The sequence below is a fragment of the Amphiura filiformis genome, chromosome 1, assembly GCF_039555335.1.
Source record: "Amphiura filiformis chromosome 1, Afil_fr2py, whole genome shotgun sequence".
NCBI classification, from domain to species: Eukaryota; Metazoa; Echinodermata; class Ophiuroidea; order Amphilepidida; family Amphiuridae; genus Amphiura; species Amphiura filiformis.
Window position 1 is genome coordinate 52804017 of NC_092628.1, and position 137012 is coordinate 52941028.

At 36.5% G+C, this 137012-nt stretch overlaps 1 protein-coding gene across 1 annotated transcript; it reads left to right on the top strand.

The window, feature by feature from the left end:
* The first annotated feature begins 14287 nt into the window (after nucleotides 1-14287).
* Nucleotides 14288-90325, top strand: LOC140148709 (zinc finger CCCH domain-containing protein 14-like). Its single transcript, XM_072170753.1, is given in 18 exon segments — nucleotides 14288-14406; nucleotides 17987-18029; nucleotides 18860-18974; nucleotides 20104-20356; nucleotides 20359-20856; nucleotides 22968-23098; nucleotides 25362-25399; nucleotides 25402-25537; nucleotides 38115-38312; nucleotides 38853-38971; nucleotides 39863-40067; nucleotides 43179-43377; nucleotides 44069-44264; nucleotides 58896-59031; nucleotides 61699-61877; nucleotides 67073-67143; nucleotides 79826-79932; nucleotides 89899-90325. Coding segments are annotated over 18 exon segments (2712 nt in total). The 5' UTR covers nucleotides 14288-14370; the 3' UTR covers nucleotides 89951-90325.
* The last annotated feature ends 46687 nt before the right edge of the window (nucleotides 90326-137012 follow it).

The following is a 137012-nucleotide window of genomic DNA, read 5'->3' on the forward strand; positions in this document are numbered from 1 at the left end:
GGGTTCAAGTTCATTCTTGTCAAAGATTTCAAATGTGTCTCAAAAGTGGCGGTGATGAAAGTTACCCTGCTGTATTGATCAGTGAACACCATAGGGCAGCCATAAGACTTGGTGGGCATGTCTGCTCCATGCCTACTCGCAGATTCCGATTCCTACCTGGTGTGATGCCGCTGGTTTATATTTCATACCTGGTCTCATGCATGTAAACAACAGCTACTGTATTGGGGCAAAGGGTACTTCACATAAAACATAATGGGAAAGTAAAATGTGCATGTTTTCCAAATGGTATTTTAGGTGAGCTTGGAACAGATAACTGATTCTGATTAGTTTAATTTTTTGGTAACATTTTTTTTAGAATTCACACACACAAATTAGGGAATACCATCTATGGGGTGTGCATTTTTAAAAGTGTTTGTATTTCAGAGAGTTTGAAATGTCAACTGATATGACAAAGTTTAATACCCCAGTCAAGGATAGCCCTACTTTTAAACACACTAAATCCGAGAACCGCTAAAACCCAGTGACCGCTCCACCCAAAAGGCCCTATACTTGTAGGGCTAGTCAATGATCTTTCCCCCTTCTCATTTTTCAAGTTCATTGTCTGTCAATGAAAGTTCAAATTCTATGTCACTCCTGAGGGTGAACCAGACTAAGTAGGCCATTACCACAATTGTATAAGTTTTGCCATAGACTCTAAACTTTTCCAAATGTGTCCTTGATAGAGCAGTATAATTAATCACCCTATTGACATATATATGGCCATGCGTTTTGAACTGAACACCCAAAAAGGGTGGTGGTGTCACACTTTTCGCCATGATCGTTTTGTTTTTTGAGCATATCTTTGAAAGTAAAGAAGCTATGGCAATAAATTTGGTACCAAATGAAAGCTAATATATTAATGATGAACTATGGAAAGTTACATGAAGGTATCTTGAACAGAAGCAGAATGTCATTCAATCCAATGACCCAAGTCAGGGGTGGTGGAGGCAGCGGCTCATGAGGCAGCGGCTCACTATGTACAAACTCAATGGGGAAATTTCATTTTTGGTGCCTCGCAGTGCAAAAATGTTGAAATTTTCTTTAAAAACTAGAGTGTATATCAATAAATTTGGTATCAAAAGAAAGCTGACATTGTTATCTGAACTTTTATTCTGTAAAATAGTTGAAATAATAAACTGCCTTGAGCTAATGATAGGGGCATGTGCTTTGAACTTGACATCTAAAATGGGTGAGTGGCATCACATTTTTACTGTGGTCATTAGTTTTTTTTAATTTATCATTGGAATAATAATAGATTTGATAGTAAATTTGGTATCAAATGACAGCTAAAACACCATTATTAATTGTGGAAAGGTGTCAGTAAAATATCTTGAACATCTATAGAATGGGACTCAATCCAATTGGCCAAGGCAGGGGTGGTGGAGGTAGCGGGCACTCTGCACAAAACTGTAAGCCAAGTTTTCATTTTGGGAGGCTCGTAGTCGGTGTGCAAATATGTTGCTATTTTCCTTAAAAATGAGTGTTTATCAATAAATTTGGTATCAAAAGAAAGCTGACATTATTATCCGCACTTTTATTTTGTACAAAGTTAAAATAGTTAGCTGCTTTAGGGTATATGATAGGCCAATGTCCTTCAAGACAATAAGAAAAATCAATTCTATTTTGGTCACTTTTTGAAGGGTTGTATCATTTTACCAAAGTGATAACCCCCATACATTTATATATTGCAGGAAAGCCCTTACTCTGATCTATTAGAAAATGACATAAAATAAGATGCAGGGGTAACACAGAAATGTTAGTGACATTATATCCCTGTACCACTGTCAGTTGATGTTTTGTCTCATTCACATATATTATGTAGCATTAGAACCTTACATCTGACAGTGTTTCCGAGTCTCTTGTTGGATTCCTTGTTCAATTTCCTTTCAGAAAATGTATACTTTTAACATGCTGGGGGTATGGTTTGAAAAATATGGGCATTTGAAGGTGAAAGAGTGTCGCGAATTTCAAAAATCAGTGTGTGACAAAAAGTCGGCGAGGTTAAAATGCATGGCCATATGTAAAGACCATGACATTTTCACTGTACATATCTAAATTCAGGATTTCAAAACATTGACATTTATTGAGGGAACATTGAAAATAAATTGTGAACAGAGTCACTGTCAATTCAAACTTGGGTAAACATGACAATGAGGCATTGTCATGTTTACCCATTTTGACAGTGATAGCTGGAAAACATGGAGTCGAAATCTTTTACAAAAAAAATCAATTCTGAAATTCCAGTGTACAATGTAGTAACTGGATTCCTTGCCCTTAACTTTTGTTATATAGCCAAAATATCGACCATGAGAGCCAACTTGGGTACGCACAGTTATTTGCGTCGAGCGTACTACGCCAGGACCGGCGCTTACGGCGTAAACACAGCTTTTGAGAATTGACCAATCACACGGTCGTTGCTAGACAAGGTCAAGGTTTGGTCATGCAAGTCGCGCGATCGTGTTATTCTATGAAAAGTACGCTGACGCAGAAGGTGTATCCTCTCATGGTCGAGAATTTGTTATTATGGCTACACCAGTGTGTAGGTATTTTTAGAGAAAAATGCAAAATTAGTCACAAAATTTATCAGGGGATGTAGTACCACCTTAAGGGGGTACGAAAGGTAAAATCAAGTTGCTCTGATTGAGATTAAAATAGACTTGTTGCAGAGAGATATGTAAAATAATCTTAATTCTAAAATTTGAGTTAAATCGGACAAAGCGGTTTTTGAGATATTGCTGTTGAAAGATTCTTTGTATTCTATTGTTTTTGCCAATATATTGATGAAGTTAATGAGGAAAATTGGCAAAATGTGCTCATTAATATTAATTTTTGCCAACATTTTCCCAATATTTTATGAATAAACCTTCATACTACTTTTACCTTTAAGAATTTTGACCTGAAACTTTGCCAATGTGTCTCTATGACCTAAACCGTTAACATGTGATTTTCCCGCTCATCTAATTTGCATATTTGCATAATTAATTAGCCTTTGTATAATGCTAATTAATTATGCAAATATGCAAATTAGATGGGTGGGAAAATCACATTTTAATGTTTTAGGCCATAGAAACACATTGGCAAAGTTTCATGTCAAAATCATATAAAATAAAATTAGTATGAAGGTTTATTCATAAGATATTGGTATAATATTGGCATACATGAATATTCATGAGCACATTTTGCCAATTTTCCTCATTAACTTCATCAATATATTGGCAAAAATGATAAAATACAAAGAAACTAAAAACATGTATATCTTGACAACCGTATGTCCGATTTCCTTCAAACAAAAACTATTTTGCTCAGTGTACTTAGCTTAACTTATTCAATTTATTCAAATGGTTCTAAATTCAGTTTCTGTTTTCCAGAAACATTGTTTCGAACTACCTTAAGATGTACAGATTTATGCTTCCAATAAAATGACAAATTCATCATGTTGCACATTGATTATTTGAATGATCAATGACAATCAGGCATTTCTTTTTCAAAATTAATATTCCTTATTTTATTTGAAGATAAACCGGCTCTTATTCCCTTTCTTCCCTATGAAACAGATTATATATAAATGAACAGATGAGCTATCTTTTGTAAGGCAAGTCAGTTCATAAATCACCTGGATAAATAACAAGACTGGAGCTCCATGGTTTACCTTTTGATGAACCATCAATGCAGTACATACCAGTAAATTACATTTTTGCTGGCCTTTTGAACTTGCCAGTCTACACAGACTACAGTGCAATGTAGGCCTATTATTCATATCAGCAGCACCATTAGATGCTTGGGTTGATGGTATAATTTGTAATCTGGATGATAAAATCTGGATATTTCACTTTCTTAAAAGTATAACCACCCAAATAGTTCCAGGATTTACACACATTTCATCCAATATCAAAATAAATTGTTTGTTTTGGAGTTGCCTAGGTACAGTTTAAAAGGCCTACAACAAATACTTTTATTTTGGAATCTTAATCAAGACTTGAAATTTAAGCCGACTAGTATAGTAGAAGGAGCAATTTGTTTAAATTGAACATTGCTCCTGCCTCCTGGATCACGGGTCTTTTGAAACAAGAACCAAGAGCAATTTCTGAAGAAACAGGAGCAATTTTTAAATCCTTTTCTGCATAGCACTACTGCAAGTGCAAAACTGGAACAAGAGTAGAAATTTGTTTTAGAAAACTGCTTCTGGTTCATATAAATATTCCAAGGTCCAGAAGCAATTGGTGGCTTTCTATGAGGGCAAATTTGCTCCCCGTTCCAGCTTATTTCAAGGTTATAATATTCTGACTTCCGCTATGTCTACATAACATCATAAACCTCATTTAAAGACATGGCCAAAATGGAATTTGTTTTTTGCTCATTTTAATGCTCAAGTAATAAAAATATAGATTTTTTCACATCTTTGTGGGAAATGATTACATAAGTTTTATTTTCTGTACTGTATATATTCATGTGTAGGCCCTACTGTAGGCCTACAATGTATACATAGCAAGTTTCAATATTATGGAATAGGTTGTTTACCGTTACCATTTCCATGACCATGAGCTAAACCCCTCAAGTGACAGGATACACACATTGTACCCTATCCTACAATACATGGGGCGTCAATCCGGGGGGGGGGGGGGTTTGGTAAAATTACCCATTTTTTGTTCTTTTCCGCCACTTTTTGACAATTCAAGGCTTACTCCCCCCCCCCCCTACACACACATTCAAGATGCATTGATGCTAATTCTATGTAGAAACTAGAATATTAGCACATTTACTAAATTCAGTTTACTGAGCAGGAATAGGGGGTGGGAAGTGAATTTTGAGTGGGTCAGCAACCAAGCCCATACTGGTTGTACATGTAGGCGGGTGGGTCCTCCAAAAAAGTTTCCACAGTAAAATTGTTGACTGTTGAGGATTGCCGGAGGCTGAGGCTGAGTGACTAGTAAAAATTTCATTTCAGTGAACACAGCTGCCAAATGAGGCCTGTGCACGATCCAGTCATGATTGTAATTTCAAAATCGCAAACGCACGGTACCGGTACACTTAGTACCCAGTACTAAAATACATGGTAATAGTAGCCAATCACGAGTGAGATGGTTTACTTCCATTAGGCCTAACTTCCATGTTAATAGTTACGCACACACGGGCCATGCATTCCGCAGTGTATGCAGACAATCATACACTTTCATGTAGTAAACGGTTGAAAAATGCTTGAAGGAAATGAACAACCGTATAGTCACAAAAATGGAAATGCCCCGTTCCCGTTCGTATGTCCCATAAAAGAACATTTTGTTATTCTATTTCAACAAAAATAAAATAATAACAAAAAATAACATTCATTTCAAGACCTTACATGTACTTACATGTAGACTTAGTTTAAAATGATTTCCTTCATTTTTTTTACCTCCGCCCCGGGGCCCGGGCCTTCCCCACGATTGCACATTTGGTCGCATGTCACAAGGTGGTCCATTTTGCGTTACAGGCCAAAAACTTACCAAAAAATTATTTTTGGATATTTTGGAGGTTTTAACCACTTTTATTAATCAACATGACTTTTGAAGAAAAAATATGTTCCGTTTTTGCAAAAACGGACAGTTTCCGCCTAATTAATATACACGATTCAATGTAAATTTGAAACTTTAAATGCATTTTTCTCGTTTTCGACTATTATCAGAACAATTTACATTGCACATCATTGGAATAGAGTTTTTGGAATATTTTGTATCAGAATATGTTCCAAACATGATTGTGAACATCTTGGAGTCAATAAATGACTCTTTCAATAAAAGGCGTCTTGTATACAGGGTGCATAAAAAGTACGTAAGATTAATAAATTGTTTTTTTGAATTTTTAAGGACAACTTGTTAACACTTCAACCTACACAATTTTGAATGCAAGTATTGAATTGGTCAGCAAATTTCACCCCAGAAAATGTATACTTTTAGCATAGTAGGGTGACTAATAAGCGTGCTATGGCAAAATGCTGTTTCTTCAAATTCGATATTAGAAAACAATAGAATACATAAGGAATTACAAGTGCATTCCATGCAAATCAGCGTGCCACTTTACAAGTAGTGATACTGAAAATGTTTTAATGTTTCAGAACAATACTCTGATGTGTTACTCACAATTAAATACTTAAAACAGCCCTGTATTATGTACTGTTCAAAAGATATTCATTGCAAAACATGTCTGGGTATGACAAAAAATAACATTCCCATTCACTCAGCACACACACCTCCTCCTGACCCACCTGCTCCTGACCCACCTGCTCCTCCACCCCCGCAATTTCAAATGTAAACTGCTGCCATTTTTTTGTTTAAACTTTTGTTTCATTGACATTTTCCACAATTTTTACTCCATCCTCCAGCTTTAAAATGAGACCTCAACTAGCTCAATAGGGCAAGGGGTTGTTGCAGACTTACATTTTTCGTTCCACCCCATTTAGAAAAATGTAACACCTCCACCTTTTTAGGGTACCAACTTGTGACACGCGACCATTTGTGTCACTGCCACTGGGGCATTTTATATTGACGTTTATATTTATGCTTGGCTCTCATGGGCCATGGCTCGTGCAGAGCTACATGTACAATGATGTACTACGGTATGGGTTCCCTGTACTATCTCGACCAATCATAGACATAGTTCCAGTAACTGTTAACTCGATCGACATACAAAGGTCCGTAGATGTCATTTATGTTTTATATTATGATAAAGACTGATGAAGTCTTGCTAGACCAATCAGAAATTATGAGGAAATCAAGAAAGTAAAGTATAAACACATTTATAAAAATTCAGAAAGTCATGCAAGTGTGACAGTCAGTGAGTGTTTTTCACTTGCTTTCTGCACTTTCACAGAACTTTTTTTAAATAAAATCTGGGTTTTAATTTTATTGGCTGTATACAAATAGACTGCGGAACTCAGTCCTCAATTGATAGTCAGTCATTTATCTTTTGGTCGTTATATGACTATCATTTGAGGGACTGAGTTGTTATAATATATCTTCCGAGGTGCAATTTCAGACAATAGCTGGGGATTAGTGGGGCAGAGGTTATCTATTGAATCCTTTCATGACCACTGAAGCATAGTCAAGTCTGCAAGGACACTCGGCACAAATTGAAAGACCATCACAAAAGAATGCATGCATGTCAGGTCATCGACACCAATTTGGTGTTTGTTATGACACAAATTTTGTGTCTGTTATGCACCTCGAAATATGTACCTTAAAGTCTGTATCTAGTATACAAACACAGAACATGAATGAATGATTGATGACAAACAAATTTCCACACATGATTCAAGATATAAATGTCAACACATTCTCAATGACAATTCAAATTCATAACAAGTAGACATGACGATAGACGACATCATGAAAAATGTTCACGTTCCCAGTTCCCACCACTTTGTCATTGCATGCCATTGTAAACAATAGTATACCAACACTGCAGTGATTGAACGACGTGCTGAATTTTGAACCACTTTCCGCAGTCCGTCGAAACCCCGATTTTGACAGCGGATCTCCGAAAAGTAACACAACCCGTCTGATCAATCAAGTTTAAATTCTTACCTTTAATAACTGTATGTCTCCGGGATAATCAATCTAGCAGCCAAGGCTGCGAAATCCATCAAAAGTTTATCATTTTGTAATGTCTTTCACAGGACGCCATTGACGATGTTTGGGTACACCCAACATCCGGGATTCCCGTAAATCGTAACTCAATCCTCCGCAGGTACGACCACGGTTCAGCGATCGCCAGTCTGTCGTATAAAGACACAGGTGTCGATTACACACTCGTAGATAATTGAGGATGAGAGTGCTACCATAGGATGAATGAACGATGACTTGAAGAATGGAATGTTGAGAGCAGAGAGCCAGTCTATTGGAAATATTTTTATTATGATTTTTGAATAATGAGTAATAATATTACATAACTTTACAATAATGGCTAATAATTGATTACATGCCCTCATACCCGATTAATTCTTTGAAAAAAGATTAAGAGTCAATTTACAAATTTATACAAATTAGGTGGAATCCCGGGGTGCACTCCCTAAAAAGCTCTGGCTAGAATACTTTGTTCTAAAATAAAAAGGTGACGGGGGATGTGCGCCACATTATTAACCCCCATCACTGCATGAACCCCCTTTTTATTTTTCTCATTTTGCTCTCACCTAAGGCCCTTCACAATTGATTCTTAGTTTCATGGTTGAAAACAAGCGATGAAGTGACTTTTAATTAATATTAATTATTAATTTTCTTTTATTTTCTTTATTTTAAAACAAGTGGTCGCAACCTACATTAAACCCGTTTTGACAAGGAACGTGCATTTAGGCCTAATTATTTTACAACTATGTTTGATTTTATACACAAGTAATGGTATAGTTATGTTCTTTGTTTATTCATCATTATATGATCAAAGTCAGAAAGTAGCAAATTGAAGTCAATAAAAATTATTGAAACTCGGAGAAAATCCAAATAAAAATGGAATAATTAAATATTTTGCAATTCTCTATACTTTGGACGCGGGCGGGAAACTATAAAGAATCAATTGAAGGGCTTAATGGCCCCAATTTTTAAAATGCTTCACTGAATGACCCCCATTTTTAGAAATAAATGCTCGAGCACTAAATAAACCCCATTTTCAGGAAAAAAATGCTCTCACTGAATTACCCCATTTAAAAAAATGAGACCGGCGGGGCAAAGTAGACCATATTTGTCCAGCGCAAAACAGGATTAGCAAGGCAGGCAAAATTTAAGGTTTATAATCTTACCTAAGGACTGCAACTAACAAATGACATTAATAAAGTTGATCAAAAATGCAGTTATATTAATGGTGTGAAACTTGAGGTTTGAAACTCGTTCCGCTTTGCTCATGCAGGTTCTGTTCATTTGGCCGGGGACCGTAGAGTGAAACGTGGAAGGGGCATTACAGAAATGCCGCCCTTCAGTTGTGTCTTCATTCTGCGTGTTTCTACTGAGGGCCAAATTCCGTGCCATGCCGTGCCGTGCCGGGTCATACCGGGTAACAAGCCCAGTAGAAACGATCTGGGTAAACGGTTGCCGTGTCATGCCGGGTCATGTGCTCGCCTTTCGTGATCCACCTCTTGAGGTGGATCATGCCGGAAATCAAAGCGTGTAATCCGCGCAGTAGAAACGAGCCGTGTCATCGGTTGCCGGGTCGAGGTCATGCGTGTTGCAAAAATAACGCGATTTATATTCTACTTGTATAGTCTAGCTTAGGCCTATGATGTAGTAGGTTCCTTCTTTCCGATATTATATACACTGGCCACATGTGTGACTCGCATGAACTTGATGAAGTAAAATGGATATGACTTTACTTAGTCTAGGCCTACTTCTTTATAGTTAATGAGTTGGTTATATCTTTATAGTTCATGAGTTGGTTATATATGAGCTGTAAATTAAAGGAGTATTTCGTGATCCTAGCATCCTCTATTTATGTAATTTTTCATTAGATATCCACGAAAAAAACCTATTCCCAAAATTTCAGTTGATTCCGATTTTGCGTTCGCGAGTTATGCATGATTATGTTTATTACACTGCTCCATAGACAATGCGTTGTAATTTCGTTCTGGTGCACCAGAACGAAATTCAAATTTCACGATATCTTTGCTAAACGAATTAATCTGCAAGAAATATTTTGTACATAAACATTATGTAGCCAGAGGTTTCCAGTGATATAAAAATCTCAACTTTTTTGAGAAAAGTGGGGGATGAGGCTGTGGATCACGAAATGCCCTTTTAATTATCATAATAGCCAATTACTAGATCCACTGGTAAATTAATGCAATTTGGATTTTACGAAAACACTAAATTGTGATTGTAGGTCATATGCCATGAGCTGCCATGCGTAGACATTTAAATTTAGGATATAACCGTCAAATCTGTTTTCCGTACTTCCGGTTTACAGGAAAAAATGCCGTGCATCGTGCGAGACACGGCTTTCTGGTCTCAGTAGAAACAAGCTGGGTAACGGTGGCCGGATTATGATCGGTATTTTATGTCCGGAAAATAGCGGGTCAAAAAGCCGTACGCTCAGTATTTTTTCTTCATTGTCAACACCACTTAGGGCCTACCCCATATCAGTATCGGCCGGATAAATTTCTATTGCATGGGCTGAGTGGGGTCTGTTTCCGGTGTTCCACTTTGAGCTACTTTGCCCCAACCATGTTGGACACTTTCCACTTCTCCTAACACGCATCACTATCTGCGTGTTTCTACTGAGGGTAAAATTCCGGGCCATGCCGTGCCGTGCCGTGCCGTGCCGGGTAACGAGCCCAGTAGAAACGACTTGGGGTAATCGGTTGCCGTGTCATGCCGGGTCATGTGCTCGCCTTTCGTGATCCACCTCTTGAGGTGGATCATGCCGGGTCAAAGCGTGTAATCCGCGCAGTAGAAACGAGCCGTGTCATCGGTTGCCGGGTCGAGGTCATGCGTGTTGCAAAAATAACGCGATTTATAATTATATTCTACTTGTATAGTCTAGCTTAGGCCTATGATGTAGTAGGTTCCTTCTTTCCGATATTATATACACTGGACACATGTGTGACTCGCATGAACTTGATGAAGTAAAATGGATATGACTTTACTTAGTCTAGGCCTACTTCTTTATAGTTAATGAGTTGGTTATATCTTTATAATTAATGAGTTGGTTATATATGAGCTGTAAATTAATTATCATAATAGCCAATTACTAGATCCACTGGTAAATTAATGCAATTTGGATTTTACGAAAATACTAAATTGTGATTGTAGGTCATATGCCATGAGCTGCCATCCGTAGACATTTAAATTTAGGATATAATTAACCGTCAAATCTGTTTTCCGTACTTCCGGTTTACAGGAAAAAAATGCCGTGCATCGTGCGAGACACGGCTTTCTGGTCTCAGTAGAAACAAGCTGGGTAACGGTGGCCGGATTATGATCGGTATTTTGTGCCCGGAAAATAGCGGGTCAAAAAGCCGTACTACGTACACTGTTAAAGCTTTTCTGAAAAGAAAAGTTACCCCCCCCCTTTGCCCACCTTCTGAAAAAGTTCTGACTACGCCACTGGAATCTTCTCATCTTCTCTGAGACTCATCTTCTCTGAAAAAATAAGCTTTTGCTGTTCAATTTGCTGGCCGCAACTAGCTCTTGGCCCATGATATTTTGCATAGGGTCGGCTTTATTTTTTGTTCTAGCCTATTTGTAACTTTTGGGGGTGCGGACGGCCCCTTCATCTCCCCCATAAGAAAAATTTAGGGGGACGCCCATTCCCCCTCCCCGAGTCCTGGACTCGTGGACCTATGAGACGCCCTACAGTGTAGGGGGGATTTGAAATTTGAAATGGAAATTTCAAATCATTGCACTGAAATTTTTTGTTGGTTCAAGTATAGGCCCACCGGTATAGGGGGCTGTCATTTTCTTCGGAAGGGGCGGGTCATGAATATACTGGGTGCCTATTTATGGCAGCGATCGCACGTCATAGGCGGAAGTATTCAAAACTAGAGCTACTGTGCTTCAAGAAGCACAAATATCAGGTGGCAGCTGATATGGTTGACGATATTAAATGTGGAAATGCTATAAATGGAAGGATAGTTTTTACTTATTTTGTTTAGAGGTTATTTTCCCTGAGTTACAGCCCAATGGGACCAACTTAAAATTTGACCCGACCTTTGACCTCATAGGCCTATGACCTTTATGGTTTCATACTCCAACTTGTCAGGAAGTGTCAGGAATCATTTTCTACAAGTTACCCGTAAAATGGGGTAACTTTGGGCACTTTTCAGAGTTTTTAAACCACCGCTTCTAAACAAAACCAATTATATTTCTAATTAACTCTTTTTTTATGACATTAGGGTTCCCCACTACACTTTGAAGTTGAAAAGTATTTTTTTAATAATTTTGTAAGGGTGCCCTAGGGGTTAAAATAGCATGACCAAAGTTACCCGCATTTGGGGCAACTTTGGTCAGAGTATTACATCCATGAATGAAAAAATATCAGAAAAATTGATCTTCGCTGTATATGGGCAAGTTGTTGCTTTTTGTGACATTTGAGCCCTTGTAAAATTAATCAAGCACACATCCTGGCTCACAAATATCGATCTTTATTTTTTCTGAAAAAAATGTAAAAAAATGCTCATTTTTGGTCAAAAATCCTGATTTTTTTATAAATTTTGAGGAAATTGGACATGATCGACTATTATTTCTTCCAAATATATTTCTCAACAAATTAACACCAAATATGACTAAAAACAATATTGCTGTACGAAAATATGACCATTTCAAAAAATATATTTGACCGACCAAAGTTACCCCGCTGACCGAAGTTACCCCATTTTACGGTACAGCTTAGGCCCTAATCATTCTGTGTACAGGCCTATTTTAAGCCTTTCGTCCAAGTGTTCCCCGATCAAGTTACCGTAGGCCCAATACCATGTGTAGGGCCTATAGGCCTACTGAAAAAAATACTTTTTTTACATTGGGGTGGACTTTGGTGAAAATCTGTGAAGTAGAGTGAATCAATTGTTTTCGCTCACAGTATAACTCCGGGAGGAACAAATGCGCACAAAATACTTATCAGCAGAGGCGTGCGTAGATTTCTTTTTGACAAGGTGGTTAATGTTTGGAAACAATTTCTTGAAGTATGCCTAGTGATAGTGAATCGAACACCTTTTGGTGACAGAATAAGTGTAGGCCTACAAACATGACAAATGCGCCCGAAGCACGCTAAAAATAATTGCCATAATTGAAGTTTGAATTGATGAAATATGGAGCAAAAGTGGAATAAACTCACGCTAAATATGAGGTTAATTTGGTCAGAAACCATGATAGAGGCATCAACATTCCCCCTCGACTCCATCACGATCTACGCCAATTTTTTTTTCTGGTCCCGAGGTCAGAGGTGCATGGAGCAATTTGTTTTTTGCTCAGATGTCGTGACATTTTTTTCAAAAAAAATACCAAACCCTGTCTCTGATAAGGCAAATCTATAATGTCTATTTTTAAGACATCCTGTAGACGCTCCTGAACATAAATGATAAACTCGTCAAATCATTTGGGTATTTTAACACCATGTTTATGAACTGAGCATCTTAGTGTTTAAAGTTAAGCACAATCATCATGTGCATTTAATCTGCTGACTGCTGTAGGCCTACGTGCGACATTTTAAGAGATTGTATAATACAGAGTTCGTATGCGTTTCTGCATTCTGATTAACAGGTTTAAAACACAATGTTGTTTAATATCATATCAGTGAACTAGCCGTGACCTTTTTTTTATCAAGCTACAGCTAGGTAAAAAATTACAATTAAATAAAATATAATTTTATCATATTTAAAATGAAAACCTACCCTTCTAAATAACACCATCCAACCAATTCTGATTAACATTGTATAAAACATAAAAATACCGTTTTAAAATATCTTTAAACATAATCGTTAACTTGACATTCGTGAGCCAGGTGTGTACTTTCTTCAATTTAAGCTGCAGCTCAGCAATAACATTGATAAGTCAATTAAGTGGATTTACATTTTAAATGAAAACCTACCCTTTTAAATAACTCCCTCCAATATATTTTCTGATTAACATTTTGTAAAACATAATAGTGTTAAGGGATTTGGAATGAGCGTTTTGAGCGTTTCGACAGTGTTTTTTTTTGTGGGATATGAGAGCACATCAGACATATTGAATTGCATTCTGAATACGAAGAATGCCTTTCTGATATCAAATAATTTTCATTTTTTGAAATTCACGATATAATACAAATTTTATGACAAATTATTAAAATTTTATATTTTTCACATTTTTGATATAGGCCTAACAGTCCTCGAAGTAAATTTTATAAATCTAATGATATATTCTTAAAGTGTATGTAGCTGGGAGGAAAAGCCGACGATCAATTAAAAATTTTAAACTTTCATATTGAAGATTTGGATTTTTTTCCCAAAAGACCTAATTTTTTTTGGTGTTTTGGGGAAAAAATCCATATCTTCAATACGAACGGTCAAAATTTTCAATTAATCGTCGGCTTTTCATCCCACCTAGGCCTACATACACTTTAAATATAAATCATCAGATTTATAAAGTTTACTTCGAGTACTGTTAAATAAAAAAAATATCAATTTTTAATCATTTGCCATAAAATGTGTATTACATTGCGAATTTCAAAAAAACAAAATTATTTGATATCAGAAGGACATGCTATTTTGTAATGTTTTGTAAACATTCAATGTGAGGGCGCTCTTACACTAAAAATAGTGAGAGGTCCAGTTGACGATCGTGTTTTGTACTCGTCAAACTTGTGACTCACAATCTTTTTTCCACTAAAAATCTCAGTTTCAAGATGGAAATTGGCAATGAAATCAGCCAGAAGATAAGGGTGAGTATATGGTATTTCATATCTTATTTTAATATTTGCAAACGTATCTGTTGAGGTGGAAAGTTTACGCCGGCGGCCATAAAATTGGCAAGTTACGCTGGAGTGCAAAATTCTGCACCCTGGCATGATAACTACCATGACTACTTCAACTTCAACATGCATGCATATATTCCTGTATAAAAATATTAATTATTATATTGAACGTTTCAAGGTTCAAGGTACCCTGGTACTATAATTGAAGACTAAATTAAAAAGACTAATTTGCGTATGATGTCCTGTCAACCAGACCAAAAATGCCGTAATGCGTAGTCCCCCCGCCGTAGTCTGCGTAGACTCGCTCGAGTACGATACGCCATACCTACGGACTGGGTCACGCCATTTTGTTTGTCTATTATGGGAAATACGCACTTAACCATGTTAATGGTTTGTGCAATAATGCGCAGGTCAGATATTAGAAAAATTTCTTCAAAATTTTATCAACGGTACGGTATATAAAATTGGGGCATTCCTTTATTAACTTTACTTAATAGGTAGCTCGTTCACGTAGCGGTTGCGTTGTCCCACTGGCCTACTACTAAACGTAGATTGCCTGGCGATCGGAGTGTTTATCGTCAGAGCACCTCGGACTACTTATAGGGGGTTTTATTTTCACATGTAATAGCTGCCTTCTGCACTGGTTAGGGTTAGGGTTATAACACTGTACTTTCACAAGGCATCTATAACATGTAAGAATAAAACCCCCTAAAGTAAAGAAACGCCAAAATTTGTACCTACATGTACCTTACATGGATCGAATCCATGGGTTCCTACAGTCACCGATCTGAGGGCTGATGACACACATTCGATGGGTGTACACAGTGTTCGAAATAAGCACTTATCCTCTTGTCCTCTTGTCCAAAATCACTGGGGACAACCAAATTGAGCTATGTACTTATCCCCTGGACAACCACTATATTTTACCTCCAAAAGTATGACACATTTTGGGGACAACCAAAATGTCTTGAGGACAAGCAGAATTTATGCTTTAGTTGTCCTCGGGACAACCTCCATATTTTCCTTATTTCGGACACTGGGTGTACATGTACCTTATAATTAATGTTGGTGATGTTGCTTCTGATGAAGAGATTCCTACCGACAAGGATAAACGTAAAGACGTAAGATTGTGCTTGCTATTTTAAGACTCGGTTCTATCAAATGCATTTTAGTGTCAAAAAAGGCAAAATTATCGTCAAAGATCTGCCGAATTCTGCACCCTTGCGAAGGGTGCAGAACTGGAATTGGGAATAAAAATATCCGATCTTTGCGATCAAAAAAACAAAATTACAAATTTGGACGTACTAGTCTATTGGCAACAGACATTGCCAAACAATATAGAATAGAACATTTGATGTCAACTTGTCAAAATATCAATTGAAGAAATGTGCTCTCCAAACCTGTGGCGAGTAGGCAAAATAATTCCCATTCAAACGCATGGGAAATTGAAAAAGTGCATAACACAGGCTAGTAGTACTGCACTGCTGCGCAGGTCAGCAACCAATCAATCACGTCGCGCCGTGCTAGTTGCCAAAGCGTTGCCCTGACGTCAGATGCAAACTAGTCTTTTAATTCGGTCTTACTCTTCAATTATATCAGGCTCTGCAAAAAGGATCGCAAATTATGCGATAGTGTGTTTACATGTAAGAGACTGAAATCAGTCTGGATTGACATCAGATAAAACTAGTCCTTTTAAATTTTAAAATAGTACCCGGTCCCTTAGAACGAGTTTCGTGTCTCTCATCATATATCGGTGTATAAAGGTGAATTTGGGAAAGTTTTTCAGGGGGTCTGCTGATTTGGCGCTGTTTATAGGGCGCTTGCACGAAAGGTTAAAAGGTTGATAAAAATGACCTGCATTGAGAGTCAGTCAAGTGCGGTGGAGGACAAACAAACAATTATCATCCTCTGTGAATCTTTGGCACATTATTCAAACCCATGCTTTGTTTATAGGAATATTAGCACTCTGTAGGTGATATTTCATTTTCACGTGCTCCAATATCGTTGTTGTGCCTCCAGGGCTAGTGACCCGTGGCGTACATGAAATCTCCCTATATAGCGTAAACACGGAAGTTTGGTTCTGATTGGCTAATTGAATCACGTCACACGACATCATCATCATCATTCATGATCATCAAATTCGCACCTCAACAATTTCAGGGTTCCCTAAATGCATTATAACCATCGCGTATAAGCGCAAGCCTTGAAATGAATGGGCGCAGGGAGCAAATTTGCCCTCGTAAAGCTCCTGGTCCTTCGCATGATGAACTTCGCATGAAATTTGCATGAACCAAGAACAATTTTCCAAAACAAATTACTCCTGGTCCCGGTGCGGTACCACCAGTCTTGCACTTGATGCAGCGCTGGTATGCTGTATATGGGATTACAGGTAGTCGGGTATGCAGAAAAGGATTTGAAAATTGCTCCTGTTTCTTCAGAAATTGCTCCTGGTTCTTGTAAAGTAGGTCATTTTACGTGATTATCATGAAGAGCAACCGGACACCGCTGAAGGACTTGCCATATACACTATTTTCCAATGCCAATGACCTTGCAGTGTCTCTGGCTGACCCATCATGCAAAAAGAGCCATATCAGGCAGTGCAAAAGTTGCAAATAGGTGTAGACACTAGACTAGAGTCAAATAAGCCCTTTCCCAATTAAAAAAAATTGCAACTGTGCATGATCAGACGTCGTCGCTGCGGGAGATAAACAGAACTGTGTGAATGAACTGTGACTCAAAGGGAATGCCCCGTTATTTTTTGTGTCTTTTACAAAACAATCACAATCAATACTTTGCTAACTACATGTAGTATCAGTATTGAGAGACATCTGGACCAAAGAATGTGAAAAACACAAGTACATGTACGGTAGGTAGCATTTTTTAAAAGTACAAAGTTCACTGAAATTGAAATACTGAAATAGGCCTACTGTGGCGAGGTCTCAATGTTTATCGCTCTTTTCTCTCATGGATATTACTTACAATGCACTTTGATCTGAAATTGCGAAAGGGCTTATTAGTTATGAGAATGTGAACTATGCTAGAACTCAAGCCATGCATGAATTAAACCATTTCTACTCTACGGTGAATAAAATGAAGTGTAGGAAATGTTTGAACAAACCAGTACAAAAGTTGGACGCCCTTCAATGCTTGAACAAACAAATGTGTCGGGTCGCTAATAAAAACCCACTAAAGAACACACAATCAAAATCATTTCTAAGGGTGAATTTATTTTAAAAACTTGATCACTAAAAATTGCAGAAAAGCAAATCGATATCGCATGCATCTTCATAGTATAATGCGCACAATTCGAATTTTGGAAAAAGCGACTGAGTAGACTGATTGATGCCCTCAATCAGTCAACTTTCGCTGACAAGTTTTACAGTATTCATGATTTTGTTGTTAAATTGTAATTTGCAAGCATTGTGAGACACATCCATCAAAATGACACTCAGTTGCATGATTTACTCAGATTAAATAATTTGATGACAGATCAGGACACCAAACAAGTAACAAGACTAGTATAACTGTAAGTTTGTTTGTATTTCAGAGTGCTATCAAGGCCAAACTGGTAGACCTAGGCTCCTATGTCGGTAAGTTACAGTAATCTTTTTTCTAAAATTTTGGAAGCTAATTGATTTCATACTAATTGATCATTAGCATTAAAGTATTAGTTAGTTACCAAACATATTAGCAGGTAAATATTTATTAATTTGCCTTCAATTTCTGCTGACTGTTTAAAAAGTTTCTTGACAATTTTAGCTACCAGTCCTAACATGCCTTCATAGCTGTATAAGGGAGAATTTCGGCAAAGATTGCCTTGATTTGGAATGTCAATTCAAATCTACTTCAAAGAAGATTGCCAGGTTTAGAATCACCTGCATTTTAATTTGACAATTTGACTTGTTATAACACATAAATCACACCCAAGAGTAACATTATTTGCAAAGGAGAAGGAATTTCTAAACGAGCGAATCCGACAGATAATGCCACCAATCGCTTTTTAACATTGCAAAAGAACAACATTAGATCACAGCTCGAAAATGATCTCCCCCTGTGGAATTCACAGCACTGGTGCCATTACGGAAAGTTCACAGTTCGCCAAGCGTGTGAAAGTCTGACATGTTGGAAAATACCGGATGTCAATTTTGGCCAAAGTGTCAGTGATAGTGCCCTTCATAATAGGGTGATAAATATTTAAATATTATGATCAGAGTTCTTTTCGATATTGTTTAAAAAAACTTTATAATTGTAAATGCCATCTAATGCCATACTGTCAGTAATGTTTTGATGGTCGCACATTATAAATGTCTTCCAGTAAAAGTCTAGAAAAGGTCAATTTGGAGTCACAGATTTCAGTTGATTTCAAACTCATTGATATTATTAATGAGGTACAATTACGTACATATGATTTGTATTTTAGATGATGAGCTTCCAGATTATATCATGGTGATGGTAGCCAACAAAAAATCCAAGGCTCAGATGACAGACGACCTCAATCTATTTCTTGGAGCAAATACAGATTCATTCACATCATGGTAAGTGCAGACTGTATTATTGATACATGCAGTACTGTAGATAATCACTGGAGTTTGACAGACATCTGTCATTGATGTTACATTATACATACCCTATTGTTGCCATGCATACTAGCTCCTATCAAGACCAGGATTTTTTTCTTTAACACACAAATAACATGTATATATTATAGATGGGCTAACAGTAACACACATCCAAAGTCTAGCGCATACAAAAGGGCAGTTCTGGCATTGCGGACATACATTTCACAGACTTTGAGGACCCAGATCTTCTAACTTATGGTGGATGCATATGGATTTTGAACACTTGTATTAAAGGATTTCTGATAGAAGTATAAAACCTGAAAATTTAATTCCAATCCCATTCTCAGTTTGCTTGACAGGTCACAAAAACACCCCCATTGCGGAAGTACTCACAGAAAGTGTACTTTTTGAGGTACATGAGTTTCAGTCAAAATTACTCTGTATACAGATATTTGATGGTACAGATCTTTGATGGAAACTAAACTAGTACAGTTTTGTTTGCATGAGGGACCAAGCTAAAGAAACACAGCAAAGACAAAAATCTGTTTTTTTATCTTACACTAAGTTAAAATTACTCGGTTTTAGCTGTTGCAACGAGTTCCGGATGTTATTTCTAAATAGTGGACATAGATCCATGTAAGGAAACATTTTCAAAACAAAGTATTTATACTAAATTTTGAAAATGTGCCAAATTAGTATCAAACAACAAAAAGAAATGGTACATGGTGGTTGGAAGTGGCATTTTTGGTAATGTTTGTCCGCAACGTGCAATTTTACATATTTGCCCATATCTTGAAAAAAATTTATGTTAGATGAAATTAGGAGGAAGCGTGAAACCATTGGTCCTATGGATAAAAGGGATACAGTACATACATTGTACATCAGGTGTGTGTATAGTGTGTGTATACCTTGTTTCACCTTGAGTTTGATAGTGACATCTGCGAATATGAATGGTCGCAGTATTGCATCATGTGTTATCCTAATTCCAACAGAAAGGAAATTTCTTTACTTTCCAGGCTTAGTAGTTAAATGTTTTAGAAATATAGGTGGGTAGAGAATAGTTGAGATGATTTTTATGAAATTCTCTATAATTTTATGTTTACAGGTTACATGACGTCCTTAGTAAACTAGAAACGGCAACTGTCCAACCAAGCGGAACCACTGCCACCACATCTGTGGCAGCAACCCCGGCTCCTGCTAACACTGCTCCTGTTGCTACAACAACACCAGAAAAGCTACCTGAAACTAGCAGCAAAAAATCCAAGAAATCCAAGAAGAGTAAAGAGAAATCAGGACATCACAAATCAAGCAAGCGGAAAGACAAAGACAAAAATGGTAGTAGCAAAAGACTACAGCATCAGAAAAGGTTGCTGTACCTTTGGCAACTACAAAATCACATGAACCAGCAGCAGCACCACCAGTGGCAGTTGCAGAAACAGCTGCCCCTGCTGCAACAGCATCAGGACATGTGCCACCAGAGACACCTGAAACAGTCCCCAAAATAGTCCCACAAGTATCTTCTGCAGAACAACCAACAGAAGCAATTATCTCATTAAATCCAGAAACACATGACTTTCTGGATGAAGAGATTGATCAAGAAAGTAAAAAGGAGGATAAATCGAAAAAGTCAACGAGTTCCAAGACTGTACCAAAGACTACTTCTAAATCACCCATTAAAAGTATGACATCTCCTGTTAAAAGTATGACATCTCCTGTAGTAGCCTCTTCCAAGACTACTGTAAAGGCAATTGCTAGTTCCCCACCAGCTGAACAAGTGACAAAGAGGACAGTGGAAAAGACTATTGTGACCAGACCTAGGTCGTCATCAGCAGGAGCTACATTGTCATCTGTAACTGTGGTAAGACAATGATTTGCTCATATAGCTGCAACTATAAATAGTATCATTTTGCAAAGTGTTTTTTTCAGGATTGAGAAACAAAATCAGAACCAGACCCAAATAAGGTACAATCCAACATTACATGTTCGAAAACAAGTTATAGAGTTCACTGAATCCATTTTTTGCTTTGAACAATTTCGTAACACTTGAGTACTTTTTCCACTAGTCTTCAAGACTAGTGGAAAAAGCACTTCCTGAATTTTCTTCAAATTTTTCACTTGGGTACTTCTTCCACTGAAGTCTTCAATTTCTCTCATGACACATACACAATTAACGGTTGACAAACTGACAACTTTGAAAGTTGCAGATATTACAAAAAATATTGCTTTTTTATTGAAATCAGACAAGATAATTGGATTTTTAAATGAAACTGACAATTAAGTTTTCCAGTGTAATTAAGTATTTACCCCTAGGATAATAATTATTATTAATGACCTGGCAGATTGACAAGGAAATGCAGGCAAGGGTGATTGGCATTAGTGACATAATTTATTTTGCTACAGCTCTTCTTTATTATATAAAATAAAGGGACATACAGACCAGTAGTATATTTTGATTAAGGCCCTTTGAAAATTAGTATTTCCTATTCTGTCCAGGCTAATTCTGTCAGTCCAATAATTGAGAGTAAATTATTGTACAATTGTGTTTGGGAGTGGCCTTCTCTCCTTTCTCCTTTTCCTTGCTATATTCTTCCATTTCTTGCTTTATTTATCAAAGCTATCTGGGCCAGCATGCATCTTATAAGCCTACACTGGCTATCCAGGCTTGTGCATTTTTATTGTATGAGCTTGTTGGTCCATGGATTTCTCATGGATTAGCATGTGTCCCTCATGGACCAACCTGGGTAAACAAACTCCCTTCCCAAAACCCAAGAAAAAAGGGCGTATTGAAGTTAGATTTCGCCTTTTAACCTCACCATAATGCTACACTGGTGCTTGCAGATCTCAGAATTTTGATGAATGTGTAATTAGCTGATTTATAACGTGTACGCACATGATATCATCACAACAGCAATTATATGCAGCCGAGATCGGTGACTGGGCCTGGTGGCACCTGCACGTACATGTACATTCATGTTTTAATGAGATTACATCATGGTCATTTCACGGGTGTGTAGTTCACTATTTGATCTGATCCAAGTCAGTAGAAATTTTTTCGTGGGCATGTGGTTCTTGGGAGGTGACAATTTTCAATTGGGCAACAGATCGGTTGCAGTGGATCCACATGTCCCCACTTTTCAGTTTGTTTGCATGTTTATAATAAATGACTAGACTGGTACTACAATCAAGGACAAAAATAAAGTTTGCACTTTCTGGCACCCTAAATATAAATCAACCCCCCCCCCATTCTTCTGACATCGGGTAATAATGAAAAAGGAAAGGTTTTTACTTCTCATCAAACAGTCTCTCTGTCTGGTAATGAAGAGTTCTAGCATTGTTTATTTTAGTTTACATATTTATGACCCAACACGAGTAAATGATGCACATTGAGAAAAAGTGCAACATTAATTTGGATATTTATTTTATGAAAAGTGAAATGAATTAAGGCTGCTGATTTCATGTTCACTGATCTAATCTTGGGGAACCATTTTATTTATTTTTTTAAATGGTATTTCTTCATGGCCCTTTAAAAGTACACAACAAAATTTGAGTACATCTAATCATTTCAAAGACTAATTTGAATTTAAGAAAGTGAGTGACATATGAAAGGTGAGAGTGATTTTAATAAATTAATAGAGTTATATAAGCTGTCAAGTAAGTCAAAGCAATTAGCAGGGACATGTTTTTATTACTTTTGGAATACCATTTTATTTTCTAAAGCTAAGTATGTATTTTATCTAACATCAATGGCGGGAAGTTGGAAGACAGTTGTAGAAGACTGGGATATTGAAGAGTTAATTCCTTGTGCATGAGAATTTCAAGCGGACTAATTTTTGGCAAGCTTGCAAACTAACACATCTGTTGGACTCAAACTTGCATCATCTCGCTCACAAACCATCCATAGACTAACTTTATTTCTCACAATGTACAACCCATGTTCAATGTTTAATCTCTATTCTTTCCTTATATCAGGTGCCTAAACCAGAGAGAAAGCGTAAGGGTCCTGGATCTGTGGTGGGTCAAGTCATACAGGATGAAGATGATGAGGATGATGGACCACCTCGACGCAAGAGGGTAGCAAGCACTGTGGAGCTACATAGAAGGTATCTATGGCTCTTAATTATTATTGATGCTCTGATTTGGAGGGGAAAGTGGTTGATGGTGATTGGCCAACAATCAGGATAGCAAGACTAACAAAGATTCTTGTGATTGTTAAAATTAGCAGATAGGCGAGATCTGCTTGTTCTCTGTTGACAAGGGGCAGTCTTCAGTGAACAGCTCTTTTCAGAGCCATCAGTAGGCAAGGGGCAGCCTGCATGTCTCATTCTTAGGTACTTTGTTCTGAAGAAGTCAGAAAAGCTACTGAAAGCTTGATAGTTCTAAACTTGTCCGACGGCAAACCGGCTAAAAACTCTTTAATTGTTATGAATTCCCATCGTAAAAGCATATCCCACAAATTGTGAACTGTGTTAGCTTGAGTCATACTGGTGATATGAAATTATGAGCAGTTTCACTGGGTAAAATCCTCAAGAGTCAAAAACCAATGTGAAATTGTCCAGTTGAAATCCATGCGCTCCCTATGGAAGACAATACAGGGGTGTGAATTTCAAATTGGGTTACGTGAATGGGCGACTCCTTTTGAAATCTACACACCCTTTGTGGGAGATTAAGGTGCAGGGGTGTATGGATTTCATCTGGAATAACCAAATATAGTTGTATCAACCATTTAATCATTTTGCAGGTTTCCTTTTGATTTACACGGCCTTTAATAACCAGATTAAAACCCAAATGCTACAGCACAAAGGAGAGATGATTTATTTTAATTTGCAAGAAGTAAATTTCCTTAAAATTACTTTTGAAAATGAATTACATTTTCAGTATTTAACAATCTTTTAGAAAATTCCTGTTTGTGATATTTCAAGAAGGTTGTATGTACCACTAATTGTACGGCTTACAATAAGGCTCACAATGTAAATGCAAGAAATGTACTCTAGAAAATCAATGTAAGGGATGGACAATTAATAGCAATTAAATATAAACATCTTCAGCAGCAGTTTAAATTCCAAACTTATATTATATAACCTTGTAAAAACACAAATGTTGTATGTACAAGCCAAGGTTCCATGCAGGTTAGTGCAATGAAGTCATATGAACCATTGTGTGACATCACAATGGTTCATACAACTTTCTTGTTCTCACCATTAAAAACGGCTTGTACATACAACATTTTGATTTTTAAAGTTTGTAAGGTTTATATGAAGTTTGGAATTCAAATTGTTGCTGAAGATGCCTTTCATCCTTTAGTATCTAGTTTTTGCACACAAAGATGTAATACAACTTTCTACTTTACATATGACATTTTTGCACTAAGCCTTACACTCACCATGATAATTCTAATGGAGATTGGAGATTTGACATTTTATTTATTTTATTAAGAATTAATAAGGGATCTTGAATGAGCGTTTTGAGCGTTTCGCCAGTATTTTTTGTGGGACATGAGAGCACATCAGACATATCGAATTGCATTCTGAATACGAAGAATGTCTTTCTGATATCAAATAATTTTCATTTTTTTAAATTCACGAGTTCATACAAATTTTATGACAGATTATTAACATTTGATATTTTTCACATTTTTGATATATAACAGTCCTCGAAGTAAATTTGATAAATCTAATGATATATTCCTAAAGTGTATGTAGCTGGGAGAAAAGGCCGACGATCAATTGAAAATTTTGACCTTTCATATTGAAGATATGGATTTTTTTCTCAAAAAGACCAATTTTATTTTGGTGTTTTGGGGAAAAAAATCCATATTTTCAATACGAAAGGTCAAAATTTTCAATTGATCGTCAGCTTTTCATCCCACCTACATACACTTTAAGTATAAATCATCAGATTTATAAAGTTTACTTCGAGTACTGTTAAATATCAAAAATATCAATTTTTAATCATTTGCCATAAAATGTGTATACATTACATTGCGAATTTCAAAAAGTCTATTTGATATCAGAAGGACATTCTTCATATTCAGAATGCAATTCGATATGTCTGATGTGCTCTAATGTCCCACAATAAATACTGTCCAAACGTTCATACCCCATCCCTTATCTCTTTTAAGATTTGTAAAATAGCTTAAAATATGTGCATTTACCTATAGATGTTTTTTTATAATCCATCAAACATCAATTTTGTCAAAATGACGCAAACAACTATATTGCACTCGCCCGTCAAGATAATGTGTTGCGTGATTTTCTCAAGGGTCAAAATCAAAAGTCAATTACCATTGATTGATTGTATACGGCCTGTGAAATTGGGGAAGAGAGAACATTGAAACTTACTTCTAAAAATATTTTTCTTTTATAGGCCCTCATTGCCAGTTGCTAAGCAAGCCAACACTTTCCTGCTAAAAAGGCTGTCTCAGCTGCGCAGGAGTCTACAAAAAATGTGGTTGTTCACTCTGCTGCGGAAATATCCAGATCTGTCCCAATGGTAGTGCAGAGTAGGCCAAAGATGGCTCCGAGCCGCTTCAAATTACTTAGGTAGGTAATGGCAAAGAATATTTGCTTGATATTATGAGCCTGATCATAATATGGCACATAGTAGCTGGAATAGAGGGGAGCGTGGCCTAGCGGTTAAGGCATTGGACTGTGAATCCGGGGGTCAAGGGTTTGAATCCCAGGTCCGCCTGAGCTTGGCTAGCTCTTTGTGTCCTTGAGCAAGGCACTTCACTCTACTTGCTTAATGCTTCGGAGGGCACATTAATATAAGCTGTCGGTCCCGTGTACATGAATATTTTCTCACATTAATCTAGTGTGCACGTTAAAGAATGTCACAGGCTATTCGAAAAGAGCAGGGGATCATCCCGGTACTGTTGACTGTACTTCAAAAATACACTCATCTACTCTAGGTTCCAGAGTAAAAATAAGTACAGCTTGTCTGTATGCAGTGCGATAATACTCATACATATGAGGGAGGCACTTATAAGAAAGAAGAAGAACGAGATCTGATTGCGTTCGCCTGCGACCGCGAGCATGCACAGCCAGCAGTGACAAATGAATCTGTGAGAACCGGAAGTGATCCCTTAATTACCTTTGACCCCGCAAAAATATTACATAGTGCTTAGGATGTCAAAAGGAATATTCCTGGTGAATTTCAGCTTAATCGGAACTTATACATGGATTTTGATTTTTTTTAAATTTATGATTGACCTTTTGACCCCCTTAATGACCTTTGACCTCAATGAAAAAAAAACCTTATCTACATCGACAAAATGCATTGTTCTAATTTTAATTAAAAATTTTTACTATGGTTAGTTGTTGAGATAAAAATTCTTAAAGTTATTTAGCTAAAAACAGGAAGTGACCTCTTAATGACCTTTGACCCCCAAAATAAAAATACCATGCATACATCAGGTAACACTAATTCATGTATGATGATTATATTACTCTGGTCTGTTTACATTTTGAGATAAAAAAAATTTAAACTTTTTTGATAATTTTGATTTTTTACCGGAAGTAACCCCTTAATGACCTTTGACCCCAAAACTGTAGGCATCCTAAAGACCCTAGCTAGTAGCGATGCATGTGTGCTAATGGCGACTTTCTGCTATGTAATTTGTAAAGACAGTGATTTTTTGAATATTTTTTACAAATTTTTCAGACTATTTACCGGAAGTGACCCCTTAATGACCTTTGATCCCAATTCTGTGAAGGACTTTTAGACACTGGCTATAGGTGATGTATGTGTGCAAGTGACGTCACGATGCTATGTTATATGTGGGAGGAGTAGCATTTTTAGTGAAAATCACGGTTTTGGCCACTGACCGGAACACGGCCCTGCACTTCTTAGATCGCCTTGATAAGAGTTCGAAGCCCTGTCGTCAACAGAGGGCAGTAAACTCGAGGTAAAGAATAGCCCATATCGCGCTAATGAGCTGGGCAGTAACCGTAGAAAAAGCTCGTTTCTGGCGAAAATTGACAAGTAACTTGCACAAATTTCTAGATACAGTTACTATAAGGTCGTGCGATGTATTCAAACCATTTGTTAACCATTTCTTTTTAGGGAGCAATAATTATTTATCATGAATATTATTGTCATGTTGATGACATCATAGTTACTCGCATTTTGTTCATTTTTAAATTTTGAAACATTTAACGCTCAAAAGTCACACAAAATCAATCACATTTATTTTTCTTTATTTCACCAGAGTGTCCTTGCCAAGATTCTAGCATCAGACCATGCGCTTTCTCAAGATACAGCCTTCATAAGTGTTAGGTCACTTCTGTACAATTCTTATAATTTGTTTCATGCATACAAATAGCGATGCACGTTTTTGTTGTGTTTTTGATAGGTTTTCATGTCCGATTTTAACGATAAAACATTATTCCCTATAGAAAAACAATATGGCAAAAGATACAACAGTTTGTAACATTCTCCATGAACTTAACCATCTATGTTTGGATTGTGATGTAATTAACGTGTGTAATGAGATTTTCTCTTTCTGAATCTGACTTGTAAAATATTATTTTTCATCACAATTTCTCATCAAATTCATACATTTCTGGGTCAAAAGTCAGGTAAAACACTTTGTGGTTTTGAAATTTAGTTTAGAAATAACGCTAATAAAACCATTTGGGTTGATCAAGCAGTTGCTTTTTATGATTTTCAAGGCAATATGCATAAATGATGAATCTGCATGTACATAATTTTTCACTTCAGTAAGCTCGTCTTTTGACCAACGTTCATTATTGATCACGGGTCATTGTATGCGATTGACATCAAAGAACCACATGTGTATGAGCTTGTGCATTGAATTGAATTACACAATGGTTATTCAGGTTATTGATCGCTAGATGGAAGCGAACATGATACATATTACGTAGGATTCCATGCCTCTGCGGGGATTTGAACCCTAGCGACCAGAACTATGAACACTTTGAAGTGTTAGGACATTGCAGGGCCGTGGGAAGTGGATGACATTTGATCGGAAGTTGATCATGTGACATCTGTGGCACCACCCAATAGTCCTAGTGACCAACTATGATCAACATGGCTGAAAGCATGTGGCTACGATGGCTGATTTAATGATGTTGACATGATGTTGACAGAAAGAAGAAGAAGAAGAAAGAAGAAGAACGCGGTAAAAAGAATGCACAGCGCCGATGGCGGCTGTGCAAGAAGAAGAAGAATAGCTGCAACATTATGCAAGTTTGTCCTCCTAAGTCAGTAGTTTCTGCAAATTTGAAACAATTATACTGTCTTTTTTACTTGAAAGATGAATGTTTTGGAATCTGTCTGCTTTTAAAGTAAAATGCATTACATGTATCTACAAGCATATAACAGCAGCTACAACTGTATCTATTACCGTATTGGTCCGAGTATAGTCCCACCCGTTTTTTATGTGAAAATTTTTCACAATTGGGGGTGGGATTATACTCAATTTCAAAAAAAAAAAAAAAAAAATTTTTTTTTTAAATTTTTTTTAAGTTTATTTTTTTCCGGTTTTGGAGTGTCCCTGGACCTAGACCTAGATGCTAGGATCATTCATGGTTGACCTAAAAAAAAAAAAAAAAAAAAAAATTCAAGATATTTTGTATTTTTAATATGAAAATTGATAATTTGTATTCATGTCATACTCTATTAATGATTTCAAAATGCATTGAATTTGAACCCCTTAATGACCTTTGACCCCAAAACTGTAGGCATCCTAAAGACCCTAGCTAGTAGCGATGCATGTGTGCTAATGGCGACTTTCTGCTATGTAATATGTAAAGACAGTGATTTTTTGAATATTTTTTACAAATTTTTCAGACTTTTACCGAAGTGACCCCTTAATGACCTTTGATCCCAATTCTGTGAAGGACTTTTAGACACTGGCTATAGGTGATGTATGTGTGCAAGTGACGTCACGATGCTATGTTATATGTGGGAGGAGTAGCATTTTAGTGAAAATCACGGTTTTGGCCACTGACCGGAAGTGGATGACATTTGATCGGAAGTTGATCATGTGACATCTGTGGCACCACCCAATAGTCCTAGTGACCAACTATGATCAACATGGCTGAAAGCATGTGGCTACGATGGCTGATTTAATGATGTTGACATGATGTTGACAGAAAGAAGAACTAGATATGGTTGCGGTCGCCTGCGACCGCGAGCATGCACAACCGCCAGGTATTTTAGGGGGGGGGGCTGATGCAAAATAAAAAAATGACCCCTTAATCTGTGAGAACCGGAAGTGATCCTTTAATTACCTTTGACCCCGCAAAAATATAACATAGTGCTTAGGATGTCATAAGGAATATTCCTGGTGAATTTCAGCTTAATCGGAACTTATCGTGGATTTTGATTTTAAAAAAATTTATGATTGACCTTTTGACCCCCTTAATGACTTTTGACTTCAATGAAAAAAAAACCTTATGTACACCGACAAAATGCATTGTTCCAAATTTTAATTAAAAAATTCTACTATGTTTAGTTGTCGAGATAAAAATTCTTAAAGTTATTTAGCTAAAACAGGAAGTGACCCCTTAATGACCTTTGACCCCAAAATAAAAATACCATGCATACATCAAGTAACACTGATTCACGTATGATGATTATATTACTCTGGTCTGTTTACATTTTGAGATAAAATTTTTTAAACATTTTTGATAATTTTGGTTTTGACCGAAGTAACCCCTTAATGACCTTTGACCCCAAAACTGTAGACATCCTAAAGACCCTGGCTAGTAGCGATGCATGTGTGCTAATGGCGACCTCTGCTATGTAATTTGTAAAGACAGTGATTTTTTTGAATATTTTTACAAATTTTTCAGACTTTTACCGAAGTGACCCCTTAATGACCTTTGATTCCAATTTTGTGGTATAACTTTTAGACAGTGGCTATAGATGATGCATGTGTGTAAGTGACGCCACGGTGCTATGTAATATGTGGGAGGAGTAGCATTTTTAGTGAAAATCCAAGTTTTGGCCATTGACCGGAAGTGGATGACATTTGACCGGAAGTTGATCATGTGACATCTGTGGCACCACCAAACGGTTATACTGACCAAGTATGGTCAACATGCCTGAAAGCATGTGGCTACGATGGCTGATCATAGTGTTGACAGAAGAAAGAAAGAAGAACTAGAGCAACTGTGCCCTTTGCAAGGGCACAAGGTAAGTTAGGCGGATGACTGTGACGATCTGATCAAGCAGCAACACTGTGCTGGATAGTATTAACTTGACCTTTGACCTCTGTATGTCCCCTTAATGACCTTAAATGAATTTTAAAATATTTAAAACATCTTAAGAATGTCATAAGGATCATTGCATTTAAATTTCAGCTCAATTGAAGCATTTTGAAAACTTGACCTTTGACCCCTTTATTGCCCCTTAATGACCTTAAATGAATTTTAAAATATTTTCAACATGTTTAGAATGTCATAAGGATCATTGCATTCAAATTTCAGCTCAATTGGAGCATTTTGGAACACTTGACCTTTGACCCCTTTATGACCCCTTAATGACCTTAAATGCATTTTAAAATGTTTTTAAAATGTTAAGAATGTCATAAGGACCATTGCATTGAAATTTCAGCTCAATTGGAGCATTTTTAAAAACTTGACCTTTGACCCCTTTATGACCCCTTAATGACCTTAAATGAATTTTAAAATATTTTTTATATTTTTTTAATTTCATAATAATCATTGCATTTAAATTTCAGCTCAATTGGAGCATTTTGATAAACTTGACCTTTGACCCCTTTATGGGCCCCTTAATGATATTAAATAAATTTTAAAATATTTGAAACATGTTTAGAATGTCATAAGGATCCTTGCATTTAAATTTCAGCTCATCAGCTCAATTGGAGCATTTTGGAACACTTGACCTTTGACCCCTTTATGACCCCTTAATGACCTTAAATGCATTTTAAAATGTTTTTAAAATGTTAAGAATGTCATAAGGACCATTGCATTTACATTTCCGCTCAATTGGAGCATTTTAAAAACTTGACCTTTGACCCCTTTATGACCCCTTAATGACCTTAAATGAATTTTAAAATATTTTTTAAATGTTTCAAATGTCATAAGGATCATTGCATTTAAATTTCAGCTCAATTGGAGCATTTTGATAAACTTGACCTTTGACCCCTTTATGGGCCCCTTAATGATATTAAATAAATTTTAAAATATTTGAAACATGTTTAGAATGTCATAAGGATCATTGCATTTAAATTTCAGCTCAATCGAGCATTTTCGGTTAAAATGACCTTTTTTGACTTCTGTGACCTCTTCGCTTACCTATGACGTTAAACAACATATAACTTTTTGTAGCCAGCTACCCAATACTGCTTGTGACCGAGTTTGGTCGAAATCCGATCAAGGATGTGGCAGAAGAAGCAAATTGTGAGAAAGAAGAAAGAAAGAAAGAAAGAACTAGATAACTGTGCCCTTTGCAAGGGCACGAGGTAAGTTAGGCGTATGACTGTGATGACATCATCACGCAGCAATACTGTGCAACGTTAAATTTGACCCGACCTTTGTCTTCGGTTGACCTGTTCGGTTTCATATTCTGAGCAACGTTAAATTTGACCTCGGATGACCTTTTCGGTTTTACATTCCCCAAGTGTTAGGGATCATTTATCGCAAGTTGCAGCCTGATCGGAGCAACTTTAAATTTGACCTGACCTTTGAACTTGGATGACCTTTCCAGTTTCATACTTCTCAAGTGTCAGGGATTATTTTCCCCGAATTGCAGCCCAATCAGAGCAACTTTAAATTTGACCTGACCTTTGACCTCACATGACCTTTGTGGTTTTATACTCCCCAAGTGTCAGGGATCATTTTCCCCGACTTACAGCCTAATTGGAGCAACTTCAAATTTGACCTCACTTGACCTTTGCGGTTTTATACTCCCCAAGTGTCAGGGATCATTGTCCCCGAGTTACAGCCCAATCGGAGCAACTTGTAATTTGACCTGACCTTTGACCTCACATGACCTGTGTGGTTTTATACTCCCAAAGTGTCAGGGATCATTTTCCCCGACTTACAGCCTAATTGGAGCAACTTCAAATTTGACCTGACCTTTGACCTCACATGACCTTTGTGGTTTTATACTCCCAAAGTGTCAGGGATCATTTTCCCCGACTTACAGCCTAATTGGAGCAACTTCAAAATTGACCTGACCTTTGACCTCACTTGACCTTTGTGGTTTTATACTCCCAAAGTGTCAGGGATCATTTTCCCCGACTTACAGCCTAATTGGAGCAACTTCAAAATTGACCTGACCTTTGACCTCACTTGACCTTTGTGGTTTTATACTCCCAAAGTGTCAGGGATCATTTTCCCCGACTTACAGCCTAATTGGAGCAACTTCAAAATTGACCTGACCTTTGACCTCACTTGACCTTTGTGGTTTTATACTCCCAAAGTGTCAGGGATCATTTTCCCCGACTTACAGCCTCATTGGAGCAACTTCAAATTTGACCTGACCTTTGACCTCACATGACCTTTGTGGTTTTATACTCCCAAAGTGTCAGGGATCATTTTCCCGACTTACAGCCTAATTGGAGCAACTTCAAAATTGACCTGACCTTTGACCTCACTTGACCTTTGTGGTTTTATACTCCCAAAGTGTCAGGGATCATTTTGCCCGACTTACAGCCTCATTGGAGCAACTTCAAATTTGACCTGACCTTTGACCTCACATGACCTTTGTGGTTTTATTCTCCCAAAGTGTCAGGGATCATTTTCCCCGACTTACAGCCTAATTGGAGCAACTTCAAATTTGACCTGACCTTTGACCTCACTTGACCTTTGTGGCTTTATCCTCCCGGTGTCAGGGATCATTTCCCCCGACTTACAGCCCAATTGGACCACGTTCACCTTTCACCTGACCTTTGACCTCACATGACCTTTGTGGTTTTATACTCCCATAGTGTCAGGGGTCATGTTCCCCGAGTTACTGCCCACCCCGAGCAACTTTAAATTTGACCTGACCTTTGACCTCACATGACCTTTGTGGTTTAATGCGGTCATATTTCAACATTTTACTTACCCCTCACCCCCTTATTCACCATTATTGCGTCATCTGTAGAAACTATATAGTGGGATTATTGATTTTCATAAATGCATCATGGGAAGGCGTGATGTAGTTTTAGCCAAGATATCACCCCACACACACCCCCACACCCCCCACACCCTATAGCCATCAGTGGAAATGATGTAGCTGTTTATATCTAGCATACAGGCATCACATCACAAGTTACACTCAAGATATGTAACAAAATTGGCATCTGAACATACCTCAGTTTGTTTCGTGTGAATCGCCCACTTGGGGTTTCATACACCCCAACTGGGCTGTTCCAGTTGAAATTCATACAACCCCTCCGGAAGACATTATCTTTATCTCCCACACAGGGCGTGTGAATTTCGAATGGGCCTACCTCAATGGGTGACTCCGTTTGTAATATTCACTCCCTGTGTGGACGATTCCAGTCATGTCTTGCATGAAGGGTGTATGGATTGCAGTTGGAATAGCCAAAATTTAGAGGTTTGGATGTATGGATTGCAGCTGCAATAGCCAGGCAGCGACTGGTATGATAGAGCCGGCAACTTGTGAAACCGCCCGGCCGTATGACATTTTCCACACGGTTGACGATGGAAATTTACTGAATTTAGAGAATGCACGGCACTCACCACCTGGCACTAGACGAATCCAGACCGAAATTTTACACGTTTTGAAGCACAGACAGCAGAACCATTGCCTGTGGTTATCTCTTGTTTATCAAAACACTAGACTAGATGTCTCCATGTTTTGCCCCTAATTATAATGGGGGTGCGGCACATATGAGGCAAAAATGACCATTTTGACCCCTGTGACCCCCTGGATGACCTCCGATATTAAAACTTTTTAAGACTTTTGTAGCCACTTACCCAATACGGCTTGGCTATGCGTTTGGTCCACATCCGATCACGGATGTAGCACTAGTAGTCAATTGTGAGAAAGAAAGAAAGAAAGAAAGAAACAACTAGAGCTACTGTGGCTCACGAGCCACGAATGTCAGGCGGTGATTGATTCTGATTAGCATCGTTGACCTTAGACCTCGGGTAAACTCATGCTATACTCCCCAAGTGTCAAAAATCATTTTCTGCAAATTACAGCTCGATTGGAGCAATTTTAAATTTGACCTGACCTTCGACCTCGGATGACCTTTGCGGTTTTATACTCCTGAGGTATTAGGGATTGTGTTCCCGGAGTTACAGGCTGATCGGAGTAACTTTAAATTTGACCTGACCTTTAACCTTGGATGACCTTTGCGGTTTTATACTCCTGAAATGTCGGGGATCATTTGTCCTGAGTTGCAGCTCAATCGGAGCAACTTTAAATTTGACCTGATCTTTGACCTCTGATGACCTTTACGGTTTTATACTCCTCCAGTGTCAGGGATTGTTTTCCCTGAGTCACAGGCTGTTTGGAGCAACTTAATATTTGACCTGACCTTTGACCTCGGATGAACTTTCCGGTTTTACACTCCTGAAGTGTCGAGGATCATTTTTCCTGAGTTGCAGCTCAATCGGAGCAACTTAAAATTTGACCTGACCTTTGACCTCAGATGACCTTTATGGATTTACACTCCTTAAGTCAGGGATTGTTTTCCCTGAGTTACAGGCCAATTGGAGGAACTTCAAATTTGACCTGACCTTTGACCTCGGATGACCTTTGCAATTTCATATTTCTCAATTGTCATTGATCATTTTCTCGGAGTTACAGCCCCATCGGATTAACTTTGAATTTGACCTGACACCCCCCTCCTCCCCTACCCATGCTGCCCTTCCGCACTTTCCCATATAACCAAGCAAAAGTGCATTCCTAACACAGTTCCCCGTGCCTATTACTTGGTCCATATAGCAAATAGCCCCCCCCCAAAAAAAAAAAAAGAGAAAGAAAATCTTATGTGAGATCCACTGTCAGCTATCTTCCCAAAACCACACCACTGCCCCTACACTAGACAATCTTTGACATGTTCAGTTTGGTCTAGACTGTGGTTAAGATTTAATATGTTGACTTTCAAAATATTTACTATGCTTATCTCTCGTTATCAAAACAGCAGACAAGCTGTCTCCCTGCCTAAGTTATCTAACAAATTGCTGCCACTAATGATAGCTGCTTCATTACATTTCACACAAATATTTTCACAAAATGACCCCTATCAAGCCTTACATGAACTTTGACCCCAATCTGTGGTACAACTTATTTGAAGCTTGGGCCAGTGGTTCTTGCTGACCATGTTTGGTGGTCATAGCATGTAATTTAAAGGAGCAGTAGCATTTTTAAGATTTTCACAAAATGACCCCTAATAACCCTTATGTGACCTTTGACCCCTATCCGTGTAGAAGTTACATTAAGCTTGGGTCAGTGCTTCTTGTGGCCAAGTTTGGTCAAAATTGGTGCAAGCGTCTGGCACTAGTAGCAATTTTTGGTTCTACTAAAGAAGAAAGAAAGAAAGAAAGAAGATTTGAGAGCTTCACAGTATATCAGGCGGATATATCCGCCTGACATAAACAGCAAGAAAAAAATAAGTTAGGCTGCACGCCTAACTTAAAGAAAGAAAGCACAAGAAAGAAATAAGTTAGGCTGCACGCCTAACTTAAGAAGAAGAACGCGGTAAAAAGAATGCACATCGCCGATGGCGGATGTGCAAGAAGAAGAAAGAAGAAGAACGCGGTAAAAAGAATGCACAGCGCCGATGGCGGCTGTGCAAGAAGAAGAAGAATAGCTGCAACATTATGCAAGTTTGTCCTCCTAAGTCAGTAGTTTCTGCAAATTTGAAACAATTATACTGTCTTTTTTACTTGAAAGATGAATGTTTTGGAATCTGTCTGCTTTTAAAGTAAAATGCATTACATGTATCTACAAGCATATAACAGCAGCTACAACTGTATCTATTATCAGATTGGTCCGAGTATAGTCCCACCGCTTTTTTATGTGAAAATTTTTCACAATTGGGGGTGGGATTATACTCAATTTCAAAAAAAAAAAATGAATTTGAATGCATTTTGAAATCATTAATAGAGTATGACATGAAAACAAAGTATCAATTTTCATATTAAAAATACAAAATATCTTGAAATTTTTTTTTTTTTTTTTTTTTTTTAGGTCAACCTAGCATCTAGGTCTAGGTCCATCCAGGGACACTCCAAAACCGGAAAAAAATAAAAAAAAAAAAAAAAAAAAAAAAAAAAAAAAAATTTTTTTACAATTTCTGAAATTTTTCGAAAAATGGGGGGTGGGATTATACTCGAACATGGGACTATACTCGGACCATTACGGTAATTCATTTGAACCATACTTTGAGCAACTGGTCTTACTTTTATGAGTGAAAAATGTTCACATCAAATCTGGGATGCATGAGGAGTCAAAGACTCGATTTTGGATTTATGTGAAATGGGATGAACCTTAACTCAATAGGGGTGTGTGGGGTGGCCTATGTCATATCTTGGCGGGGGCCTATATCCTCTCAAGTTAAACTCAAGTGTGATCTGTGATACAACAACATCCGTTTCACATGAACTTACAGAAGATCATTAGGGCTAATGATGCATACAGGATTGGATGTGACTAAGGTTGGCATTTTCGGTCGGGTAAACGGGTACCGCCTCGAGATTACATTACCCGGTAGGAAATACCCTCCCCGGTACCCATAATTAAAAAAAAAAAAAAATGCATTGAATTTGAATGCATTTTGAAATCATTAATAGAGTATGACATGAATACAAAGTATCGATTTTCATATTAAAAATACAAAATATCTTGAATTTTTTTTTTTTTTTTTTTTTCAGGTCAACCATGAATGATCCTGGCATTTAGGTCTTTTTTTTTTTATTTTTTTTTACCCTGTTACCCGCCCGAAAAATGCGGCGGGTACCCGGGTACAAAATTACCCGAAAATGCCAGGCCTAGATGTGACCATTTCCCACTCTTAAAAATAAGCCCGGTTGCTCATAATATAGTTCAAATATCCGTATCATTTACATACTGGATTAATGATTATCTTCACAAATGAAGAATAACACATGACTTATTAAGGTTGGTCTGAACCCTGGAATTATGAAAACTTTCGGGCCTCATAACTGCTTAATTATTAGTCTAAAGAATATAAAAGTATACATGTGAGGTCCAATTTGGGCCAAAATGCTCATTTTTGGAGAAAACGGGGTTTTTGGCCCAAATTTTTTCGTGCAACGTAACAAAAAAATTGTTTGGCCAACATTTTTTTTATTAATTTTAAAAACTAGATAAAATATCTAGGGACCGCTTTTTCATTTTTTGAATTTTGTCCAACTTCACCAAAAATATTTGAAATTTGGGCTTAAAATCAGGCTTTTTATGGTTTTTTGAAAATTTTGCATTTTTGACCATTTTGGGTGCAAATTTCTCAAAGTTGGTCAAAATTCAAAAAAATAAAAAAACTGTCCCTAGATATTTTTATCTAGTTTTTAAAAATTAATAAAAAATTTTTTTGGCCAAACAATTTTTTTTTCGTTAAGTTGCACGAAAAAATTTGGCCCAAAAAAACCGGTATTTTGGGATTTTCTCCAAAAATGAGCATTTTGGCCCAAATTGGACCTCACAGATGAATTCAGCAAGTCATTTCCAGTCTAAAATTTATACTTTTATATTCTTTAGACTAATAATTTAGCAGTTATGAAGCCGAAAGTTTCCATAATTCCAGGGTTAAGACCACCCTTAAGGGGGTACTACACCCCTGCCCAATTTTGTGCCTATTTTTTCTCAAAAATTATAGCGCATTGGTGACAAGTAAGATATGTATATTATAGGGGCAAGGACTACAACTACTGCACTGGAAATTTTATTTCGCACAGACAACACTTTGTGGAGTTACAGTCAAAAATGAGGGAAAACCAATATTTGATCAATAAATCAGTAACTACTTGCCTTGAGTTGCTGAATTTTCAGTACAGTAGTTGTAGTCCTTGCCCCTATAATATACATATCTTACTTGTCACCAATGCGCTATAATTTTGTGAAAAATGCAAAATACACACAAAATTGGCCAGGGGTGTAGTACCCCCTTAAGTCTCTGCTTGTTTACCTCATTTACTTATCCAGAACAACTGGTGCTGGTGGTGGAAACAAAACCCTCCTAGTTCGAGCTGTTAATGAGGCCAATGAATCTACAATATCTGCCAGGCCAGTCACAACCATGGCACCAAGCAGAATACAGCAACAGACTCCAGCAACTATGACATTATATTCCAGGACCACAGCTGCTAAGGCAGAGGTGCCTAAAACAGGCCTGGTTTCAAGGTAGATTAAACTCCTGGTTCAAATAATAGTTACAGTTTGTTAGATTTCCCCATAGACATAATGATGTCAGTCTAGCCATTGCAATGTATCCTATCTGCTAAAGGCAGAAATGTTTGGTTTTAAGGTTATTCAGTCCAGCTTCAGTTCTGTTTCCCCATAGACATAATGTCATCAGCCATGGCAGAGCAACAACCCCCTGTAGCCATTGCAATGTATAGTATGACCTCACTGCTAAGGCAGATATCCCTAAAGATGGCATGGCTTTAAGGTAGGATTAATTCAAAATTCTGATGTAGCTCTAATGGCAATAGTCAGATCACAATGCTCAGCAAACCACTTCAGCTATAACATATTATGACCTCAACTGATAAGGCAGAGATATCTGTAACATGAGTTGTTTTCAAGTTGTAGAATGTTTGTATCATAGTTTCAAAAATATACATTGGATTTTTAAAGTAGGGTGTCAAATTCAAGCTAGCATAAGTTATAGTATGTTAAAGATCGTGGATGATATTATTAGTTAAAACTCCCCATTACTAGGTCTCGTTTACGGGAGGTAGCTGAGAGAGACTATGACACTCAAGAGTTTATGACAGTGGAAACAAGTGATCCACAGCAAGTCCAAGTAGAGGAGTATTATGCAGATGATGAAGAACAAGGTATGGACATTTGTGTGGGGGAATTGTATGTGTGCATGTCTGTCAGGGTTTTCACAGTCCTTGAAAGTCCTTGAATTTGAAAACACCTTTTCAAGGCCTTGGAAATCCTGGAAATGTGCACAATGTCCTTGAAAATTGGAATTGTACCTAAAGTATAATTTTGACAAAATTTGGGAAGTGGAGACAAGCTGTCACTTTCGTTAATACATGCTGCATGGAGAGCCGCATCATGATTTTTGTGTTGTGGCAAGTCCTTGAAAATCATACTTATGGACCTTAAAAGTCCTTGAATTTTAAAGGCTTCAAGGTGTGGGAACCCTGGTCTGTCTGTCTGTCTGCCTGGCCATGTGACTGTCTGTCTGTGTTCTTCTGTGTGCAACATGCTTAAGATCCACTACTTCTTAGGGCTGAAAATAAACATGAAAATTTGATTCTTATGCAAATGATAAAAAAGGACTGTGTCTTTTGAAGCTGACTTTGGGAATTGAAGTAGTTATGTATGGGAACAAACATGATATGGAGTCAAAATAAAACATTATAGGGTGCACTTTGTTACATATCTTAGATTTGTGGTATGTAAAACACTTCTACCATTAGCCTCATATTAACAGAAGGCAGACTTTTAAAAATGTATTTGGAAAAAGTGCATTTTAAATATATTCATAACTTTTGAATTGAAAAGAAATGAACATTGGGTTGAGTCTAAAATGTAGTTAACTAATGTTAATATATATCTATTTGTTGCACACCTTACAAAAGCTGAATTCACTTGCTTTGTAACAGTTGGTCGTAGTTGACAAAGCACTTTGACAACAATGTTCTAGTTTCATTCCCCATGATGAATAATAACTACATTATAACATGTTTTTATTTTATCTTTGCTTCCTGTAGAAGAAGATATGGAATCCACCATAGACTCGCGTCATATTTTTGTAGAAGATCTGGCCAAACGAGGGCACACTAACCTACCCAGTAGGGCTGTTGAAGTCATGGATCAGAAAATGGCATACAGTTCAAGTAGTCCTGAGTCAGATGTGATGATGGTAATGGAATCAAAGCCTGTCATTACTGCTGATAAGCATGTTGTAGTAAAAAGGTGTGTTGGGAAATGAAGTTTGAGAAACCGTTTTAGTACATACAAATATTAATTGTCTCTGTATTGAAATATAATCACAAGTTGAAAGATGAATTTTTGCCATTTCTTGAATGTGTACAGCGAGTGAATGAACATTCCATCTTGATTATATTCCTTTAATTTAAGTAAATATTTGTTTTATATGACTTGTTCATTAAATAATTAATATCTTGTCAAGTATATTTCATGATCAGTGTCAAGTCACAACACGATGTAGCATAATTCATATTTCCAATCGTTTACATAATTAGTCTAAACCTAATGCAAGCACAAGTTGAACTTGGAAGCAGTCTTGCTTTGTTAGGGTTCCTGACTGACCATAGCTCAGGACCCTGTTGAGGCCTCTGGGAGCTAACAAACAAAGAAGTCGCTACACAGTCACTGAGGCAAATATTTTTGCTATTGAGCGACCATACTTTTCAAGTGTCATGCATCTAAAGCAAGCAATTATGTTCCACAGACTTATGCAGAAACAGCCCTTGAATTAACCCATGGCACCCACGGCATTTTGCCGTGGGTGCCCATCCCCACTACCGTAATGCCCTCAAAATATGTCCTTTACCCAAGGCAGTTACTTGCCGTGCCCTCTAATGAGTTGCCGTTGGTGCCCCAGCCCTGCCCCTTCATAATTAAATCATCTATCTATGTTTGTGTGTGGGAACTTCACTTTTGAGAAATTGCCTTGGTGCCCTTCTCAAATTTTCAACAGTTGCCATGATGCCCTCATGAAATATTACAAACTGCAGTGTTGCCTTAACTTTTCAGTGAAAATCCAAGGCAATCCAAGCCAATTCTTGCCCCTTCAGATCCTTAATTCGAGGGCTGTGCAGAAAGGGTTATAAATGTGTTGCACATGGTCAAAACTGATGGTAAAAATATTGAAAGGTAACTAACCAATGAAATGTTTAGAATATATGTATGAAACATATAACATGTAAAAGATTTTATGCAACAAACGTTTTGAGTGATTGTGTGTACAAACTTCACTTTGGATCAGTGTAATATGTATGTTTTGCATTTATGAGAAACCTATAATTTGAATCTGTGAAAATTAAGCTTCATGTATGCAGTTTTATGAATGAATTTATAGAATTTATATTAATTGATTAATAATTAAACATAAAACAATTTGGAGACAGTGAAAGAATGAAAGAAAGAAGAACACAAATGAAAGGAAAGAAAAAGGAAGCCTCAATGAATATGAACTCATTTAGAATTGCGATAAAGTGGTAGATTGATAGCAAATACCAGGAAGGGGCGGTGATACAAACATGACACAGGAAAACAAATCAAATGCAATGGTGTCATGATGTTTAAAAAAAGAAATTCATGGAGATCTTAAACATTAGTTGATAACAAATACCAAGAAGAGTACGTGACCAGTGGTAATACAAACATGACACAGGAAAACATAAATACACTACAATGGCATCATGATGTTTAAAAAAAGAAATTCTTGGGAGCTATTCAAAAATATTTGAGAGCAAATACCAAGAAGAGTACGTGACCAGTGGTGATACAAACATGACACAGGAAAACATATGAACTACAATGACGTAATGATGTTTAAAAAAAGAAATTCTTGGAGCTTTTAAAAAATATTTGAGAGCAAATACCAAGAAGAGTACGTGACCAGTGGTGATACAAACATGACACAGGAAAACATATGAACTACAATGACGTAATGATGTTTAAAAAAAGAAATTCTTGGAGCTTTTAAAAAATATTTGAGAGCAAATACCAAGAAGAGTACGTGACCAGTGGTGATACAAACATGACACAGGAAAACATATGAACTACAATGGTGTAATGATGTTTAAAAAAAGAAATTCATGGAGCTTTTAAAAACAGTTGATAGCAAATACCAAGAAGAGTACGTGACCAGTGGTGATACAAACATGACATTGGAAATCATAAATCAACTGTAATGGCATCATGATGTTTAAAAAAAGAAATTCATGGAGCTTTTAAAAACAGTTGAGAGCAAATACCAAGAAGAGTATGTGACTAGTGGTGATACAAACATGACACAGGAACAGTGGCGTAGCCAGGATTTTTGAACCGAGGGGGCACAACTTGTAAATGTACCGACAGAAATATTTTTTGCTGACGGAAGTTGTGATTTGTTGACCCAACTTTTTTTTGCATGGTTTGAAAAACTGAAGAGTAAAAAAAAAAGAAAAAAGGATAATAGGCAATACCAACATAAAAACACACAATTTTTATGTAAAATTCAATTTCATTCACAATTTTTCATCATTTTTTTGATAATTCTCCCCTTTTTTTTCTCTCACCCTGGGTAAATAATAGCCTATTGTTAACCCAATTTTTTTTTTTCACCAACACCTTCCGTCTACCGACGGCCTTACATGAACCGACGGCCATGATGAGGGGGGGACCTGCCTCCCCCACTGGCTACGCCACTGCACAGGAAAACATAAATGAACTACAATGGTATAATGATGTTTTAAAGGAAAGAGAGATGGGCACTTTGGCATGTGAGCACAGCTCCGGCATGACTGTACCTACCTTTACCTTAAAAGGAACAAAAATTTGTGCCCTTGGCAAAAAGTTACTTGTGCAAATTAATGCAGACCTGCCAGCTCTCCCTCATTTTGAGGTTTACCAAAGTGAAAATGAGGGACAGTCCTGTTTTCTGAAAATTTCAGTGATGGCAAATTTAAATGTAGAACAGCAGAAAATGATGCTAATTTCACTTTAAAATTTTGTTATAGTATTCTCTTTAGTCTATTGTGATAAATTGAGACCTGCAAAACCTTCTCTGAATTCTGAAAGTATTACACACCTCAAGTCTTTGAATTTGTCGGTACCTGGTTTGTGTACATTACAAGGTTTTGGCCTCAATGTCCCTCTTTCTGACTTCGGTAGATTGGCAGGTCTGTTAATGTAAAGAAATTCAAATTCTACACCAGATCAGCAGGCTCTGTAGTTTATGAGTCGAGAACAACCAAACATTAGGATATTTCCAATTAGATACATGTTATTATGGAGGGTTTGGGTAGAACATCTTTCCACTTTTTCTTCTTCATCAATTGACCATTGTTCTTACAGGGAAAAGCCCATACCACCACGCCCAGTCAGTCCTAAGTTTATTGTGACTCTAGATGGCCCTCCGCCGAAACCAGGCAAAAACAAGAAACCAAAAACCAAGGCAGCAGCACGAATAGCACCTCGCATGGACATAACAAGAACAATTGATAACAGCGCCACCATAGCAACGCACCCTTATATTGAGGCAGACTATGTACAGGTATGGTAACTCAGTCTTCCCCCTTCATCTTTAATTTGTTGATGCGTTCGTGATTTGCAGAATCTAATTTTGTGTGTGTGTGCTAATTGAAGTGAATTTACATGTACAAAAGAAGAATGCTATATCCAGATAGATGCATTCAAATATGAACACTGTTCCCAGAGCAAAATGTTTTAGAGTTTTCACAATACCCACAATGGATTGTTTCATCATTGAGCTGTCATTTTATGTTCTTCATTCATTAAATTAACAGCAAGATTTGTGGAAGAAGAATTTCATATGTTTTAAGGGGGTACTACACCCCTGCCCAATTTTGTGCCTATTTTTGCATTTTTCTCAAAAATTATAGCGCATTGGTGACAAGTAAGATATGTATATTATAGGGCCAAGGACTACAACTACTGCACTGGAAAATTTATTTCAGCACAGACAACAGTTGTGGAGTTACAGTCAAAAATGAGGGAAACCCAATATTTGATCAATAAATCAATAACTACTTGCCTTGAGTTGCTGAATTTCCAGTGCAGTAGTTGTAGTCCTTGCCCCTATAATGTATATCTTACCTGTCACCAATGCGCTATAATTTGTGAGAAAAATGCAAAAATAGGCACAAAATTGGCCAGGGTGTAGCACCCCCTTAAAGTAATTGACTTGACCACATTTTAATACTTCTTGCTTGTTATAATTTCAGTCTGTAGTGCAGACTACTACATACCAAGATGAATTCATCCCTACAACAGTGCCAAGTGTTCTGGAACAAGCAGAGTATGTGTATGTCCCTAGTCCGATGAGTCCTACAGCGCAAACTGTGCTTAGCCCCACAGCATCAATGACAATGGTGGCCGATGCTGAGCAGGTTGCACTCACTAAGCAGATGCAACTAGAAGGTAAGTTCAGAATGGATTGTGAAGGTAAATGTTCTGCCATGGACGAACAATAGAGCACGTAGTGCGATGGACTTGAAACTCTGTTCATCGACGTGAGGACAGTGACATAATATAAATACGCTGTTTACGTAGCCTATATCGCTAGCTATCGTTGGTGGCAGCAGCATTTTTCTTTAATTATATATTCATTATCAATCAAGATGGCGGTCGAGTCCCGGTTCTCTGTCTCTAATTCTGTGGTGGCAGCAGCATTTTTCTTTAGTCATGTGATAATGGCACCGGCGGATAATACACGGGGGAAGCCGACGGTGTCCACACCTTTTTGTATTGCGCTGGTATAGGAGTTGCAAGGGCCTGGTTCTGCCAGAACAATACGCACAGGTGGAAGTGCCCATCTCTTTTTGCCTTGGCAATTGTGTCCCCGATTCCACTGTATAACTAATCACATGGGTTCACGATAACGACTTGTTTGCAACTTGTAAGCAGTTATAATGAGGCATTTTAGAATGGTCTTATATGAACAGTTCCAATCTGATTGCAACCAATCATTCATACATGGTGTCCCATAAAAAGTTACAGAGTGAATAAAATTGAATATAAGTCGAGAAATAGACATCAGAATAAAAAAAAAAAAAGTAGCGCATAGCCTATTTTATTGTGCATCACATACGAAAATTTTATTTTATTTGGTTGACGGGTTGCGAAGAATTTAAGGATTACACAATGCGCGCATCAATGCAGTTCATTCCAAGTCTGATCAACAGGCACTTTTTATGCCTCCACCGCGAGGTCTGTGCAATGTCTGTGCTTCCGTCCGGATGCTGTATCCCGGGCATGGATGGGCCGATTGACTTCAGATTTTCAGGATAGATGGGTCATGGTCAAAAACTCTGGCTACTTTTTTTTGGTGGGGTTCAGGGTCATATACTGAGGTCAAAGGTCATTTAAGGTCAAATTACTAAAAACTGTCGTGTGGGCATGAAACTTGGTGGGTATAGTCAACATTTAGAGCCAATAACATTTAGATGAAACTTGTTATGTACAGTCAATATGTAGAGCCAAATTTTTGGAAGGTCATTTCAGGGTCATCAGAGGTCGCCCAGGGGTCATCTGAGGTCATATTACTAAATATTGTCTTATGGGCATGAAATTTGGTGGGTACAGTCAACATTTAGAGCCAAATTTTTTGAAGGTCATTTTGGGGTCATCCAGGGTCACCCAGGGGTCATCTCAGGTCAAATTAATAAATTTGGTCGTATGGGCTTGAATCTTGGTGGGTACAGGCAACGTTTAGAGCCAAATTTTTGGAAGGTCATTTTGGGGTCATCCAGGGTCACCCAGGGGTCATCTCAGGTCAAATTAATAAATTTGGTCGTATGGGCTTGAATCTTGGTGGGTACAGTCAACATTTAGAGCCAAATTTTTGGAAGGTCATTTCAGGGTCATCAGAGGTCATCCAGGGGTCATCTGAGGTCAAATGACTAATTATTGTCTTGGTGGGTACAGTCAACATTTAGAGCCAAATTTTTGGAAGGTCATGTTGGGGTCATCGGGGGTCACCCAGGGGTCATCTCAGGTCAAATTAATAAATTTGGTCATATGGGCATGAAACTTGTTGGGTACAGTCAACATTTAGAGCCAGGTCAAATTCAGTCTGCCCTAGCGGCTCGAAACTTTGTATCAAACTTTGTGCTAAATCGCTCCCTTAGGTGGAGGCATCTCGGTCGATGCTGTGCGTCGAAAACCGCGACATCGGAGAACCGCCGTCCATCTAGTTTAATTTCATGCTCGCTCACGGCTTCCTAAAGTTTGTGTATCTCATTAAATTTAGTCCACATTATCTATTTTATAATCCGATGGTGTTATGTTTTTCATGCTTTCACTGAAGATGAATAAAAGTTTGTCCGAGAAATCAACATTGGAAACCTCCCAACTTTAGGTTGTGCAAATATGTTATAAATATTTTAACTTTCCAAAGAACATTTGAGCCAAGAATGACAATGATCGAGCGCTTACAGCTTTATGTGTGATTTTTGATACCATGCAACATTAATGTTGAAGTTTTTTAAAAAAGATTTAAACTTTGCATTACAATTTTTTGGAAATATTTAAAAAACATTAATGTGTGTGAGAAAGATTTTAAGCCAACTGGAATTCCATAATGCAATAATTCTTTATGCAACATCAACATTAACGAAAAAAGATATTTACAAGTACCGAGCATCATCTTACATGCAAGCTTTCATATTCAATATCGTGCAGATTTTCAAAGATTTTCAAATTTGAATGCAACTTAATTAAAAGAACGAAAAGGATTTCATTCAAACTTGGAATGAAGTGAATTGATGCATGCATTATGTAATTGCTCATTTCTTCGCAATCAGTAAACCGATTCCAGTAAAATTAAGATGCAGAATAAGATGGGCTACACCGTTGATGTTTAGATTTTTGGATTCTGATGTCTATTTTTCGACTTCGTCCAAGTTCATTCCCCAGGTTAATTTTTTCTGTGACATCCTGTATAGCTTTAATATGGGAACTTCCATGTAATGTTGGAATGGAGTTCAGGCTCAGATAAGGATGTCAAAGGTCATTTGAGGTCAACTTGTTGGGTAAAAGTAGTCAGCATTTGTGGTTCAAGAACCTTGTTTAAGTTTTAATAGTTCATGGAAAACTGAAATTTATGAAAGGCTACCATTTTTTAAGGTTTAATTTCTTAAATTGAAATATACTCATGTCACGTCTCATTTGTGTTTTTTATATCATATGTTTTAAGAAGAAAGGTTATCATTTTTTAAGGTTTATTAGTTCATGGAAACATAAAATTTATGAAAGGTTACCATTTTTTAAGGTTTATCAATTCATGGTAACATGAAATTTATGAAAGGCTACAATTTTTTAAGGTTTATCAATTCATGGAAACATGAAATTTATGAAAGGCTACCATTTTTTAATGTTTATCAATTCATGGAAACATGAAATTTATGAAAGGCTACCATTTTTTAAGGTTTATTAGTTCATGGCAACGTGAAATTTATCATGTCACATCTCATTTATGCAATTCAAAAGGTGCTATTTTTAAAGTCCAATTTTATGTTTTGTTTTGTATCAACATGGAAGGTTACCATTAAGTCTAGTTCATGGAAAAATGAAATGTCTCATATCACATTATATTTATGGCTGTGTCCATAAAATTTGGGGTCAATGGTGTCATCGTCACATCTGCCAATTCTGGGATCTGTAAAAGTTTTCTGTAAACTATACATTTGAAAATGAAGTACATGTTTGATGTAATTAAAAGAGCAACAAAATTTGTGATCCCATTTTTTTCCCCATGGTCCCATTTTATGCAAGAAAAATAGGCATGGTATAGATCTGTGACTGATTTCTTTGCTAAAAATATTTTTACCTCATAAGATAATGAGTCCAGCAAGGTATTGTATTGTATGAAAAAAGAGATTTATTGTGAAGTATGTGGTACCAATTAAAAAGTAGTGCATTTGTGCACATCATGCACTTGGAGTGTCCTGTTAGTCCCATTTCAATATTGTTGTATTTGTATGTGATTCAAATAATAACCCAAGTCTGGCATATAAAATGACCCCACAAAGTCCCTGAAATGCTAATCGTCATACCTAATACAGTTTAATCCACTCATTTGCAAGTAAAACTTGCCCTAATGACCAGGTAAATCTTAATTGAAGGAATTAAAATGATACACATTTTTTTTAGTATTCTCAAAATCACTTTCCATGGACTTTGGTATATTCAGTTGTGTTGTCCTTGTCATGCGTGACAACTCTAATTTGGTACATGTTTCTCAGTATATGGGTGAAAGTTGATAGCAAAGGGAATTAAATGAAGGGAAAAGTATATGGGTATGGTTTGACTTTCATCGCTTGAAGGGGTGTAGAATCAATGCTAAATTGGTCAATTTGGTCCCCCATAAAGTGGCACCCAGGGCGTGTGCCCCCCCCCCCATGCACAAATCTTTATATTATGCACAAATATTTACACACCCAGGTATTTGAATTTACACATCCAAACCTTCAAATCCTACCTAAGACCTTGACACATAGTAACGCTGAGCCTAAAATGTACGTATGTGTGCACAACAAGGTTGGGCATACTACTTCAATAGTGAAACAGACTTATCCTGTATTTTGATTGACAGTTGTTGGGCAGCTTGGTACATCAAATTTTTCCAAGATGGTGAACATCAACTGCCATTAATTCTGACCCTTTGTGGCAAAAATACAGCTTATTTAGAGAATGTCAACATAGGGGTATCAGTTTGAATATTTTCCTAGCATATTGAGCTTATACCTCATCTACTTAGGGTTTTCAAATTATGATAGTAATGGAAAGAAACAGCAGAATTTTCGTCATTTTTCGCCATTTAGATTTTATATACAGATCTGCAAAAATATGCATCACCTCTTCCACAAGTCAATCTATTACATAAGTCATGCAACACAAGCATGATTGCACATTGAGTATGTGACTGACTGCGCAAACATGTGGCTTATCCTAGTATATTATTATTCGAGAAAATATATAGGTCTCATGGTCGCAACACCAAGACCTCAAGACTCCGTCACTGGACCAGTATCACATCATGAAAAGGTTTTGTTTTTATTAAACAAAACTCATATTGATCATCAAAACAAATAAAAACAGCCGGCTCTCAACATGCAATATTCAAAATTCCCACGCCAAAATTGTTTGTGGCAATGATGTCATGGTTATTTGTGCTCAATTGTCGTCAGCCTTCATTGTGTTACTGGGACGTCATTGCCACAGGCAATTTCGGTGCCCGGTAATTTTGAATATTGTGTGGTAAGAGACGGCTGTTTTTATTCATTTTTATGGTCAATATGAGTTTGTTTTAAATAAAACCATGTGATTTGTGCTTTTTCTAACATATAAGGCATAATGTTGTGATTGCCAGAGTGTTGCTTTAATGTCGTGTAGCAAGTAATTGGTTGCTTACATTTCTCACATTTTTTTCTCTCATCATTGCTTTTCTTGAGATCATGCTTGAAATGAAATGAAAAGATTTTCCCATTCCAACCTTCATCCATTGTAAATTCCTGTCATTCTCATCCATTTTGAGTGTGACACCAAAAAAATCTTGATTACAGAGATTGCAGATATCAATGTACATGTATTGTATTTGAACCAAGTGTGATTGATAGATGCAATAAATAAGGGTTTGATAACCTGTACTAATAAAAGAACCTGTCATTATGAAAGCATCATCTCCGAAGGACTAATTATCCCATCAAGGGTTATTGACAAGTGTGCAATTATGCAAGAGAAAGTAATTTAATAATCATACCTACTGATGCTCATAATAATTACAGTGTTTAAAATTGGTTGTCTAATTAGCGAAACTAATTAAACTGATAATTGTCATTTTGCCTGGATCATTTCCCTAGGCAATTTCAATTATTACTTAGGATAATGAGCAATTAACATCTTAATTAAAAGTTGTTAGGCCTAATCTACTATCCATTGTTATGAGTATATATGACGGCAGGTTTTTTTTTGTGTATTATGCCCTTGTGCTGAAATTACTGACACTAAGTAAGAGTTTTTCCTTGTTCAATAATAACTAGTTATGGCACCTCAGATGTGTGATGGCAGTGAGCACAGTGTGTCACATGTTGGGTAAAATATTTTGTCTCCTTCATTAAATGAATGAAGGAGACAACTTGACTTCAGCAGTCAAGTTAGCTCAATCGATAAGGCGTTCGACTATGGTGTGAGAGGTTACGGGTTCGAACCCTGGCGGTTCCCTGGACAAGGAACTCACTGCTAATTTGTCTCGTTGTAACCCCGACGAAACTTCCTGATTGCGAAGGTTATTTGTGGAATGTCTAGTGTGTGCGCTCTTGAAGCAGCAAAGTCCCTGAAATGCTGTTAAATGGTTTGTGGAATGATGTGGGCCGTAGTGGTCAGCGACAACCTGTAAAGTGTGCTGAGGCTTGTGGATCAACGTCTAGGCGTTGTGCCTGTGCGTAGCGCACTGTAAATCACTGTGCTTTCTTTCTTTTTTAAAAATTCTTTGATTTCCTTTAAGACTTTGCACATTTTACATACAAACCCTACCTCTAAAATCTTACAAAGCAAAATCACTGCACATGCATGCATCCCATTTGATGCCATGATGCAATCAGCCTAAGTCATATATGCACGCTTTCATTGGCCGGGCCAGTGAAAGACCTGTGGCTACTGGTCAGTGCTCTTGCGCTTGGCACCTGATGGGTCTAAGGGTTGAATCCTGGGGTGCCAAGTAATTTATTTGTTCATCTTCTTTCATTTCTTCTTTCCTTTCCAATAGCTGAAAAACACTTTTAGCATTGGGGTTAATTAAGGCATACCTAACGGTTGTAAATATGTTTGTTCCTCTATGTACAAAACCGCTTTAAAATTTCAGAATAAGTGGTTTGTTTATTTGTACCATGGTACAGCTTGTCACCTATATAAACAAATATAAACGAATATAAATCAAAATAAAACAAAACAACAGACAAAGAAATAATCTAATTACAGCCCATTTTGCTTAATAACACACTGTGCTGTATTACAAGTCCACACACACCTGCCCAAGTTTTCAATATCAATTCAAATGTGGTAAGGGTCTCTTGTTGTCAGGGTTGTTGATTTAAATCAGATTTTTTTAAATTTAAATCGATTTATAAAAAAAACATTTATTCCAAGAACTGCTATACCTCATGATAAAGTTAAAAGACTACCAGGGGAATGCTAATCACATGCACAATCCTACCAGGTATTTACAAAAAATCAAAACATGTTTTTACATTGTGAAAATTTCAAAGAAAACATTTCGTAAAATCATGGGGAACAAACCTGTTGAATTCTGCACCTTGAATTTTTAGCAATAGATAAAGTGACATCATAAGGGTATTTTAATTGTATCCAAAAGTTGTAGAAGCATTAAGAATGTAAAACAATTTAAGCAAGACATTAACTTACATTTATCAAAAATGGTAAAAAATGGAAAAAGTTGATTTGAATCAGTGATTTAAAAAAAAATCAAGTGATTTAAATCGTGATTTAAATCAATGATTTAAATCGGCATGATTTAAATCAAACAATCCTGCTTGTTGCCAGCATCAGTTCTGTATTCTTGCACTACCCTGGTATGTATTTTCATTATAACAATTGACTGATAATTGTATGCTTTTTGCAATATGGTCTCTTACATATGGGAAAAACTGAGCTGATTCTTAGACCCCGTTTAGACTAGGGAAAAGTCATACTTCAACAACAACTTTTTTGAAGTCGAGTTCAGTCGAATTCAGGTTGTTCAATTACGATCGAAGTCGAGTTCAAAAGTCGTTCAACAATGCTCCTGAGGTTCATTAAGTCGAATTCAATTTGACCTTGTCGTGGTTGCTAGTGCGACTTTTCCTGGTCTAAACAGTCATTCGACTTTTTCATGCGTGTCGCTGACCTGGCGAGGTGAATTTCCGGTTCGTCGATTTTTCGATAAGCAACGGCACTGTGATATCGATAAACAATAGCTCTTCTTGTGTATTTTCGTACATGCACAGCATACTGTAGAGTAAGTGAGTGTACATCCATGTACGAAGTGTTTGATCGTATCTTTTTCGAGTTTTCCAGGAATAGTTTTTGCTAATTTTTTTAAAAATTGATCGACCTGAAATTGAAATTGTGCCCAAGGTTCCCAACAACTTCAACAAGATGAAACTTAGGGTAAAATGTGGACTAAAAACAAGAAACTTGATATATACTTGTTTTGATGACTACATACAGAGTCGAATTTGTTCGGGATACTGTTTGACCCCTGATGACCCTTTTTATTTTTTGACCTGTTCTTGTCATATTGAGGATTCTTTTTACCACATAAGCCCAATTGGGCATACTTTATGTTTGTCACCATATGACCTTTGACCTTGAGTGACCTCAGTTTGATTTTGTTCATCCTCCCGTGATATAGAGAATTTTCACCAAGTTTAAGCCCAATCGGGTGAAGTTTAAAATTTAGCCCCTGGATGACCTCTGATCTCGGAAGACCCCGATTTAATTTTTGTGTTCTCCTCATATGAAAGATTCCACCCACCAAGTTTATGGCCAATCAGTTGAAGTTTAAATTTAGCCCGAAAATAACCTTTGACCACAGTTGACCTTGATTTTATTGCCCACATGATATTCCCCTCATAACGAGGATTCCACCCACCATGTTTGAGCCCGATCAGACAAAGTTTGAAATTTTGACCTTTGACCTCGAATGACCTTTAAAACCACTCGGTCAACAGTGAATGCCTGGTACCGATCTATATCCAAGACGTGTTGAAGCGTGGCAATACTTGTGCCAAGTCTTTGAATTTTGTGCATGATTGCAATTGTAAAGAAAACATACAAAATTGCATGTTTTTGGCCCATTTTCCTTCGAATTGCAAAAATATTAATGTGCATGCTGAGATTAATAATGTTATGCAGAGGTCCACTCTTGTTTGTTAGTAGCCTCGCATCAAAGTTTAGCTGCATAGTTCCCAGGGCAGGCTAATTTTTATGTAAATGAATAACAATCAAATGCAAAAGAAATTGCACCTTTACTTCAGATGCAGACCTGGTCATGCTTATTTGGCACGATCACCTGTGAAAATTGAGTTGTAGATCTGAATTACCCATATTGCAAATGAAATCAACCTTGAGGAAATTGAATTAATGTTATATTACATAAAGACCATCAGAAAAGGTGTTGCACTGTTTAACTACTAATCTGTCTTGTCTTTGGTACAACTGCTTTAAAGCAGGCCAGGGTTGGTGTAAGCTAGTGAAACATGTGGCTTCTTTTCATGATCACTTTATTCTTATTTCTGTGAATGTTCTCAGATTTTTTGGCTCCCCCACATATAAAGGGTTCACAAAAAATAACTCCCCCCTTAAAATGACCAAACATTTCTTTGTATAACTTGACATACATTTCGTTGATTTGAAAAATTTAAAAACCTGAAAATAAAGGAATCATTTTCCTATCCTCCCAAAGTTCTTTTTTAGAAATATCTCTTTGCTTTGGCCAAAAATAATGACACTTTTCAAAAATGATGCTTTCAGAAAAAGTTGCACTTTTCCACATCCTATACATGTAGTGTACAAAAACATTCTCGATATCAATGTTTTGATTGATTTAATGGTGTTTTTGTTTTCTTTAATTTTTATGTGTACGATAACCCAGTTATTCATACAATCATCTTACAGTATAAAACAATGATTTATTGACATGTACGGGGTATTTCTAGAAGGTTTTATTGAGTAGGTGTTTCAAAAATGGTAAAATCAATTTAGGAATTACAAAACATTTCTTTCATAACTTGACATTCATTTTATTTATTTGAAAAATTTAAAAGCCTGTGAATAAAGGCATATTTTTGCTACCCTACCAAAGTTAACCCTTCTCAAAATCCTTTTAATTTGGTAAAAAATAATCACATTTTTCAAAAATGATGCTTTAAAAAAACCTGCAATTTTCAACATCCCATACATGCAATGTACAAAACTTTCTCGATATCAATGTTATGATTGATTTAATTGGGTTTTTTCCTTCACCTTTCTGTCTCTGATCCCTTAGTCACCCATGCAACCATCATGTTGTACAAAATAATGATTCATAGAAGTGGAAAAGTGCAACTTTTTCTGAAAGCATCATTTTTGGAAAATGTGTTATATTCAATAAAAACAAAAAGATTTTTAGAAGAACGAACTTTGGGAGGGTAGAAAAACGATTACTTTATTCACAGGTTTTTAAATTTTTCAAATCAATGAAATGTATGTCAAGTTACGCAAAGAAATGTTTTGTAATTTTAGGGGGGAGTTATTTTTTGTGAACCCTTTATGTAGGGCTTATGACAGGGTTCGAGGTTTGAGTCAGGTTTCACTGCCAAATGTGTGAAAAAAATATTTAGGTGTGAAGAATACTTCTAAAATGAGCATATATAGTAATTCTAAGGTAAAAATGTCTGAATTTTCAATTTTTCTAACTTAGAATACTGTATCTTAAGTCGTTTTTGGGTTATACATGGATTTATGGCCATTTTTTTACTGAAAATGACCAGTTTTAGGTGAAAAAAATTTCACCATTAATTTTTAATCATTAATATTTTCTACTATATAGATAAATGTTGTCTTTCTCTGTTATTTTGTATTACCTGATGGTTTATTTGTTCAAATAAAACTGTTTTTAATTGATTTCATCGCTACTTTGTATACGGTACCATACCCGGATAAAGTTGAACTTGAAAGTGAAAAAACGAAGCCCAAAAAAGGTCATTTTCGAGAGATTTGTATCTTAGTTTCGCCATAAAATTTGATCTAAAGAGGCTAGAGACCTCATTAACCCCTCATTTTAATGATATTTCAATTTGCCACACACTGATAATAATTTTAACTTCCTTAAAAAAGAGAAATTGAAGAAAATTGCAAAAATGTTACCCATACCCTAAGCGTGAAAAAAATATGGCAAATTGTAAAACAAAATTATTTCGGAAAAACTTATGGAGGTACAGCTCTGAAAAGTTGATCGATTGTGCACTCTACCAATCCCCACAATCGATTAGATTTGTGGAATGATGCCATGTATACTTTTTTCAAAATAATTTTTTTTTACGACTCAGATTTTGCCCCATTTTGAGGTTCACACCATTTTTCTGATGTATCAACCCCTTAAACCCAAAGGTCACACCCATAAAAGTTATTCCAGGAAGAGCAGTCAATGCCTTTCATGTTGTGCCCTCAAATATGTAATTATAAAGGGATGATCTGGTGATAATACGACCACCGATGATGAAGAATCTTTCACACCGGGAGATGTAGTATGGGCAAAGCATGGTTGCTACTGGTATCCAGCTAAAGTCATTTCCCCAACTGATGTACCTGAACATCTATCTGAAGTTCTATATCCTGAGAAAACTGAATCAGAATCAAGTAATAGTCAAGTGGTATGGTGAAGAGAATTTTAGTTCTGTACCAGCTCATCACATCATCCATTTATCAAAAAAAAAGTTGATGCAGGGCTGCTAGATCACACAATATTCAGTTGCGCTATCAACAAGCCATTTCTGATGTCAGGGGTGAATAAAGTGCTATGCTTCAGTATAAACATTTTAAGATTGTGTAAAGGGAATCAGTTATACATTAACACTTTAAGAACATCATTTCTTTATGAGTTTAGACATCAATAGATTTATTGTCTTGACACCAAACCTGACCGCTATATGTTTACTAAATATATAGGAATACAGGGCCTCAGTACCAACATCATTTCATTTTCATACATGAGAACAGTGTTTAAGCAGTCTTTATAGTTTGTTTAACATATTTATAGATTCAAAACAACTTAACTGAAGTAATAATGCTCTGTAACTTTTTTTTAAATACAGTTGTGTTCCAAGTAGACTCCCAGGATTCTTCGTAAAAACAACATGCGCTTAGAATTTGTTACATATCTTTAAAATGGTGATACCCTGTGTATTAAAAACTTCAGAAATGGACTCAGCACAAAATTCTAGTCCAGAAAACATGTATAATGTTATGATAACATGAATTTCATTTTTCCCCATTTTGGCAGTAAAACCGCACTCAAACCTCGAACCCTGTCTTATGTTATCATCCAAATGGTTGTTTGTTTCTTTGTTTACACTTTCTTTATTTGTTTGGCTGTCCGGTTCTTTGTTTGTTTGTCCGGGCGGAAGCAAAACCATTGATCCACTCTGCAGCTTAATCACAATAACTGATCAACTTCAAACTTGGTATGGGGATTGGATATGGTATTTGTGTCATGTTATTTGCATATTTATGAATATTAATGAGCTGATTTGCATATTTTGTCTACATTTTCATTATTCCACTCTGCAGTTTAATCGCAAAGGCCAATCAACTCTAAACTTGGTATGTGGATTGGATATGTTGGCCTGATGTGCTGTATAGTTTTGTGTCATGTTATTTGCATATTTATGAATATTAATGAGCTGATTTGCATACTTTGCCTACATTTTCATTAATCCGCTCTGCCGCTTAAATGCAAAAACCGATCAACTTTCATCTTGGAATTGTGATAGTATATGTTGGCCTGATGTTCTGTAATAGTTTTGTGTCATGTTATTTGCATATTTATGAATATCAATTAGCTTATTTGCATATTTATGAATATCAATTAGCTTATTTACATATTGTCTATTATTTGTATTTACAAATGTGTGGGCCACCTTAATTGCAAACCATGTAATTCTAGTTTTATCATAGTTTCTTTAATTTAGCTAAAAAAAAGTACAAAAGGATACTAATCACGCACACATAATTTGTGAGATTTTCATTTCATGAGGAATATTTATATTATAATTTTATTACGTATTTCTTGGCCATGGTGGAACACTGAGCAACACTTGTAGCTTCACGAAAACACGCGAGCGTACATCGCTATCGACAAGCGTTGCATGCACATTTGACCTCGATCGTGTGCATGTACATTGAATCTGTGCATGCACGGTTAGATTAAGTTCACTACTCATTTCACAGATACGCATGGATATTTTGCTCGGCCATGTTTTCTAGTTTCGAGAGCGGGACCGAGACTCAGGCTAGCAAATGTCACGTGCCTCACGTTGCGCAGCTTCGATAAGCAATGCATTTCATTTACCAGAAAAAGTTGCAGCATGCCGTCAAAAATATAAACAAGTAAACAGACGTCGTCTGCTGCAAAACGATGACGTAACAACCATTTTAAACATACAAAGACATGGTTTAGTAAATAACTGGTGTATTAAAATGTAATAAAACATACTTTATGCGTTTGTATCATATTTTTCTGTGTGTTTTCCTTTTTTGACCAGTATATATTTGAACAAATTGAAAAAAATGTGGTAACAAGGTCAAGGTCAAACCACTTTGGTTTAATGGGGGTGGGAGGGTTCAATTCCCCCATATTCAAGCAAGCAAATGACTCTGACCCCCTTAAATGAAGCCCCAGACCCCAAACACAAGGAATTTCCCTTAATATTTTGTTGTTGTCACATTTTCAATCATCACAATGAGTAAAGTTCACCTTGCCCACAATGAAATTTATTAAATTTAAAGACCCCACTGGAACAGACCCCTACTGCGCCATGCCTTATGAAAAAACCCTATTTAATTCACATTGACTGCCCCTGGTTACGGATGGTGTCATCTTTTATTTACAGTCATTCAGTCATTTAATATCTTGGATTAATCAACCCAAAATGTCATTATAGTTATGTAATTCTATTATTTGTGGAAAGTACAAAAGGGTTATAATACTGTAGAGTTCTACAAAGTAAAAAATTAGTTATTTAATTCTATTACAGTAATAGAATTACATAACTAATATGTGGCTGGACGCGGCGAATGAGCCGTAAACTCGGCATACTTCATTTCGAGCTACAGGTGAAAATATATGCAAATCTCGTATTTTGGCGAAGTTGAGATTTTTGCAGATTTGAAATGTTTAAGCTTTCTTCTAAACACATACAAAGTTTTATTTTAAAGAAATAAGTGGAAATATGAAATAATCTACATTTTCTGAGGCCCATCTGATGAATGGTCATTATGCTTCCCTAAATTTGAACGCGTTTTTTCTCGGTTTCGCTTTTTGATTCATGACAACCTATAACAAGCCATAACTTCGCTTCTGATTGTCATATGAAGTTCATTGAGGTGTCATTTTAATCCCTGAAACATGCTCTTTGCAAATATGTAAAAAAGTAAAAATGACCAGAGGGGGGCTTTACGGCTTATTCGAGGTGTCCAGGCACATATGAATATTTCTCATGAAATGAAAATCTCAAAAATTATGTGTGCGTGATTGGTATCCCCTCTGGGGCCAAGTTAATTTCAAAATAATTTTACGGCAATGAAATATTTTCTTAACATTTGTTAAGCTCACATCTGGGGATTTCTCTTCCCTCCACATCCAAGATGCTGCCATGAATGACACTCACTCAAAGTCACTCACCATTGGTCTTTTAAGGGACACTCTCATGATTATAACATAATAAGAGAAGCATATTATATGTATTGTGGTTGGATTTAATCAGCCCGGGAGTTGTTTGTTTGCTGAACAAGTGCTGAACAATTTTGTCACAATTATGTTTGCATATTTATGAATATTAAGTATCTAATTTGCATATTTAGGCCATCATTTTTTTACCTCTGAAGGTCTGGAACCCTGAAGCCACAGAATAGATTCATCAGGTTTGAAGATAAATAATTACAAAGATTCTTCTAAACAAAACCAAATTTTACTCACTAGTTTGACAGTTTTATGGTCGAAAAGCATCATCAGAATATTGTAGAATGTAGAGGGTGTAGAATTGTCACTCAGTAGAGGATCATACATGACACATACACCCTCTTTAGTCCGGAATCGTCCAACCAGAAGAAGTGATCATCAGTCAATATTCTGACGATGCTTTTCGACCATGAAAAGCGAAACTGTCAAACTAGTTTTTGTTAGAAGAATCATTGTATTTATTTTTGTGTATCCCTGAAGTACAGAAAATTTAAAACTTTTAGGTGATTAATTGTTGGTAATAAATGTATAAGTCCTGTCTTTTATTATTTCAGAACAAGTGGTACTGGAGCGACAGCAGCAGCCAGGGAGCGCCACCCAGCGACAGCAACCATCTGAGCGTTGCCGATTTTGGCCAGCATGTAAGAACGGCAATGATTGTCCATTTGTACATCCAACTCAATCTTGCAAGTGAGTAATGAATATTTATAGGATGCATTATGCATGTGTGTACACCCGGTTTACACCATGGAAATGGCTATATTCAAGGGAGAATAAAACAGGATTCCTTGATGTGAACGCATTGGTTTTCCATGGATATTATTTGCTTTAATAACATGTTACAACAAGGTAAAATCCCTTCAAAATTGGACTTGTGTTTCCCGTACCATTGCACAACAAAGTGCTAATATAGATACGTCAAAAGAAATTGAATACTGCCAATGCCAAAAGAAATATTTGTTGACCATATCATACGTACATTTATTGGAACTGATATCTGTCTGATGATCACATCGTATTGTGTGTTTACAATGCTACCACTTAACGCATCTGTGATTATCTGCCTCTGGTAATTGAAATGTTGTGATTCAATTTCTTTTCAAATTTGTTGAGCTTATGATATCCTGTGATAACATTGTAATTGTATCTTATGAAAGGGGCCGTGTCCTTGCCAGATACATCAACTATTCTCTGTAGCTCCAACAGTCTATTTTTGTGGTGTCTGCATGGGATACTTAAAAGGTGACTAACATAGAATTCAGTGTTGCCATACATTTTCACTGATAAGCTGCATACCTCTCTCAAGTAGCCCAACTAACTATTAACCGTAATGGCCGAAGGGGTTTTTGGCGACTGGAAGGGAGAAACGGAAGGAACAAACATAGAAGTTGTTTGCTCTGGGTGGGATTTGAACCAGAGACCCCTCGCATGCCAAGCCTAATCACAGACACTTAGCCACAGGGCATTAGCTGGCCGGGCTAATGAAAGCGTGCCTATATATCACAGGGTGATTGCGTCATCATATCTCCGGGCATATCTCCTGGGATACATCTACGCGCAGTGAAGTTGTTTGTAGTGTTTTGTAGTATTTTGTAGTACTCAGGCTGGTTACTTTGAGAAATGTGAGTTTACAAATATAAATCTTTCTGAAAAATCTGAAATTTGAACACAAATGTTGATCTTCCAATTCTTTTTGAGTTATTTTTCAAATAAAGGAGATTTATTGGTACAGAAACTATCCATGAATATGCTGAAATTAAATTGTGGACTTTGCTTTTTGAGTGCTTCAAATCACCCCATTGGGGTGACGAGTAAATAGTTAACTATCATCTGCGAGCAGCAAATGATGTTAAAAATGAATCGCTTTTGAATAGTACAAATTCTTCTGGACATAAAAAGGATGTTTTCTGTTACTGGGAAAGCACAAATTCTGTATGAATTGCAAAATGTTGACCCAAATTAAATGCAAATAAAGGCTGCTGCAACATGCTGGACAGCCTCACCCATGAAGCACACTTTTAGACAAATTGAGGCAGGATTTTCTTAACAGGCATTTTCTAAGTAGCCCAATTAAGTAGTGTTATCATTACTGACTTAACTCTATTCACACGGGTGTCGACTGCAGACGACAAGTTTCAATTTTTTATGTGATTTTTCATGACCATATTTGGAATCAGCATGAAAAATGCATTAAAATGAGTACAAACAAGCCTAGTATTGGTTCAGTCGTTCTTAAGATAGCACTCGATATTTTGAGAAAATATCTCTAAACATCTTCTTATGTTGAAGCCTATGGCTAGCATGCAGAGCATTAACTTGTTTGCTGGGATAGCTTATAGCTAATAGCTATCTAAATATAGCTATCTAAATAAAAAAAATAATGTACCCCATGTGGCTTCTTGCATCTTAGCGTAGAAAAAGGACTATAATAATTCAGGGCTGTTGTCTACCGTATATACTGGAATGACATTAATCAAAATGTTAGAGAGTAATTGTAAGATTTGTATGTCCCTCACATGGTTTCTCATATCTTACTGTAAAACAAAGTACTGCAAGAATTCAGTGTCATTGTCTCCTGTTAATGCTACTGGAGTGAAATAAATCAAGTGTTAAGAAAGTGCTTGATAGTCGACAGTCGTAAGAATCATAGTTCATCGTAAAGAACTCAAATGACCTACAGCTAAATCACAAGTGCAATTAACAATCTTGAATTATTGATGTAAAATGTTTAATGGTTACTGAGATTTAAAGTCTTTGTGAGGTATGATAATATAAAATACCATTATTACATAAATGGTGAATGTGTTGAATCAATGTGTAGTATGACATCAATGCTAATGACATCAGCTGCTTTTAAACATTAAAGTTAATTGTTATTATGATTGAATAAACGTAGATCACTTTAATCGGCTCCTGTTGAATGTCGTTTCCATGCTTTATGACATCATGAATTTTTTGCATACATTTAGATGGAGATTTTGTATTATACAATATAATATACTAGCCTGGTCATTTAATGTAGTAAATTAGTAGGAATTATTGTGCATATATGCATTATGCTATTGCAAATGATGTTATAGGATTTCTAAAGGATTTTTTCAATTTGCAATTTGATCCTTTTGGTTTTGTGCAGGCTAGAATTGATGAATTATTCAAATGTGATCAAAAGTTGCACCAGACTGCACATTACTGTTATTGGCTGGGCTATACATGTATGTGCAGATTGTTGTTGAGCCATCAGATTCTTGCCGATATGGTTGGAGCAATGATGACCTGATTAATGAGTTTTCAAGCAACAGCAACTATAATTCTTGTGTTAACAAATGGTATGTTTATTACTTCCTATTTTTACTACAGAACATTTCCAAACTGCAAGTTTGGTGACAAATGTGTATTCATCCATCCCAACTGCAAGTTTGATGCACGCTGTACAAAGACAAACTGTCCATTTACTCATGCTTCAAAGCGGTCACCTTCGGCCCCACCGCCCCCTCCCAGACCAGTGCCTAGGATGCCAATAGCCCCACCAAGCAGAGGTAAGTTCCCAACCATCCCAGGAGCTATCCATTCAAACATGATTTAAAGTGATCACAATTTTAACCTGTTTATGATTGAAAATAATTTGATAAAAATCACCAAAGTCTGCTCAATTTCAGTATTTGTTTTTATGGGACAAATTTCAGCCAATGTTAGGTGCTCTACAGTAAGCCAAAGAATTAAGGTACCAGTCATGTTCACCCCATGTATATCCTGAACAAAGACATATATGTCATTATTGGAACCAGCAGCCAATAGCTGCATCTTTTAGCTAGAATTTAAGACCTCATTTGTTGAAATTGTTCAAGAAATAAAGACACGGTCCAAAAACCCAATGGAGATGCCAATTCAAAAGTTGCAGTTTGCGCCATATTATACTTGCCCTATTGATTTGTACACATCGCGTTCTCAAACAAGAGAACTAGCGCCGTGCTTCCATTGATTTGAACGTTAAAACATGCATCATGCTTTCATTGATTAGAACACAAAAGTGCAACTTTTGATTTTGTTCCTTTCTTAGGTTTCAGATCACTGTTTCTTTAATTCTCAACCAATTTCAACAAATAAGGTCTTAAATCAGAGCTAAATAGTACAGGTATTGGCTGCTTGTTTTAATTTTGACATATTTGTCGTTGTTTAGCATATACAGGGGTGAACATAACTGGTACCTTAATTATTTGGCTTACTGTATTTAGAACATGTGTGAAATCAGCTGACAAAAAGGTTATAAGGGGAATAAAATGTAATCTTAGTAATTATGTTGTCCACTCAAATCCATTTCAAATCACTGATGTGAGGCAACTGACATAATTTAACCCCCTGAGCACTACCTGCCGATCTAAAATTGCCTCTGATTGGTCAATTACATGATATCTTGGCTTTAATCACCAAAAAAAAAGCAAAAAAAAAGCGCAGTGATTTATAGTGCGCTACGCACAGGCACAACGCCTAGACGTTGATCCACAAGCCTCAGCACACTTTACAGGTTGTCGCTGACCGCTATGGCCCAACATCATTCCATAAACAGGATCAGCTCCCCGAGTTTCGTACGGGTTACAACGAGACAAATAAGCAGTAAGTTCCTTGTCCAGGGGAATTTCAAGCTAACTCAATTTTTCCGTGAGAGCGGAAATCAGAATGGAGCTTTGCAAATAACCAATTTGTTTGCCTGATGAAATTATTCTAACAATGTTGCTGATTGGGCCAATTGATAATGAAAACTTCTTTTTGGCCAATCGGCAGGTAGTTCTCATGGGGTTAAGATAAGGATTGCAAATACAAGGACAATTGTGGAAGGCATGACAAGCCGAGTAGTAGTAGTAGTAGGTAGGACTTCCCGCATCTTGAAGACTGACACGGAAAGGGACGTCCATCAACATCTTGGACTATATAAATGGCATAAAGTTGGTTTCTAACCAAGGAATGTGTGGTGCAATGCACTTGCTATTGTGCTATTGTTTTTATTTTTAAGCTCTATGCAACATCACCTTGAGTATATGCATTTGAAATGCTTCTATTGTAAGTCCTCTAATGTATTATATGTTAGCTGGATGAAACAGAGAGAGGCCTTGTGACAAGTGATCCGAGATAAAAGTAGGATTAATGCAAGATTTAAGTCTGGTTTTAAAGATTTCAGTCCAGGGAAACACCTACTTTTGACATTTGGATTCTAATCCAAGATTTACATGCTACTATATGTGGACTGATATTGACTATTCTTCCGGTCAGTTACCCTAACTGATAAATATCATTTGTATGTGTAAAAATCATTGCTAATAGCTAGCTTTCACTTATTAGTGACAAATTAAACACAGGACAGGTGTTTTGACACAATAGGTTCTGGAATGGTCTCCCACTACTTCACAGCTTTACTTTATTCACAATTAGAACTGTACATTATGCGCCTGTCACACTACACCGAATAGGTCTTCCGTACAAGAAACGGATGGTATTTTAGTAAATCCGTTGTTGTTCGTCAATGATCGTTTATGTTCTTTTTATGTCCTGCTATCATCCGCCAAATGCATTTCGGGTTAGGTGCTGTTCGTTAAGTCCGTCAGCAAGTTTTGTGCATGCACAAAACTTGAACGGAGTGTACCGAATACACATGTTCGGTATTTATCCGATGTGTGTTCGTATGGTGCTGCATATTGCCGGAGTTTGTTCGCTCTCCTTTCGCTCATGTTCGTTCTTTGTTCGCTGTAAATACGTTTTGTGAGGCCTTCACCACCGGATGGCATTTTTGCATTCGGTGATGTACGTTGACCCAGACCGTCTTAGTGTCACACTACACCGGACCGGTCTTCCGTATAAGAAACGGATGGTATTTTAGCAAATCCGTTAGTGTTCGACAATGTTCGTTTTATGTTCTTCATATGTCCTGCTATTATCCGCCAAATGCGTTTCGTGTTAGGTGATGTTTGTTTAGTCCGTCGACAATACGTTTCAAGTTTTATGCATGCACAAAACTTGAAACGGAGTGTGCCGAATACACATGTTCGGAAGTTGTCCGATGTGTGTTCGTACTGTTCTGTATATATACCCTGGGTTTGTTTGTTATTCTTTCGTTTATATACCATAGGTGTTTGCAAGGTTTCGCAGGCGCTTGTGCCGGATGTAGGCCTATGGCTAACATGTGCATCGATCAGGGGGGGACTTTCTGAAGGGTGTGTGACTTAATATCATATTTCCCCAGTACTTTAGTGACTGACAAGTAGAAAAAAGGGGAAAGGAGAGAAAAAAAAAAGAAAGTGAGAAAAATTGAAGAGAGAAGAGAAGAGAAAAAGTTAAATTGCACGTAATTTAGTAGTAGGCCTATGCATGTAAGTAGTGAGCATTGAGGGAGGGGCACTTTCTGAAGGGTAGAGGACGCAATATCAAATTTCTACCAGTTTTAGTGATTGACAAGAAAGAAAAAAGAAGAGAAAACATGGAAAAGGTTAAATTGAGTAGGCCCAGGATAGTAGTAAGCCTAAGTATAGGCCTGTGATTATTATAGGCAGTGCTTAAATGTGGTTCCTTGGCCCAAAAGCCTGTGAAAATTACTGCCGGCCTGTCGATATGTAGGGCCCGTGACATTTTGTCACAAAAGTCAGTATTTAAGACGGACTTAGGTCTATTACTGACTTTAACATGTCAATCCATGCATGCTTTACCTAAAATTACGAGTCTGAAGTCTTATATCTAAGTGTCAGTGGATCAGTGTAACATTTTAAATTTTGCAAATTCAGTTCGGGCCTTCTTTGTTTTTTGTTTAAGGCAATAATAGTGTAAAAATGATGCACCAAAAACAATTTTCCATATTTTCCATCTCTAAAACTAAATTTTTACACAATAGGCCTAGGCCTAATAATGTAAATAGGCCCTACAGTCCCCATGCAAATGGCTTCAATTGGACCTTCATAATAATGGTGAAAACTTTTCAATGGCTTCAATTAGGCTTTCGTTTCACCAATTTGCGGCTGTTTCAAACTAATATAGTACCCAATAATAGTGCTAAAATTGATCCAAAAAATGACAAATGGCTTCAATTGGGCCTTCATTGTCCAAAGGTTTCTCACCTCTATTGCCCCGGACGCTGGTTGCCCTGATATATCAGATTTGTAGCCCTTTTGTACTTATTAGCCAATATTTTTTTATAAGTTTCCCCCTTAAAAGTTGTCTTTCCCCACTTTGTTCACCCTCTGAAAAAGTGCTTGCTACGCCACTGCCTCTAAGGGGTCAAAAACCCTCTCAAACACCCTCTCCTCCCCCACTTTTCTGATAGGGTGGACGTTGAACGATTGAATATAAAACGCCTGCAGGATTATTAGCGGTCACAACGCATATAGAGACGAACGGGAATCAGAACCCCAAATCCGGTCATTTGTCGGACGTTGACCCCCAAATCCGGTCATTTGTCGGACGTTGAACGATCGAATATAAGACGTCTGCAGGATTATTAGCGGCCACAACGCATAGAGAAACGAACGGGAATCGGACCCCCAAATCCGGTCATTTGTCATCTGCCGGACTGGTGATTTTTCCACCGACTAAAATATTTTTGTTTTCGGTGATGTACGTTGATCCAGTCCGTCGTAGTGTGACAGACCTATTAAGTCCACATTGGAGTCAATGCTTAGGTCTAAAAACAATTATTATATTGGCGTAAGAAGCTGGATAAAAAATAAGGGTGACGGGTTGGGAGACCTTTTTTCACATTTTAGAAAAAAACCTTATGGTATCACCAGTCGTGTGTCTGTGTATCAGTCAGTGGGGGTGTGTGTCTCTGTGTCAGTCAATTGGAGTCACATTGGATTCAATGCTTAGGTCTAAAAACAATTATTATATTGGCGTAAGGAGCTGGACAAAAAATAAGGGTGACAGGTTGGGAGACTTTTTTTCACATTTTGGGAAAAAATCTTATGGTATCACCAGTCGTGTGCCTGTGTATCAGTCAGTGGGGGGGGAGGGGTGTCTGTGTGTCAGTCAACAATTATGTAAGGTTTTTTCGCTCAATTAAGTCTTTCACATTCTATTATTAATTGGACATAACTCCTATTTATATTTTCATGCCTATCCGTATCATTTACAACCTCCCGATTAAATAGGTGGCCATGCATGCATGAGATGTCAGGGAATTCTGTTTCAAATCAGAATTAATGTGCTAAAGTTATTCACTTGTTCATTTTGCACATCCTGTTGTCTGTTATTTTAGGGTTAATTTGTTGTTGAAATCCAACATTACGATGAGGTCAATGTTTTTAAGTTTCAGTTAAAAATGGATAGGACTGTATTCTGATCAATGCTTAATTCTTTATTTTTTGTTATTCAAACTCTCTCTGTCTTGTCAGGTGGGATAGAGAGAGTATAAAATACAAATGCTTAAGCACTTATCATCAGGCCTTTGCTGAATTTCAAATAACAAAACACTGTGGTTCAATTAGGTATATATACCCACTGTGGTACTGAATTAATCCATTACGGGTATGCAAAAGAACAGGGAAAGGGAGAGAGAAAAAGAATTTCATGGTTTCTATAGCCCCTTTTGCACAATTATTGTATTATTATACATTAGGCGTGAGCAAACTATTTTTGAAAACCTGTGTCATGGTCACTGGTAAGTCCATGTAAGTGTAATATTTCAGGATTATATTAGCAGTGACTTTTAGCCTGATATTTTGTGCTTTCTTTCTCATTTTTTTTGTATTTGTAGGTCCAACAAAAACTGTGTGCAAGTTCTTCCCAAAGTGTGTGAATATGGACTGTCCATTCTTACACCCAAAGGTGAGTGATATTAACAAATAAAACTAATTCGTAGTCGATGTGACTTAGTTTGTAAGTGGTAACTTTCATTGGTTTGTGCCATCTATCAGGCTATAGACAGCAGTAACCACATCATTGCGAAACAGGCTGATCAGGACACGCATTGTAGGTGTATGCCTAGTCCATAATATTTGTACACAATCTCAGTATGCAGAACTATATTATGTTAAAATGATTATCCAATACAAGTTTTTACTATCCTCCATCATGTCGTAGAGGAGAGGCAGATCCAATATTTAATCGCAGTAGATGTGTCAGCATCCACTGTAAGAGTATATCAGTAAGTTGCACCCTCATAACACTGTATTGATATAGAATGGTATGCACGCAGATGGGCGCTTACGCTAGTTGTACGTTGCGCAATGCGTGACTGATGCACCTGTATGTGAATTTACGTGAGTGTGAGTTGGGACTTTATTGACACGTGCAGTAACAAAAGCTGAATGATTTTCACCTTATATAAGCCGAACAAACTTTAGCAGAAGTGAATTACATGGAAGACAGCTGCGAAATCTGTTCAGATCTCTCAATAGCCAGCATGCATGAAGTGATTTGTCAAAAGCCGTATTCTCTACTACCGGCACATTGATTTGCTGAATTAGTTTGTGGTTGGTGGCTGCCTTCAGTGTCCTTTTGCATCTCTCAGCTGCTTTCTATGATATTTCTTATATTTGAACCCTCTTCTTATATTTTAACCATTAGGCCTAAAAAAAAATTGTTTGATTGGCGTAACCCGACGGACCCTAAAAATAGGCCCGACCCTAGACTTTTTTCTCATTTTTTTGCAAAAATGGATAAAAAAAAATTTAAAAAAGATTAAAATTTTTAAAAAGAAGAAAAATTTGTGATTTTCAGCGCAAAATGTGTGAAAAATAAAATTTTTAAAAAAAATTGCCGACCGACCTACCCTAATTTTTTTTTCATGTTACGCCAATCAAGCAATTTTTTTTAGGCCTTATATACTATTCTTTAGTTACTTTCATAAGTGTATCTATATAATTCAATTCAGCTGCTTGGCCGTGATGTTGCATAATAAATTTTTTTAATCATAAATCATAGAGACTGACCACTTAAAACTCTATTTTCAATGCATGTGATTATGAACACTTCCAATTATTATTCAAACAACCAAATCTAATTGATTATTAAGAGAGCAGTTTGTGTGAATCCAGTTGCAAATATTTTTGCTTTGAATTTGGCTTGGTTATACCAGCTCTTTGTATGAGATGCTAATGGAGTATCAAGCTCTTAAGAACCACTACATATTGTGTAAGTGGTGTCCTTTTACTTGCTGATGCCCTCCTAAAAGCAAGTTGGCACCACTGAGGTCCTGGGTTCAAGCCCCGGCGCGGCCCAAGGACTCATGTGCACTTCCATGCTCGCTCTCGCAGGTTTTCTCCGGGATATCCGGTTTCCTCCTGTATCGCAAAAATTGGTGATTAGTTGGTTGGTTATCAAAACCTTCCTTCACCCAATGGAATTTGGGGAGCTGCACAGATAATTGGTGGATGTTACAATCTAAGTGCGGATAGGTTTGCGCCGTTCGACAGCAACTGGCCTAGTTGATGCGATCTGATTGTGATGATTCACCATGGCAGCGAAATTACAGCGTTTGAGTCCTCTAAGATCTGGAGAAAAGGCTCTATATAAATCCACAATATATTATTATTATTATTATTATTATAAGATGACTGAACCATGACTTTCTTGGAAGCTGCTCATGCTGTTTGTAGTAAACTGAGCTCAGAATAAAATTTTCACATGGTCATATCTTAAAATCCTGTCCATCAAAATGAACCAAAATTACACACGGTTACTTCAATACTCTACTCTAAAAACGTGTCAGTAACCAAGCAGTTACACAACCGACGCAACAGCAAAATGCACTAACATGGAACAGCTTCCTGGACCACATGTCACAGCCCATCTGATGTGTGTGTAAATCAATTGCAACAGCAATATGGACTTTCCTGTCTCAGGATTGCCTCACAAAAATAACACTCATACCCAACGAACATAAACAAACCCTAACAGTTGTGTCAGTAAGGTAACCGCTTAGATATTGACATGTCATTAGAGTAGAGTATTGAAGTATGTGTTGTGTAATTATTGTTCGTTTGATGGACAGATTTTAAAGATATGACCATGTGAAAAGTTATAAGTTTCTTTTTGAGCCCAGTTTATTATGTGATTAATTTGCAAAGTTTCACATATTCACTGAATTTCAAGTTTTTCATGCCAGTATGCATGATATTTATCTAGATTGTCCAATTGTGTTTCTTAACACTCTGCTGATGGTATTTAAGGGATCTAGAATGAGCAGTTATGGCGTTTGACAGTATTTTTTGTGGGACATGAGAGCACCTCAGGCGATGAATTGCATTCTGAATCTGAAGCATGTCTTTCTGATATCAAATAATTTTCATTTTTGAAATTCACGATATAATACAAATTTTATGACAAATTATTAAAAGTTGATATTTTTCACATTTTTGATATATAACAGTCCTCGAAATAATTTTTTTAAATCTAATGATATATTCTTAAAGTGTATGTAGCTGGGAGGAAAAGCCGACGATCAATTGAAAATTGTGACCTTTTATATTGAAGATATGGATTTTTTTCCCAAAGAGACCTTTTTTTTTGTTAGTGTTTTGGGAAAAAAATCCATATCTTCAATACGAAAGATCAAAATTTTCAATTGATCTTCGGCTTTTCATCCCATCTACATACACTTTAAGTATAAATCATCAGATTTATAAATTTTACTTGAGTACTGTTAAATATCAAAAATATCAATTTTAATGATTTGCCATAAAATGTGTATTACATTTATGTAATTTCAAAAATAAAAATTATTTGATATCAGAATGACATTCTTCGTATTCAGAATGCAATTCGATATGTCTGATGTGCTCTAATGTCCCACAATAAATACTGTCCAAACGCTCATACCCCAGCCCTTAAGGTTATTAATTATTTTAAACTGTTGTGATTTGGTAGTTCACAGCATCTTACGAATGGTAGTGAGCTTTGGCAAAAACTGCATTGCTCAATTCATAGCGAGCGTAGAAGAATTAAAATATCACAGATATACTTTTATAGGTGCTGCGGTTCTTGAGTTACGTTGTAAAGAGGGCTGAAACAACAACGCTTTTGTAAAACGTACATAACTCATTAACCACAATAAATTAAGCAAGTTTGCAAAGTATACGTTTTGTAGAACTAACTTTTGCAAAACATCAAGGTATTAATTTGCAATAATATATTGATCTAGATTTAAAAAAATCGATTTTTAGGTTGCTTCGACCAACAATACCTCGTCTACCCTTAAAAGGTTAATATTGATAACATTAAATTGGTTGGAGCATTTAGTCAAAAAAAAAAAGTCATTATCTATCATACACTAATATGATCCCAAATGAATACATTATTTGTATAACAGAGTGTCAATAAAGTGGCTTTAAGACTTATTTGTGTGACAACACAAAAACATATATATGAATTTTAATGTCAATTCTCACTGAACCAGGTAATCACAGTTCTAAGTAAATCAAGATCTGGAAGACATTGTAATTTGTCAGGCATAAGTTTTTGAAGTGGCAACTTAGGATGCAACCTGAATTTGATGCCCTTTTGTGTAAAATAATGTTAATTACACTTTTGTATGTAAATGTTTATGGAAATGTAATCATTGAGCAGGGTTAGAATTTCGTTTCATAGTGCGAGAATCAATATTGATTCTTCCAGAATAAATTTGCGGGAATCATTTGATTCATGCAAATCAACTTCTGTGTAAACTACAAAAGTTGGCTCCCATGAATCTTTGGGAGAATTGATTCTTGGATTCTCGCCGAAATTCTGACCATGTTGAGTTAACTTGAATAGACAATTTCCAGATTGTTGAATCTTTATCAAGACAAGGCATAAAGCAATAATTTTTACACTTTTGTTGTTTTTAAGATCACCAGCAATGCCAGACAATGTTTACACTCTCAGTCATGGTTTACTTTCACGGTCCTTTCCTCTGCACCCGAGGGGTCTGTAATTCAAAACCGGGATGAAGAGAACCATTTTTTATCTCCATCTTCTTCCTTCTTTCATTCCCTTTGGCAAACAACGGAAAGGGAGGGAGTTAAATTTTTTTATGAAAATTCACATCAGGGGTACACACATTCCACTAATTCATTTTAGAAAAAGTTAATATTTTTTGCAGCATTTGTAGAAAGAAAGTTTATTGAGTGGAGTATGCTTATCTTTGAGTCTTAGCTAAGGATCTTAATAGCCAAAACACCACATTTATATCCTGCTACAACCGGGAGCGTTTATTTGAGGAAATACGGTACTGAAAATATTTGTAACTTGTTCTAAATTAAGACAAACAAAATTAATTAGTGGCTGTGCAATAATCACAATTTGTTTACCCCTGGTATGGGTGAAATTTCAAATGATCTACCCAAAAGCCCTTGCCTCCTTACAAGTTTGACATGCAAACAAATACTATATCAGATTGGGGAACCCTAAAACCTAAGCTAAAATGGTCTGATCATGTGGAGTGAGCACAGCGAGCAGGAAATTAGTTAAAATGTTGAATCTTTTCTTACAGTTTTTCCACACCTTTGTAGGGCAGAATATCGAAAAGGTCATCCAAAATTCCCCCTTTCAACCTGCCCCCTTTCAACCTGCCAGCTGCCAAAATGCTTGCAATATTCTTTTTGTTTTCAAATCAGTTCCTGGAACCTTCATTCTGTCAGAGTTAGTGTTTTACCATTTTGTAGGACATTTTTAAAATCTGTGCTGCTCACTAAACCAAAATGAAACTTGCATCCTTTCAAATACAGAATTTAGAAAATACAGAAATTTTATTTCCATATTGAAATTTTGAAGTAAATAATATCAAAACATACAGCCTTCATCAGTGGAATGACCTGGAATTATTTGTGTTTGGATGATGTTTGATACTGTTAAAATATTATCTGGTATAGTTTGATCAGCTCGTAATCGGCGGGCCTAATAACATCGCGGATTAATATTTTATTTTGAGAACTGTCTTGTGACAACTCGCCAGTAGTATCACAAATTATTATTTTAGTCCTATACTTTGTCTATACTTGATTTAACATGCACGATGTAGACCAGACAGGTCAACAATATCACTCTTAATCAGGGTCTACTATTCAGCGTAGTGGTCAAAACCTAACAATTCCCGCCGACTACGATCAGATCAAACTATAGTTATTCCTTATAATTAGAGAGGGCGGCCTATCTGCTGTGTCCTGGCAGAACATCAGTCAATATGAGACATTAAATATTAAATGCGAGGATCCAGAGGATACATGCCTGAGAAAATATATAATAATTAAAGAAGTGGAGCTCAGACAAACTGGCATTATAATAAAGGAGAGAAAAAATCAGAACCGTTCCGATATAGTTATTCCTGTTATAATAAACTGTCATCTCCAATTCTTTTAAGCAAATATCTGATGAGAGGTAAAATTAATAGATTCTATTGCAATAATTTGACAGGTGCATTTAACTGAAACTTGCATCAATTCCTATGACGTATCGTCCCTCTTCCTGAGCAAGTATCTTTGCAAGAAATTTGATTATTGTTTAAGTTTTAATGAAGATAATTTGATCTAAAGACCCTGTTTACCTTATGAAAATTTAGTAATTCAATATTAAAGTGACGTATGAAACAAATATATAGTATATGTATATACTGCCTTTATTTGAGGTTCTGGTTAAAACTATGGTCCCCTGGTGAGATCAATTTTCTCTGGGGTTGCTTGCCTCAAGAAAATAAGTACTATTGATCTCACTTCAGGCCCATAGTTTTAACCAGAACCTCTCATGGCAGTATATTATTTGTATAATGTAACTTAAAAAGTCAGTTATCAAATTTTCCTGAAGATGACTCCAACAACTGTTCAATCTACCGATAGTGTAAACAACCAAAGGTACTTATGAATACATTGTGTATATGCTCTGCCATTACCCTATGGTAAATTCAAATTTAGTAAACATTTGTTCAAAAAAAAAAATCAGTCAAGGTTTTAGTAATAGAGTGTTAATATATGTACATGACTTTATGTCATGCAGAGGTTTTGTATCAACAAATTTCCAATTACTTAACAGTTCAGTTAGCGGTTAATGACTGCGCATCTGTTGTTGTGAAATATCTAAACATTGTGCTTTGGATCCAAGGAATATTATGAGGGGCATATTGATATTCTGTGGTCCAAAGCACAATGTTTCGATATTTCACAATGCCCGAAAAATAATTGATGCAAAGTCATTACATTCATAACCATCACTTTGTACTTCTTTTAATGCAATTTAATTGAAAACTGAATACAATTTTAACTGTATTTATTGTTTTCCCTGTAAAAAAATATAGCCGATTAGGGAAATACTGCTACATGTAGCAACAAAAAAAACTGGCACGCAATCATGCGATGTCCAAATGTACAGCGACCAGCTGGCCCCTTCGTAAATTGTACAAATTATGCAATTGTTCGAAATACACCTTGTTTTCAGGGTTGTAGCCACGCCGGTCGGTGATAACCGGTATGGCCTGGCGCCGACCGGCACTAAAAATGTTTTTTTCCCCACAAATGTTTTATTCATCATAAAAAGAGTAAAAAACCAAAAAAAATTTGCGGGGTATACCCCCTAGCCTACTCCTTGATCCCTCATGTTCACTAAAAAGATTGTGCCTCGAGCCCTCAACTTGGGCTAGCTATAACCCTGCTTGTTTTGCTATGTTTACTGTACATTTCAGAGCTATTCAAGAGCTAACTGTAATTGGTCAACAGGCTGCCTATTGAAAACCCTAGTATTATATAGAAAAATTATTTAATTTGTGTACATTGTGGAACATCCAACTATGCTTGTTACTCCACGACTAATGCTAATACACGAGCATACAACGCTACTCTACGCGTCCATAGTAGCGAGGTTATTTGCATACAACGCACAGCCACGTAAAGAGTATGTTCCACGATGTACACAAATTATATAATTTTTCTATTGTGGTTTATACAATGTGTGATGGGAAATCCTTGCAATCAAATCCATCTTTTGATGACATACCTTGCATGGTCTATACACTGTTCTCAGCTTCTAGAACACAGCGAGAATCTCCCATGAAAGTAAAACTACACAAATATAGATATTTATTCAAGGAAGCTCAATATTAATACTTCATATCTTCAAACAAGCATGAATTTGTCCAAGAGAATTGGCCAAGAGCTCCCTGACTTCAGCTGTTATCTGAAAGGCAACCATTATGGATAGGCTTGAGCTCCTTGTTTTCATATGACTAAACAAAATTGTCTGAGTAAATATGATCACTTTATGACATGTATACCTTTCTGTTGGAGAGAAAATATCACTTGAACTTGGAGAGAAAATATCACTTGAACTTGGGTGTATTGCTCTGCCAATATTAAACAGACAAACACAGGCTGTATCAAAAAGATTGATACCGATCAGTTTTTGGCCCCTGCACATATGTGGGGCTTATGTTATCATCCAAATGGTTGCTTGCCTGGTTGTTTGGCTGTCCGATTTGTTCTTTCTTTGTTTGGCTGTCTGGTTGGAAGCAAATTCATGAATCCACTGTGCAGCTGCAACGCAAAACGACGATCAACTTCAAACTACATGTAGGTATGGTGATAGGATAGGGTGGCCTGATGTGCTGTATAGTCTTGTGTCATGTTATTTGCATATTTATGAATATTAATGAGCATATTTGCATATTATGCCTACATTTTCATTAATCCATTCTCCAGCTTAAACACAATAACCAATCAACTTCAAACTTGGTATTGTGATAGTATACATGTATGGTGGCCTGGTATTCTGTATAGTTTTGAAACATGTTAATTGTATATTTATAAATATTAATGAACTTACATTGTATTTGCATATTATTTGTATTTACAAACCTTTCTTATTCACACACCTTTGTGTGTGTGTGTGGGGGGGGGCACCTTAATTACGAACCATGTAATTCTAGTTGGTGTTACTGACAAGCCTGCTGGTAGTACTGACAAGCCTGTTTCTCTAGTATGCAACAATGGATCATCTTGAAATGCCCAGGAGTTATAGTTTAATGACCTTTATATAGCATTCATCTATAAATTAAATGTATCTTGTATGTTGTATTTTGATTTGGTATACTTGGTTAATAAACAGTGGTGCCAACCTGTATAAGCACTTCAAAATGGAGATAGCAATGCAAGTGTAGGCCTATCTTTTGCAGGCACTGAAGATTGTAAAAGAAGCATTAACGACTATGGATTTTATAATAATTAAAAGGGCATTTCTTGATCCACAGCATCATCCCCCCACTTTTCTCAAAAAAAGTTTAGATTTTTATATCACTGGAAACATCTGGCTACATTTTTTTAATTTTTTTTAAATTTCAAACTCTAATGGTGACCCGCAGGTCAAATTGCTAGAATTGTACATTAAATACACCTAAACAGATACAATGCAATTTGCAGGCAGCAGCTTAATCACCGCCAATATTGCAACATTGAAACAAACAACTATACAAACATCCAATCCAACCCAACCACATCCCCCAGTAGGCAATGAGGATAAAGTGCCTTGCCCAAGGACACAACACGTTGGCACGGGCGGGGCTCGAACTCACAACCTATGTATTATGAGTCGGGCGCCTTATCCACTCGGCCACACGTGCCACACGTGCTTTCCAAATGTTGACAAAATATTGAATATAAACTGCAGGTGGGTAGATTAGGCTATTGAACTGCATCACCTGTATACATGGTTTTTTTAATTTACTTAGTGAAAATTAGTGCTGTTACCTTATTGTTTTAAATTATGGATTTATAGATCCACTTGTCATTGCAAGCCTTGTAATCATTTGTAAGACTGTCCCAATTTGAAATGTCAAGGTTTGCATTATATTGCATTAAACATAGGTGATCGTTTTGAAAGCAAACAACTCTGGAATAGTAATTGTGGTAACATTCAGAGATTTTGTTGAGATATTTAATTTGAAAACAAGAAAAGGAATAAATCTCTTTATTTTTGTTTAAGTCTTGTATAACATTGCACACTGATCCTTTTTTAACATAAAACTAAAAGAAAAGTGACATGCTCAAAATACGGTGAATTTTACATAATTCATATGTCAAATGTTTGTTATGTCATTAATGATTGACAGTAATAATAGAAATGAGAATTTTCAAAATGTTAAGTTACTATAAATAAACAGTGTAAGTAAGTGTGCTCCACAGAAGCTTAATATTTATACACATAGAATATATAAGAACCTAATCATCAGCAGTTTTGCTTGACAGCCTGCTCACGTTATATCACTTATAGGTTATACATACCACTAATAGGCCTGGGTGATACATGGAAATACGACGAGTAACTATTTGTTTGCATGGCATCTGAAAAGACTGCATTAAAATCGCTGAAATTGATAGCCAAAAAGTACTTTTTAGGGTTTGATGCTTCAAAATGGTATATTTTCTCTCATTATATGACATTTTTGTTCTAATTTAGTACCAAAATTCATACTTATATTCGCCCTACCATATTGTAACTTTCAGCCTCGAGGGCGCACTGCCATTTTAAGGTGTTTACGGTTCAGTGCCTTAAAACAAGAAAAGTCTCAGGTCAACCTACGTTGAGTTTTTGATCATTTGGCATCTAAATCATATAGTTTCACCTGATATTAGTGGCATTTAACTGTGAGAGTTCTGAATATGCGAAAATTCCACCCGAAATTAGCCATTTTGCCATTGAAACCTGTGTAATACATAATTAGTGGTATTTAACCTGTAGGCACAGTGAAAGCAGTGCAGTCACCTGATATCAAACATCCTTAAACATTTAGTAGTGCCTGTAAATATGGTAAGGAGCACAGCATCAAATCCTTCTGCATTTGATGTAATGGTGGATAGTTCTGGTAAAACATAGGCAGTGGCGTAGCCAGGACTTTTTCCTAGAGGGGGCTGAGGGTGGCAAGGCAACATTCAGGGGGGGGCTTTGATGAAAATTGTCAAAAAGGGCCAAAAAGTACAAAAAAACTTGAAATCATAAATATCGGGGCGGCCAGCATCCTATAGGGGGGAAAGACTTCTTACAGGGGATCAGCTACCCCTTCCCCCCTTGCATATAAGTCTGTACTGCAAATAAGTTGGGTGTGCATTTGGAGCAAATTTGTTATGATGTGATTAATAGATATATGCAATTGATTAATATTCAGAATGATTGCTAAATCGGACATCTTGATTTGGTCAAAAAGTATGGCCCCCCCAAACTTAACCATGAACGGAAATGGTGTGGAGGCATTTGTGCAGGCTGAAAATATGGGAGGCCCTCTTCATGTGCTTATTTTTCAAAATTGTGTATAAGTGTAAATGCTCATAGGGACTCTTAATCTAAAAAATGGTTTAAGGTAGAAGTCCATACAGGGGATGCTAATTATGGGAGGATCTCTATTAGAAAAGTAAGTTTATTTTTCTATTATTTTTCTATTCCATGTTAAAATATTTTGAATGTTTTATATACTACATTAAATTTTGAAAACAAGCACATGAGTTATACTGTCATCCTTATTTTCAGTGTGCACAAATGCCTCCTTGCCATATCCGCTCATGGATTAGTTTTGGGTTCCCTACTGATCCGCCCCACTTTTACTCTATCAATATCAAGACTTTATTGCCTTTGGAAACCTCAATTTTTCAATTTGCTATACTGTGTACTTTGTTTTCTCATTGGAACGAGGGTCATTCAAAAGGTTCCGAGTGTCACCTTCCAAATGGAGGCAGAACTATATACATTTTGCAGAGTTCTGGATGACCTAAGAACCAAAACAAGATTCAGTGCCACTGAAAATAGTAAAAAATCTTAAATGAAATGAATGAATCTCCCCTACATGTATGAGATTCAAGCTATATACATTATATACATCTGCAGGACGAAATTCCACTTCAACCCATCTGATTTCACCATTTATTTTGTTTATCAGAATTATTGTAGATAAGGCAAAAAAAAAGGTTTGTCTCAAAATTTGCACACGCATTTGTAAAAAAATTTTTTTTATAGTTTTTTAGGAAGAAATTCAGCAAAAATCAAGACTTTTTTCTCAAAATACCATAAAAATACCAAGTCAGGAATTAAAAAAAAAAATCGCATTTCGCATTTGTTTTCAAACCACTTGTGAGATTTGAGACAAACTTTTTTTTGGCCTAATGAGCTATTGTGTACTACCTATGTGTGAGACAATCTGTGGGCCAAAGGCAGCAAATTTGAACCAAGGGGTTCACATAAATATGTTGAACATGGCAGCATCCAGATTTAAAAAAAAATTAACAGGGAGTATACTTGGTTGCAGTTCTTATTTCCTTATCCTTTCTTTGCTAAAAAACAGTGGTCTTTGCTGTTCATATTTGTGTTTTAAACTATTTTTTTCTTTATAGTCAACCAAATGGCCTATAAATATCCTCTCGTATCTGGAGAGATTTTCTCTGGTTCGGTTCTGATGCACTGAATTTTGGTTTCATTGACTTTGAAAAAAAAAAAAAGTGTTGAAAATCTGGAAAAAGTCTATGGAAAATGGACTATTTGGGCTACCATTTACAGAAACAGATATAAGGCTTGAAACAGAACTGTTTGAATGCCCCTCATATTTGTAAGCCATAATTACTTCAATAAACACACAATTCTCCATAGAGGATCCTAATCCATAATTCTACCTTTCTATGTTTAGTTTTCATTTGGATTTTGCTGTTTTGTTGTATATTATTATTTGTTGTAATTTTTGTAAGGTGCTTTGGGCAGTTTGTGGAAATGCCCTACATATTAATAGTGTTCGCATGCAGATTGTTTTAGTCAGGTTAGGGCAGACTCCCCGGCAGAGTTAGGGTCGAGATATTGCCTGGTAGAGTCAAGATAGAATTAGTGCACATCTGAACAAAAAAAATAGAGATAAAGTTAACCAAACCTTATCCCGACCAATTTACCTCTGAAAAATCGCAGAGATAAGATAGACGGTTAACTCTACTGAACTAGTCGGTGTAGTGGCAGTGTGGACAGACTTGCCTAAACTACCTGAGATTTAAAAGAATTGAGATTTGGGCATCAGTTGAAAGCTCTCATATCTCTCATAACCCCATTAAAATGTTAGACCAGAGATATGTTTCCTTCATATGGAATGAACAAATAACCCTTTAAAAAGGGATGTGCAGCAACAGAGGTTAGCTTTAGTTGTATATGGAACTGTATTTGCAATATAGTAACCATTCATTTTCAAACAGCTTTTAATTCTAAGATATATTCTGTTAACTTTACTGAACATGGACAATTTTTGTTGCAAATTGATCAAAATGTATAAGAGATCAAATATCAAAATAAAGTAGGCTATTAATTATTATCTGGGGTGTGGCTTCATTTAAGAATTAGAAAAAGGGGTAAGTATATACTGCATAATGCCAATTTCTCAAAATCTATATGAGAAAACATGTTTTATTTGGCCTACTATGGAAATATACCAAGAACACATGCATTGTAAAGTTACAGTGAATACAGATAAACTACCGGTACTCTAACAAATTAATGTCATCAATTTGTCTCTTTTATTGAAATCTTACAGCCTTGTCGTTTTGGTCGATCATGCAACAGGAAAGACTGTAGATTTATGCATCCGCAAGTTACTACTGGTGCCGCCTTGAGATGGACTAAGGAAAAAAAACATATAAGGTAAGTAGGCTCGGCCGGAATTAATGGTATATGTGTGACAAAATTACTCTTGCCTATCTACTCACCCAGCCAGTCACACACAAACACATCTTCAATTACTGAAACAAACACATGTAAAGAAAGGGTACACCAACTAATAAACTGTGGGGTGAAAATTAGAGGCTTCATTGCAATTGAATTTTACATATATGACAGCATTCAAGCTTTGACTTACATTTGGCGGACACGCTTGTGAAAAAAATATTTAGGGGTGAAAACAGTCAAAATTCTAGATTGCTTAAATGTTTCTAGGGATAAAATGTCACATATTTTCAGATTTTGGCACTTAAAACACCTTATTTTTCACTGATTTTGAGAAAAATTCATTTTTTGGTCCAATTTTGGCCGAAAATGGCCGTTTTGGGGTGACAAATATTTTGACTTGCTGATTTCCTGTGAGTGTATGAACATGAAAACTACTGAGTAGTGCCTCATTTTTTATGCTAATTATGTGACAAAGGTACGTTTGTGATATTCAAATCATTAAATGGGATGAATCTGTTTCTTTATTTCTGTAACAGGGTTAGAAAGTTGGGGGTCAGGGTGACAATTGATTTGGGAAAAAATGCAATTTTCGCCTAATTTTGAGCTTGAAAAAGCCATAACTCCTCAATGGTATGAGCTATTGAGATGCTTTTTGTGTCTTTTTGTTCAGTATTTCACTAGCTAAATAGTGGTATAAAACTTGACTCAGTTAAATATACTGACAAAAATTAAAGTAGTAATATGTTACCCCTACCCCTAACATTTCAAGTGGTGTGAAAAAAATAGAGGCCTTCATAAAAAAAAGTCCTTCAAAACTGTGAGGTTTAAGGCTAAACAAATATAAACTTGCTATAGCCAAGACCTCCCCCTAGAGAGTAAGTTTATATTTGTTTAGCCCTGAGAGTCCCAGTTTTGAAGGACCTATTTTTTTTGCGCCAATTTTCGCTCAAATTTGAGGACTTCGGGCAGAAATATGCCTGTACAGAGCTATGGGGAAAATTTTCAAGTTGACAATTATGCATTTTTTATGTCAGATTCAGTTTCTACACAAAATGTCACCCCAGAAAATGTTCCTTTAAGTAGGATATCTTTCACTTTAAGTTCCCACCATTCTGTCCGCCAAACGTAAGTCAAAGCTTGAACGCTGTCATATCATGTAGAGCAGATGCGGTGGGTGACAAAGTCATAAAAGCAAGTTCTGATCAGAATGACAATGCTAATGCTTGACTATGCTTTGGGGATCATGAGATCATGCCTGAATGTTTTACCTGGTAAAGGCAAACCAGCAAGTTTTAGAAATAATAGTGCCGCAACTTTTTGATTAGTCACACGACACATACAAAAGTATTCATTGTTTAAACAGAAAAGAGGCGAGGAATCTGTTATAAACACAGATTGGTGTAAAATCAACCATTTTGGAGAAATCACAAAAGACATGTTTTGCCCCATTTTTTAGAACAAACTATATTACTTGTTAAAAAATTGGCCATTCTGTACCTTTTCTGAATTTTGTAACTCCATCTAGGGACAGTTTTATTTTATTTTTGGATATCGGCCTTAGTTTTTATTTATTGACCACATAAGGCAAACATATAGCCCTATTGGCTAGTCATTTTTAGTCAAAGCCTAGTAGTGGGATTAACCCTAACGGCCTAATGGCTTTTTGGCGACGGGAAGGGACAGAATTAAAGGAAGGAATAAAGAGAGAAAACAAAGAAAGAAGTTGTTTGCTCTGGGTGGGATTCGAACGCGAGACCCCTTGCATGCCAAGCACTGGGTCAGCGAAACCGTGCCTATATATCACTTAGGGCAGCACATATATCAAGTAGTATTTTGTAGTACCTGATATGTTTAGGGTTAAGGAAGCCTATATTGAGTTTCGATAGTGGTAACCTAACCCTAAAGGCCTAAGGGCTTTTTGGCGACGGGAAGGAATAAAGAGAGAAAACAAAGAAAGAAGTTGTTTGCTCTGGGTGGAACTTTTTGGGAGGGAAGAGAATTTTCACCTAAGGCAAGCCCAAGGCTCAAACCCTCACCGATCGTATCTCCCGGCCGACAGCACAACGCCTTAACCGCTTGGCCAGATTTAAATTCAAAATTTCACAACTTTGTTGAAACTAATTCCCAAAATATTCCTCTGGTCATCAAGATTTAAAAAATAATATTGACCAATCTATGACTTATCAGTCTGAATTAAGTTATTAGTGAACTCTTTGAGTAAACATTGTGTTGTGTTATCTTTGAATATCAGTTTTGTTATGTTTGAATTTATTTTGATAAGTTGTACACTAAAAAATCAGAATGATGTGCCGATCAGTATATACGTCAAGTTTGTTCAAGTTCAAGTATTGCACCTTGGCAAATACAATCAATTTCAACCAAACACACATTGTTCTCAGTATGAATGACAGAGTTGAAGGTGCAGGTGTCTTCACACTGCAGAGAATAATAATTAATACAGTATCTTTTGTATATCGTTGATATGGTAGACCTGTACCATGCCATGCATTGTTCAGATTTTTGGCGGAGAGTATACAATTTAAAATTTCATCAATTTATCTATTTACTTTTTATTTAAGAAATAAATGGTAATGTTTGGGCAAAAAGGTAATATTTTCTCTTTAAATTGCTCTATTTTGCGCTAAATTAATAGAAATAAAGGTTGCTGCCTTGTCCTTTACACTCATATAATGTGTCCGATTTAGGACGCTCATGTGACGTGTTTGGGCAAAATCATTTTGAATAATGGAAAAGGAAATAAGGCCAAAAAAAACCAAGTTTGTTTCCTGTAGCGCGCATTTCGCTTTTTTTGACGGCTTTTTTAGCATTTAGATTTTTTTTTTTCACTTTTGAAAAAAACAAAAAAAATCGCAAACGAGCTTAGTGAAAAACTACTGGAGAAAACATCACACATTGTTTTAATACTTTTTTAATCTGCAGGTTGAAAGGGGATCATAAATATTCTTGAATATGAAGAAATATGATTTTTTTTTTGTCAGAGAGACCCACTGTAAATTTCCATTCCAATTTGCAGCAAAAAGGTGTTTTTTTTCTCATTTGAAGACATGGATTATAAAAAAAATAAAAATAAAAAAATGCATTTTGCATTTGACTTTTTTGACCTGCTACAGTCAACAAACATGTTTTTTTTTTTTTTGCCTAATAAACGGTTGTATAAACGCCACTAGAGTTCAATCACTCCAGTGAAAACACATAAAACCTGGTCAGGGAGAAAGAGAATTAATAGATTTACAAGATTGAATGGGATAATTGTTGAGCATCAAAAGCATCTTGACATTACTTTATGAAGTGGAGGAGTGATGAGATGTAGAGAGTAAGTGGAACACACTAAAGCAGTATTCAGACTTTTTATTGTACGTACAATATTGTATGCAATCTATCTTCGTTGTTTAATCTATTGCCATTCTATTTCCAGTAATGTTTAAGTTCTAACGAATGTTTGATGACGTAAAATCGATAATATATTTCTACTAGATATTGCATGTAACTTATTATCGATTTTTCGTCATTAAACATTCGTTATAACTTAAACATTACTGGAAATAGAATGGCAATTAAGATTAAATAACGTAGATATGTTGCATACAATATTGTACGTACAATACTCGGAGTCTGTGGAGCGCTTTATTTAGTTATACATCCCTATGTAAATCCTCACATACTATGTCAAAACAAGTACACGAGCACTTGATATTCTACTGAGGTGATGAAACCTAGACCATGATAGACTTGCTTGAGTGCAAACCACTTGATCAGGGTAGATTTTGACAGTTCCTATACATAAGTACAAGTGGTTGGCTGACTATTTGAAAGTGTGCTTGTTTTGAGGGTTAAGGGGAAAGATTCTAGGATAATGACCAACAATTCTTGTTTATAGCATATATACTATCTCAATCAGGGTCTTAGCTAGGATTTGACAAGTGCCCGTCATTTTCACAAGTACAATCTGTTTAAAAGTTGCTATGAACCTGGAGCATTACAATGAATGTTTAAATTACATCAACAATTAATGACATAATAATTACCCTCCCCCCTCATGGCTTTCATTCTAACTGTTGTTTAGCTGGGATTTTTACTTTTTAAGAACAAATCGTTTTATCAGAAAACCTTCCTGAAGAGTCAGTCACCTTAAAGTAAGAAATAATTGTTTTATCAGAAAACCTTCCTGAAGAGTCAGTCACCTTAAAGTAAGAGAAAACAAAGTCTAATAAAAACAGGGTACGGTGTGTGTGTGCTTGAAATCAAGTTTAGATTATAAAGCACATGTCCGTCTAATTGTCACTAATTGTCATTGAGACACATCTTTTAATTAGAAAATAGTGGGGAAAATATGTAACAATGCATAGAAAACGTTATTGCAGCTTTAAAAATGATAGATTTTTACTGAAAGTAAGTATTATGCTTTTAACATGGGAAGGTTGCTAGAAAAAATATATGCATTTGAGCTCGAAGTGTTGTACTTGAAAACTTCAATAAGCATTGTGAAGGTGTAGTAAAACTCTAAAAAGGATTTAGAGTGTTCAGCAAATGGCTGTTTTATTGACTTACAGGCAAATGACATGTGAGTTAAACTGTAGATGTTATTATTACTGAGGGGCTCCTTGCTCAATTAAAGGCAATCTCAAGCAAGCTTGTTATCCATTATATTATATGTATTTGATTTTAATTTTACTACTTTAGCAGATAGGTATCCAAATGCCAGTGCTATTATAATTATAAGGGCTCACCATGAATGAACAACCAGGAATGGATTGGGAAATTTGGCGATAAACACCCTACTCTCTATGAAACTGACTGCCAATGGCTTAACATCCCCTTCAAAGGACAAAGTAATCCCATGGTTAACCTTATTATAAATGCACTATGGGAAAGAGAGGAAATCTGAATATTTCATTAGATCTTATTTTGCTTGGCGTACAAAGCTCAGTTTACCTGTTTAGCCCAGGGGTCAAACAAAATACATAAAAATACATAAGAAATACATTACAAAAAATTTAGATCCAAACGGTTCGTCTCTCACCCAATGACTGCATATTTTGTACATTTTGCTCTCACCGAATGCCACAAATGATACTCTCACCAATGACCCCATATTTTCTTTATATTTTGTTCTCACCGAATGCCCCTTACTGTGAAAGTGGCAGCACAGCACCTATATCCATTCCATATTGATGTATTGCGCAATCTCTCCCCCCCCCCCATATTTTTCTTGCCCCCAGATAGCCCCTCACCCACTTTTGAGGCAAAACCACAAAAATTACGTAAATTTTCACTTTTTGCCTTGCCCACCCTGAAATTCACTTTGCCCCTAATGCCCACCCCCCAATTTTCCTGGTGCTGCCACAAGTTCTACACATACATGTACACGACGTCATCATAAACGTGTAGTTTAATCTTGTTAAGGTATGTGTTACATAAAAGCTAGGCCATTTTAGGTCATTTTTGAAATGTTCAAAATGCTGCTTCATCCTTGTGATGGACTTTGATGTAATTTGAGTCCTCGGGCACGTAATTCTGTGGAGTTGAAAGAAATTTGAGGTCAAAGGTCATGTGTGTCATTTGGAGTCATTGTAAGTAACATAAAATAGTGCTCATTTCCTCAGCAATGTGTAGATGTTCTCAGACGTTTTAAAAAACGAATGTTTAGGAGTGTTTGAAGGGTCATTTGATGTCATAAAATGCATTCACATCTGTGGGAAGCAATTTTCAAAAATGACCTAAAATAACTTGTTGACCTTAAATATAAAGCACACCTTTTATGTGTTCCCAAAACTTTGGTGACTGTTGACCTATTGTATTAGAATCAGACTGGGAATGAGAAATATAACCATTAGCACAGAAGTGATTTTGATGAAAAAGATCATATTTATCAATGCAATCTCTGGAGCTTACCCTCTCTACTCAGACACTTTAGGTAATGGAAAAATAAGAAATATATCAAATAAATATAAATCCCTTGACAGGTATATATGATCGCAAAGTGAGCTGGATAGCTTGATAGATTACCTATGCATTAGATCTCGTCAACACCTGCCTTTAACACAAAAATAACATTTTCAGAAATTGTAATCATGTGTAACTTAAGATTTTTAACCTACCCATGTAATAATGTGCTAGGTTAATTTTCTTTACTGAAATGAACACTTAATTGAGGTTCATACACTCTTAGATAGCGAGAACCAATCAGAGCAAGCGTTAGAAAAATCCAAACCATGCATTGATTGTGTCTAATTGCACTCCTCATAGGCTTGATTCATTTTTCGGCGGGCAAACAATGAATTCAGAGGGTCTAAGGAACAGCCAGCGGCTCTGAAAAAGGGGGTCGTCGACGCGGCACATACCCGTATAGCTGGGAAATGTGAGTGCCCCCCCCCCCCGGGGTTGATGCATTTATATTTGGTTCTATTTTCCAACATTTTTAGTGATAATTTTGTTATAAAGACAGCATAAATCACATGTTTTATTCTTCTCGTGTATGAAATAGGTTAATTAACTTGTATTACTTGCTGCTCGAGAAATTAGACAAAATATTGCACTTGCGCTGATGTTGATGCGTCCAATGCACTCCCCCCTTCGGGGCTCGTGCACTAGACGCATCAACATCAGCGCGCATGTATTATTTGTCTAATTTCACTCCCAACAAGTAATACGCGTTCATTAACCTATAAATAGCCCCATCATTAGCTCAAGTCATTTGGTGGTTGAAATACATCTTAATGCACTTGGTGATAACCATTAGGGGAGGGTTGCAAACAAGGGTTCAATGTTTTAATCCTCTAAGCACTACCTGCCGATCTAACATTACCCCTGATTGGTCAATTACATGATATCTTCATTTTAATCACCAATCAGAATGGAGCTTTGCGAATAATTCACCTCAATGTTTTTGTGTGGTGAAATTATTTTAACAATATTGCTGATTGGTCCAATTGATAATGAAAACTTCTTTTTGACCAATAGCAGGTAGTTCTCATAGGGTTAATCAAGTCAAAAAATGACTTGATTTTGTCCATTTGTACTTGCATTGGGTCACACTTTTTATTATTAGGCCTGATGAGACACCTCAACTTGTGTGGGACACATTTTAATACAGGTTAAAGTAAATTAGCACAGTTGTGCAATAGAATGTACGTCACTAAAGTGAAATGTTTGAGGGACCTGGGAATCGTTACCTAAGCAGCAATATGAAATATACTTTGGTTAATCTTCACATGAAATTAAGTGGCCTTTTTCACTTTTTTGTGATGTACATAGTCATAATCTGTCTAGACAAAGAATCTGGTGAGAGGAGCTCTAAAGCATAAATAATGAATTGCTGTCTCTAGCATAAAAATCTTGTTAAGGTGGGTTGGAGGCAGAGTTGTAGACTTGAGTTCTGTGACTTGGATTCGAGTCATGACTCGAGTCACTATTATTGCGACTTGTGACTTGACTTGCAACTTTTGCAAAATGACTTGACTTACTTGTGACTTGGACAAAATGACTTGAACTTGACCAAAATGACTTGTAACCAATGCAAGTCTGAGGTTAACTTCCTGTAACATGAAATTCATGGATGTACATAAATTCATGAATTTAAGAATATTAGTACAATTAAATCATGATTATCATGTATGAAAAGAAACTGCACAAGAAAACTATTGAACTCCTTCCAAACATCATCGACTGTATTAAAGAAAAGTTCCATATAGAGTGTGAAACCAGACTTTAAAACTTGGAAGGAAAGTATTACCCGGGGTATTACCAGTCCTTCTCAACGACAAAGGGCAGAACTGCTTTTCCTTCATTTCATCAATAAGTCGGAGCATCCTTCAACTCTTGCAAGACGTCCCTGACAATCCTGGGAAGATAGCAACTGACTGAACCTGCAAACTCATCTTTTGAGAAAAATCTTTCAACAGCTCTTTTCAGAGCCACTCATACTTCTAAAAAGAGAATACTCCTGCCCCATTTATAACACAAATAAACTGTACTTTGCATAATTTCTTTGCATTCCTGTTACCAAGATTGTCTTTATTCACATAACTTGATTTTACTCTCACTCTCCACCTATCCCATAATATTTACACAATCCACATTGGTCTCTCTATATATACTAAATGAAATATTTGATACTTTTTTCTTTTAATTTGCATGTTGAGTAAATTTTTACATAGCACAATTTCGCCACATCACACAATACACGCTGTCCACTGTCCAGTGCCTGCCCTAACAATCTCTTTACATTACTCGGTTAATTTATGCTTATTCTACAACACTTTTTCATGATAAAAACAAATTGCCTCCACATTTATCTAATTATTTTCCGTACTCTAAATCTGAATGTTTCCCACTTTTATCAGCTAGATAGCAACACCAGCTCTGACTTTTCTACAAGATTTCTTTTGACTGTACACTTTTATACTAATATATATATACAATGTATTATCTCTCAACTTGGAACCCCCTCAATGCATCTTTTAATCATTTTCAATTTTGGATCAAATCTCCATTTATAATTATTTTGCTATCACTTTTATATCGGAAAGTTTCTACATTTCAGTCCCTAGGTTCTAAGCAAGAGAAATTGATTTTACAGGGAAAAGGTGTAGCTCACCATTTTGCTCATTTCAAAACTGAATTTGATCGGTTCCAATGCATAATTAAATGACTGAGTGAGCGTTACATAACAATAGCCATGGAGTGACAAGCATTCTGATTGCATCATTTTTTATTCAGGTGCATACATTTTGTATCAATGAGATAGCCTAGAGGGGAAATATTTGGTCCCTGTATGTGCTTATTACTGTAACCTTATACAAAATGGGACAATTGAGTTTGGTGGAGGTTACCCTTTTTCATGAATACTTTTGCAATATGCAGAGCCTTTAATTTAAGGCCATCATCGTGATTCCTTTGAATTAATACATTTTGTTACTTTTTAATTTTTAACAATTTCTTCCACCTGTTCTTCTCTTTTTTTTGTTTCTTTTCTTTTTGTTTCTTTCTTTCTTTCTTTCTTTCTTTCTTTCTTTCTTTCTTTCTTTCTTTCTTTCTTTCTTTCTTTCTTTCTTTCTTTCTTTCTTTCTTTTCTTTTCTTTTCTTTTCTTTTCTTTTCTTTTCTTTTCTTTTCTTTTCTTTTCTTTTCTTTTCTTTTCTTTTCTTTTCTTTTCTTTTCTTTTCTTTTCTTTTCTTTTCTTTTCTTTTCTTTTCTTTTTCCTTTCTTTTTCCTTTTCGTTTTCCTTTTCGTTTTCCTTTTCGTTCCTTTGTCCTTGAAGAATGAAGATGAAGAATATTGAGATTTACGACTTGCTATTTTTACATCTGTGGATGTCAGACGCGTGCTTTTCGTGTGGTGGATTTTGGAGAAAAAAACAACATAGAAAAAAATAATATTTACTCAATCCAGCAGGAATAACGTGCAAAAAGTGGGCAATCTTACTAATGCATGTGGGAGCTTTAAGATAAACTTTTAAATTAAGATGACCCAAGGGAATAAACTAGGACATTATTATTATCTCATGTCACACAAACTTGGCTTCAAATATCTGTTTGACAAATATTTGATGACCAAACCCAGTCACACTAGTCTTTGTCAAAGACGACTCGCTATCCCTCCCGACGATCCTTGTCAAGTGGGAAGGGGCGTGGCAGCGACAGCAGTCGGAGCGAGAACGAGCAGTCGCGGCGACCGGCGAAATCGTCGCGGGCGGCGCTATTTTATTACTGGGTATTTTTACTGATACAATATTTATGTGGGAAAATAACCAACGGGCCTTTCAGAAAGGCTACAGTCACACTGTCAAAAATTTACATCAAATGTTTTACTAAATGTTTTAGAACTAATGGGGAATACATCCAGTACCAAGAACAGGTGCTCAACAATATAACTTCTTAATATAAGAGGGTTAACTCCTGTATCATTTTTATTTTACTTTTCAGTGAGCGAGGTTTTGCAGCGAAGACAGTTGAGCAACAAATCCTACCGAGTTGATTCATGGAAATCCATCTTCTAAGAGACAGAGGTATTAAACATCGCACATTGCAGCTGTGTAGGATCAGTTTAAGGTAGAAAAGATGACAGGAATACCTCTGGTTTTGTATCCCATGATGGAATGTATGGCCAAGCCAGAAAAGCTTTAAGAACACTCACAGAGAAAGCAAGTCCTGCTGGTTTATCATTGAACCTTGTTGTGTAAGGGCTGCTCAAAAGACTCTTTGAAGAAAAGGAAACTGTATGATCCTTTAAGTTTGGTTTTTGTTAGTTTTTTTTTGTTGAACTTGTCTTTTAGGAAATTCTATATCCTACTTTCATGCCCATTCAGCAGACATGTGTGAAAAACACAAACTCAGTTGGCTGACTATTTGCATACTACATGTAGCAAAATTAGACAAAGAGCCTTATTTGAGTGCACCTGTGGTATTGAATATGGTCAAAATTAAAATGCAGGAAAAGGGTTAAAGATGCTGTTCAGTTTCAATGATTTTCACAAGGGGTGCTAATTAGGAGAAATACAGTAGCCAAACAGATACCATGTAAACATCTCAAAAAAAGTAACTGACCCCCCCCCTTAAATAATGACAATCAATCAAAAACGGGTGATTGTATTACAAATCTGTAAAATGTGTTGGAAGTAGAATTTATTTCTGCACATTTTGACACCTCATTTGTAGCAATTGACTAAATATTGACGTCACAGCGTACAATTAAATCAATGTAACCCAAGATTTTAAAGTTGCAGTAAATTCTATTGATTTTGCATTCAGTGTAATGGAAGGAAATCTGTGTAATGATATCCGAGTGTTTTTGTATTGTAAAAATTTGTATGTAAGTGCAACTTTCAAATCCAGACCTCACTACATTCAATTGACCCCGGTCTTTTATTGTTTTCTGGGCTATCGTATCAAATGAGGTGTAAAAATGCGCAGAAATAAATTCTGCTTCCAACACATTTTACAGATTTGCAATACAATAGCCTGTTTTTGAATAATGGCCATTATTTAAGGGGGTTAGTTACTTTTTTTGAGATGTTTATAACCTTCTTGAGGGTTTTCTTGTTATTACATTGGTTCCTTTTTTACATTTGAAAGGAAAATGCAAAGATGAAAATTTCATTATTTATGGAAAATCCACAAAACATGGGATTTTTTTAACAAATAGGCTGTTGCAAAAAAAACCTCTCCCAAAAATGCAATTGTATATTCTGGTTTCTACTTCAAAATTTCATTCAGTAGATTAGTAATACATGAAGATCCTAATGTTAATGAAAGTGTGGTATAGTATTCTCATATTAAATATGTACCCGCATATAATGCTGGGAAGGTGAAACGGCAGTTGTTGTGAGGGAGGATTAGGAGAACCTCCCCACAGCAAGTTAATTCAGGATACATGTAGTCTTACCTATGGCAAGGATAAAGAGATGATTCCATGCTACCAAATACCAGTCCCATGATATGTATGCGTACTAAATTTGCCTTAAGAAAAAGTACTTTTTCTTCACAAGAGTGACTCAGTTCTTTGCCACAGCTATCACTATGATCCACAACATGCTCATCTATCAGGGCACAGTTCTTTAACCCCAATACATTTGTACATTCATTGAATGACCTTAAAAATTTGGGTACAAAAACTCATAGTCTGCAACTTGAGGTCAAATTTTACACTATGTGTATTTTTTGAGGTTATTGAACTATGCCATTGGGATGAGGCCATTGTGGTCCATAGTGTATGATGGTTGAAATCATCTCTTGCCTGATCTCTGTGAGGAAAAACAGTAGGTTGACCATCATTATTTTGTTTGCATTTGGTACTTGCATGCTCAATATTCAAAATCATGTTCGAGCTTCTAATCTACAGAAGAAAAAGGATACTTAAAATCATTAAATAATACTCAATTTATCACATAGGCGGGTGTATTCCATACCGAGAGATCTGAACAATACAGTAAAATCCATAGGGACAGATGTTGAGATATCACAAAATTATTATGAAATCCATAGTGGTGGATAGCTTAAGCAATCTAAACTGAGCTCAAAAAGAAACTTGCAATTTTTCACAAGGTCCTATCTTAAAATCCTGTCCATCAAAATGAACCATTATTAGGCAAAGGTTTACTCCAATACTCTGCTCTAAACACATGTCAGTAACCAAGCAGTTATCCAACTGACACAACAGCAAAATGCACTGACATGGAATAGCTTCCTGGACCACATTCACAGCCCAATAGTTGGCACCCAGCACAAGAAATCTGTGAGAATGATTACAAGATCCTTGCGGACGGACGGACACTCTGTGATTAGTATTATGATATAATAAATATTTAATTTTGTTATTCTTTACCAAAAATTATGAAATGCTATTACGGTAGTAAATACTGAATGTTTTCTGTCCATTTGAAGCCAAAGTTATGTGGTAAAATGAAAGAAATCACACTTAATATCATGGCTGCTTAACTGTTGAGATATGTGGGGGATTTTAGGACATACTATGTTGTCCTACAAATGCAACAAATTTGGCAGATTCTAACCATAAAGTGTAAGTATGGTTATGTGTGAACAATACAAATGTGCCAAAAAATCAGGTTTGAAAAAATTTGAAACCAAATTCATTAAAAAAACTATACATTATGGCTTTAAATCAGAATCACTCCTTGATCATTTGTTCTGCACACAACTCATTCATTTTTTTCTAATTGTAGCTTAATTTATGTGTGTTCTGATTTTTTTGTTCTGTACCACCGAATCTGGTTATAGCTGCAAAGGAGCTGGAGAGTTGTTATATTATATCATAGATTTCCAATACAGGGATGGCCAATCTTAACAGAATTTTCACCCATTACAATAAAGTGAAATGCAACTGAATTGGTTTACCAGCTTTTACCCACAAGGTGGCAAAAGGCTGACATAGCAGTCTCTATTCTATTGAATTCAGTTAGTCTAAATCATCCCTGTGTTGAAAATATATGGAGTATTTTGGCTCATCAGTGTAATGTCATCAATTATGGAATTGAGATACAAATGAAAAACAGCTATACAATAGAAAACAAGCACAATTCATTCTTTGAAAGCACAAGTATGCCAGACTCAAGAGGATTTTTAACACTTAAAAAGAAAATGTATGATTATTATTCTGTATGGGGTTACATAATGTAATACGTGACTGACATAGTAACTGAAAATTGTATTCATAATAGAATTAATTTTGGTCTTACCACTTGCAGAATATGTTAGAACCCACCACTATAAATGCAAAAATCTGCTTTTTAATATTCTTAAAGATTTTGTGATTTGGTGAGTCACTGATACTGCCTGTAATGAGAAGAACTATCATTCATCATACATTTAAATTTTGGTTGACTTGTGTTAAAGAGTCCATTGCCACAGCTTATTTCTCCACTCTCACTATACTTACGATGACACAGTTAGAGGTTAATAGCTGTGCATTCAGTTGTTAGGATGGCATTGTGAAAAATATAAACATTTTGCCTTTGGATTTGAGGGTATTCCGAATGTTAAGATTTGGCACAATGCCCTACATAAAGATGTGAAGTTGTTAGCCAAATTCTTAACCATCAATTTTATCTTTTGACTTCACAAAAATAGCAGGATTTTTGAATTCTTTGAAATTTGTACAAAGAAACAATTGAACAGGCTATTGTATCTTCAAACTATACACTCTCTATATTTGCAGCATATCTTAGAAAATATCCACTCTATCTGTATTTGGGACAACCCAGTTAACTTATATGCACTCGGTAAGGCCAAACAAACAGCATGCCATGTCAAATGGATGAAATTGAGATCAAACATCAATATCTTACTGACTGGCTGGCTGTTATTCAATTGCATTTGTAAGCCATGTGACAATTACGATTGCAATTTTGCTTTGAATTCTATAGTTGTAAACACATCACAAAAAGTAATTGCCCCATTTATTATGAGACAATAACTCAAAATCTATGCATCAAATTTTATAACCGGAATAGTAAAAATAACCCAATTTAGTTCAGCAAATTCTGATATCTCATTTGTTTTGACAGCTTGAAATTTGTAGACAATTGAATATATGAATACAAAACCCACCAAAGTCCATACTTTGGCCAAATTGAGTTAAGCATGGGAAATTGTTGCTATACAGGCATGTCATATGTATGAAAGAACAACTCAAATTCATCCTCTGTGTCTATTGAGCATGTGAAAAATAGCATGTATGAAAGAACCACCCAAGTCCATGATTTGAGTCTTGTAACACATAGATTGAAATCCAGTATGTATAAAAGTCCACTTGTAACACATTGGTGGAGAGTGACTTTTGAAAAAAAAATGGGTTTAATCAAGGAAAGTGTGTGGTTTATATTACATGGCAGAATGCTTATCAACACTATACATACCTGTGTGCTTTTATTTTATATTATCTTACTAGTGGTAATATCATTCCAACATTGTTGTCTGTGTATATGATTAAAAAAACCACCCAAGTTCATTAAAATGAACCCCACAAAGTGCTTGAAATGCTAATCGTCATACCTAATACAGTTTAACCCACTCATTTGCATGTAAAACTTAGCATATTAACCTGATAAATCTAACTGAAGGAATTAAAATGATAGAGGTTTTTTTCTCAAAATCACTTCCCATGGACTTGGGTGGGTTTTGAATTCATGTATTCAATTGTGACTTGTTGAATGAAATAAGATACAGATTCAAAAGTGGCACTGAGAAAAAAAAACTACCCAAGTTAGTGTACTATTTCATTCTCTACATGACTGATCAAGGATGACCGTCGTTGACCAGAGATGACCAAGCACTAGAGCAACATAAGCAACATTTTCAATGGGATTAGGTGCAACCTTTGAATCTGCATCTTTTCCATTTATTCATTTAAAGGGTCACCATGGCAACACATTTTGGGCTACTAAGACAAAGGATGCATCAATGTTGTAAAAAACTACAACAAAACAACAGGGCTCCTTTTGCTATTTCAGTGCATAGGTTGTGAGTTATTATCTCATAATGAAAGGGGTAATTACTTTGTGATGTGTTTATAATGGACATTTTGGCAGGGATCTTGATAGTTTTTCTGCAACAGATGAAACTATGTAATGGTTTGTTTTTTATTATAAGGGCTAGTACTTAAAACTATTGTCTTAAAAATAGACAAACCGTGTACTTTGATACACATTTTTTATAGTGTTTCTTTCTTCAAAAATCCAATGTGGATGACATCAAGTGGAAAAAAGTTACAAATATTTCCGTGTGATTTTGGTAAACATTGTTTTACTAAACTCAACCCAGAAAGTATCGAAACGATTATAGATGGTCAGATATATCGGGAACTGAAATATATAGCAAAAACTTATTTAGTGTATATAAAGCGCAGTTTTCTCCTGCGCATTTTGATACCTCTTTTGTTGCTCTACGATATCATTTGGTCGAGTTATGGGCGCTTGAGTGGCTTCAAGTCGGATTTGGAAAGTTGCACTTAGCTCCTATTCAAGCCAAATGCGTTCGTCGTGTACACACACACAAAATCAAAATAAAGGACACCGATGTGCTCTGTTTACTTAACCATGAACTTTACTTTATTTTACTCCTTCGACTTCCAACTTCAATACTTGCTACCCTTTACTTATCTCTGACTTACCTCATGAACTCTTTCTGCTGACATATCAATACTTGGTGTACCCACCATCACTGTCTAACACTGTCTGAATAAGCAATGGTCATTTATTGGTCACAGTACAACGCATTTGGCTTGAATAGGAGCTAAGTGCAACTTTCAAAATCCGACTTGAAGCCACTCAAGCGCCCATAACTCGACCAAATGATATCGTAGAGCAACAAAAGAGGTATCAAAATGCGAAGGAGAAAGCTGCGCTTTATATACATTAAATAAGTTTTTGCTATAAATTACAGTTCCCGATATATCTGACCATCTGTAATCGTTTCGATACTTTCTGGGTTGAGTTTATTTCATGGCCAGTATTATATTTGTTATTCTTCTTTTAAAGAGAACATTAAAAAAGAGAACTAATCATGTACACATTTATAATTTAATTGTTTTACCAGGAAGGGAAATATTTCTAAAAATGAAAACCATTGTTAACCCAGCAAAATCTTACGAAAGCGTGTATAAGCAAGATTTACTCATATTTTACGCTACCAACTGTTTTATACTAGTATGCCATAACTTTCAAGTGATAGAGTTATGAAATATGTAAAATCCTATATAGTCAATCTCCCCGAAGCCACCGCAAAATATGGTCAAGCTGCTTTCCTTCGCCCATCAGGTGCCATATTCAAGAGCTGTCGTGGGATGGCACAATTTCAGTAATTCAGGAAAGACCAGTGATGCACCCTAAGAGCACAAGTACAGTGACTGCTGCCATCCTAGGGAATAGGGCATGGCTTTATGATAACAACTTACATCTTCATCATATTTTATAGGAGATTGAAAAGTTGTAATTAAGACAGCTAACAATCTCCTATATACATTACCCAACTAAGATATATTTTTGAAGTACAGTCCGACCTCTCTTATCCGGACCTCTTTTATATGGATCTCTCTGTTAACCGGTTGTGAAATCTTCACAGGAAAACATGTTTTTGATGATTTAACACCTTAATTCCTTGATCTGAATGCTTGGAATGACATCTATGTTACATAAAGCACTCTAAAGGTATCTTTTAGTGTTACTACCCCATGTGAAAACAATCTTTTGTTGTCACAATTTCAATACTTGGGACAGTCAATGAAGAATTACATGTAATTCACTTATCCGGATTTTCACTTATCCGGACAATGCTTGGTCCCATCATGGCCAGATAAAAGAGGTTGGACTGTATGTGTATACTTCATGCCATGGCACAATGGAAATTATTTCAATAGTTGAAACAGAAGATGCCCATAATCATGCTAACATTAATCCAGAGAGGTTCAAGAATATGCAGTCCCTGGTCTTAAGATGTATTTTGAAGCCAAGGTTTGCTTCCAATCATCTTTATATTAACACCTCACAAAAAGAATGTAACCACTCCACTTTTTTGAGAGGTTATACATTTTAGATGCAAGTAAAAGTAATCTAAGCAGTTTGAACTTGTGGAAGATTTTGTTAGCTAAAAAGTAAAGAGTCAATGATGATAATGATTGAATGAAATTGGTGAGATGTGAAAAGTAGCAAGGTCTGTTATGAGTTCTTAGTGATCAATGGCATCCACTTACTTCAAGCGAATATAAAATCAGTTATGCTAAACAATGTCAAACCACCTAATCTGTTTGAATTTGCAATTGTTTCAAATATTCTTTCAACTCATTTCCTTATTTCATCAATTCCTCGACTTCAGATTTTGACCACTAAAGCATTAAGTGTGAACTTTGCTAAGTTGCGTTCGATACAAGTTTTATTTCTAGCACTTGCTTTAATTCAAACACTGATGTTTTGATCTACTGGATAAATAATCTGCACTATAAAGTGTTTATTTTGTGGAAACTCTGAGGAATTAAATGCACTTTTAGCTCAACACGTCCGTGATGTTTGATTTATTTGAATAAGAGCTAAAAATACTATTTTTTCTAGGAATTTCCTTAACTGTAATTTAAAAAAAAATTAATTTCTATAACTGTGTAAACAGTTAAGTCACTGGAGACGCACTGCGGCCCTGATTTGGTAAAATGATCTAACTTGAAATTAAAATCGCTGTTTCGAGAAAAAGAACTTTAAAGTTTGAACACTTGACATTTTTCTTTTGAATAAAATAAATTATTAAACAGATCTAATGTCTTAAAAAACATAAAAATCTCATTATTTGGTGGCATGGTGGTGATCTTAGGATGTCACCAATGGAATGAGCGCCCTCACATTACCCATGAAATGGATTGATCTCAATATGTCCGAATTTCAAGTTAGATCGTTTTACCAAATCAGGGCCGCAGGGGGGGGGGGGGGGAGCTTGGTGGTATGGGATTTATACATTTTATTATTTGGTTTGTATAGATATTGTGAAAAAAATCCACTGATAGTTATTGCCTTTTTCTTGTATCATTCATTCTTTTTTTGAGTGGTAAAAGCTTGTATAAGTCTAATAAATGTCAGAATATGATTTGATTTTAGTCAAACATAATTATGAAATAAACTCTTCGAAAATTGTTTATAACTTTTGTTTGTGAAACATGTTTATGAATATCTTTGTGTTTATTTGGTGTCTTTACCTAATATGCTAACAATTTTTGCATACCTTTACACCTGCACAGTGTTTCTGAACAATTGGTACCGGATCTGGTTTGGTTCCTGTGTTTACTAGGATGAATATCCAAATTGAAATTCAAATTCAAATTGGACTCCAATAGTATTCTTTTTAAATCATCAAATTTACTTATGTTTAAGAAAGCCTACTACCCCAATGCATGGTACATGTGAGTTATAATCGTGAATATGTCTAACACTAACAGTCAATTATCTACACAAAGCAGTATCATAATTTTTTGGGGAAACCTCTGCATTTCCTGAAAACAACAATTAAAAAAAAAAGTCAATTCGATGATTTAAAAGAAAACCATATACTTTGTGTTGCTAAGTTTCTATTGCGATATTTAACGGTGCAGGTATTAAAGCAAAGGAAAGAAACTGCAGGGTGTAACAATAAAATGTATACAATTGCATTTTGACTTCTCTGGAAGAGCTATGACACAAATGTTATATGAAATTCAATCAGTAATATCTTGGCTAAAAGAAGACGTTTAGTTTGTTTCTTTACTACATGTAGCTTGGGTTCAAAAGTTATGTCCAATTAATAAAATCGTCCAGAAAACATGTTGGGCCACTTTTGCCTTGTTTGTGCATATCAAGTTTGAACCACGTAGATATGCTTATCGTGCATTAAACATCAAAGAACTGTCACAAAAGAATAAGGTGTTTCTTTGTAATTAACATCAACTTCATAATAATATGATATTTCTTTAAACTCTATAAATGAAGTCATGAAATTTCTTTCAAATTATCTTTCACATTCCAACGAGAATTGGGGTTGAAGATGTTGAGCTGCAGCCACGATTTCTGGTAAATGAGGTTATTATTTCAGTGCTTAGTTGTGACTTTCAAAAACTCAAGAAGCTATTTTATTACGCAATCATTACTACCACTTCGAATACCCCATTGTTTAAAACTACCTATTATAAGATCACCGTCCAGGCCGGTCCATGGTTCAACTCTATTCAGTCACTTTTGTAACACTTGGACAAAAGTGGCCCAGGCAGTTTTAAGACTAGGTTACATAATTGGCCATATCTTCACTTGTAGATCATCGATTTTATTGGAACAAAGTTTATCTGGTGGCTAAAGAAATGATCTTGATAGACATATAAATATTAAACCCAAAAATAAGCGGCATCCTTGTGTCATTGTATTTTCAAAATTGTACAAATTTTATTGTTACACCCTGTAGTTACGGTACCAATCTTTCAGAAACACCATGTAGATTGGTTCTATATACATTGTGTTCGGCAAGATTACGTATGCGGGCAACCACCTTATTTTGGTTAAATTGGAGATTCGAATTTGATATCTGATAATCAGTATTTTAACCCCAGAACTACTGAGCCATATTTACAAAGGGGGGGGGGGGGCGGTTACAACCCCCGTAATTTTCAATTAAAAACCTCATATACCGTTATATTTGGTACCAATGTATAGCTATGTGTCTCCGCTATCCAGTGATACCAAAATAAGTACAAACTTTCCCCACATAATGTCGCCATGACGTCATAATGTGAGGGCGCCCATGCAAATTTTGAAATTCTGACTATGTACAAAAGTATATAGAATTGATTTTCGGCTCAAAATTCTACAAAAATGTGATTTTCACCGAATGTTCTCCTAAATATAAACGGAAATGACTATTTCAACCTAACTAATTATAAATATAAAATCAGTAGCTCTTGGAATAATTTTACAACAGCGAAATGAAAATCATTGATTTTACTGTAGAAACCAATGGTGGGCCTCACCAACCCCCTGCTATGGTCATCTTTGATGGCCGGTCCTACCCCCGGGTAAGGTGCTGGGGGTAAAAATGAGTGCATAGGGTGGATCTACGATCTGCTTAGGTCGTTTGGGCATAAACGCGTGCGTTTTTTTTATGACGGATACAAAATCTTAGTCGGGTTGGTACAACCACAGATTATAGAAGACAACTCCCATCCTTTGTAGTTCTAGGGTTAATACCGTGATCCACAAAAAGACCTCAAAATTACCTCACAAGATAGTACATGAGGCAAAAATTAATTTATTTCCAATCCCCACTTTCAACCATATGAAAATATTCGTCTATTTATTTATTTGTTTATTTATAACATTTGGCACAAGGCCAGGCAGATCCAATATTGATTACACAATAAATTGAAGGATTGCCCATACATTAAAATCAGAAACATTACTAGAAAATACAAATAATCAATACAGAATAAAATAAAACAAAACATAAATTATGTGAACTGGTTAGAGGAGGTGGGACTAGATGGCCAATTTGAAGGTCTGGAGGGAAGAAGCATTGACAAAAGCTTCAGGGAGATAATTCCAGATGGAGGAGGCAAACGGATAAAATGATCTCTGGGACAATGAAAGCCGGCGGAAAGGAACTTGAACAGCGCGGGAATTGAGGTTTCGTAAAGTGGGTCTGGGATGAGGCTGGAAAGGGTTGGGAGAAGAACAAAGATTGGCAAAGATTTTAAATAAGTGACACAGAGAAGCAACATCACGACGCTTACTAAGAAGAGGCAGGTCGGAATCCAATAGAAGGTCCTCATGGGAGAGATTCCAAGACTGAAGAATGACACGACAGGCGAATCCTTGGGTAGAATCAAGACGGTTGGTAAGGGTTATGTTCAGAGGATGCCAATGGATCCCAAATGTAAAGTTTATACACATACGAAGTCAAAAAAACCATGGCCAGCTGTGGCCGCTACCTGGCTTGATCGGAATCAACGTTTTCAAGGACGCATAGTCTTAAAGATATTTGTACTATCAAGCCCAGGTTATAATACATCCCGTTGTCAGTTCACTCAGTCGACTGGTCGGGTGGTTGGTTGAGCGCTTTGGTCCCAACAACCCTCCCTCTTCCTCCTCAGCTGCAGTTATTGTCATGACATTAAATCTGCTCTGCATCATCAGCAAGGTCATGGAGGCCGTTGTACAGAACCAACTTCATAAATACCTCCTTGAAACCAACTGATATCAGATAGAAAGTTTGGATTTAGGTCACAGCTACCAACTCCCTGGACAGGCAACGAAGTGCGCCTGATTGCACTGGACATTAAAGGAGCATTTAACAAGGTCTGGCATGGCATGGCCTTTGCTCGAAACTCATGGCAATATGAGTATCCGGCAAACTGCTCACCTGGATTAAGAGTTATACCTGACAGATAGTTCCATCAAAGCTGGCCAGTCAACAAGTAGCAAGATGTTATTTCTCGCCAGCCACGGCGTACATGTAGCTCGTAGCGCCGATCTTGATACTTTCTTATTAGTCAGGCCAAGGAATTTGAAGCAAGTTCTCAGTGTCTCATTGATGAAGCCTCAGGATACAACTTCTACAGAGAAGTATTTCAGCTCCCATCCTGCTTCTTGTCCTCTGATAAGGTCTTCATATTTGCACTTTTTTCTGTAGTTTGCTCGTGCCATATATTCTCTTCTGCTGGTAGTGTCAGCTCAATGACTCTGCCTATCTTCTCATTGGGTGAGTCTGGTCTCCTTGACGTCACTATTTCTAGCGGGAATATGATCGGGTGCTTGTCTTATCCCACACCCCTTTCCAGTCGTCAGAACTCTGGATTCTGTCTTGGGATCTTGTCACCCAAGCAAGCTACATTTCTATAGTGTTTGCCATCTTCTGCCATGAAAGCTATGTCAGTGCGGGTGTGTTTATCATTATTATTATCCATATTCCCGCTTTTAACATGTTTAACTATGGCATCTACTAGCGTGGTCGGAAATGGTTCTGCATTATGAAATTTTTTTTTGGGGGGGGGGCGAATAATGGGCTATTCCAGAAATTAACGGCACCTACCCTATAGAAGACATGGGATTCCCAAAATAAATTTTTTTTGATTTACGAGGTCAGATGTGTCAAATTTGTCTTCTATAGGTATGAGGGTATGTACCTTTTATTTCTGTGATAGCCCATACAGAGCAGGGTCACGTGACACAAAACTTCGGACGCTCTGAGAGGTTGCATATCAATCTTCTGTCACAGTTCAATAACAGAGATTCAAGAGTGAAGCTAAAGCAGCAGGCAGAGTTGGGGGTATGAGGCTATTATTGAGTTAGTTTCCAATATTCTAATAAAGTTTGGTTATTTCTTCATCATGTAGGCCTTAATTTACACGAAATTAGGATTAGGGTTAGGGTTATTAGAAGGATAATGGTTAGGTTTGGGTTCGGATTAGCGTATACGAAATCATTTACGTGGAGTATCAACTTGGATTTTTTTCCGTTTTTTTATTTTTTTATTAAGCATATATAAAGATTTAAAAAACGAGTTTGAAGAAAATTTATCTTCGAGTCCCAATTTTTTTTCTTGAGAAAAAGGCAGTTTTGTGATTTTTCTTCCATAGATGACAATGTTAAAACTATTTTGTTTTTATCCGTTTGTCAAAATGGAGACTCGGATGGCTTTCAAAATAGAGTACCACGTGCCCACGGATATGATGATTGATATAAAAAAGTTTGAAATTGACAACCAAAATCAGAAATATTTTTCATTTTATACCAAGAGAGATTTTCCAATTCAGAACAAAATATTTGATGTGCATTTTACGAAAAATGTCAAGTTTAAGCTGTTGAAATCCAAAACGGAAACAAATTTCGTTCCTTCAGGTTGCAAGAGATACGATGTGCATAAAAATGGTCAAAGAGTGTGCTTTTCTAGCACTTTGGAGAAAATCATATTTTCAAATTAATGCAGATATCCCGTTTGTCGGTTGCGTAGGTCTATACATTTTAAACATTGGATATTGATAAACTAATGATTGATGATCGATAATTGATTATCGATAATCGATAATTGATTATCGATAATCGATAATTAATTAGCCATAATTAATTCCACGCACAACCCCCCCATACCCAGAAGGAAATCATCCTTAGCGATTCCCAGTTTTGCCGGTTGCGTAGGCCTATAAATTTTTGTTAAATGATTGATTATCGATTATTGATTATCTATAATCGATAATTGATTATCGATAATCAATACCCCCTCACCCCCCCAGTATCCACAAGGATATCATCCTTAGCCATTTGAACATGAGAGTCTGTTTCATCATTTGCGTGTTAGGGTTTAGAATTTAACTGAACGTTGATAACTGATTGATTATTGATTATCGGTTATCGACTATCTATAATTATATCTCCTCCCCCACCCACACCAACTCAAACACTACTTAACTATGGCATCTACTAGCGTGGTCGGAAATGGTTCTGCATTATGAAATTTTTTTTTGGGGGGGGGGCGAATAATGGGCTATTCCAGAAATTAACGGCACCTACCCTATAGAAGACATGGGATTCCCAAAATAAATTTTTTTTGATTTACGAGGTCAGATGTGTCAAATTTGTCTTCTATAGGGTATGTACCTTTTATTTCTGTGATAGCCCAATGAAACAGTGTGATACTCCTTACTCATGTTTACTGATGCAGATGGCGCAGACAATGACAGATTGGCACATTTTGTTTGAGACCTCCTTGTCTTTCAAAGACAATTACTCAACCATGGAATAAGTTATGGTCACAAATTTGGTGTCATTTTTGACAGGAAAGACCAATGTTTGTACTGATATGAAACAATATGGAAATAGATGTCAAATATTTCTGATATATAGCCGTTTTGGAAAGTTTCCAAACTTTTTTTGAAGAGTTTATTTTCAACGAATGCCTACTTGAGCCATATAACACAGTCGCCTCTACTCATGTGAATCATGTCTGAAAGTAAAATCTTTATTTCTCTGCATTTGATTTGACTACTATATGTAGCGGCTTCTTGACATGACAGTCCGAATATCCTATGAGTGTTATGAAAACGGGAATTACGTATATAAATCAGTCAATTGATATTCAACGTCTCCGTTATTTTCGGGCTTATTTTACTTGAATATCATAAAAAGTGAAGGGATGATTTTTCCCGCGAGGGCTTAGCTGATAAAATGTTAAAGATCACGCTATAGAAATATGACATGCAATAGTAATTATGATGTTACATTATGATCTGGGGTGAATGCAACTAGTGTAATTTGCTCGTAGCATTTCGCCTCTCATCGGAAATCATACAAATAATCTCTGTTTGTTTTGCTATTTCGGTACGGTGAATAACATTTTATCAGCGCTTGCTTTAAAGTATATCTGTGGTTAGAAATATTGAGGTAAAGAATTAAAAGGATTCAGTTTCATATGTCATAGCATGCTGTATTTACAAATAATATAATTATGAGATTCAATTAGAGATACTCGTATGTAGACATCGACAACTATTGAAAGTAGAAAAAAGTAAGAAACATTAATACCACTTTCACATTAACGGAACAGACAAGGACGCCGTGTAGAAAACACGAAGGAAAGAATAAAAGAGAACGAAGAAAGACGTTTTGTCGCTTCATATTTTTTAATCCTTTTGATAATTTTGAAACATCTATAATTTAAGAAATACAGGAAAGAATCATTTTAATGTTACTTAAAAGTAACATTATGTTAAAGTGCTATTAATTATACATGCTGCACCGGAGTATTGTTCGCAATCACACTTTGCGCACAGAAAAGAAAGAAGTAAAAAAGAGGAAGAGATGATTAGGCCTATAGAAGAAAAACGCCATTCAAAAGAAGGTAACTTGATAAAAATATCAATGGCAATAAGTTGGGTCAAATTGAAACCACCGAACACAAGGACATATTCGCCTTTTGGCAAAGATCTTTTAGTAAAACTAGATCTGGTGATACGTATACTGATGCATGGCCGTAAACGTCATAGATGGGCCTCAAGTCGAGTCTACACTACATCAAAAGACAAAGCTGAGAAATGTTGCCATACCTTTGCCGCTAAATGTCAGTTGCCAACGCAGAAGAATCTGCTCCTGAAGTTGAGCATTCAACAACGTGCTCAATGGAAAATATAGCCTTCAAGGTCAAAGATGTTATGAGGATGATCAGAAACCTGCAACCAGATAAAGCTTCTGGTCCTGATAAAATCTCTACAAGAGCCATGAAGGAGTGCACCGCATTTGTCATCCCTATTCACAAGAGAGATTCGAAGTCAAACCTATCTATGTACTACCCAACTCTTTGCTCTGCATCATCAGCAAGGTCGTGGAGGCTGTTTTTTTTGTACAGAATCAACTTCAGACGTACCTCCTTGGAAACCAACTGATATCAGATAGACAGTCTGGATTTATAGGCTACCACAGCACACAGCTGACATCCTCCCCATTCTGACCCAAGAGTGGTCCAACTCCCTGGACAGAGGCAACGAAGTGCGCCTGATTGGCATAATTTAGCCTTTGCTCAAAACTCATGGCAAAAGGAGTATACGGCAAGCTGCTCACCTGCATTAGGAGCTACCTGACAGATCGTTCCATCAAAGTTGCCTTATCTGGCCAGTCATCAAGTACTTCATCCGTCAATGCATCAGCTCAGGGGTCAATATTGGGCCCACTTTTGTTTTCTGTCTCCATTGATGACCTGGGTGATAAGAAGAGTTATGAGTGTGAAAACCGACTACGCAGATGATTCCACCTTGTTTTACGAGATTACATCTAGAGACAACACTAAAGCCAATACTGTTAGCCTGAACAGGGACTTGGAGAAAATGAGGATCTGGCAGACAGATGAAAAGTGACCTTCGAGTCATCGAAATGTAAGGCAATGGTAATATCAAGAAAGAGGAATCCAACCAAGCTATATAGATCTTCTATTTGGTACCACCAAACTGGCAGAGAAGGAGGAGCTGGAGATCCTGGGAGTCACAGTCGACAGCAAGCTGACCTGAACAAATCACATTTCTAACGTCTCATCCAGAACAGGACAGCAGTTGGAGATTGCAAATAATCTTGATGTCAGAGGCAGAGAACCCGTTTATAAGGCTCAAGTTCGCAGTGTGATGGAAAAACGCCTCACTGACCGTCTTGGATGAGTGACAGCGCCACCACTCTAGGATTACTAGATTCTATCCAGAGTAAGGCCCTTCGAATCACAGCTGAGAAATTGTGCCATACCTTTGCCGCTAAATGTCAGTTGCCAACGCAGAAGAATCTGCTCCTGAAGTTGAGCATTCAACTTCAGGAGCAGATTCTTCTGCTCCTGAAGTTGAGCATTCAACAACGTGCTCAATGGAATTATAGCCTTCAAGGTCAAAGATGTTATGAGGATTATCAGAAACCTGCAACCAGATAAAGCTACTGGTCCTGATGAAATCTCTACAAGAGTCATGAAGGAGTGCAGCGCAGAAGGTTCAAGACCACTCAGCCTGCTGCTTGAGCGTTGCTTCTCCAAGGGAGTTTTCACAAGCCAACGGAAAAACAAACTGGCAGAGAAGGAGGAGCTGGAGATCCTGGGAGTCACAGTCGACAGCAAGCTGACCTGGACAAATCACATTTCTAACGTCTCATCCAGAGCAGGACAGCAGTTGGAGATTGCAAATAATCTTGATGTCAGAAGCAGAGACATTGTCGCAGTGTGATGGAAAAACGCCTCACTTGGGAAAACGCACTTTAATATTAACAATCATCAGCCGTAGAGAAGAGACCAGCAGAAGAGAATATGTCACGAGCAAACTACAAAAAAGGGAAATATGAGAAAAGGACATGAGCAAGGATGGGAGCTGAAATACTTCTGTGTACAAGTTGGATTCACCAGTGAGACACTGAGAACCTGCTTCAAATAACGAAAGAATAAAGAAGGCATTCCTCACTATATTAAGAGCGGTGCTACGAGGTACCTATACGTTGTGGTTGGCGAGAAACAACAAGACGTTTGGTAGTTGGAAATTAGTCGCAACCATACTTTCCTCCGTGTGAAGAAGAATAGGAGAATATGCCAATAGTACATTCAAATTGAAGGCTGGGATCCTGTGTCATTGGCCTTGAACGATGCTTGCACTTTCTTCGAATGGGTTCCAGCTTGCAAGTCCGGCCCAAGAAACTATAATGGAGGTGAGGTAGGTGCAATAACTTATCACGTTGGTGTTTATACGCTCATGCAGCAACTGTTCTTAGCCGTACTACTCTCAGTCAGGTCAGCTAGCCATGTCTGTTACTTGTTCTTATTCCTTCAAATCCAACTCCAGTTAGCTAGGGGTTTTGGTGATTCCAGCTGCATTGTAGGGTTAGAGGCGCCTGATCCCGTCCTACGTACATACTAGTTTGGTCATATGCGTACATATATCCCTCATTTGACGGTGATGGCGTCAATATGGGAAAAGTGTCTTGCTTTATCTACTAATATGGGTGCTGAACTGGTGCTTGATCTATTCTTTTGGTTGACTGGCCTGTGCCTGTTTTCTGGCCAACCAATATATTTTTATAAAATCCTTTCTAGATGGAGAAGCAGAAAAATCACTTTGATGCCATGACAGTATCTGCAGCTGAAGAGGGAGGGTTTCTGGGACCAAAGCGCTCGTCAACCCACCACCTGTCCCCAAGTCGAAGCTAGTTGAAAAAGACTGAGTGAACTGTATAACCCGGCCTTGATAAAACTAACAATTTCAAGACTGCACAAAAACGTTGATGCAGATCAATCCAGGAAACTGTCACACCCGACCGTGGTCTTCAATGTCATCTACTATGCTTCTATTCAACCAGATGATTATTGGACATGGACAAGTATTATGTAGAAGAAAATGAGAGACGAAATGGTATTTCTAACACGGAAAATTATACTATATCGACTTCTGTGAATACTTAGCCAATTTTGCGCTCAATTTTAGTTCATACTTGTGGATGTTTATGTTAAAAACAACCTCTCAAAATTGAACATATAGGCCTAATAGGTTTCCTTTTCAAAGTGCCCTCCAATTCTTCACGTGAGTCAAAATATCTAGCTCTGCGACCGTCCTTATCTTTTCTCTTTGAAGTCTAATAATAAAGCCTTTCTCTCCTGTTTCCATGCTAGTTCGTGTCTGTCTGTCCATGTAGTCTCTTTTATTTTCCTTCGTACCTTCGCACAACAAAGTATGCATGTTATTGAACTTCTTACAGCGAGAAATGTTTGTTTTTACTCCCATGATATTCTGAAACCTATCACGTGTTCGCCCTCTTTCGATGTTATTAAGTTGTTGGATCAACCTGGACTCGATGGAAGATTTCTCAAATAGCTCGAAGCAATGTCAATTTTGCAGTGTTATTTAAGTCTAACTCCAAGTTGATGCAAGATGGAGACCTGCTGTATATATAAGCAATATATGATAAAGCAAAGCAAGATCGATGCTACTCGCGTTTACTTTTGAATTCTTTATTTCTTAATGTACACATTGCAAACACCAAAAATGTTTAATTGTGATTTTCTGGTCAATGTTGCCCAAAATACTTATTTACTATTATAGTCATTGGTCAAAATCACTCTTTAAACGATCTCATTGATAAAAAATGGTCAGTTCTTTCTTTGGACGAGTGCAAAGGTTACCGGACCGATTCTGCGTAATTACAGAAGGCAAGGGAATTCAATCTATCATTATAAAAAGTTATTTGAAGAAATCAAAAATAATGAGTATCAATTTTGGATTTACCCTGATTCCGCAAATATGGTCTCTCTCGCCCAAAGTTAGGTCAATTAAGGCTGTTTTTACTATTAACCAAGTAACCATTGTTAAAGCTTTAATGTACGATCTTTTTTCAGAATATACCTTTATTTTTTTCAAAACCGATTTTTTTTTGGCATATACTTACGCATGTTCCAACTTAAATCTATGAGCAAACTGTCAAATTCGCCCTATTTGTAGTAAAACGGGATGATTTTCTGTTGGTCCGACATATTATCATAATTTTTAGATTATGATAATATGTCGGAATGACTCGCAAATCGTAGTCTCCTACGAAGCCAGTTTGGTTACCCAATGTTCCCAATGTTTTTCGCGTCTAAATGTATTGGGAACTTTCATAATGATTGCATATTATCATTTTGGAAGATAAAAAGAAAAATCTAAAAATTTAAAAAGATCGTACATTAAGGCTTTAATTAAAGCTGTTTCACATACATGTTCAAAAACTTCACAGAAAGAATAAGGCCATATATTGTTGAAATGTCTTTTGTTGATTTTGAATGATACTGTATTGAAGTCGTAAATTTCAAGGTCAAATTCAGCAGCCAGAACATTAGTGAGCAGCGCCAGTTGTTATGATCATGCACTTGTATTTTCAAGGTGGACAGACACCATGCTCGTGTACAAAAACAAGTAAACAGGGGTTGTTTTTCAGCATTAGGCAAGTACAACGCTGTGTTTAGGGTGTCAAAAACGCCAAAAGCTAGGGTATACTTTTCCAAGCAAAATACTTGCTTAGGGTACCAAAGTTTAATGGCATTAAAAAAGGGTGAAAGAGGCTATGTTTGGCTTCTATCAGAACACATCATCGTGGGGTAAAATATTAAGAAACATTAAACTACTAATATTAAACAAGAACCTGAACATGAAATTTTACTTTCGTAGTGTTAAAAAAATGGCAAAATACTTGTTTAGGGTATGTTTTTGCACACGCTGAGTAATACTCGTTTAGGGTCCATACATGAGCATGGTTTCCATCACGTAATGTGTCTATATTTAGAAGTAAGTAGCTATTGTGCAATACGCGTGCTTTTTTATGCACAGTTTGGCTATAAATAAGTTTATTCTAAATCATAAAATAGTGAGACATTCATTAATGATCATTATTGCATAACAATAGATATAGAAAAGTAGCAGATCAGTGGGTGAGAAAGTAAAAATTTGACCATTTTCTAACAGCAAATGCTAGTGATGTTAAAAGAGGCCGAGGATTTCTCCTTATCTCTGACACCCAAATAAGAATGAGAGATATGTTGTAGTAATGTTTCACCGACCTTGGTTAGAAGTAGGTAATAATTGGCAACTGTATACGCATTTTATCCGATTTACACTCTCTGCAAGTGCCATTTTTAGAGACTCACACCTCACACACAAACATTAAGGTTACACGAAGAAACGTATAAAAAACGTATAAAAGACGTATAAAGTTGTTCTCTAAAACAGAGTTTTCTCAGTAATGTTGGTGCATTGGATGTAGCTTAACATTTTGTGTGTGTTATATACAAATTTTTAGAATAAGTTTGAAAATCCTTCGTTTAAAGCATTTTTACGCACCATGTTCACAAGATCAAAAACACGTTCCATGACGTTTTTTTTTTTCAAATGTGCGCCCCGTATAAATCCACGCCAAGTGATTGTTTTCTTCTTTTTCGTATTGTACTACAAATCGATCAAAGAAATAATGTTGCCATGGGGAAGAACCAAATACAGTACCGATTAAATTTTAAAAGCCCGTTTTGGGGGAAAATTTTGGAGAATTTGCTTGAGAAAAAGCTAGTTTGTGAAATTATCGATATCTTGATTACGGGACGTTAATTTAGACATCTGAATACCTACATTATTTCTCAACATTCTGCCAATTGCTATTCCATTTGATTTTCACTCCAAATTGAAGCCAGTTTTGCAAAAAACGAGGTTTTTCTCCATCGGGTTCGTCCAAAATTTCAGCGCCGACATGCGTGTTTATTCTAAGAGCCATTATGCGGACGCAATTGTAATCACGTCATTGCGTCAAATTAAAATTATACATCCCTTCGAGAACAATCAATTGCGTAAGCTGATGTGTGGCCGAGCGGATAGAGCGTTGGACTTTGAATCTATTATGATTAATTTTTGTGGGTTCGAGTCCCCGTGTGGCTGAAATTTCGGTTTTTTTTCCTCTTTTCTCATTTTTACTTCTGTTCTTCCCTCTTTTCTTTTTCCTTTTCTTTTTTCATTTTTTTTTTTCTTTCTTTCTTTCTTTCTTTCTTTTTTTATTCACTATTTCTTTATTCTTTCTTGCTCCTTTCTTTTTTTAGTTTTGTAGGCCTATATTTGATTGATTCGCTGACTACAGTGATTGATTGTTTTTCACTTTATATAATTCAGAAATTTGTAGGCCTGCTAAGTCTGTCTTGTTGAATATTCCCAAATTCAATTTACAAATAATTGCTTTGTGATGTTGTTGTTGATGTTATCATCAAAGATATCAAGGCTCTATAAATTTAATATGAACACATTTTCTAGACGGTGGCGTATCTTCATGGGGCGGGCATAGGGGCCAGAGGAAACGCCCCCAATCGATTTTAAGATTTATAATATCCTCATGAAAATTGCCGAAAACGGCTTGTGCCCCCCCGCCGCATCACGAGCTCCGGGCACGAGCTGAGCCAAGTTTCATGTCTTGACCGTGGATCGATATTCTATTATAATTATTAAAGTAGGCTTACCTCCCGGTACGCTTGTTCATTTTCTGCATGGCTGTTTCTGTTATGAACTTACCCCCCTCTGAAATCAAGCGCATGAAAAACCTTTCGGCTAACCTTAACACACTCATTCACAATCCAATCACAATGTATTAATATGTCACATGATGCACTTATGGTCCATGGCAAGCCCGATTCGACCTTTGTGGCATTAAACCCAGTTAACAGGATATTAATCCAGTAAATCGATTCAGTAAAGCAAATAAGCTCATGCATTCGATCACTAACGACAACCAGCTTCGGTCGATTACCCCAGCTGCAGCGTGTGTAAACTCTAATTTGCATAGAGGCTGTACGTGAAATTATTGATTGGCTCCAAACAAAGGATTTGAACCGGTGCACCGTAATCATGTCGCAGTGCAGTCCATTCAATCAAATGTTGTCATCAACCTATTTGATCGCAGTGCTTTGTTATGTGTGTGAGACGAACTGTCGCGGTTGATTGCAATCAAACAAACGATGTCTTATGTATTACTTTGTTCCGTGATGAAAATCGTGATGTTTTATTTAATCACTCTCGAAAAAAGTATTTCTTTTGTAGGCCTATTACTTTGTTTTGTGATGAAAATCGTGATGTTTTATTTCATCACGCTCTAAAACAAACGATTTCTTATGTATTACTTTGTTTCGTGATGAAAATCATGATGTTTTATTTCATCACTCACGAAAAATTGATTTCTTATGTATTACTTTGTTTCGTGATGAAAACCGTGATGTTTTATTTCATCATCACGCTCTAAAACAAACGATTTCTTATGCATTATATTTGTTTTGTGATGAAAATCGTGATGTTTTATTTCACCACGCTCTAAACAATAATTATAGTTAAATGCATTTTAAGAAAAAAATCTTATTAAAACAGTATGTTGTTTAGAAAAAATGTAGAAAGTGATGATGATGATGATGATGATGATGATGATGATGATGATGATGATGATGATGATGATGATGATGATGTCTCCAAAAGTGTCCCGGGTTTTTGTCTTGCCCTAAATCGTGCGTATCTATTAATAAGGCACTTCAATAATCAATAATCAGTCCCGTGACGGCCTCCACTAACTAGCTACTAACTTGGGTTATGGGCGCTGAATTTCATGTTCACTGTCACTTACTCATCAACGAAGTACGACCCTTTGTCAACCACCTACAGTACCCAATTTCGGCATACTATGTAAGAAACTCATCATGATGATCGAACAGAGAGTACTTTAAATGTAGCTTGTACCGTTTTCGTGTGGCATTCTTCAGAAGTGAGCGGTCCGTTTACCAAAATTTTCGGTCAAATCTCCATTCAATTAACACGGGACGTTGGCTAGCTATGTCTTGCCCTCACTCACTATTTTACCAAAGTACGAATATTTCTGAGCATCTAACCTAGCTGTAATTTTAGGTCATGTTAGAGGAATATATTTGCTAGAAGTTTTTGAGAGTACTTTTAATATTGGCCGGTTATTTTTCACACATTGACGTTAACTAGACAAATGCCTATTCTTCTAACATGGCACGATTTGTACAGGTCACAGCTCAATGGTGAGAGCACTGTGTATTGTGTATAGGAAAACGGACAGTAACTGCAGTATGATGCAATCAAACAAAATCAGTCGGAACTCGGCAATCCTAGTTTATGGGCCAAATAATGTGTGCCCTGCACATTATTTGGCCAAAATTGACTTTTTTGCCAAAATGGAAGTGAAAAACATTCTTCTTTAACATGAAAACATTTTTGATGAAATTCCGCACGGAAAATATTTAAAAATTTACTTTTTTGACCCCCATCCAATTCGATAAATGTCTTCAGACTGATTTTGCTTGATCGCATCACAGATATTAAATATCACTCCAATAGGCAAGTTGACAGAGTGGTATGCTGCGCTGGACGTAGGACTTTCATATCCCTAGTACATGTAGGACAATCAATTTCCATTGGATCACAGAATGAGTTAGTGATGCATGGGTTAGGGCTAGCCCCAAGCCATGGGTTTCAACTTCATTTGTAGACCCGTCACCCTTGATTCCTTTTCCGTGTGGAATAGGGATATTTTCTTTTCGCTGGATTAAAAAAAAAAACTTTCCTCAAATAAGAAAGTATAATTAGTCTAATGCTAATGGATGTTTGCCAAAATTGAACAACTTTGATGCGCGCGCTTTTCAATTTACTGTTATGCTTGCATGCACAGTGTGGCAGAATTATTGTGCAGCCACTGTGACATGCCTACTAATACCGTAGAATGCATACCGTACTCGCCCGACATCGCCAGATAATCAATCAATCAATCAATCAATTAAACTTTATTTCCACCAATCTCATACAAATAGCACAGCAAAAGCAATACAAAGTATTAATAAAGTTCGTTACATCACAAAGCCAAGATGCCTGAGAACGATGCACCACATAACTAACAATAATAGAACATTATCTTATCAAAACAACGAAGACACATAAAAACATAAAACTTACAAAAAAATCGTATTAAAAGAAACGAACTTTATTCACTATTAACAGGGAAGAAAGGGACGTGGGAAAAACAAAAGGAATTGATAAAGCCCGTGATAAAGACAATGAAGACAGATAATACATAGAAGAGGGGAATATTCTATACTTAGAAAAAGAGAAATTGTAAGCCAACTCAGGTAGCATAAAACGTCTTTTCACACAACGATGTCATTAGTGGTATTTAGAAATCACGCATCATATTGTATTTGTGTAATAAAAACGTCATTGCAAAAAGTTATTGAACTCTGATGTATTACATTACACTATAGAAAACTCTTTTAATATCAGCCAACGTCAGACGATGGATGAGTTAAAGAATTTATTCCTTGCCAAAATGGACATTTTGAGTACCAGGATTTTTGAGGACGATGTACATTGAAATTGGGGAATAGGGCGGGGCCGGGGGCGGAGGAGGAAAGTTTGACATTTTAATCTCGAAAGGGATTTTCAGTAACATTTTTGTTCTGTCTTAAGTAACCACCAACTACCAGCAACAAAGTTAGAGTGCTCACAGGGCCCTGTGCGTTTTTACAATAACTCAATTACTCTACAGACCTCGTTTATTTTTATTTTTATAAAAGCTCTCCACCGAGACTATTGGATTTTGTTAGAATCCCTTCAAAAGTTGTATGGTGATTATTGCGTCAATTATAGTAGTCTGTGTTACAGACCGTGTACCTATATTATCCATAGGGAGAGAAATTACTGGGAACCACACACTCTCGGAAACCATCGCCGCGAGCCGGTTCGCGGCTCGCGGCTCGCGGTTCGAATTCGCCGCTCACCCCCCTTGATCGCGAGTCCGACACTATCGCGAGTCAGTCTCTGACAAAGACTAATAATAGCCCGCCCCATCGTCAATTCAAACTGATGGTAAGCACATGCCGGGAGCACATGCCATGCATGACCCAGTTCTATTGTCATTTTGTGCTCGCGGTTACGCCCAAGGAGGTTAGAGATAGAAAGAATAAATTACGTAATGCTTTGTTCCTTTGATGCCGATTTGATTTTGCGACAGGCTATTCATAAAAGTGGTACCATTGTTTCGAACAAAGGGTTCCGCCATTAAATTGGTCACTGATCCGGCATCATATTAACGCCTTACACAACAGGCGAGTATCAATACACTGTAAAAACAGTGTTTAGCGATTAAACACTTTTCTAAACACAATTTTGCCACCACTTTATAAACATGTTTAAAAGCTAAACATCATGTGTCAAATTTCTCAACATTGGTCAGTGATGGTGTTTAATTTCTAAACATCTGACATCCAAATTCTAAACATAACTTTTCTAAACACATTCTTGCCACCACTTTCTAAACACTGTTTTTACAGTGTAAGTGACCAAAATACAGTCATGTGTAAGGGCAGTCATGTGTAAAGTGGTACCATTGTTCTCACGTATCCCAAATGTGTGCATGTGCGGGTCTGAAGTCTATAAAGGAGGCTTTAGCTGTCGATGTAATCTTCTTTATCACCCACCTGACTTTAGGCGCTTCATTTAAATAAATTGAATGCTCCTGCTGATTGATTACAGATCAGAATGTATTAAGTATAGGCATATAAAGGTTTTTTTCAAATGTCCATTTAATTTTATTTTAAGAAGGAGATTGGCATATAAATAGCGGCGTTCCCAAAGGGGGAGGGGGTTGGGGAGGGGCAGATTCACCCCTGTGAGAAGTCTTGGGAGGGGATGCGGGAGGAAGAGGGGAGGATGGGATTTGGAGAATTGGAGACGTTCTGGACGTTGAATGTCATGAATATTGATTGGCAACATTTTCCAATATGTCAGCGCTCTAATCAGACACAATAAAACAATGAACGTAGCAGCCCGCTGGTTATGCCGGTTATAGTTGTTATCAATACTAGACTATTGATGAAAGCTGCGTTGATTGGTCAGGCTAAGTAGCCGTTTACACAAACTTCAAGGCAGTGGGAGAACTGACGCGATGTATAGAAAATTGTCTCACCCATCCAGGATCGGTTATAGAGGCAGACCTTTCAATAAACATCAAAATTGATGGGTACCGATCATTTTGATACAGCCTGTATTTCAACTAGATATCTATGTATAAAGATTTACTCACCTATTCTAAACCGACATGTTGCGCTAACTTGCACTTTGAAAAAAAATGGATGACAAATTTGAATCGACAGTTCTTGCTAAAATATGTGTTTCCAAAATCCAATCCAAACCTAAAACCTTAAACAGTTGAATAAATCGTCTCTAAAGTTGAATTCGTTCGCCTTTGTAAAATTTAATGGCTTTTTTAAAGCGACCGAAAGCGATCAGGTTTCGGGTCCTTAACATATTCCAATTTAAGAGGCGACATTTCTAAGCAAATAGATTGTGCACAAAGTGCTTTCTAATATTAACGTCCATTAGTTGATCGCGAGTATTTTCTCTTTTTTTCAATAAAGCTGTTGCTGAAGCAGTTGTTAATATAAAGGTGCCATAATCTGAATTTTGATGTGTTTTACGATCATCCGGATGAGCAAAGCACTGAATGAGCCAGGGGATGGGCCTTTTAGCAGTTCTTCTGCACTAAGCCATGCTTCTTTTAGTTATGACGCACGAAAAGTTTCCCACTAATTAGTACACAGTGGCAAAGCGTCCCCCTCTAGGTTTTGGTGAACATGATGACATCTAATAATAATTTCCCTCTCGCTCTCTCCCTCTCTGTCTCTCTCTCAACCCTAGCTTGCAGGTGATCAGCGATACATAGGTCAATCCCTGGAATGACGTTTTGTCCAGAGTACATATGAATTGATGGATTTAGTCTTAATGTGTTGGTGACTGTCCAGGAATGAAGAGAGTGAAGACTGTCTTGAAGTTTCCTGAAGTTTGCCTTACTTTCCACGTGGACAGGTTTCACCTATGGTCAAATCTTCCACTATAATAACTATGCCTTTAGTCTTATCGGCGTCTTATCGGCGTTCATCAAGTGTGAACATTAAACATGTTAACTGGACCGTCATCCCCAGGCAGTGATTTTCAAACGATCAATGTTATTGCTAAACGCCATCTTTAATGTGCGTTCTTCCTGATCCTTACTCAGTATTATGAATTTTGAACATCTTATCTAAATGCTGAACGTCTGCACAGAATAAAATCATTATTGTGCTTTATCACATTACATAGGCGGCAAAATAACTGCCAGAGAAAAGCCCCCGGGGGAGGCACTCCCTATCTAAAGTGGCAGGGATGTGCCTCGGCCATGTTAAAAGTAGGGGGCATTCAGGTCAAATGTACAATTACAAAAATATGGGGTCATTCAGTACACATCCTGAATAAAATGGGGTCATTCAGTATAAAACTTTGAAAAAAGGATGGTCATTGGGGTAACAAATTGTAAAATGGGAGTCATTGGGTACAGGATTGCCAAAAGAGTATCATTAAGTACACATAAATAAGTGTCAAACTGTGAAAAAACAACTTGGCCACCTTGGAAATTTGAGAAATCTCATTATATCTGGAGGAGAACACAAATACCACCTAAATTTGGGGGTCATTGGGTAGCAGGAAATAGAAAAGGGTGGTCATTGAGTACATGAATTTTTTTTAAAGGGAGTCATTGGGTAAAAGGTAGGATCATAACACAAAAAAGGGGGTCATTGGGTACAAGCCGGTTTGAAAAGGGGGGTCTTTCCCGAGGCACATGATGCATATCTGTTATGGAAGTGCCCCCCCCCCCGGGGAAAAGCCACGGATCATTTTGAACGTGCATCTTGTTCAGGTCATGTTCAGGTCATACGAAATCACCAAAATTCGCTTAAGAAAACCACAGCAGTACACTGTAACAACTGTGTTTAGAATCTAAACACTTTCTTGCTATCACTTTGTAAACACGTCCTATGGTTAAACACTTGCCAGTTGTTTAGATATTTAGCACTCAAACACTTGGTGTTTAGATATTAAACGTTCGGTGTTTAGATATTAAATGTTTGGTGTTGAGATGTGAAACATTTGGTTTCAGCTCTAAACATTTTATTATTTAGAGAATAAACATTTGCTACGTTTAGGTATGGTGTGTAATACCTACACGCGGTGGTGGCGATATTGCAGCAGGACTCCAGATTGTGTTGTTGTTGGGCATCTACATTTGATCTTCTGTTCTTAAACTACACCTGAAATGACACATTAAAATGAAAAAAGAATGTCAAAAATTTGTATACAAAATGGTCACTGTATTAGGTCAAAATGGAGATTGAATTATGTCAAAAACATGGAGATATCTAGTAATTGGACGTGTTTATATTGCACAGTAATGTTTAATTGCTAAACACTTCTCAGTCGTCGTTTTTGCAGTGTACATATTACGGCATAATGACAAGTTTTTAAAACTGTTAGAATAGACCTTTTTCCCTCTATCCCACAATGCACTATTACAGGGGGGTATGACGTAGTTCATCAACCTCATAGATCGTGTGCATCCGATGGTCTTTGCCAGGCCTTTGCAATTATTTTGTCTTAATATGGGCATACTGATTCCATATATGCGGATTATCGTAAAGGCCATCGATGTTACTAATTATGCAATTATTGAATACACGAGTGATGCAGTTACGGAGCGATGCAGAACATCTGTGTAAGAGATTTTGTGTTCGTTTTATTTTCAACTCCGAAAAAAAAGTGAAACGAACGCCGGTAAAATATCACTGCGTGTCCCGTCATCAGTTTTTCACCATTAGGTCTATAAAATGTATGCAAAGTTAGGTTTCAATAACAGGAAACTTTTTTGGGTGAATACACCATGTCCATAAGGCATAGAAATGTTGTTTTTTGCCCCCGAAAGGTATTAGTGACGGTGGCGCCATTATCATCATTATCGGGGATTCCTTTTTGTGATGAAGGCACCAGTCGAAATGTCCGTATTCCAGAATGTGATGAACATAACTCTGTACTCCCCCGGGGAGATGATGTATTTTGCGACACTCATACCCCCCTGGAATAGTGCATGATGGGAAAGAGGGAAAAAGGTCTATAAAATATAATTATATTACGCTACTTTGATTCACAGGCTAGGGAAGCCTGATTACCTTTTAAAAGTAGGGGTGATTACAATCAAATATTTTTTGTGTAGAAATTGCAACATCCGATGTATAAAGGAATATATAGGAATACCAACTGTACATCATGTAAACATCTCAAAAAACTAACTAACCCCCCTTAAATAATGACCATTATTCAAAAACGGGCTATTGTATTACAAATCTGTAAAATGCATTGGAAGCAGAATTTATTTATTTTTTATTTTTATTTTTTATTTTTTTGACACCTCATTTGATACGATAGCCCAGAAAACAATTAAACACCGGTAAATTTAATGTAGTGAGGTCCAGATTTGAAAGTTTCACTTACAACTATACAAGAACACTCAAATATCATTACACAGATTTCCTTCCAATATACTGAATACAAATAAATAGAATTTACTGCAACTTTCAAATCTTGGGTTACATTGATTTAAATGTACGCTGTGACGTCAATATTTAGACAATTGCTACAAACGAGGTGTCAAAATGCGCAGAAATAAATTCTGTTTCCAACGCATTTTACAGATTTGTAATACAATAGCACGTTTTTGAATAATGGCCTTTATTTAAGGGGGTTAGTTACTTTTTTGAGATGTTCAGAACATTAACTAATCAAAACAACAAAGATACATAAAAACATAAAAACTTACAAAAACTCGTCTAAAAAGAAACGCACTTTATTCACTATTAACAGTACAGGGAAGAAAGGGACGAGGAAAAATAAGAGGAATTGATGAAGACACTGAAGACAGATAAAACAGTAAAGAGGGGAATATTCTATACTTAGGAGAACTTTCATAAAGGAGATTCTGGTAGAACAAAACTATTAAATACGCGCAGTACCGAAGCTTTACCAGTGGACTTCGGTTGTATATATAAATGCGCATATATAAATGCGCACGTGACCAGATGGCCAGTGCCATGTTCGTGTTACCTCACTGTCAATCACTGAAATTGCGACCACAGTTCCAGGTGGTGGCCGCATTGCATTATCTAAATTCAGTAAATTTTCATCGTCAACCGTGTAATTGAATGGGATTATTTTGAAATTTTAAAACGCTTGAAATATCACAAACAAATAGGCCTATGTTGATAAATAATATAAATACAAGTAAAACCGTTGGGGTTCGATAATGAACCCCACAAAATTAACCGACTATATTGGAAAATGCCATACGGCCGGGCGGTTTCACAAGTTGCCGGCTCGATCATGTCATCCGCCGCCTGCACAGTTCTGACCTTAAAGCCAATCATGTCCCCTTTCATACTTTCATGCCGTTGCGACAAGAGGCATGACTTATCAGCCATTCACAAGTCTTGATTGTGTCTATTTGTCTACAATGCGCGTGTGTCACGCCGCTCGGCGGCAAGCAGCATGATAGTATGAAACCAGCACTACGTCATAGATATGGCCAATTGGCACGCCCATTTAGCACGGAAATTATGAAATATAAGTTTGTAAATCAGCTATATCTAGCTTTTCCGTAGTTAATTTTTTTTTCCGTGATGGAAAACGTTAATAAAGAGTTTATCTTTCGGGTCAAGTTATTTTACCCTTTGCAATCAATGCCACTATTTTGCAAAAGCAATTTTCCTTGCGACCTGTCATTTTCCCTATACTTTTGCACGGGGAGTTTATGTACATCCGGGTACCTTATATCGTTTAATACGGTATGGCGACTTGTAGATGTCACGTGCGCATTTATATATGCGCATTTATATATACAACCGAAGTCCACTGTTTACGAACGCGATTTATTTCATCAGCCGGGTTCACAGTGAAGAGTAAAAAAGGAGGGAGAAGAGGAGAAAGAGACCATTCTAAATTGAGATAACTCTTAATGATTTTTTTCTCTCCTATATTATATTGTCAGTTCACCGAAGCCTCACTTATTCAGAAGAAAAATGAGTAACAGTAATAAGTGATGCACCGGAGCTTTGAAATTTACAATTGGTCGGTGTGCGCAATGAAGAAGAAGAGATATAGAGAGAGGAAAAAAAGAAATTGCAAGCCAAGAAAATATTGAAACAATGACCTCAGGTAGCATAAAACGTCTTATCACACAACGATGTCATTAGGGGTATTTAGTAATCACGCATCATCGTCAAATCTTATATTGATATTGTATTTGTGTAATAAAAACATCATTGCAAAAAGTTATTGAACTCTGATGTATTACTATAGAAAACTCTTTTAATATCAGCCGCCGTCAGACGATGGATGAGTTAAAGAATTCATTCCATGCAAAAATGGACATAGTATTACACGCTTTGAGTTCCAGGAATTTTTTCTGTTGAGGACGGTGTTTGACATTTTATTCTCAAAAGGAAGTTTCAGTAACATATGGAAAGGTTTCTATACAAAAACAGTTTCCACCTCGATACACCTGAGCACACATTTTTGTCCAAGAGCTTCCAAGCAGCAGTGTCTCCACACACTCTTTGATTACACTACACAGTTGAGTGCATAGCATCGTAAGAGCTGTGGAGATTCTAGCTGGAAAATGGGCCTCTATGATTGGTTTTTGTCGAAACCTCAAGTGTTCCCTTCATCCATTCAGAATTATTTTATATCAAACGAAAGCTAATACTTCCCCCTAAAAACAGTTTTTGTCATTACGTCAACAGATAACGCAATTTAATGTTATAGCAAGACGAATGTGGTAAATCTGTTGAAAACTACCTATTCAAGCACAATTTTTGACCAAAATGTAAGTTTTAAAAGTCAAAACCTCAAGTGTTTCTTACAATATTTTTCAAATTTTATAGAAACGAGACTAGCAATGTACACACGTTTTGAACGCCGTACAAACGCACTCCACGCAGCACGTATGGAACATCGTAATCTCTCCAATAATGGAATATATGAATACAAAACCCACCCAAGTCCATACGTTGGCCAAATTGAGTTAGGCATGGGAAATTGTTGCTATACGTAGGTCTGTCATATGTATGAAAGAACAACTCAAATTCATCATCTGTGTCTATTGAGCATGTGAGAAATAGCATGTATGAAAGAACCACCCAATTCCGTGATTTGAGTCTTGTAACACATTGATTGAAATCCAGTATGTAATCCACTTGTAACACATTCATTGCTGGAGAGTGACTTTTGAAGAAAAAAAATGGGTTTAATAAAAGAACGTGTGTGGTTTATAAACTCCTCAACAAAAGTTTGGAAAGTTTTTTCAAGCATCTGTATCTCCAATTATTTGTGACATATTCATATCGTGTTGCATATCACTGGATAGCTACAATACTCACCTTTACAATGACACCCCATTTGAAACAATAACATTTTTCACGGTTGAGTACGCGGCTTGTGAATGTAGTGGGGTCTCAAACAGAATTTGCCAAATTGACCATTATTCTGTGCCCAAACAACGCTAGCCACTAACCTCAATAGCGATGGAAAAACCACAGGCAGCCACAATAGTCAGGTACCTTCTCCTCATGCTGCTCACCGTCCTCATTACACGTTACTGTGGGATGGTTGGAATTCCATTCTTCCACAAGGATTCGTCGCAAGTCATTCAATGCGGTTGCATGTGGGCTTCTCTGGCACGCACAGCACGATCAAGCTGGTCCCACGAGTGTTCAATCGGGTTGAGGCCTGGCCCCTGGTCTGGCCTGATGGCAGGCCATTTTGACTCTACTCCCATATTCTGTAGGTAGTCGTTGACTACCGTGGCTATGTGGGGCGAGCGGTGTCATCTTGGAGGATTGCATTAGGTCCCAGATTGTGAAGTTATGGGATTGTAGCTTGCTACACAGAATAATGATCAATTTGGCAAATTCTTTTTCATTCACAAGGCGTGTACTCAGCCGTGAAAAATGTTATTGTTTCAACTTGGGTGTCATTGTAAAGGGGAGTATTGTAGCTATCCAGTAATATGCAACACGATATGAATATGGCACAAATAATTGGAGATACAGATGCTTGAAAAAACTTTCCAAACTTTTGTTGAGGAGTTTATTACATGGCAGAATGCTTATCAACATTATACATACCTGTGTGCTTTATTTTGTATTATCTTACTAGTGGTAATCTCATTCCAACGTTGTTGTCTTTGTATGATTCAAAAACCACCCAAGTCCAAAATTTAAAATGAACCCCACAAAGTCCCTGAAATGCTAATCGTCATACTTTATACAGTTTAATCCACTCATTTGCACGTAAAACTTACCATATTGACCAGGTAAATCAAACTTAAGGAATTAAAATGATACACAGGTTTTTCTCTCAAAATCACTTCCCATGGACTTGGGTGGGTTTTATATTCATGTATTCAATTGTGTAATGACACAATCAAATCAGATGATTTCTAGTCACTAGAGAGCTTGCAATTTCCAAACGCACGTATCAAACACCCGTGCATCTATTCAAAATCACTCTCCTGTAAATGGATTTTGAAATAGAGACACGGCCGTATGATATGTACGTTTGGAAATCGCAAGCTCAATATAGATCTTTAAAAGTGGAAATTCGAAATCGCATTTGTACCGAGAGGGTAAATGTATCTTGTTGTTTTCTGTTATTCGGTAAGGAGGCAAAAGAAAATGAAAAAAAAAGCAAGTACTTGTAATTGTCTCACAATCTATCCACATCAATTTTATTTAGTTTTTTATAAAAGCTTATAATTTCAGCCGCTTTTCGATAAAGACTGAATTACGAAAGAAATGCTGAACAGTGCCAAATACACCAGGCACAAAAAGAAACTCGTCAGTTATATTCATCCTTGCTGTTCAATAACTTCATAATTTTGGATTATTCTGAAATATACATTTTGTTAAGGCCGAGTAAAAAAAATACATGTTTCTCGTCCGCGCCCTCCTCCTTTTTTGAAGATTTTTCAAATTTCTTTTTATTTTGTAAACTTGCAGTTATAACTTGTTGAAAAAGATGTTTCAGAAGTTGAAACTTATTTTACGGCTTTGTAAATGCATAATACATCATTTCAGAAGAGTTTTATGATCACTAGAGGGGCCTACCTCTCAAAACAATAGAATAAAAAGGGCCTCCTCCTTTTTCTCAGATATCAATCTGTATGTCGAATGCCCAAAATATGGTGCCAAATACAGGTATTTAGCGTCGTTTTCCAATAAAAATAGCAAATAAAAAGCCCCTCATCCTTCTAATTTTCAAAAACCCGGACGAGAAACATATTTTTATTTTTACTTGGCCTAATTGGACTTTGCTTTCTCATTTGACACCCTGTTCGTGACAAACGAACAAGAATTGACCAAGATATGCGCCTCCAAAGCCTCAAACCCCAAAATCAAACGTTGCATTTTCAACGATTTTCAATGGGAACGCATCGTTGTATTGCACACAAGCACCACGGGCCAATCAATAAAGCACACAGTGTAACAGACACAATTGAATCGTTAAAATTGCAACTTTTCATTTTGGGGTTTGAGAGTTTGGAGGCACATATCTTGGTCAATTCTTGCTCAATAGAGAGATTGCGGAGAGGCGTTCACTGCAAACGCCATACGGGTTACGGATTTCTGCATTTTGCGGTAGAACGTCATAGTCCCGTTCACATCCAAACTAGCCTCCTACACAGGCAGTTTGTGTCGGTCCTAACGCTCGTCGTTCCTAGTATGTTTGTGATAGCCGCATAGAGTCTGAACCAAGACTACGTGTAAACGCAAGTGCAATCATGATGGCGCTATGCTGAGACAAATAATCTAAAGGTAATAGGAAGTACCCATTGATTCACCTTGGGTGCATCGAACCAGAGAAGATTATCTTCTTTCATCGAACTACTTTCCTCGGTATTGATATGCAAATACGACTGGCTGTATCTATAATGCTCTAAGCATTCAGTCCAGATTAGCGATATTTGAGTTTTGCGGGCTATTGGAAAATGAGTATAGGCCTATGTTCACATGTGTATGCTATTTGTCTAAATAATCTAAACAGAGTTTGGTGTTGGATGCCTAGGAAGTCTTGGTGTATATTATTCGAATAACCAGAAACAAACTCCATTATCATATAAATAATACCCTGTTTACTTTCTAAAGCAAAATGAAAATATATAATCTACTATGCCTAGTTCGATTACTACCCAGCAAACACAAATATAAAAAGAACAGAAAACGTTAAATGTCGGGTTAAAGGTTATGTGAGGGTCAAGGGCATTAAAAGTTTGAATAACATTAAAAAAAACCTTTGTTCTAAACTTGCTGATAAACGTTCTAACACAATAGACACTTAAATATGTTTGCCAAATGACATTTTACTATAGCATTTCGTATTTGGCTTAAAATGTTGTCGTATTATTTTTTCAGTATAACACGAGTTTTCATGATTTTTATATAAACATACATCGATATGTTATCAAAACCACATGCATTATCATGTTTTAAAAACATTTTGGAGTTTGCTGAATAGTATCCATAAGCAAAACACTTTGACAGCTGTTTAATGCACAACGAAAAAGCAAGGCGAAAAATAGCGTTGCACGAACTTCTGTTCCCCGTCCCAAACAGACAATTATACCGCATTTATGCCGTAACACGACACAATCTTGCCTAAACGCCTCTTCGCAAGCTGATTTTTGGACGGCATTTTCCACACACAAATGAATAGGCAATCTGCCCGTTCGAATTCGCGTCGAAAATAATCGTAATCGAAATTTGTTCACTTCTTCTTGTCTATACGAGATCAAATTTTAACCCCCAAAATGGATTTTATTACATGTCGGACTCTACTTGTTCTATTAGGATACTTTAATTCGATTCATAATGTGATAAACATAACATTTTTCTGCATTTTATAATGCGTTTTTTTTGTCATTTTGGAACGTCATTTTTTGCTACCAACCGCAAAGTAATCGTCTTACGGTAATTCCACGATTGACCAATTCACAATAGATTTCACCCTCTAGAGGGCATAATAACCGATTTTCGACTAATGTAGCTTGCCGTTCGCGTTCCCGTGTCACGTTTCACGTAAATTTCGCAATCTCTCTAATGTTCACGAACAGGGTGTCAAATGAGAAAGAAAAGCCCAATTAACAAAATGTATATTTCAGAATAATCCAAAATTATCAAGTTATTGAACAGCAAGGATGAATATAACTGACGAGTTTCTTTTTGTGCCTGGTGTAAACAAATCAGCCTACAGGCGCTCTTCTTACATAATCGACAAAAGACATAATTATAGTATTCTGTGTTTATTGAAAATGTAAATCGCAACCATATGCAGAATTGCATATTTTACAGAGATAAAAAGATTTACATTTTTAGGATATTCAAAATACATCAAAATAAATATTACACATTTGCACGTCATTATATACACAATTTCAATGTCATTAGTATAAGGCCATAAGAAAAGGGTTGTCTCAAAGCTCACGAGTGATTTCTATTCTTGTTTTTTTATTCCCGACTTGGTATTTTTATGGTATCTTGAGAAAAAAGTCTGATTTTCACCGAACTTTTCCGGAAAAAACTACAATTTTTTTTTTTGAAATAAAAAAATTTCCGCTTTTCTTTTTTTTTTTTAATCGCGCGATTTTGCAAATGCGCGAGCAAGCTTTGAGACAAACCTTTTTTTTGTTGCCTGATCTAATTTGTCTATTTATTTTACCTGAAAACGTTACATGCCCAGCAAACACAAAACGTTTTCGACATCATTCGCAAAAGGTTATAAAAGGTTGTCAGAAAATTTTTAAATGTCGTGTTATATAAAGGGTATATCAAGGGTATAAAACGTTTTCATAACATTTAAAAACATTTTTTGATAATCTACTGCCCAACAAATACAAAATGTTTTACTGAAAACGTTTAAATGTCGGGTTGTATAAAAGGTATAAAAACGTTTTAATAACATTCCAAAAACATTTTTGAAAACTTGATACATAAGATTCTAAACAGAATGTTATTTTTGGGTTGAAAAAATATTTTGCGAAAAATGTTTGCCCAAAATATTTGCAATAACGTTTTAAAAACGTTTTCATGACCTTTATATAACCCGACATTTAAATGTTATTAAAAGGTTTTGAATAAAACATTTTAAGAACATTTCTGTGTTTGCTGAGTGCAAATTTAACATAATGTTATTTAAGTGTTGACAAAATATTTGGCAAAAAACGTTTGCGAAAATAGTTTACAATAACATTTTTAAAAACATTAAAAAAATATTGATGTAGTGTGTTTTCATACAAAACGTTTTAAAACGTTATCATGACCTTTATATAACCCGACATTTTAACGTTATTAAAATGTTTTTACCTAAACCAAAAGCCAAAATATAACTTATTTATAACGTTTTTAAAACGTTTTTGTGTTTGCTGGGTGGCCAGTAAAAATAACTATGTATTTGGTCTTAATCTAATCGGCGTCTTATCGGCGTTCATCAAGTGTGAACATTAAACATGTTAACTGGACCGTCATCCCCAGGCAGTGATTTTCAAACGATCAATGTTATTACTTAACCACCTTCTTTAATGTGCGTTCGTTCTGATCCTTACTCTGTATTATGAATTTTGAACATCTTATCTAAATGCTGAACGTTTGCCCAGAATCAAATTATTTATTATGCTTTATCACATTACATAGACGGCAAAATAACTGGCAGAGAAAAGCCGCGGACCAATTTGAACGCGCACGCTATCTGCAAAGAAAAATCAGATTTTCTGATGGTGGACCGTAAATAAAAAGATTGACTACTGTTAATTGTTCAGTGTAAAAGATTGACTAGGCCACAGGCGAATTTTGACAAATAAAAATATGTTACAGGGTGCCCCCCCACCCCTATAAAAAGGAGAACCCTCATTGTGCCATATTTTTCTCCTATTTTTGAAAGGTTGATCAACTATATATTCTGGTATGTAAAGAAACCTTTAATCGTTACCTTTAATAAACCAAAACAATTATTTCAATCGGCTCACAACTTTTGAAGATATACTCTTTTAAATTGCATTGTGTACCATCCCTGTGCGAAGTTTGCCACAAAGGAAGAAATCAAGTGATGTGAGGTCTGGTGATCTTGCAGACCACTCCACAGCATGACCCATCCCACCCACTCTCTATGCTATCCGTAGACATAGTGAAAAATGGGTACTTTTCTTCAAAAGGGCATATCTTCAACAGTTGTGAGCCGATTGAAATATTTGTTTTGGTTTATTGAAGTTCACGGCGGTTAAAGGTTTCTTTGCATTCCAAAACATATTTGATTAACTTTTCTGCAATAGGAGAAGAGGGCGCAATGAGGGTTCTCTTTTTTTGGGACACCCTGTAATGTATTATCAATTCTATTACACCCACGACCCATTATTCAAAATCGCGCACTGTGATTTGTTGAAACGCGTCACGTGACAGACCATTAATTAGCGATAAAGTGTCAAGGGCAACGAACTTTATGTTCTTCTATCATCACAGCGCACAGGGTAAATTTTGCGCACAGCACACCTGCTTGTAGGGGAGAATGGAATGTCAGGGGTGTGTTATTGTATGTGCATACCTGCTTATAGGGAGAATGGAATGTTAGGTTGTGTTATTGGAATGTACATACGCTTTCGGCTACGCGTATGCGCTCCACCTTGAGGTAAACAACTTGAAATATTTGGGCAAAATATTTGATATTTTCTCTTTAAATCACACTATTTTGTGGTAATAGAATAGAAATAAAGGGTGCAGCATTATCCTTTACACGCAAATAATGTGTCCTCGGCAATAAAACGTTTAAATAATGGGTTCGGCTGCGCCTCACCCATTATTTACGTTTTTACTGCCTCGGACACATTATTTTCGTGTAAAGGATCATGCATTACCCTTTATTTCTTAATTATGGTGAACGTATTCCGTTGAACTCAAAATTATATTGATGTTTATTAAAATTAAAGTGCTCAAAAGTAAAATGGTCATAAAGAGTTTTAATAATTAGTGACAGTATATGAAGAAAATAAGAAAAGTATACGTAGTAGTGGAAAGGGTCGGGGTCAGAAAGTTTGACATTTTATTCTCAAAAGAAATTTTCAGTAACATATGGAAAGGTTTCTATACAAAAACGATTCTCACTTCCAAGCAGCAGTGAAGTGTCTCCACACACTCTTTGATTACACTACACGGTTGAGTGCATAGCATCGTAAGAGCTGTGGACCTTCTAGTTGGAAAACGGGCCTCTGTGATTGTTTTTTGTCGAAACCTCAAGTGTTCCCTTCATCTCAGATTTTTTTTTATATCAAACGAAAGCTTACACTTCCCCCTAAAAACACTTTCCGTCATTAGGTCAACAGATAACGCAATGTTATAGCCCCGGGGTTATAGCAAGGCGAATGTGGGAAATGTGTTGAAAACTACCTATCCAAGCACAATTTTTGACCAAAATGTAGGTTTTAAAAGTCAAAACCTCAAGTGTTCCTCACAATATTTTTCCAATTTTATGTCATTAAATGAAAAGGCACACTTACATTGTCCATATACCAGCGTCATTGGAATTAGCAGTGGCCAATTCTCTTTAAATTACAAATCTTGTGCAAAAAGTTACTTTTTCCCCGCTAAAGAGCGCTTACAGATTGATATGCTTTTTTATTCTGTGTTGGAGAAAGTAAGAATTATCTACCAACAACAAAATTATAGTGCTCACGGAGGACTGTGTGTGTTGTCGATAACCCAATTACTCAAAAGACATACTCGTGTATTTTTTTTAATAAAAGCTCACCTCTACCGAGACTGTTGGATTTTGTTAGAAAAGTCCCGTCCAAATAAGTGCGACAAAAAAAATAATTTCGCCTCACTGATGAGTAAAAAAGAATTCGGCGAAAAAACAACAACAATTTGACGCCCAAAGCGGTGAAAAAAAATCCGCCTGACCCAAACTCCCATGGCCCCTCTGAGAATCAAATGATGCGTCCCGTATGATAGCCCGCGCCATCGTCAATTCAAACTGATGGACGGCACACGCCATATATGACCCAGTTCTATTGCGCTCGCGATCGCGGTTACACCGGTTAGTTGTTATCAATAGACTATCGATGAAAGCCTCTTCAAATATCTTACTGAAAGTTGTATTGATTGGTCAGGCTAAGTAGCGGCTTACACAAACGGCAAGGTAATGGAAGCACAGACGTAATACAAGGTCATGAGGTGTCCCATATAAAGGTTACATGTAGAAAATAAACAGCATTTAAAGGAGTATTTCGTGATCCTAGCATCCTCTATTTATGTCATTTTTCATTAGATATCCACAAAAAAAAACTATTCCCAAAATTTCAGTTGATTCCGATTTTGCTTTCGCGAGTTATGCATGATTATGTGTATTACACTGCTCCATAGACAATGCGTTGTAATTTCGTTCCGGTGCACCAGAACGAAATTCAAATTTCACGATAACTTTGCTAAACGAATTAATCTGCAAAAAATATTTTGTACATAAACATTATGTAGCAAGAGGTTTCCAGTGATATAAAAATCTCAACTTTTTTTGAGAAAAGTGGGGGGATGAGGCTGTGGATCACGAAATGCCCTTTTAATTAACATGTCGTAATGGTTTGTCTTAAATGAGACATCTCTACCCAAATCTGCAGAATCGACATTTAACAATTCAAATAAAAATGTGTTCTTGCTAAATGTGTCTTTCCATCTTATCCAAACCTAAAACAGTCGAATAAATCGTTGAATTCGTTCGCCTTTGTAAGACTTGATAGCTTTTGAAAAGCGACCGAAAGCGATCAGGTTACGGGTCCTTAACACATTCCAATTTAAGATGCGACATTTCTAAGCAAATGGATTTTGCACAAGGTGCTTTCTAATATTAACGTCCATTAGTTGATCGCGATTACTTTCTCTGTTTTCAATGAAGCAGTTTTTATATCGGAGGGTACGAATACGTGGGTGAAAACTGGCTATAAGCGATTGTGTATCGTAAAGGTCGTTTCAAACGAACACGATCATTACGGCCTTAGGCAAACGTGTTTGTATATCAAACATCCCATCTAGCACAAACACATGTTTTTAGACATCATGTATTAAGTTAAGCATACCATGCTATAGGCGCCATCCGCCAATCTATATCCGAACTTTTCCCCGGAACTTCATGACCAGCATATGTAGTTCGACATTATATCCATGGATATCAGTTTACAGACGCGTTTCCAAACGGCACACAAAAAGTACATGCTCGAAGATCATCATAATCACAATAGAGAGGTTGCGATTTGCAAACGCCGTAATTGTACGTCCGTCTATCTATTCAAAATCACTCTCCTGCATCGAAGCGAGGTCGCGTATTTAGCCAATTTTGGGGATTTTGCACGTACAAAATGAACGTGGAGACTGCGTTAAAATGCATAAAATTGATCTAAAATATTGATCCAAAATATTTTTTTATTTTTAGTCCAAATATTTCTTATCATGTTGATATACATATGAATTGTAATATCGCAATTTACATAATGAAGAAGCGGCCTGATTATATCCATGTGTAAAAACCATTAAATTTGTAATACTTTAATCACAGTTTTTTTCTGATAACAAAAACAGTATATGTTCTGTGCATTGACAGTGTTGACAGTCCATTCTCTCAAAGCTGGCACATTTCATTTCATGACATCATTTTGCGGAATATCAATTTTAAACGACTTATTTTCTCAAAAATGAGTCATTTTCATTGTCCTCATAATATTAGCTTGTCAATGATATGATGTTGTCCGAGCAATATGTATGCCCTTTAACAGATTTTTAAGGACAAAAGGGAGGAAAATGACGCTGACGTTCTTTAATCAAACTGTTGAAGAAAGAGATTGTTATTTGAGATGTATTGACGATTCATTTCAAATGTGTTCTAGAACACTGACTTGGAGTTAGACTTGGAGCAGATTCAATTGTACAATATTTGAATTCCATGTAATATTGCCTGAGGTCGACAATATTAGTATATTTATTATTAACTTAATTGAATTAAAAGTGGACAATTCTACATCTTTTTTTGTATGTAATATCAATTATTAACACAGTTTTAAGCGTAACGTATCGAGACATTTAGCTTAGGCTTTTCTCCTATAAAGTTGTCCCCAGGTGATTCTTAACTAGAGCAGGTACAACAGATTGGTATCTTGTTAACTCTTACGCTGCATATATTCGTCATATTGTAAGTTGTATGTGGTGAATCTGTGACCAGAAAAATCACTATATTAGCATATTTCAATGCTCTATATTGATTACCCTATATATGTACGGATATTATCACATTTTCCCTATGATTGAACTGCACCTCCTTACATGACCTTGAAATATAAATTATGAATAGAAACGATTATGACATAACGCTCTATAAAATATTATGATGGAAGTGGAAAACAGTAAAGCTTACTGACTTTCAACTAGCTACCATTGCAGATACCCCAATCATTAATTAAGTTCATGTTAATATTGCTTTTTGAATATTATTTTTGAAAGTTTCCTTGTTCTAAAAACATATTTGTTTGAGCAATATTTTATGTAATTGTTTCTTGCTCTGCATGAAGATCGCGTGTTATGCAGCTTTTGGATTGTGTCTTAATTGTTTCTGTTCAAGTTATCAGTATTGCTTTGTTTGTATTATACTTCTGTTCATGGTGTCTGCTCCTTGCCATTGGTTTGTTGTCCCTTGTTTCTACTCAGAAACAATTTTATGGCGGGGGACCAGTTAAGGTTTGGTGCATTGTATTTGATTAATGTTTTTACGTTTTGCTTTTTTCTGATGCATGCATCGCCCACTGGTTTTTGTTTTTGCTCGTCCCCGGATGGGTTTTTGCATGGGTCAGGAAAATGTGAACGTTTCCACGCATAATTTTTTTCCAGTAGTGTATTTTAATTGTTATTACAATAAGATATATGCTTGCCTTATATGTATGTTTTTGAATGCAAATGTATAGTTTTAGAAATCTTTTATGGTATAACTTTTTAAGCAATGTTCTGATGTTTTTACTGCCTTGGTTATGTGTAGCATGTTGTACGATTTTATCTATTGTAGTTTATTACTTTTGTATTATATTGTTATAGAATTTATTTGTAATTTGAATTTTGCTGTGGTTTTAAAAACCTCTGTTTTTATAGCGCCTAGAGGCCGCTTTTGCATGCATTAGTGCGCTTTCAATAAATGTCTTTTATTATTATTATTATTTATTATTAATATAAACTTGAAAGCAGCTATCGTTTTATTAAACGATAGTTTTTTTCTTTCCAATTTCTTTCTTCTTTTGGTTTATAAATATGATTTAATAAGAAAATAAATAGAGAAGGAAAACAAAAGAAAATATCCGAATAATAATTGGAGGACACGGTGGCTCTGCAGTGGTTACGGCCTTGGACTCATAATCTGAGAGCTTGCTCGACGTGCGTGGGTTCGAGTCCCGTCCCACCACCTTGTTGCGCCCTTGGGCAAGGCGCTTTGCCTCGCTTGCCTCACTCAACCCAGGTGCAATGGGAAGCTGTTAGGTAGGAGTAGTCACAGTCGTTGTACTGATCAACCTTGCGCCATTTGTAGGCAGCAAACGTGGTTCCAACATATTCTAATGACGGCGGAATAAATGTAAAGCGCTTTAAGGTTGCTTACGGCATAAAGCGCTGTATAAATATCTACATTTTATTTGATTCTAAAAATATTCGGATTGAATGGCAGTTTCTTAAGAAATTCGCGTGTCAACAAGTTCACAACAATATTCACACTTTGTTGTTAATTTAACGCGATCCGACTACACACGTCATTCATACCAAACATGGAAACATGCAAACAAAGAATATAAACCACGAGGAAACCAAACAACAATTTAGGCCTGAAACAAATTAAATTAATAATAGAATTTGAAAAAAAAACCACTACACTCGTCATTCAAACCAAACAGTTTTTGGAAACAGCCAAACAAAGAATATAAATCATGAAGAAACCAAACAACAATTTAAGCCTGAAACATATGAAATTAATAATAGAATTTGAAGAAAAAAGTCACAGCTCGTATATATTCAGGCAGAAAAGATATCACTACATTTTTTTGTAATTCAGTTGGCCCTAAGCAAATGTAAACTTCAACGTTTGGTCGGAATTAATTTTTAGGGCATCTGATAATTTGAGTTTTTTTTAATGTTTAGTTGAGTTTTGAACATATTTTTGTTAGGGTTACCTTGTATATACACACGTCAAATGTTTGTTAAGTCTACTGAAATATTATGATACTAAAGTATTATACTTTATCATTTGGATTTCCCAATACATTATGGCAGGCGTCGTTTCCACTGGCAAAAATAAATGTCAACGTTTGCTCATCAAAGTCAGAATTCATTGTTTTTTTAAATGTTTTGTTTCCCTCAATTCATATTGGATGGCTATCGCGAAGCTACTCAGTCGTTTTTCAGTTGGGGCACATTGGTTTTATCAGTTGCAAATAAGTGTAAAAACGAAAACCAAACGCTTCTATAATACAGCAATAAAGTGAAAGAAATTGGACTGAAAGTCGTTAATCTATTTGTTGACAGAAAACAGCACGTGCTATTCGAAATCACGTAAGTTGACCTAGCCTAGTCAGATGGAGGACTCTTGAATTTTTTTCATCAGAGCTATCCGATGCACGAATTATGTAGATCAATAACCATTATGAAGTAGTTGGCCAAATCTCATCCTTGGTGATGAGCGAATCACGGCCGGTTTTCCATGCTGTAGGTCGCAAGTATATAGCAGCAATAATTCAACGCGGCATGCCTTCACAAGCCTCACTGCCGAATGAGACCTTTTAAAAACCCAGACGACCCTTTTCCCGCTCATTATTTGATAATGATTTTCAACGTTCACGGAAATTCATCATGAAAAAATTACGATTCCAAACACATAAAATGTAAATCGTATACTGTTGAAACTTTACGAAGTTGATTTTTCATAGACAGTGAAATGGTGGAAGCTCTATAGTCCGACGTTTCTTTATTCCGACGGTTCTTTAGTCCGAAGGTTCTTTAATCCGACGGTTCTTTATTACGAAGGTTCTTTATTCCGATGGTTCTTTATTTCGAAGGTTCTATAGTCCGAATTTTGAAAACGGTTCTTTAGTCCGAATATGAAAATAGGCTCTATAGTCCGAATTTAAAAAAGGGTTCCATAGTCCGAATATGGAACTAGGCTCTATAGTCCGAATTTAAAAAAAGGTTCTATAGTCCGATATTGCAAATGGGTTCTATAGTCCGAAACGGATACCGTGTTCTTTAGTCCGAATTGGTAAACAGGTTCTATAGTCCGAATTTTATTTTCATCATTTGTTTCAGTGTCAAATCATCATTCATTTATTCATCCTCGATTTCGTTCGATATTTTTTACATTAGCTCTTTCTTAAAATCCCTTTCTCATTTTTGTTTGTTCTATATTCAATTTTCTTTCGTTCTATCTTTATTATATTCTTTCTTTCTTCTCCTTGTTCTTTCTTAATGTTCATTATTTTGTTCATTATCTTTGTATTCATTGTTCTTTCATTTGGACTTCCTTTTAGTCTTTATTCAGTTGTTTCATTTGTTGTTTCATTTATTTTCTTTCACTGTGTCTTTCCTTCTTTTGTTCTGTTTTTTTTTGTGTGTGTGTGTGTTTTTGTACTTCAGGTTTCTTTATATTTGCTATTCATTACTATTCTTTTCGTTTCTGATGGTGTAAAAATATGTCTACATTTTTGGAGCAAATATCGTATTTTTAGGATCTTTGTTTACAGTAAGTTGGGGATATCAGGCGCGAACGCAGGATTTGTTTTTGATGACGGGGGGGCAAAAGTAGCGTCATCCCGTTTACCATAAACTCTGCTGTTATCTATCTATAGAGGGCGCGGTAAATGTTAATGTTATAAAAAAAATTCGGACTATAGAGCCTTTTTACTGATTCGGACTAAAGAACACGGTATCCGTTTCGGACTATAGAACCCTTTTGCAATTTCGGACTATAGAACCCTTTTTTAAATTCGAACTATAGAGCCTATTTTCATATTCGGACTAGAGAACCGTTTTTAAAATTCGGACTATAGAACCTTCGAGATAAAGAACCGTCGGAATAAAGAACCTCTTTTGATTTTTTTTTCGGACTAGAGAACCTCTTTTAAAATTCGGACTAGCGAATGCTATGAACACATGTTCGGACTAGCGAACCTTCGGACTAAAGAACCTTCGGATTATAGAAGCGTCGGATTATAGAGCAGTCCCCCTCCTCCACCAAGAGGAGGTAGACGAATGTCTCGTAAGGTTTTCAATTTGGGTAAATTCAACAAAAAGTTCTATAGTCTCTACCCTTAAATGACCAAACACAACAAAAATAATTTGGAAGCAATTTTGATGTGATTTGGGGCTGTTTGGTCTTGGATCGAATACAGCTATTTGATATGTGTTGTGACCATATCACTCGAAGAATTTTGCGTTGGCAGCGCATGTCAAAGGCATCAAAGGCATCATTTTGAAATGTTTTTCAGAAAACATATGCCAGTATACAAGGAGGTTAGAGATAGAAAGGAGAGGAAATAGATGTATTTCGCACCTGCCAAGCACAAGTCACCCAATTTCGAAAACTGGACGTTGACGGTACACTCTCATGAATATTCATTGGCAACATTTTCCAATATGTCAGCGCTCTAATCAGACACAATAGAACAATGAACGTTGCAGCCCGCTGCCAGTATACACCTTATCTTTCTGGTCAGCCAGTGCTCAGCATGTTTTTGTCCAAATTATTGTACACAGATTGCGAGCGAGAAAGCATGAGATTCTTCGAGATCCTCATTTCACAACCAGCCGATTAAACTCATTAGCGACCGTGCTCCCGACTGACTGCGTTTGCTCATCAAAGTCAGAATTTATTGTTAGGGCATGTGATAATTTCCCCTCAATTATCTTTAAATCTTTTACCAATAAAATAAACCCAACAGTTAAAGGGGCATACAGTGATTTTGAGTTTTGCACATATTTTGTTATGGTTACCATGGTTACCTTGCATATACACACTTCAAATGTTCGTATCTATAAGTCTACTGAAATATTCTGAT